Source organism: Marmota flaviventris, chromosome 4 (assembly GCF_047511675.1).
Source record: "Marmota flaviventris isolate mMarFla1 chromosome 4, mMarFla1.hap1, whole genome shotgun sequence".
Lineage (NCBI taxonomy): Eukaryota > Metazoa > Chordata > Mammalia > Rodentia > Sciuridae > Marmota > Marmota flaviventris.
Genome location: NC_092501.1, coordinates 135,864,918 through 135,975,543, shown reverse-complemented (window position 1 = coordinate 135,975,543; position 110,626 = coordinate 135,864,918). Strand labels below are relative to the sequence as shown.

At 36.8% G+C, this 110,626-nt stretch overlaps 1 protein-coding gene across 4 annotated transcripts; it reads right to left on the bottom strand.

The window, feature by feature from the left end:
* Positions 1-12,975: 12,975 nt before the first annotated feature.
* On the bottom strand, positions 12,976-73,517 carry Spart (spartin). Of its 4 annotated transcripts, XM_071611541.1 has the most exons (10): positions 51,095-51,329; positions 43,986-44,794; positions 40,510-40,707; positions 37,285-37,434; positions 33,389-33,512; positions 24,625-24,819; positions 23,423-23,581; positions 23,150-23,240; positions 20,608-20,649; positions 14,548-14,624 (listed from the first exon to the last, which is right to left on the bottom strand). In XM_071611541.1, exons 2-9 carry the CDS (start codon positions 44,790-44,792, stop codon positions 20,622-20,624), a joined length of 1,752 nt encoding a protein of 583 aa, XP_071467642.1. In that variant the 5' UTR covers positions 44,793-44,794; positions 51,095-51,329; the 3' UTR covers positions 14,548-14,624; positions 20,608-20,621. The 4 variants fall into 4 exon arrangements, with proteins under 4 accessions (XP_071467641.1, XP_071467640.1, XP_027784690.1 ...); XM_071611540.1 differs by lacking the exons at positions 20,608-20,649; positions 51,095-51,329 and adding an exon at positions 73,472-73,517 and having other exon boundaries at positions 12,976-14,624; XM_071611539.1 differs by lacking the exon at positions 20,608-20,649 and having other exon boundaries at positions 12,976-14,624; positions 51,095-51,327.
* Positions 73,518-110,626: the final 37,109 nt, after the last annotated feature.

Genomic DNA, 110,626 nt, shown 5'->3' with positions numbered 1-110,626 from the left:
GAGTGTGAGGGGCTCCAGAACACCCCCCTCCTTCTTTTTACCTCCTTTTGGCCTTGCTTGCTTTCCTAAACACTGCGCAGTGCCTCATGTTTCTTTATTCCTGGGCCTTGTTAGAGAATGCTGGGTCAAAAGTGGCTGCACCTTTCTTTGCTTCAGTTGGATGCGCACCAGAGGCTCTGGTTAGGGGTGACCCAGGAGGAGCAGACCTTGAAAAGGTACCCCCTGAAAAGAGTTTTAAACCTCATTCCGGGATGCTCTTGTCCTGAAGTTTAGGCAAATCTGAGGAATGTCCACTGCAACTTGAAATTTCATTATATATGTTAATTACATATTTTGCGTTCTGCTCAAGATACATCTGTGTTTCAATATCTTCTCCCTGTCCCCATCATTGACAAGTACACTGGCTACTTTGATTCGAATATGGCTTTTCCCCCTCAAAATTCATGTCGGAATTATGAGATATTAAAGAGATGAGACCAGGGGACCTTCATGAAGTGATTAAAGCTATGCCCACATGAGAGGAATAATCCATTCATGATTACTGATTCCATTCATGATTAATGGGTTGGTTAATGGCTTATCTCCAGAGAGGGTCTGCTATGAAAGCCCCTTTGACTAGGACTTTCTCATACTCCCTGTCTCTGGACAGTGATATCCTACACTACATTGGGACTTCTTGCTGGAAGGCCAACACCTGATGTTGCCCCTCAATCTTGGAGCAAGAACCGTGAACCAAACCCTCTTCTTAACTTACCCAGTGTGTATTTATTATGGTTTGGATATGAAGTGTTCCCCCAAAGCTTCTGTGCCGCTGCAGGAATATTCAGAGTTGAAATGATCAGATTATGAGAGCTGTAAACTAATCAGTCCATCTTAGCTTGAATGAACTGACTGGGTAGTGACTGTAGACAGGTAGGATTTAGTTGGAGAAGGTGGATCAATTGGGCCTGCCCTAGAAAGGTTCATCTTCCCTGCAGCCTATCTGCTTCCTGGCTTCCAGGAATGCAGCAGCGCCCCTCCACCACACCCTTCTCCATGATGTTCTGCTCACCTTAGCCTCAAAGCAATGGACTCTGAAAACCATGGACTAAACCACAAGCTAAAGTAAACTATTTCTCCTAATTTTTTCTTGTTGGGTATTTTGGTCACAGCAAGGAAAAGCTAACACAATGATATACAAGCTATACAAAATGGACTAAGAAAGTAATGACCTTTGCTTTCTAATTTTGGTACATTTTCCTGAATCAATTTGAGAGGCTTAAGCATAAGAACATGTTTTTTTTGGTAGAAATCAGCACAATGTTGTATCTGGTAAATATTTTCTTTATTCTCTTCTCAAAAGGCTGAGAAGTGGCCCTAAATAGAGGTCAGTAAATATGTCAGATTCCTATAAATAGAAAATATTTCAAAGGTATAAAAGCATAAAAATCATATATATTTAAGGTGTATTTTATTTGGTTGCTGTTTACCAACAAATTTTCAGAAACTGAAAATATATTATTGGAAAAATATTAAAAGACTAACTGCAATAGAGTCCTATGGATGCTGTACTTTAAAGTACTATTCATACAAAATAAAAATTAGAATGATTTGCAAGATAGATGCTGGAGCTAAGGAAAAGTCTTCTGTTACAATATGGGTTTCTAAAGAAAGGAGATTTTAGAACTTTGGAAAAATCTCTGTACTAGGAAAAGTTTTAAGCATGGAAACAGTTTGGAATTGAACTGCTTGAAAAACACACAAACATAGTAGCATGCCGCAATCTGGCTGGGCACAATCAGGAGCCACTTGTCAAAAGAAACTAACTTTATTTTTAGAACCAAACATGCCAAACAAAACAGCCTCTCAGGAAAAACCCTCAGAGCCTCAACTGCCACCACCGGCTTTCCATAAGCCTCTCTCTCCCACAAGCTTCTCTCCACCTCCCACAATCCTCCTCCTCTTGAGGCCGATTGGCTGGGTCACGTGGGCGGAGCCAAAAAAGTCCCCCAATGAGCAGCTCCGTGGTCTGAAAGGGCAGGGAAACAGCCCAATGAGCATCACCGCAGAGGAGCCAATCAGCTATATGTTGCTGGGGCCGCTGTGAGCCAATCATCAGCCGGCAGCTGGAAGTTTGCTGGGGCCCCTTCGGCTGTGGCTCTCAACATCTCCCCCTCTCTGTTTAAACAAAAAGCATGTGGCTTAGGGACCGTGCCTGCCTTAGGTTGTCCAATAGTACATATGGTCCTTACCTGTTAGGTTGGTACCATTGCAATTGGATCTTACCCGTCATTGACTACCGGTCCAATATACAGCCACACCTGTGGAGAGGTCTTTGTACCAGCGGGGGGGGGGGGGGGGGGTGAGGTTCTTTGCCTCACCTCTGTTGGCCCCCAAATTTTAGCTGGACAATCATGACAAGCAGAAGGGAGGAAGATACACCAAGCCAATTGACGGCTCCTTTTGGAAAAATTGTACCACCAATGACATCATCAGCAAAAATACCCCAACACTACCACAAGTCGCTGCACCAACAGATAGTTCACAATGCATACAGGTGAGTTCACAATGTGTCCAGGCAAGTTCTGCAAGCAGTTCAGTGATGGCTATTGCAGAAGCTGTAGATTGGTTTTATCTTTGACTTCACCAGCACTGGGATGAAGATAGGAATTCTGGCAATAATGGCTAAAGAAAAAATTATGTAACATTACAGAAGGCACTAAAAGAAAACAATTTTCTTAACAATTTACATTATCTTTAAGAGAATTATTAAATATAATGAAAAGGAAAGGTGAAAGTAAACAAACAGATCTGTTAACCTTCTTTTTTGTTTACATATTAAAACAATCCTCAACAGTTGTTTACCCAATTAAAATTAAACCATATAAATCACGTGAAAAAAAAAATATTTGGATCCATTTTATCATGAGCGCTCATCATATATGATATATGGACATACATACATTCAAACATATAACACAAAACACAAGTGTGCACACATAATATAATACATATAACACATAACATTATAGTAAAGGCCTTATAACTTTTTACAGGTGAAATCTCCATTGCAATGTTTAAAAACTCTATAGTCAAAAAATAGAACTGATCAGCAAAACATTAACCTAGGTCTGTATGAGCTCAAAAAACAAAATAGAACTTCATGATATGGCAAAGGGCAATAATAAAATAGATATTGAAAAAAGCATCCTGGTTCTGTTGCAGATGTAAGAATAGCCAAACTGGAGTTTTGGATATCAGTTGTTATGGATTTGAGCCAAATCATCTACTTTTTGGTCTGTAGAAATCGCTTTAGTTAATCTTTCTGGAATCCAAATCGGCTGCTGCTCTCCCTGTGGAAACACATAAACAGACCCCCGACTCCAGACAATCACTGGGTCAGGACCTTGGTTAATCTCTCTGGAATCCAAATCGGCTGCTGTTCTCCCTGTGGAAACACACAAACAGACCCCCGACTCCAGACAATTACTGGGTCAGGACCTTTCCATTGTCCTGTTAGAATATCCTTCCAAAGTACCTTGGGCTTATGCACATTTTTTGGACACATATGCCTTTCCGCAGCACTAAGTCCTGATGAATCCAAATTTAAAAAGTTTAGAGTAAAAAGGGTTATTTTTAAGTTTATCTTTGGGGAATATATACCCCTTCCCAATTCCTTCTTTTTGCTTTAATAAGTACATTTTAATAGTTTGATGAGCTCTTTCAACTATGCCTTGTCCCTGTGGATTGTATGGGATTCCTGTTATATGAGTAATGCCAAATGTTGAGCAAAATTGTTTAAAAGAGGTAGAAGTATAACCAGGGGCATTATCTGTTTTTAACTGTTTTGGAACACCCACAGTGGCAAAATTTTGTAAGCAATGAGCTATAACATCTTTAGTTTTTTCTCCGGCATGAAGGGAGCCCATCAAAAATCGAGAAGAAGTATCAACTGTAACATGCAAATATTTTAATTTTCCAAATTCTGGCAAGTGTGTGACGTCCATCTGCCAAATATGGTTAGGTATCAATCCTCTAGGATTGACTCCAAGATTAACTTGTGGTAAAAAGGTCACACAATTTTGACATTGTTTTATTATTTGTCTAGCTTGTTCCTTAGTTGTTTTAAAACGCTTTTGTAAAGTATTAGCATTGACATGGAACTTTTTATGAAAATTTATAGCTTCTTCTAGTGTAGAGAAAATATGTATGTCATGTGTAGTTTTATCTGCTAAATCATTGCCCAAACTAAGGGCTCCAGGCAATCCTGTATGTGCCCTGATATGTCCTATAAAGAATGGATCTTTTCTGTCCCAGATTAGACTTTGTATAGTGGAAAGCAAAGAGAAAACAGTAGAAGAAGGGGAAATCCTACCAGCATCTTCAAGAGATACTATAGCATTAACTACATACTGACTATCAGAAAATAAATTAAATACAGAATCTTTAAACATCACAAAAGCTTGTAAAACTGCATTAAGCTCTACCTTTTGAGCTGATTGTTTGGGTACTAAAAATGTAAAAGTTTGATCAGGGGTAACTACTGCTGCTGTACCATTATTTGACCCATCAGTGAATATATTTGGAGCATTCATGATAGGTGTTTTTCTTGTCATTTTTGGAAAAATTACAGGATGCAATGACCAAAAAGACAATAAAGGATTAGATGGTAAGTGGTTATCAAATGAAACATTAGATTTGCACATGATTATTGCCCAAGTATTTAACTCATTAGCTAACTCATCAATTTGATTCATAGTATATGGAGTAATAATTTTATTGGGAGAAATTCCAAACACTCCCTTTGCTGCTTTTATTCCTTTGAGTATTAACTGTCCTACAGCCTCAGGATACCTAGTAAGAATAGTATTAGGAGAATAAGATAAATGTATCCATAATAATGGACCTTCTTGCCAAAATACTCCTGTAGGAATATTTTTTGTTGGTAGTACAATAAATAATAAAGGCAAACTTATATCAATTCTATCCAAATGCATATTTTCCATATATGTTTCAATGATTTTTAATGCCTTTCTTGCTTCAGGTGTTAACATTCGGGGTGAATTTGGATCTGATGGACCTTTTAGGATATCAAATAAAGGTCACAACTCTCCTGTTGGTATACCTAAATAAGGCCTTATCCAATTTATGTCTCCTAATAACTTTTGAAAGTCATTAAGTGATTTGAGTTGATCTACTCGTATTTGAATTTTTGGTGGACGGACCATGGTTGAGGATAATAGAACTCCTAAATAATTAATTGGAAAATTTAATTGTACTTTATTGCTATCTCTAGATTATAATTTTTTAATAAGTTTGTAAGTGTGGCATAACATTCTAGCAATGTGTTTTTATCTTTGTGTGCTAATAATACATCATCCATATAGTGAAATATTTGTAGTTCAGGATTTTGATTTCTAAGTGGCTGGATTACTTTGTTAACATAAATTTGACACATAGTTGGGCTGTTAGCCATCCCTTGAGGGAGTACTTTCCATTCATATCTCTGATCAGGACCTTCATGATTCAGTGTAGGGATAGTAAATGCAAAACGTGGACTATCCTCAGGATGAATTGGAATTGAAAAAAAACAATCTTTAATATCTATAACTAAAACATACCAGGTTTTTGGCAAAGCAGACAATTGAGGAATCCCTGATTGAGCAGGTCCCATAATAACCATCTCATTATTAATGGCTCTTAAATCTTGCAATAATCTCCATTTACCAGATTTCTTTTTGATGACAAAAATGGGAGTATTATGGGGAGATACAGAAGGTTGTATATGTCCTTCTGCTAATTGTTGTTTGACCAGGTCATGGGCTGCTTGTATCTTTTCTTTAGTCAGGGGCCACTGAGGAACCCATACTGGTCTTTCTGATTTCCAAGTAATTTTTATTGTCTCAGTGGCCCTTTCTGAAAATCCAACCCATGTCTGTCTGTTCCTTGATCTATTTGTATTGGTGCTGCTATACCTTGTTCTTGTTTTTCTAATCTTTTTCCTTTCCTAAAACCTTGTCTAGTCATAATAGTGGGTGCATTTTGGTTGATGTTATTTGTTAATGTCAAACCTAATTGATCTAGGACATCTCGTCCCCATAAATTTACGGGAAGATGATCCAATACATATGGCTGTATAGTTCCTTCACATCCTTCAGGATCCTTCCAATCTAATACCATTGCACTTCTATGGGGATTAGTTGCCACTCCTAGGCCTCGAAGCGTTTGAGTGGCTTGTTGTAATGGCCAATGTTTTGGCCATTCTTGACGAGAGATGATGCTAAGGTCTGCACCTGTATCCAGTAGCCCATTAAATTCATGTCCTTGAATATTTAGTTTTAGCATGGGGCGAGAATCTAAATTTAAAGAAAGCATAGCCCAATCTACACCTGTGGAGCCTAATCCCTTGGAACCTCTTTCTACAGTACGACTGGAAAATTTATCATGTAGGCTGGGTATTATTAGTAACTGTGCTATTCTATCTCCTGGTGAAATTACTGATATACCCTTTTGAGAACTGGCTATAATTTTTATTTCACCTTCATAATCGGGATCAATTACCCCAGGACTTATCATAAGTCCTTTTAGAGTAGAAGAGCTGCGTCCCAATAATAAGCCTACTGTTCCTTTGGGAAGAGGTCCTTTCACCCCTGTGGGAATGATCTGAACTCCCATCTCTGGAGTTAGTACTGCTCTGGCAGAGGCGCAGATGTCCAACCCTGCGCTCCCTCTGGTTTGTCTGATGAGGGATCTGATGGACAATGTGTCCTGGGCACTACCCTGATGGGGTTGCTGGGTTCCTCCAGTGCTCCATATATTTGTGGTTTTGGGCCCCGGAGCATTGGGACCCCTGTCCATTTTTTGGCAATGGAGCCTGATGCCTTTCTCCACGATATCGTGGATAAACACCTGGTCCTTGTTCATTTTTTGATAATGGAGTACCCTCTATGGTGGTTTGAGAACGGCATTCATTAGCCCAATGTCTCCCTCTATGGCATCGTGGGCAAATACCTGGTATTCTACTCCTTTGATACCTAGTTTTGTTAAACCCTCCTCCAATGGGGCAATTCCTTTTAAAATGTCCTGTTTGTTCACAATTGTAGCATGTTCTTGGCCTGGCATCTAAAGCCTGTTTTACTGCAGCTGCCACAATTTGCCCTTGTTCATTAATGTCTCTGGCATCTAAAGCCTGTTTTACTGCAGCTGCCACGACTTGCTCTTGTTCATTAATGTCTCTACATAATTTGATATATGTGTTTAAATCTTCATGTTTCCATGGTCTAATGATATCTCTGCACCAACGATTCGCTTGCTCATAAGCCAGGTGTTTTAGTAATGGCATTGCTTGTTCTGTATTCCCAAAAACTCTGGTAGCTGTTTGAATAAGCCTATCTACAAATTCAGCATAAGGTTCATTAGCTCCTTGTATTACCTTAGATAATTGACCTTGTAAACCTCCATGTCCTTGTAAAGTCTTCCATGCCTTAATTGCATCTACAGCAATTTGTGCATATACACCAGGATCATATGCAATTTGTTGCTGCTGATCCTTATAAGGTCCCTTTCCTAACAACATATCTAGATTTCTCTGAGGATAACCAGCTGCTGCATTTCGCCTAGCCGTCTCCTTGCAAAATTCCTCATTGGCAACCTTCCATAACAGGTATTGTCCTCCATTTAGCACAGCTTTACACATATTAGCCCAATCTGCTGGCGTCATGTTCAAGTTGTTAATGGATTCGACCATGCTTACAGTGAAGGGTGCTTGAGGACCATAGGTTGTTACAGCCTCTTTTAGCTGCTTCACTGTTTTGAAATTTAAAACTTGGTAAAATCGCTGCCCTCCTGCCTCAAATACAGGGCATGTTAATATTTGAGATCTTGTCTCAGGATCCCAACTATCAACTGCGGGGGTTGGGGACCTCCCAACATATGGAGGTGGCCTTGTTAGTTGGACACTTACGTCCTCTGGTGATAGAAAGGTGTTAGTAGCAGTCTCCTGTAGAGGTGGTGCTGTTGGTTGGACACTTACACCCTCTGGTGATAGAAAGGTGTTAGTAGCAGTCTCCTGTTGTAACTTTCCCCCTGATGGCTTTTTCTGTTTTACACTTTCTTTCTCTGTCTGACTAACTTGAGAGGCCTTCTCTTTTACTTGAAACTTTTCCTCTGTCTGACTAGCTTGAGAGGCCTTCTCTTTTACTTGAATCTTTTCCTCTGTCTGACTAGCTTGAGAGGCCTTCTCTTTTACTTGAATCATTATGTCTTCTCCTTCCTCTACCATTGTCTGAACTGAAGGCTTTGGACTAAGCAAACAAGATATGAACGTCCACAATGGCAATGTGCCAACTGGCAGAGTCCCTGGGCTTTTCTTTTCTATTCTTTTTAAATCTTCACCATGATGGTTCCATTGTGATATATTTAACAACTCCTCCTTAAAAAGCCATGGGCTACATTTTTGTATTGTATCAACGTATGCCCTGATTGTTCTTGATTTTACTGAGATGCCTCCTTCCTCTAACAATTTACTTAACACTCTTTCAGTTTGTTTTTTACTAATTTCTGATCCCGTATTTCTACTATAATACAACCCAACAAGATAATGCCTAACAAAACTGAAACAGAGTGAAACAAAATTGGAACAACACAAAATCATTATAATAGCCTCCTGAAATGTCCATCCGTCCTTTCTCCCTATCTGTTCCTCAGATGTGAGCGGTTTTTCTTCCATCTTACACATCTCCAGGGACAGGCAACTTAAAACAAAAGTGAAACAAAATAACAAAAGAGGAATCTTAAAATGGCTACCCATCCTCTTGCCCTGCCCTCAGGGGCGAGCAGTTTCACTTACCCTCAGTCGCTCCCCGTGCGGCCCACCAAATGCCGCAGTCTGGCTGGGCACAATCAGGAGCCACTTGTCAAAAGAAACTAACTTTATTTTTAGAACCACACACGCCAAACAAAACAGCCTCTCAGGAAAAACCCTCAGAGCCTCAACTGCCACCACCGGCTTTCCACAAGCCTCTCTCTCCCACAAGCTTCTCTCCACCTCCCACAATCCTCCTCCTCTTGAGGCCGATTGGCTGGGTCACGTGGGCGAAGCCAAAAAAGTCCCCCAATGAGCAGCTCTGTGGTCTGAAAGGGCAGGGAAACAGCCCAATGAGCATCACCGCAGAGGAGCCAATCAGCTAGATGTTGCTGGGGCCGCTGTGAGCCAATCATCAGCCGGCAGCTGGAAGTTTGCTGGGGCCCCTTCGGCTGTGGCTCTCAACAGTAGCACATTACTGGTAGTGTGCTTAATGTTCAAAAGCACTACCCAGACTTGTAGGCCAGAGATAACTTGAAGCATTTTCAGCATAAGTTCAACTAAAAACAATTGAGTTTTTGTGAACAAAGTTAAGATGCTAAATATACTGTTTTCAAAGAATCTATGAAAAAGAGAAGTGTAATATGACTTTCTCGTGTGTGTGTGTGTGTGTGTTTTTACTGGGTATACAACCCAGAGCCTTACACAAGTTAGGTGTACACTACCACTGAGCTATATCCGCAACCCGAGAACTATAATATGAATTCATGTTAATCTCCTCTTAAAGATACTTACCAGTCTTCTCTCCATCTTGGTGACTTCCTCCCTCTTCCCAGCCAGAGTTGTTAATTTTTTTCTCTTTTTTAGACAGATGAGCAGAAGTAAGAATGAGCTGGGAATAGGTGAAAAGCTAGTCAGATGTTATATATTCTTTCAAATCTTTCTTATGCACACTTTACCTATAGATTCTGTGCTATCAAAACTAAGAACTGATATTTTTGTTTGATTTCTTCTGTAGAACCCCATTTCTCCTTTAGGCCAGGAAGGTCAAGAATCCTTTCCTTCTATAATGCTACTTCCAAATCATATTCTTCCACCTGAATGTAAAATACCTGCTTTTTTAGTCCTCATGCCTCCTTTGCATAACAAAATATACTCTTCCTCCTGGCTTCACTCACAGACTTCATAGTCACTCTGTATCTACTAAGACAACCAAGGTTCTTTTCCTTATAAGTCTTGCCATATTCCTAGCTGACTGGACTTCCAATCCCATCTTACAATCTCATCCTTCAATTCACAACTCTCATTACTTGTATTTCTACTTCTCTTCCACAGCCATATTCTCAATCTTGTCATCACTGACAGTTGCTATACCTCGACATTCTCTCCCAATTCCTTTTAACCCCCAAGTCAATTACTGAGCTACACAACAGAGTCCCCCCGCCACACACACATTTCCATTAAAGGTATCATGCAGAGTATTTTTAAACATCCAAATTCTAGGACCCTTTCCTATATATCAGGGGTCCTAGATTGAGCTGGTTACCAAAATCAGTCTTATAAATTTGAACAGAGTATATTTGGAAGTGGTGATGGAGAACACTTTTCCCCACTAGTAACTGTTATCTCCAGTGAATAGCCTTCAAGGTGATCAAGCTGTTTGTTTACATATGACAGACCTTTGATAAGGTATAGTTATTATTTCAGACTTTATTTTTGTATCTGACTTCTTATTTATCTTCCTGAATCTTTTAGATATATTGTGAATAGAAGTATATGTGTGATGTCTTTAGATAAAAATGTTTTCAGAAATCAATGAAGTGTTCTCTTTCAAGTATTTGTTGCTAAATACAAAATTGGAAAATCCACTGGAAGTCTGTTTAGACAAATACCTATTTAGTATGGTAAGAAAATACTGGTGAAAGTCCTTTGAGCACAGCATTATCTATCAGATTTTCTTGAGAAGTAGAATATAAAATGATGTCTAGCTAACAATTCTTATATCTGGCTGAATGTCAAGCAGAACACCATCCTCCAGTTATTGATTCTACAAACATTTCTGCTCATTGCATCTTGGCACCAGTCAGCAAGGAAAACACAACAAACACTGGATGGCACAACATAAGTTACACAGAAACAGAGGAAGTTTAGCTCCAATAGTGTGTACGGATTCTTCATGGCTAGTGGGTTCCCAGTCAGCCACAGCAGGAAAGTGCGCCTACATGCACTTCTCTTGTGCTGTTGTGAAACAACCCTGACCCCTTCCTCCAGGGATGATGAAACACGGAAAAATGGGGTGCCTGAAGAGCCATGGATGCATGATGAGGCAGATCAAAGCAATAGTCATCGAGTCTGAAAACGGGGAAAGGTATTTCCACACAAGGCCCAGGCAGTGTGGTCTCTTTCTTTTTCTTTTTTTCCTCTTTAATTCTTGATAAGGAAGTGTTCCAGACTCGAGGCCTATTCTGATGTGGCTGGGGCAGGGTGTGGGGAATGTGAAAAGATTGTACATATGTAACTGCCTTTCCCAAAGCTTGCTTAGCTTTCCCTAAAATACCTATAGACAGGGAAGCTCACACTATAACAAAAATCTAGAACTGATGAATTATTGCTAGTATCTTAGGAAAATTTCTACCATTAAGCCAATTGTAATTTAATTTAAAAAAATGCCAACATTGTTAAGCAGCTAGTATCAGAGGAACTCTGTAAGGGCCACTTGTCTTTCTGTATCTATGTTAATGAAAGACCAGAAGACTGACCTATCATTCTACATAGGTCCTTCATTTTTGAAGCTAATATATGATCTCATCTTCCTACCAATTAATACCGTTCTCTTTGATCGTGAGCAAGTTATTTAACCTCTCTATAACCTCAGTTTCCTATTCTATAAAATGAAGTATCTTAATTTTTCTCGTGCTCAGAATCATGCACATTATTTTTATATTATATCTGTTGAATCTCAACAATTCAAGCAAAGATAGGCAAAAGGTCTTAGGTCTGTTTGTGCTATTAACAAAATACTCAAGACTGAGTAATATGTAAAAGATCAAACATTTCTTTCTCACAATTCTAGAGGCTGGAAGCCCAAGATCAAGATATTGGATGATCCAGTGTCTAGGAAGAGCCTGTTCTCTGCTTCCAAAGAGGTACCCTGTTGCTGTGTCATTCAATGGTAAAAGTATGAAGGGTGAAAGAGACAAATGCGGTGTATGCACATGGTAGAAGGTAGAATGCCAAAAAATGGCCTTGCTAGTTCCAGCCCTTTTATAAGGCACTAATCACACTAATGAGGGAAAAGACCTCATGGCTTAATCACCTCCTAAAGGCCCTGATTGTTAATATTGTTGCATTGGAGATTAAGTTTCAACATGAATTTGGGAGGGGACACAAACATTTCACTATAGTAAGCCTCTAGACAATGAAAACTGGGCTAAAAAGTTGTGATAATTAATTTTTATGGACCATGGAGTACCCAGATATTTGGATGCTTTGAGAGGGTATGATATACAAAATAGGTATTCGGTGTTCGTCTGTGGTTCCTGGCACAGAGCTCCAGTGCTTTGGAATTTTCCAAGGAGTTTTTTTGATTATTCATAGTAATCCTTTTTCAACCATGTCTGATTTTATGAAAGATGAGTGTTGGCTGCCAAAGAAATCAATCAGGTAGTTAGAAGTTTGGATCTTTCACCTCTCTCCCAACTCCGACCTCTAAGAGGATGGGAGAGTGCTGTGTTTCATTAATTACCAATAGTCAATGACTTAATTACGCCTATATAATGGGGCCTCTGTAAAACCCCTGAATAAGAGTTCAGAGAGCTTTTGGATTGGTAAATGCATTATACCTGGAGGGTGGTGTGGCCTAACTCCTTGGGGACAGAAGGTCCATTTTCTTTGCTCTAAGATGGGGGTCAGCACACTTTTTCTATAAAGGTTTAGATAGTAAATATTTTAGGCTTGTGGGCCCTATAGTCTCTTGCAACTATTTAACTCTGATAGGGTACTAGAGGGCAGCCATAGCCAATATGTAAATAAATGAGTTTAACTATGCTCCAATAGAACTTTCAATAGCTGGCTGGATTTGGTTAATGAGGCATATCTGTGGACCTCTAGTCTAAGGTAACTTTTCAAACTTTGGCTCCACTATTTGCCATTTCATTTCTTAAACATAAACAAAGCAAAGACTGACTGGAGGCTATTTACCAATTCAAATTTTATTTCTCTTATCAACTAGTACATTATCTTTGGCCTTATGAAAAAGCTCCACCAATTCTGTGTTCCTAAAAGACAAGCCCAATGAATAATTTAAGGCCAAGCGGTTCAGCAAATTTATTCACAAAGTGCTTTCTTCAGCCATTTTCAAATAAAGTCCCACAAACTAGCCACTAGAGATTTACAAATGATTGCAATAGAATATAGCTATGAAAATCAATACCAATCTTTTAAAATCAGTAAACAAAAATAAAATGCCATTAAGTATTTACTTATCTATTTGTAGCTTAAATTAAGATTGGTGGATATTCTTATTCCCCAAGTGGAAACTATTGTGTCTACACACCCAGTTGAGCCTAACGTTGTCATATTATTTACCTTGATCACAAATAGGATCTTCCCTTTTAATAACTTATTGGCTTTTAAAATACAAATTCTAATGGCTAAAGCCAAAAATAAAAATATATTTACCATCAGTAAATTCAATGGCTCATATATTTTTTTCCAAAAACATTTTTTTAAACAAAGTGTTTGCCTTTCTGAGAAATAATATAGGGCAAAATTATTTCTTAGAGTACTTTTTGTCCAATTAAGCTGATAATAATCACTCCAAATTTTAATGCAATATCAATCATACTGAAAACTTTTCTAGGCTCTTAATAAATCAATACCATTCTCAATCCAAAAGATTTAGATTTATTTGTATTGATTTTAAATTTAAAAAAATCTCATTTCAGAACCAACATATAAGCTACCAAATAATTTTACAGAACCTCATTTTTCATGATCCAACTTCATCCTTGTTTTGAAAACACTTTTAAAATATTATCTAAGAATTCTTTTAGCTCAGATTATAGTTTTTGTTTAGCTTCCACACTGAAAATTCTGACAACTGTCTAAAAAGATCCACAATTAGTGCAAAAAGAGGCATTATGTTAAGTCATTCCTTCCCACTATAAATAGAACTAAGGTTACTAAATGCCAAATTTTATGTAAATATATAATTTTCTACTTTCTGAAAGATAACATATAAAAATAGTTTTATAATAAGTTTAATGAGGGTTATAGAACATGTATTATAAGCTTTATTTTAACTGCAAAAATATTTTGGCTGCATTTTGGGAAAAAATAAATTTACTGAGAATATAACTGCAAACTTCTAAAGGCCAGGTGCAAGAATACTGATTATTTTCCTTGTGTAAGTGGAATACATGTCATAAAACATAGGACAGTCACTTTGTAGGAATGAATGCATTTTAAAAAATACTGATTAATTTTCAGGGAATTCCACATTTGCCTATTAAATAGAATTTCCTCCATCTGGTAAGGCTTTGGTATAGGTGATTCCCAGCACTTTCACTATTTATCTTTCTTCTTTCCTTCTTTCTTTTCTACTTCTTCTGTCTTTTCATCCTTCTCTTTTCTCATATTTGCAGTTGCTGCTCCTTCTTGACTTTCTCCCCGAGAAGCACCAGGTATTTGATAGTCCTCAAGGAGTTTTTGTCCTGTTTGTTTTGCAGTTTTCTTCACCACTGCTTTGATACCAATGTTGTCAATATTATAGGCAGTTACACCAACATTGATGGCAGAATCCACTGCATGGTGTGTAGCTTCTCCTGCATTATGCCCATATCTTACAAAATAAAATGAAAATGAGAGAATGTACGATGAAATATAAATATAAAATAAGGTCTTCTGCATTAGTATTTAATAAATTATGTGACTACTACGTTATCCCTAAAAAGTAAAATCAAACCTTAAGGTTTAATTTAATTAACAACTCAAAATGAAATCACACTGTGACAAAGCAATAGTTTCCCTTGCAGTAAAAACCATGTTTGAAAATAAAAGACTAGCTGGGAATAATATAATAAAGACTACTGAATAATAATAAAATGTAAATTATAATAAAGGTTTTTTTTCATACTCCCCTCACCTTCTGGAAATAATAAGGAAAAAATTTCACTGAAGCAACTGCAGTACAGAGAATCTAGAGTCATTATAAATGGTTTCACATTTTAGCTTAACTATACTTTGGTGAAGACTTTTAAACCATGGGAATCTGAGTTTGCCTTTAAGCAGAGATTCTTTGACATTTTCCTTGGAACTCCACTCTACTACAGACTCACTGGTCTTCTTGCCTTTCCTTGAATCTACCAAGCATAGAAAAGGTCTTAGGACCTCCCTGCTGGCTGGAATCTACCTCATTTTCCTTTAGCTACTGCCTCACTTTCTTCAAGCAGGTTCAACTATTATTTTCTCAGTATTTAATTCAGTTCAAATGGCCTTATCCATATGCCCCATCTCACTGCCAATCAATTCCTCTTTGAATTACTCTTTGTTCTTCCATACTTATCATTTTCTAAATGCTATAGAATTTATCAATAACTATTATTTATTGCTTGTCTCACTAAAATATATTATTGCTTGTCTCACTAAAATATAAACTTCATTGGAAAGCAGAATCTTTCCCTTGTTAATGTATCCTAAGCACCTAGAACAGTGTCTGATCATCAATAAATATTTAAGGACTGAAATGATTAATTCCCACTCTATACAGCTCAGTTTCTTGAGCATCAAATGTATAGCAAAGTACTTGAGAAATTACAAACATATACAAAAGCAGTCATTAATGTCAATAATCTATGTCTTTAATTTTATATCTGAGAAAATACAATCTGAAATCCTATACAAGGATATTAAAACATATCTCCTGTTGTTTTACTCTGTACCCCTTGTTGCAGCATCAAGCTTTTGAAGCTTTTCTTGCTTACATATTTCCCTAAGCAGAGCATTGTTTAAACAATAATCAACCACCAAAGGGAAAAATTTTACACTTTTTCCAGGACACATGAAAGTTGCACAGGTGTTTTGGGACCTACATCTGGATGTACTATATATCAACAAAGGATCTGTCTTTAAATTAACAAGTCCTATTACTATTAGCCTGGCCTTAAACAGTGGGTGGTATTCCATTGGCTTATTTGTGCTTTGCTTTCCTCAAACCCAGTGTTGTGTGAGTAATCTTATTATGGCTCTGAATGATGATTACATTCTGTCCTCTGTCTAATGTTAATAATTACATTATACTAATTATATAGACAGAAGCTATAGTCATTCAAACCTTAAGTCTGGGCTAACTCTCCACCAAGAGATTTCTCACCAGGTATGTGAGAAAAAAGCTTCCTGTAACTGCTCTCTGTAGTTAATTGTTTTTTTTTCTCTTTTTTATAGTACTGGGGGTTTGAACCCAGGGGGGGTGCTTTCCACTAAGCTATATTCCCAGCCCCCTTTTTTAAAATTAATTTATTTATTGGTATCAGGGATTAAACCCAGGGGCACTTAACCACTGAGCCACATTCCCAGGCCTTTTGATATTTTATTTAGAGACAGGGTCTTGCTAAGTTGCTTAGGGCCTCACTAAATTGCTGAGGCTGGCTTTGTACTCATGAGATGTTGAATCTCTTGAGGCCTGTCTCAGCCTCCTGAGCCACTGGTATTATAGGCATGGGCCATTGCACCCAGCTTTATTTTTTTATTTTGAGATAAGTTCTCACTAAGTTGCCAAGGTTTGCCTTACACTTGTGATCCTCCTGCTTCAGCCTCTCAAGTGGCTAGGATTAAAGGCATGTACCACCATGCCTGGTCAGTCCCTATTATTTTGTAAGTCCTCAGCATTCTGCAGGATTTGCTAATGGTGCAGAACACATTGGGGACCTTCTCATAGCCAACCAAGCCCGAGTCAGAAAATACTATTGTCAGGAGGCAATGGCTATGACTAAACAAGAAAAAGGGATAGTGGCTGTTTCAGTACTGAAAAAGTAACTAACTCTTAGTGACACCAGTTTTTCTTAAAGCTTACTTCTCTAGGACTGGGACACCATAACAAGAATTTGGCCACAGTCAGGTTTTCAAGTCCAGGAAGCACTCCAGATGAATAAACTTCCACTGCTAGATACTTACAATGTTTTCTACTCTACTACAAGTTTAATACCTCTTATTGCACTCATATTTCTATGTGTAATGCAATTCTAAAAACAACACTGTTCTTAATATTAAAACTCAATTTGTTTTGATACCCTGTTGATTTCACTTCTTATTCTATGTTATCACAACAAGTTTCTGTTAAGCTAAGGAAAATAGTTATAAAATTAGGAATCAGAAAATTAGATTCTAATATCAGATGTGCAAATAACTAGCCATATGACCGTGGTCCAGTCCCAATCTCTTTGCTTCTCAACTTCTTTATCTCATAAAAATGATGTATATATGAAAGCACTTTGAAAATTCTAAAGTAGTACTAAATACGTTTTAAGAGACCTTTCAGTTTTATTTTTAAATATATGCTCACCTCTTCCTCATCTGCTTCCCAAAGACTTACAACCAGTTTTCATAAAAGTGTCTATTCTTCTCTTCATAATTAACTTCTCAGTACATTTTTTACTCATATTCAAACTACACTGCTAAGAACTCATAGGAAACATATCTGGCAAGAATATAAAGCTTATTCTTGATCTCTTTTTGATAAATTATTGTTAGATTTTATATACTAACATTACCAAATGAAGAATACAAAGTGAATATGAAATATGTTCTAAATAAATCAAAGGAATTTATGTGTTGAGGGCCACAGCCCAGTGGGGATGACGCATGGCATTTTTGCCAGAACAAGTGGTTGAGAGGTGATGCCAGCAAGCCATTGAGATGATGATGGTTATGTTAAGCTGTGTATTCAATTGTATATTAGATCCCTGCTGTCTGCCTAGGCCTGCTACTTTGGAGTTCTGGAGAGGAGAGGGGATTTCCGGAGGAGGGATTTCGGGTTGGTGTGTGGTGTGTCCCAGCAGAAGGCCGCGTGCGCGTGGCATCCTCGGGAGTGCAGAGAATAAAGGAGTTCCTGTTTTGAACCTACAAGGCTGTGTGGTGGCTCGGTTATTTTGTGCCCAGCCAGACTGCGGCATATATGAATCAGACTTTTCAGAAATTTTCCTAATGTGTTCAGTCATATTTTTTTTAATATTTATTTTTTAGTTTTCGGCGGACACAACATTTTTGTTTATATGTAGTGCTGAGGATCAAACCCGGGCCGCACGCATGCCAGGCAAGCACGCTACCACTTGAGCCACATCCCCAGCCCCGTGTTCAGTCATATTGACACATATAGCATATTGCCAGTGATTTTAGATTTTAGTAATTATTGTAACATTTCAATTACAACTTTCAAATAAAATTTCCATGTAAATCAATTCATATGCCACCTTCAAAATTATCCTCAGATATATTACCCTGAAATATTTGAAGCATTAATAGCTTTTTTTTTTAACCTAGTCATCAAAGGTAGATAACTTATGGCTATTTATGAAGGAATTGTAGGTGAAGCTAAGGAGTTTAAATTTTATCTTGAAATTGGTGGAAAATGATAAAAAATTTACTAATGGAAATGGAATGATCCAACTTATGTTTTAGAAAGATTCCTCTAACTCTGGTTACATTCTGAATTTGAAGAGTATACACAACTGGAAGTAAAGGAACCAGTTAGGAAATAAGCTGTGGGCTGGATAGGAAATGATGAAGGTCTATTCTAAGGCAGTAAGGTTTGAGAGCAAGGGATGAATTAAAAAAAAAAAAAAAAAACCAGAAAAATCTGTAGTAATGTAATTTGGATGTTTGAGTCTAAAGATTAAGACATAAGTTAACAAAAAACACAGGTTTGAGAGTTGTTGGTATACAGGTCATAATTGTATCCACAAGTGTGGATAAGATTATCCATGAAAAGTAAAAGAAAACAGAAAAAAGAAAAACTTTAATGAGGACCAATATGTAAAAGATAGATGTGGAAGAAAACAATCCTGAGAAACAGTCTGATAAGACCAAATGGAAAGATGGGCTATATGAGAATACTGTTAAATTTGCACACTAACTCATCATTCTTAACAAACATTAAATACTAAAACAAGATCAATCAGGAGAGGTAAACAAGCGTGTGATTAAAAGTTATCCATGAAAATTTCAGGAAAAAAGATATACATGAAAAAGTCACTATCTTTCAAATAAACTTAAAACCCAAACTAGAAGGGTGGCTAACATCACATACCAAAAGCAAAAGCTAAAATGAAGAACTGACTTAAATGATGGGTCAAAATCAACAAAATAAAATTAACAGTATAGATGAAAACTCTAAATTTTAGGTACAAGTAGCAAATGTCCAAAGACAAGATACCAAAAAAACATACTCTGACTTGTGTGCCATTATTTTATCAAGTGAAAAATATGAACAAGATAAGGGAAGCAAATCCCACTATGTTTGATGTGATCACAATAGAGCTGGAATATTAGATTCAATTCTGTATGCCACATCTTGGAAATAATACTGATAAACTTCTATTTTTCCCTTATATATACAATTGTTAAAGAAACTAAGATTACATAGAAAACAAGAAAAAAAAAAACAGGTAAAGGACACAATGACAGTGTTTAGATATACCACATGGAAAAAGAAGATTCTGTATATGTAACTCCTGAGTATATGTCATAGAGAACTGGTTTCAAGTACTAATGACAACTGCCACTGGAGTTACCCCTTCACCCCATGCAAATTTTAAGGGATCTTTTAATTAAATTTCATTATAAACAAACCAATAAAATACTGTGTCATACAACAGTAAATTTCTTGCAGGAAAATATTTATTATTACGCTTATTTTTCAAAAACAAACATTTCAATATAAAAATATTGTTAGGGGAAAATAAAAATAGTCTAACCTACTGGAATTATATTATTCTCCTTAAACAATTTAAGGTGGAACTAAAGAAGCTCAATAGTGAAATCTAGAAACTATGAAGAAGAGTGATGATTAATAGGTACTATAGTGCAATTTAGTATAGCAGATTTAAAGTTACTTATTTTCATTGTTCCATAGTAGACAAAACTACTAATGTAACTGACAAAAATAGTCTTAATAGTGCTATACATTTACCTAAAAAATGTTAAGAATGTAGCTAGCTAACCCTCTATATAGGCTTATATCACCAGAAATCAGATAATGGATTTTATGTATTTGTTTTTCTTCCAGGCATAATGCATGTAACAGTAGATTTAAAAGAAATTACTTGAGAGAGTAACATTTTATCACTAAAATAATAATATACATTTACTTTGGTTTACTTTCCTCGGTTGAATTAGAATATAACACAACACAAATGCTCCTCTGCTTTTTGATACTATAATAAATGTAAACAAATAAGGTAGTAAAAAAGTATAAATTTATGTAAATAACTGAGAACTCAATTAAAAGACAGAACAACTAGATCTTCCATGTCTTCAATTCTTTCACCAAGTTATTACTGGCTGAATATTATTTCCATCAGTGAGAAAAACGGATATCTGGGTGTGGTGGCACATGCCTATAATCCCAGTGGCTAGGGAGGCTGAGATAGGAGAATCATGAGTTCATAGTCAGCCTCAGCACATCAGCAAGGGACTAAGCAATTTGGTGAGACCCTAACTCTAAATACAAAATAGGGCTGGGGATGTGGCTCAATGGTTGAGTGCCCCTGAGTTCAGTCCCTGGTACTCTCCACCCCTCCTCCCCCAAAAAAGAAAGAAAATAAGATTACCTGGACAAAATCCTTTATTCTCCACTGCCTCTCTCATCCTTTCTAAGAGGATTTGAAAATAAATTACTATGATAACTGAAAATCATCCCTACAGTTGCAAATACAAAGCTACTTAACTACATTCTCACCTTTTTTTCATCCAAATGAAGGAAAGGATAAAAAGAATTCCAATATATACTATCACAGAAATTAATTTAGAACCACTGTTAAAATATTCTGTTTATCGTATTACTAAGATCAGAAATATAAACTCTATATCAAAACCTAGTTAACAGACTATCAAACTTGGAAAAACCCAACAAGCACTTTCACCTTCTAATATAACTATCTAATTATGCTAATAAATGATAATCTAAATATAACTGACTTTTGGCCTAAAAGGCACTTCTGACTTACTCTTGCTCTTGCTTATAAAAGAAACTTTCTAATTCTGAATGACTAATCAAAATAAATTCAAGGGCATAAAAAATTAGTAATATTAGAGGTCAGTGTGAGAAGAAGAGGTGAACTGGAAGGTGAGTTTTTACATTTCCATCAAAAGAATTTCAGATATACTCTATATTTTCTTTTTCAACTCTTGGTAAAACTGACACTACAATATGTTGTGCCATGTTGCTTTGATTCAAAGCTATGCATGCACCAAATCCAAATCGAGCAGATCAAACCAATTTAGGATGGAAATTAAGTTTGGTATCTCCTAAACCAAAGGGACTCTAAAATCATTAGGTAATGCTACAAAAACTCTAGGTACTAAACTTTCACAACACAAGGTTGTGGTGCCCCAGCACTATTCTCTGCACTGCAGAGCAAAGGTTCTGATGATAACACTTGGTTTATATCCTAGCCCTACAATTTACTAGGGCTGAAATCTTTAATTAGGTATTTAACTCTATGCTTTGATTTCCTCATCTGTAGAATAAAAATATTAAAATACACACATGAAAAGCAATGAACACAGACAGTGCCTAATATGTAAATATGAGTGCCAATACTGCCAATGAATAATTAACATAAATGACCAAGAATAGTGAACATTATTAATGTTTTTTCTTTTGTAACTATGTCATAAAATCTGAATTCAAAGCTAAGAAAGCAAGTCATCTCCTTCATACTAGATATAGTTTTTAGATCTTGATTCCTCTAGTGCTTACTATAAAGGCAGTATAATTAGAAAGAAAAAGAGATAAAAGCAGATCTTGTTTTAAATCTCATCTTTAATACCATCTGTCATAAACTAAATATAGTTGCTGCCACAACATCTATTTTTTAGGTCTCACATAAGCTGTTTGAAATCTGTGGTATCCTAGGTCTTTTGACCTAGTTAAAATTTCCCCTGTGTTGTGGTATAGTCCTCTTGTTCCTCATCTCGCTGACTCAAAAGTCCAGCACACTGCACAGTTGCTGACCATGATAAAACCTAACAGCCCACACCAGACTCATGTGAATAAATTCTTTTCTTACACATTTTCTTTAAACTAGCTAATCCACAATTCCTAGCTAAAAGGATAATGTCCATGATCTTAAAGTCACAATGTCACAGATCCTCTTTCCTCCCCTCTTTTTCACAAATCTGTTCTCTTTCTCTTTCCTGACACACTGGTTGAGTAACCCTGCTGTCTCCAGACTTCCTGACAGCTCTTGTGGGAACACCTCTTTTCTCGTTGATTTGTAACATCATGCTTTTATTATTTTCTGTTTTGTTGTACTACCTCCTCTGTGTCTCACATGACCAATGCAACCAAACCTAACTCTCCTTCCAGTTAATGGTCTCTTAGTGAATATCTCAGTAGGAATAAACTAGATACAGGTCTGACAAGAGACACAAGAATGTCTGCCAGCATAAACAAGGTTCCTGTGAGAGGGACACCACGTGGTCAGAGGTTGGAAACTTAGGCACTGGGTCATCTGCCAGGATAAAGAAGTAATACTAAAAGCTGCATTATAAAAACCCATGATTACCTACCCTGAAGCCCTAGAAGGGCAGGACTAGAATTTATACACACTACTCAGAGATCTCAAAAGCCAAACTAGAAAGAAATCTTAACACCACTTACCAAATAGATATGTACAAACCATTTGTTTGTTCATTTCTTAATATATGAAATAGAAGACATACCATCTGTGCTTTTTAATACAAATGTACAGTGGTTCTAGAGTCAAGATGTGTCATAAATTTGTCTTGTACAACAGTAGGCTAACATTAATAAGGGGTACTATAGTTCAATTGATTCCTTTCAAACAAACATCACCATCAAAATGAAGTCATTAATAGCATTAAAAAATGCAAGCTTTTGTAAAAAACAATTAAGCCTAGTCTTTGCACTAATGGTAAACATTTGTTATAATTAGTAACATGAAGCAAAGTCACAGGAATTCTATTGTTATGTTAAAAATACTACTCTTCTCCCTATTTGAGAAACACAGTGAAAAAAATGTTTTACCAGATATTTAAAAATAATAATTATATAATCATCTTTATCATCCTGGATTTTAACAAATTATACAAAAGATTTAGTCATTAAAGTGATAAAATTCAACTTACTTGTATCTGACAGTTTGTACAGTTTCTGCTGAAACATTGTTAACAATGCATCTAGCTGCACATTCCAATCCCTGCCAGACAGTTGAAAATCCTGTAAATGTATTCAAAAGTAAGTAAATCTCAACTCAAAGCAAACAGAGCTTCCCAATTAAAATTGCTGAGGGCCGGGGATGTAGCTCAGTCAGTGTTAAGAGAATTTGTCTATCATACAAAAGGCCCAGGTTTGAACCCCACCAAACTAACACAGTGTAACATTCTGGGCCTTTTTATTACCTTGAACGCTACTTGCTGCAACAACCATAGCTCCATCCAGGGTAGACTTCCCATCTTTGTCTCTTTTAAGAGATTCTGGAACAAGTTTGCTTCCATGCTTCTTAACATGTGGAGCCAGTTCTTTTCCAACACAAGTTGCTACAGTGCAAACTCCATCAACTAATATGACCATTAAAAAAAAAAAAAAAAAAAAAAAGTATTTAGAAAACCCTGTTCTCCCTTGATTTTACCACAATCATTTAGCTTTATTACATAATGCTACCATTTCTACTTGAAAATGAGAAGCTAGGTTGGCTAGTTTTCAAACAAAGGCTATTATTTAGCTTAAAGTGTGCTTTTTATCTACTACTGGTAACCTTACCATACATACATGGCTATACATGTTCTTTTTGGCACTTGTGCTTAAAAGAAAATCATCCACCTTTTCTATCTGACTTTTGCAATACAAAACTGGATGTACCTTTAGTTTTTCAGCAAAGCATATTTATACTCTTTCTCTCTAGCACCAAATATTTCAAGAAATAATAAGGTATTTAAGTCTACAAAAGTAAACAACCCAAAATGTGATTCAAAGAATACTATTTAGTATCCAAATATCAAAGAAGATAATTTCACTAATTTAATGGTAATCCATATTAAGAATGTGACCTTCTTACAACATCAAATTTTAGTGCTGTGATTCTCAAAGGATAAAGGAAGAAGAATATAGCTTGGCAAGACTAGCACCAGAATCATTAAGTCAACATCTCATAAACAATATATCTTTTTTTCTTGACCCTCAACTACTGAGCTGTGATCCACTAAACAATGTGTCATATTCCTTAGATAGAAGCTCAAAGAATAAATAATAAATACATTTGGATCTCCTTTCCAAGATAACATATACTCTCCTTCTCAATACATCAAAACTACCCTTTTACCAGTTTCTCAGATGTTAATATGCAAAAACCAATCATCTAGGGATCTTATAAAATGAAGATTCTGAATGAGTAAAGTGTGTATGGTACCTAAAATTCTGCATTTCTAGGCTCCCAGATAGGCTGATGTTGAAGGTCTACAGGTCTCACCATGAATAGCAAGGTGAAATTGCTGCATTCTAATTCTGAGATTAAAACATCTAAATGAATATTTAGATTAAATGTGGGTTAAGAGATTATTTTTAATTTACTAAAAAGAAGCAAAGTTATCTAGAATTAATTTACCTAGGAACTGGCTGACTTTCGCTGCTCCTCCTGTAGCCTGCTTTGCTATATAAAGTCCCTTGGTGACAGCTGGACTAACTTCCACTGGTTTTTCTTCTGGTTGAATTCGTTCTCGGAGTTTAGAGGCACCTTTCTGGATTGCTTTACCAGTAAATTCAGCACCTTTGACTAAACCCCAACTCACCCAGGAAGCACCTATTTAAAGGAAAATTATTAATTGTATAGCATTAAGGTTATATATATATATATATATATATATATATATATATATATATATATATATGTTATATATTAATAAGTAATATTAACAAGAAAAACATAAAAGGAGTTTAGGTCCCACAAATACAATGCCATAAATTTTCAAGCTAAATCTGTACCTACAATTTTTTGCCTTGATTACACATCTTATTTCAAACTAAACTTATCTTTCAATACTTAGGTTTAACATTTCTCCATGACAGAATTCTGCGTTACTGTATGCTGGTACTACAACTTGTAGTTATCTCCATATGTTACTTACCACAGTTTACTATTGTTAGACACTAATTTTGAGTTTTGGTGCCATTAAGATAGTATTTGGCAGGAGGACCCAGATATTCTTGTTCTTTTTGCCTTGGTCCAGTTACCATTTTTCTCCCATGAAATCCTGAGGGAGAAAGTCACGAACAATGCAAACACAAAGGATGTCTTTCAAATACCACATAAATTCTTGCTTAATTTAAGCTAAAGGTCATTGTATCCTAAACCCAACTCCTAGATCTCAGGACCTTTTAGATTGTTAAATCTGACAAAAACTTAACGTGAAAGACTGCACGAAAAGAGGAAATTTGAAAGATGAAAGGCCTAGAGGATTTGTCATTTCCCATTACTATGGTCCCTAGCTGTTTCCTTCGATCAAAACGCAGAGGGAAAAAATGGAATGCCAGGGTCATCTTTGGTGAAAAGAAAAAGTCCTCAGCCACTGGCAACTTCCAAGAAAAGGTAGAGTGAGAGAAGCAAGAAGTTAAGAGTATTTCATTCCTCTATAGAGAGCTTAAAATTTAAACAATCTCCTTTTTGGCCAACCCCAAAACATTGAACTTTTAAAGCTATCCATATAAAATACTTTAGGATATTATGTCAAGGTCTATGACCTACTTTTACATGATTACTCCAGTCCATGAGTAAGCATCCAGTGATCACGTGAAAATCATACCTAAAAAATTTTTTTTAAAGTTAGAAAAAGTGGCAAGTAATAACTGATTAAATTTTTTTGTTTCTCTTCCTAATTCAGTCAATACCCTACCCTCCATCTCTAATCCTACCCCAGTCATGCCCAATAATTAATTCTGAGGGAAGCCCAAGTCATAAACCTAGGTAAACAGGTTCCCATAACAATAAAAGGCTTGAACATGTCCTTCACAAAAAAAAAAAAAAAAAAAAAAAGATTTTAGAGTTATTAACTTGTAGGTTGAAAAATCTGAAGAAATGAAAAACTGGTTGAACGTGAAGAGACTGATAATGGAACAAAGGAGATTATAACCCCCAAATTAAACTTTGTAAAAAAGGGGGAGGGATACAGTCTACTGGTGACTGAGGAAAATAAATGGAAATAAGATAAATGAAAGATCATAGGACTAATAAAGCAAAATACTAGATGAAAATAAGCAATATATTATCAGGCAATAGCATAACACAGGTAAATATGTTAAAACTGTAGACACAGCAATAGAAGATAAACATAAAACTTTATTGGTAGCTATCTAGAACTTTTAAATGGCATGTGTAGTACCAGACATAGATTGATTCTATTCATGTTTAAATTTTATCTACTCAATAATGCCAACAAATGGCAGATAATGAATGAATGCTTAACAAATGAAAAGTTGGCAGGTAACTCGGAATTATTTCACTTAAACCCAATCACTGCAGTCCACAGTTACCAAACTCCTTAAACATGTTATTAAAAATAGAAACCCCAAACCAAACTTTCTCTCCTTCTAAAAGGCCACCTGAAATCCAAGATGATACAGATCTGAATTTTCTGAGTATTTAATAATTTTATAAAAAATATGTGATTTTTAGAACACTGATCTTTTTAATTCAGTTTTCGATATTCTATATTTGGCTAACAGAGGGGAGGAAATGGCAGCAATTCTCATCTTATGACATGAATTTTTTATTATCCTGTTTGATTTTTGTCCCCTAAAAATCTACAAATATTTTAGCATTTAATCACCATGTACCCCCATCAAAGTATAAGTTGTTTGAATATAGGATTACTCTTTGATTATGCTTCATTAATTTTGTATCCCCTCTATTAGAAAAAGTTCTCTGTGGACCTAACAGCCAGATGACTATACTGGACCAATGGAGTCCTGTAAATAATGTACTGAAGAATAGAAGAGCTTCTTTGTGACTATTCTTTGTCAGACTGAACTAACCAAAAAGGAAAATTTCTCCTGAGAGTCCAGAGGCACATGATGATAATAAAAAACACCTACCTTGGAGAAACTGTGAGTGCAGAAACTGTGACTGCATTGTAGTAGCTGGCTCTACATATATTAGAATGTGTAAGCAGAAAGTGACCACACTTCCACACTCCATGTCAACTGTTTATACAATCCTAGATTCCATCTTTACTTATAGAATTGAGGGAGATTAGAGAATTAAGAAGGTACATTCAAATGGCCTTGATGTTATTTTGCTACCTTACAACCTTTAAAGCTTCTGCTTCTCTCATTTATATCAGATCCTTGAAAAGCATAATGAAAATATGGCATCCCAAGGACATTTTATTTTTCAGAACTGTTTAATGTAAACTGCTTCAACGGTATACTCAAATTACAGTACTGTCACCAACCTCCAAAATTAGCTTATTGGACCGTACTCCATTGAAAATATATGGCAGCTTCCTTTTTACACCAGTATTCAACACAGGCAAATTTGAAATACAGCTATTTAACTTTTTTCTTTTTTCATATTCATAAAACCTATGACCAGTGTTTGCTAATTTTCATTCATCCTTTAACAGTGAATAGGAACCAATCATAGGCTAGGGTGAAAGAGCTCAATTTAGACAGCTGGTTACTTGTTATTTTATATAGAATTTGCATGAGTCAGGTAGAAACAGTCTCATGACAGATCAGGAAGTTTTACCTAGAGTAAATCTTTAATATTTTCTGTCCCTTTCTTTTTTACTTATAACTTAAGTATATTTGGTGCACTAGTTATTATTTATTCTTCCTATTAAAAAGCACATAAAGAGAGATATATCCTGATTAGGTAGTTAAATGATTTTATTGACACCAACTATGACAGATATTACTAGGAACTCTAGTCCTGAGGACATAGAACGAAAAGGAAGTTAATAGAATGAAGAAATACAAAATGAAGAAATGGAATGAAGCCTCAAATAGCAAAGGCTGCTTACGTATTACCAGTATTCAGTTTTTGCTCACTTATAATAAGGCCCTGCTGTTAAAAACAAACAAATAAAAAAAACACCCCCCCCCCACACACACCCCTCTAAAGAGACTTCTTCCCAAGATTACCTAGCTTCAAGGATATTCTACTTGTTCTGGTAGAAGCACTGTGTAGAACCTAGGAGAGACAGGGCTTTGTGACTGGTAGTATTTTCTAAAGATTGCCAAAAACCAGTATCTCCCCAATGTTTTTCTTTCAGTACGACCTTGACATTCTTCCAACTGAGATGTGAGCTATGTTATATACTACATCTTGATGAATATAAGCATGTAACTTGCTTATAACCAAGCAATGCTGGAAATTTCACAGAATATATTAGATAATGTAATACAGTTTCTGTCTATTTGCTGGACAATTCACACTTGAAAGCCTGAGTTACCATGTAAGTCACACTAGCCTAAGATGACCATGTTGTGAGAAAGTCAAGCCATGAGTGTCCACATGTAGGCACTACCATCTGGTCTCCCCATACTATGACCTTTCCCAACTCAGATGAGAAAGGTGTGAATAAAGGAACCTTTAGATGATTCCAGCCCCCAACATCGAATGACTAGCCAGTATTTGAGTTTCCAGCAAAGACCCTGAGATATTATGTATTTGCTAAGAGTTGCTATGTGTGCTGCTGAGAAGAAAGTCTATTTAGTCATTGATGTATGAAATATTCTACATATCTTTTAAGTCTAATAATCAATTGTATTTTTTTTCTATAGCTTCTTTGTTTAGTTTTTGATTGGAGAATCTATCCAGTGGTGACAGAGGCATGTTAAAGTTACCCAGTATTGTATTGTGGTCTATGATTCTTGAAATTGAGAAGGGTTTGTTTGATGTACGTAGATGTTCCAGTGTTTAGGGTATAAATATTTATGATCATTACATACTGTTGATGTAGGATTCCCTTAAGCAGTATAAAAGTCCTTCTTTGTCTCTCTGATTAATTTTGGCTAGAAGTCTACTTTATCTGGTACAAGAATAGAAACCCCTGCCTGTTTATGAGATCCATGTGAATGATATGTTTTTTTCCATCCTTTTACCATCCTGTGGATGGTCTTTGCCTATAAGGTGAGTCTTGGGGAGGCAGCATATTGCTGGGTCTTGTTTTTAAATCCAATCTGCTGGCTTATGTCTTTTGATTGAAGAGTTTAGGTCTGCATTCAATGTTACTATTGAGAAATGATTTTTTATTCCCTATCATTTTGGTTTATTTCTGATTTTTAATTTGAATGTTTCTCTTTTGATGGACTATTCTTCTAGTGTAATTTCTTCTTTTGCTGGTTTTCACTTTTATTTTTTTGATGAAATATTTTAGTTCAAGCTTTCTAGCTGTGAATTCTTTTAACCTTTGTTTATCATGGAAGATTTTTATTTTATCAATACTGAAGCTTAATTTTGCTGGGTATAGTATTCTTGGTTGGCATCCATTTTCTTTCAGAGCTTGATATATATTATTTTAAGACCTCCAGCTTTAAGGGTCTGGGCTGAGAAATAAACTGAGATCTGGATTTATTTCCCTCTAAATGTGACCTGTCATTTTTCTCTGGCAGCCTTTAAAATTCTATTCTTATTCTATGTTAGACATTTTCATAACAATGTGTCTTGGAGTGGGTTTGTTGTAATTTTATATATTTAGAGACCTGTTAGATACCTGTATTTAATTTTCCACTTCATTCTTTAGGTTTGGGAAATTTTCTGATACTATTTCACAGAAAAGATTCCTTTGGTTTGTATCTCTGACCCTTCATCTATCCCAGTAAATCTTAAATTTGTTTTTTTCATGTTATTTCATATTTCTTGGAAGTTCTGTTCATGGTTTCCTCCACAGTCAACTTCATTTTCAAGATCATGTATTTTGAAATCATTACCTGAAACTCTTGTCTTCCAAGTGGGCTAGTCTGTTGGTGATCCTTTGCTTTGAATTTTTAATTTGGTTTATTGATTCCTTCATTTCGAGAATTTCTGCTTGATTTTTTTTTTCAGAATCTCTCTCTTTATAGATCTTTCACTTTCTGTATTTTCTGATTTTACCCCTTACCATTATCCTTTATGTTGCAGATGATTTTAACAATGGACATTCTAAACTCCTCTGACATTTTTTCTACTGTGGTGGATTCTGCTAAGGAAATATCGTTGGTTTGTTTGGGGCTATCTGTTCTTTTTTTTTTCACATGGTTTTTTGTGTCTATCCATCTAAAAGTATGGATCTGAGACAGCAGTTTCTAACCTGTGGATTTATAGTGTCCCTGAAGGTTTCCAGTATGTCATAAAGGGAGACGTTAAATAACAACCACCACCAATGCAAACAATATACAGCCTTAAACAAAACAGTCCTTGCTCTGACATATATAAAGTTAACTGTCACAATAAACAGAAATGATATGATCAATTATTGCCTACAGTAAAAACAATAAATTTGCAAAAGGGTTTATGACTTTGAATGGTGGACAGAAATAGAATACAAGTGATGTAGCATATTATGAGGGAAGAGGAGAAAAGACAGAAGAAAAAAAAATAAAAGGAAGAGTGAAAGAGATCAATAGAGATTGGCTGTTAGTAGAAGGAGAGAGAAAGAGAATCATGGGAAACATAAGTGAGAGAAAAAACATATAAAGTAAAAATTTTTAAAAATAAGAATACAAAAAAAAACCCTGAAACATACTAATGAAATATCCTAATCTTCAAAATACTGATCCATGAAGATTAACTGGCTTCAAAAATGAGGAATAAAACCAAATATGATATGTGTAAGTGTCCATGAACCATTCAGGTCACAATTAAACAGAGAAAAGAAAAAAAAAATCTTGATGAAAAGTTAAAGAATTGTTTCTGTTGGAGTTCAAAAGATTTTCAGCTTCCCTTCTCAGTAGTGTTAGGTGGGGTCATCTAGAGTGATAGTTGCTCCACCCTCACGGTGGGGTTGATGGCGTTAGGTAATCTTATGAGCAGAACTCCTGGAGGAAGGGTTTAGGCTTAGGTAGGCTCCAGGTTCTTTGCTGAATGCCATTTGATCTGGAGATTTTAAATCAGTGCACCTCCAGGGCCCACCAACTGCCAGTCCATGCTGGAAGACTGCACCCCATGGATCTCCCTTAGGTTCAACTTGTGGGGTGGAGGAATTAATGTTTAGTTTACTTCGTCACGTGTGGACCAGGTCTCTCTCCAGTTCAGTTTCCAAATTCAACCTCTCCTACTCTTGCAAATTCCCAGCCAGGTATCTCTTTCCTAACTGGTCCTGGGAAGCAGCCAGACTGGATGGGGACAGGGAGAGCTGGGTGGGTTTCCACAACCAGTATTCCTTCTGTGTAAACCCCTGTCCACATCTGATTTTCTCCTGGTCACTTAGGCACACTCCATGTTGCACAGTGTGGGTTGTCAGGCCTCTGTTCTGGGCGAAACTGGGGCATGCCAGCAACTGGTTCGCCCAGCTGCAGGCCCCTATACTACAGCTGCAAAATGGGTAAACTAACACCTGTTGTTTTATGTGTTTAATTTTTTTTTTTACACAACAATATGAAACAAACTTACAGCAGTACAAACTCAAAAAACTTCATAAAATAACCTTTGAAACTAGTTATCCATATGTGTGAAGGTGATAGGCAAGTTTTCTGAATATTGACCTCCTAATGTTGGGCAGCCTGCAAAGTTAGGAGCACAGTGATAAAAGTGAAGGTTTTTCTTTAAAATTTTCTTTAAAAAAATATCTTCAAGGGTCAATATTAACTATTGCAATTATATTTGAAAGTTATGGGTTTTATCTTTTCTTCTCATCTCAATCACAGTTCTTTAGCAATGGGAAAATATTTTATTAGTTCCTAATTCTCTATTTTAGCTTGTTGGTTATGTTGAAAACTTCCTTTGCTTTTGTATGGAGACGGAACCCTGAATTGATAGTCATTTAAATAAATAAAGACCCATTTATTCTATCATTAATCTGCCTTATTGAAAAGTTTTTTTTTAAATAAAAGGTATAAATCAGAACGCCACTACATTAAAAAACAAAGTGAAATATAAACCAATTAAAGCTCTGGTTTCAGAATAATTGATCTGAAGCCTTTTGTAACTATAACTAAAGAGTAGGCCTTCTTCATAAACAGATGAGTTGTTACCTTTAGACCTTCTGGTGTTTGCACTGCTGTGGTGTTTAGGGAATACTGTTTTACTTCTTGCTATAATTTGAATATAGATGGTGTCTCCCAAAATCCATGTGTTAAAAGGCTTGGTCCCCAGAATGGTGCTATTAGGAGGTGCTATGGACCTTTAGAAGGTAGGGCCTTATGGGAGAAAGGTTATTTAGGTCATTGGGATGTACCCTCAAAGGAGATGATAGAACCCCAATCTCCTCCTTTATTAGCTTGCTGGCTCATGAAGAAACCCCAATCTCTTCCTCTTTTTCTGTTTCCTTGCTCCACCATGTATATCCTATTCTCCCCACAAATGCATCTTGTGCTTTTACCACTCAATCTTGAACTGGAACCAACAGAATTCTAGGTTAAATAAACCTTTCTCTTTCTAAAGAAAACTGCCTCGGTATTTCATTAGAGTAATAGAAGGCTAAGTAACATACTTCCAAAATTGATGGATATCTTTTCATTTTTTTTTAGAGGGTGTCTTTTAGACTGTTGTGCTGCTATAACAAAATACCACAAATTACTGGCTTATAAACAATAGAAATTTATTTCTTATGGTTCTGGAGGCTGAGAAGTTTATGATCAAAGTGGCAACAGATTTGGAGTTTGATGGGGACCCGTACTTCCTTGTTCACCAAATGATACCTTTTAGTTTGTGCCCATGAATACTGGATGGGGCAAGGCAGCTCTCTGGAGTCTCTCTGATAAGGGACTAATCTCATTTATGAAGGCTTGTCCCTCATGATTAACCTCCTAAAGGCACCATCTCCAAATATTATCACTTTAGGGGTTTGGATTTCAACATATAAACTGAGGGGAGAGGTTGAGGGGAGAGAACACAAACATTAGACTACACTAATGGGGGAATGGGCAAGGAAAGGGAAGAAATCTCAAAGGGGAAAGGAATTTTATATTCAAATCTACTTGAGAGTATGAGGATTTTTAAAGCTTTTTACTCCCAGTTTTCCCAAGAGTAAAATAGATAATATGTCAGGAAGAATTTATATTTACTTGACAATATGTGGTTCTAAGACACTGGAGTTCCTTCTACTTTTAATTATTTCTATAATTGGTCATTTAAAAACAAAATACAAATTATAATCAAAATATTCCCTTATAAACAATACCTTCAGTAGGTTATAGAGGTTTCAGGCCATAAGAGAAAAAATTCACAATACCTGATAAAATGTTTTGAGCCACTTTCTCACTCCATTCAGGCAATTCTTTTGCTTTTTCTTCTGAAACAGGCTCACAGGGTACAATGTGACTCAGATTAATTTCTTCATTTGAAGTATCTTTAGTCTAAATAGTAAAATATTTTAAAATGTGAAAGTTATCTAAGTAGTAGAGGGAACAATTATTATTTTATAAAATACTGAGCCAACAAATACTAGATAGATATAATTAGTAAAAAATATCTCCAGTCAGCCTAGTTATTGAAAGTATTATAGAATACTATAATGGAACAGTGTTTTGGTGCACACCTGTAATTGTAGCTATTCAGGAGTCTGAGGAAGGAGGACTCCAAGTTTAAGGCCAGTCTGGATGACATCAGTGAGACCATGTCTCAGAATAAAAAAGGCTAGGAATGTAACTTAGTGGTAGAGTACTTTCCTAGCATGTGCCATGGCCTGGGCTTAATCCCCAGCACTGGCAAAAATAATAATAGTAAAAATAATAATACCAGAATTGTTATGAAGCTGAAAATTGTTCTGCTCTTGTGAATGTTTCCACTGGAAAGAACTAAATACTATTAGAACTCTAAAACACCACTTATCAAACAATATTTAAATTGACTAATTTTTTTCTTTCTTTGACCAGATTCTGGGTTCCTTCACACAAATTTCATTCTTACATATTAGTACGAACATATGGTACTTTAGAGTAAAAGCTTTCTGCTAAGTGATTCAATTGATAAGGAAAGAACTTTCTGAATAAACTGGTTTTGGTAGGGATCAAATAAAAGTCTTAATTTAAACAAGTAAAAATATATAAACATAGAATGACCTGACCTTCCATTTAAATGGAAATGGGGAGCATAGAAATTAATGTGCTTTGCTAATATAACAGCCCATTGCTACAATAGCTAGGGCCAACCCCCAAATCTCAAAGCCAAATTAACTCACTGTAAGAAATGAGAAACGAGGAACATGTTAACATAGACCTCACAGCATTACAAAACAACTTGAAAAAATAAAATTGAAAACAACCAAAAAACAAATTCTACATGGAGGAGAAAAACCACTTGTAAGTAAAATCTGAAGACAAACTGGGTAAAATATTTGCAATTTCTATCTTCAACTATGGGTCAATATCCCTAATATATAAAGAACTCCTGAAAACTGAGAAAAGATTAACAAACCAATAATAAAAATGAAGTACTTGAATAACAATACGCAGAAAACAAAACTGAAGGCCCTTTTAAGCACAGATGCTCAATAACATTCAAAATTGAATTAAGATATTCTATTATATCATTTCTCGTCTATCAGACTACCAAATACAGAAAGACTGACCACCTACCAGTCTGTTGACCAGGCTATAAGGAAATAGGTACACTATTCCCTCCTTATTTTTGGAAGATATGTTTCAAAACACCCAGTGGATGCCTGAAACCACACATATAGCACTGAATCCTACAAATACTATTTTTTTTCTATACATATATACCTATGGTAAAGTTTAACCTATTAATTAGGTGCAGTTAGAAATATATTTTGTGACAGCAAAACTAGCATAAATTTTTGTTCTTTTCATAATATCACAGAAAATTTATTCTTACCATAGATCTTAGAAACTTTGTATTTGACTTTTTTCCCCCTCCTTTTTACCTGAAGGAAGTACTTTATAGCTTCTCCTTGGCACCCACCTTTGCTCTTATGTGTTGGGGGAATTATTAGGTAAAATAAAAATTATTTGAATCCAACCACTGCAATCCTGCAACAGTCCATCTGATAAATAAGATGGCTACAAACTAACTAAAGGAGAGATAGCATACACAGTTCAGACACACTTGCCAAAAAGATAATTCATGTCTCTGAAAGCATGGAGCAAGACAGACATAAGATTTCATCAAGCTACTCAGAATGGTGCCTAATTTAAACATATTACTTCTGGAATTTTCCATAATACTTTCAGTCCGGTTGATCACAAGTAATCAAAACCACCAATGTGTGTGTGACTGCTGTACTGTAGTACAATCCTAGGAGGGCATTTTATAAAAATCTACCAAAATTGCAAATGCATTTATCTTTTGACTCAATTTTCCAACTTCTAAGAATTTATCCAATTACTTACACACTAATGAATAAACAGATTTAGAAAGTTATTCATTGAAGCCTTATTTGTAATAGCAAAATATCAGAATCATGCAAAGCACTTCTCAACAAGAGATTCATTAAAGAATCTATAATATATTCACAGAATGAATATAAGGATTAAGGAAGTTTTCTATTTACTGAAATGGAACACTATCTCAAGTTTACCTCCAAAGGAAAAAACAAAAACAAAAATCCCCTCACAGGAAAATCTATTCTATTTTGTAAAAGTAAAAAAAAGGGGGTGGGGGTGGGGTAGGGTATGGATTAACCATTTGTACTTGGTTTTGTCTGCCTCAAGAAACTCCGGAAAGATATATAAGATAAAAATAAAAGTGATTATAGTGGCAGGGGAAATGGTGTGGACAGGGAAAAGATGAAGTAAAAGTAAAGCTGTTTAACTGTATATTCCTTTTTAATATCATTTGATTTTTCTAACACAGAAATATTACAAAAAATGAACATCTAATGATATGGAACAATTTCCAAATATACTGTTAAATATACAAGGAAGAAGCAATGCCAAAATTTATGTTAAAATAATATCTGTGTGTATATTTGTTTGACTATGCATAAAATATAATCTGGAAGGAAAATAAGCTACTAACAATGTGAAGAGTGGAGATAGGTGACTGGTGGACAGGAATGAGAGGCCAACTTACTATTCACTATATATCCTTTTATACCCTTTGATTTGGTTTCTTGGGATTAGCTTATTTTAAAAAATCTTTAAAATTAAAATAAATATCTTGGAATCATTTTAGACTCCCAGAGTGATTATAGTGGCAGGGGAAATGGTGGTCTAAGATGTTCAACATTAGTCATAGTGACACTTTCTGAGTAAATGTGGACTATTCATGTGATATTCATTAATTCCAAAGAAAATTAACAAGCAATGACCATGAACAATACAGCAACGAACAACAGTGAACTGCCTGCAATACATAAACATACAATACTGTTTTCTTCATTGATTTACTTATATTACTATTCCTGCCTGGAATCTCTTTCAGTGTGCTACCATACTGTATGGTCAACTTTTCTTTATCATTCAAGAGTCCCCTTGGTCATGATGTCCTCTAGGATGAGGTTCCCATACCACCCATCCCATCTATCCACACTTACCTATAAGATTAGGCTGAATCTTGTAATGATCGCATTAGATAAAAATTATTTCTTTGCTTATCTGTGCTTTCAACTATATAACTCCTTGAGATAAGAAATTTATACTTTTTCCAATACATATGCCCACTATTCTAATACTCAGTAATTTACTGAATTCTAATCCAAATATGCCATTTAAAGTATATTTAATAATCAGAACCTGAACAATTAGAGAAGAAACTACTAAATATACTTTTAAGAAACCAAATCTCAGCTTTGTTTGCCCATCCATGAAAAATAAGGAACTAATAAAAATGGTAAGAGTGCAAGAAAGAGTAGCATACCCAGCCCTAAGTTCTTGGTAAATACAGGAAAGTAGAGAACAATCTAAAACAAAAAGCAAGCACATCATTAATGATTAATTATTCAAATCTTTCAAGTATTGGAGAAAAACTATTCCCAAACACAGAATACCTTTTAAGATAGTTTAAGGAACAAATACTTGGTAAGAGAAATATTAAAGCTGATTTTAAGTGTCTTTGCTAATGAAATCTGCATAAGTGAATGTGTTTCAGTAAATGTGAAACTCATGAAACTGGCGAAAGGTACCATCAGAAAAGAACATACCCACTCTCTTTTGCTCTTTCATTTACCTTTTTTCCACGTTTTCCTCTATGACGCATATCCTTGTTGCCTTGGTCTAATGAAGTGGCAGAAGCTTCTTCCTTCAATTGGTCAGAGGGGCATCTTGCTCTTCCAGGGATTTGGAATTCATTTTCCCCTTCTGCCGTTTGCCAGTTGGCCTAGGTCATAAAGGACTAACCTTAGCTCAAATCAGACTTAACTTTTGTTTTTGGTTCTTTTCTCTATCATTGATTTTTATTTCCCATATTTTTTTATTGGTACATTATAATCATACACAATGATGGGACTCACTGTTACATATTCAGACATGCACACAATATAACAACATAATTTAGCCAATATCATTCCCCAGTATTTCCCCTTTCTCTCCACTCCTCCAATCCTCTGGTCCCTTCCTCCACTTTTTTCATGAGATTTCCCCTCCACCTTTCTTTTCCTTTTCCTCTCTGGCTTCCACATACAAGAAGAAACAGACAACTCTCGACTTTCTGAGTTTGGATTATTTAGCTTAACATAATGTTCTCAAGTTCCATTCATTTTCCTGCAAGTGACAAAATGTCATTCTTTATGACTGAATAAAACTCCACTATGTATGTACATAACATTTTCTTTATCTATTCACCCACTGACAGACATCTAGGCTGGTTCTATGGTTTGACTGTTGTGAATTGTGCTGCTCATGGCAATTCATGAACCACTATGGTTCGCTTACTTTAATTCTTTAGGATAAAGCTATACCAAGGAGTGGTATAGCTGGGTCATATGGTGGTTCCATTATTGGTCTTTTGAGGAACCTGCATACTTATTTCCAAAGCGGTTATACTAATTTATAATCCCACCAAATGTGTAAATGTGTTCCATTTTCTTGATATCCTCTCTAGCATCAATTATTGTTTGTATTCCTGAGGGCTGCCATTCTAATTGGAGATGAATCTCAGTGAAGTTTTGATTTTAATTTCCCTAACTGCTAAGGAAGCTGAAGATATTTTCATATTTATTTATTAGCCATTAGTATTTCTTTTGAGAAGTGTCTATTTTGTCCATTTGCCTATTTACTAATTTTTTTCCATATTTTTTGAGTTCTTTATATATTTCGGATTTTACTCCTCTGTCAGAATAAGAGCTAGCAAAGATTTTCTCTCATTCAGTAGCTTTTCTCTTTATATTCCTGCTAGATTGCTGTACAGAAGTTTTTTTAATTTGATGCAATCCCAATTAATAATTTCCGATTATTATTTCCTGAGCTTGATGGATCCTACTGGGAAAGCTGTTGTCTGTGCCTATATGTTGGATTGTTGACCCTACATTTTCTTCTAGGAGTTGCATAGTTTCTCTTTTAATTCCTAGGTCTTTGATCCATTTTGAGTTGACTTTTGTATAGGGTGAAAGATAAGAATCTAGCCTCATTCTTCTACATATGGATAACCAGTTTTACTAACACCATTTGTTAAAAAGATGACTTTCCTCCAGATGCATTAGATCATACTCTCATGATACAATTATGCAAAAATCAGTGTTTGACAGTCTATAAACAACTATTTTTCTCTTCCCTAAACTTTTTTACCTCATCATCAAACCTCAAATCCCTAATGTTGTTTACACATATAATCTATAATAAATTTCAAAAAACAAAGCATAATGGTAACAGATTTTAGTATGTTATCTTTAAATCAGATATGATAATTATATTTAATTAGGTAACCAATAATAAATTTTAGGAAATATATACAAGACTAAAATTGAGTTTAAAGTCAATTAACAAAACTCATGTCCACTCTTCATTGTTAAAAGCTGACTTTTTTATTTTCTGCATTTAATATAACAGGTATTCTATCAGCATACACCTTGCTGAATGAATGCTTTAAAGTCAAAACAAATAAAAATTATGGCTATTACCTTTTGTTTACAGTTGAGGTTCTGGAACAATATAGCAAAGTAAAAATAATATACAACCAAAAACTAAAATTAGAGAAAATTACATATGCTATAACATAAAGTCTATTTAATTTCTTTTCAAAAGCACAGTAATATAAGTACAGCTCATTTTCTTGAGTCTGTAAATTCTTCCGCATGAACACACCAAGGCTACACATTTCTATACAAGTGATCATGTGTTTGCTAACATATATTAAGAAACTATTGGTTATTCTTAAGTACTGCCCTTGATCACCAGGTCATTCTCAGGTACCTGAGAATAGGTGTTAAATATGTACATACACACACATATATATGTACATACACACACGTATACATATACACACATATATCACACAAACACACACATATATATCTTTCTATTTGTCCTGTTCACTTCCCATCTCACCATTTAATAAAAAAACAGGTTAAATAATGGATTACAAATGTCTGCTGACCAAAGGGAAGAACAAAAAATTATGCTACCAGGCTGTTAAATGCAATCAATCAATCCCGGATAACTGTCAACATTCATAATAAAAAAATATTTTTCCCCTCTTGGCAAACAGTAGATGAGCAAAAACATTGGAAAAACCTCAGATGAATCTATTTCAACCTTCCAATGAAAGGTAAGTATGTGGGCAGAAGAAACAGATTAAATAAGGAAACTTCACAGGATGATCATATTTTAAATCACATGTTCTTTTCTTTTTATTTGGCCTTCACTTACCATGAGAACAAAGACAATTTACTCAATTGATACCTATTTCTAAAACACCAATCAGATGTCTTATGTCCAACAACTTATCAGCTAAGGCTAAAATTACCTTAATTTCATTTGGTACCAATTAGTCCATTTTTCCAACCAAGCAATAACATAGCAAAGGAAACAATAGCTAACATTCACAGAGCATAACCACTTGCTACCATTAATATAAATGCTTTAAAGTTTACCACAGCCCCATGAAGTTTAAAACATACTGTTTGCCAAGAGGGGTAAAATATTTTTTATTATGAATGTTGACAGTTATCTGGGATTGATTGCACTTAACATCTCCATTTTATGGAAAGAGGACATTAAAGTCCATATAAGCTCAGTGAGAGCTGAGTTAAAGAAATATTAAGTGGAAAAATGTGAATTCCACAATCTTATCCACTATTTACAGCAAATTCCCAGCATGAAATTATGAACACAGAGAAAAATATATATTCTTATCTTCTAACTCTTATCACATCAGATGTTGTAATAATTTCTTTAAAAGCAGAAGTGCTTATGTTAAAACAGATTTTTTTACCCTAATGACTATAATACAAATTACCTGGAGCCGAAGATCAGACATTTGTCTTAACAGATCCTCAAAGAGTTCTCTATCATCTTCTGGTAACTCAGAAGACAAGACAACTCCCACAAAGCAACCTGCTGCTTGTAACATTGTATCAGGAAACATATAGGCACCTACAGTACATTTCAGAACTGGGGATCTATCAGGAACCAGAGGGTACAACCAGTCACAAACCTGAAAGAATTAGGTAAAAAAAAATATATATCAATAAATGGAATAGATTTTCATCTATGTTATAATAAAATTGTTATAAAAGAAACATTTTAAAATCTAAAACACATTTTAAAAGATTTTATAGAACCATCAACATCAATAAATATCTAATGAAAATTAATCATTTGCTAATCTGATGTTCCTGCAAGAAAACTTTAAAAATGCTATTGCTCCCCTAATAATGGTTTTAAAACTGATGGCCTTAAATAGTCCAGTGCTACCAATATGCTTCTAGCTTTAAATGTAAGAATCAAAGTGAATTAATTATTCAAATTAGACATCCCTTTGTGGAAATGTACAAACTCAAATTGTTTTCCAGTACTACACATGTTATTTACTAATTTAAAACAATCCTAAGAAATTGGTATTTAATGATAACATGAAAATATAAAAACTGTACATATTAACAGGGTACCATATAATATCTCAATACACATATACCCTGCACAATGTTCAAATCAGGTTAAACATTTATTTCCTCAAACATTTATCATTCTTTGTGCTCAAAACTTTCAAAATCCTTTCTTCTAGCTTTTTGCAATGTACATTATATTATTATCTGTAGTTACCCTACAATGCAATAGCATACCAGAATTTCTTGCTCCTAACTATAATTTGGTACCCATTGATCAATCCTACCTCATCCCTCTCCCAACTTCACCCTCATTTGCAGCCCTCTGGTTACCACCATTCAACTTCCATGAGATCAACATTTTTAGATTCCACATCAGGGAAATCCTGGTTCCTGTCTTTCTGTGCTTGGCTTATTTCACTTCACTTAATGACCTCTAGGTTCCATCAATACTGACACAAATGACAGGGTTTCATTCTTTTTTTCAGTGAATAGTATTACATTGTGCATATATACTATATGTTATCAATTCATCAACTGATAGGCACTTAGTTTTTATTTCAAAGCAGTTAGTATTATAATTTTTTTGCACATTGACACTGAAGCACAAACAGGTTAACTAATTTGCTAAGGGTCAACAATTAAAAAGTGAAGGTAGGATTTGAGATCATGCAGTCTGAATCAGAAAAGAAAAGAACTGTTTTAATTAAAAACAACCTAGCACTCATAATGTAAAATATTTTTTCTTTTTTTTTAAACCCCAAGAGAACCTACCATGACAGAGCTAGAAGAGATTAAGATATGTTTGTGTACTCACTATGTATTATGAAATTAAGACAAAATAACACAAAGTGCTCCTGCAATGCCATCTGGGGAGGGCAGTTTATCAATACACTTAAATTCAAATCATGGCTATCTAAATTCACGAGATTAATTTTAAATCAGAATTTCCAAATGCATTCATTTCTAATATGTTAACATTCTTTCAGTAACCAAAATTTTATTGTGCACAACTTCCAGAACACTATTATCATAAAGAAAATTGGAAAGCCAATTTATTAAAACAATGTGTAATGAATGTAAGTCAAAGAGCATGAGAAATTTCATATGAAAGATGGAAAACTCTGATATACTACCATCATCTCTAACCAACAAAATAAAAACATGCAAGAACTAGAATACTCAAGTGACTCCTAGAAAGTGCCTAATAAGCACTTTAAAATTCTTTTTCTTTTACATATTCTTTTCTATTCATCCCAAAAGTCACTTCTTTTATAAAAGTCAAACTTCAGTCAGCTACAAAACAAGTACAGTCTTCCAAAATGATGTTGGGTAATTCACAAACTCTTAATATCTGAGTAGTTATGTATTTTAATATGTACCAAGAAAAAAAAATCCTTTCCTTAATTTCAGTTGTTACTGGTTTGATGAAATTAACAAGTGAAAATAAAAATATTAACAAAGTAATAGGATTATAATTTTGACAAAAAAATTGTAGATTATTGTAAAATGACCAAAGTTTGTGAAAATCTGTATGTACTTTACTACAATTTCTTTAAAATTCATTGTCACTTTGACTATTTGAACTGGATATCCCCAATTCTTTCTAAGAAAAACCCTTAAGGGGTTGGGGCAACTTTCAATAACATCAGTTATAACATACCAGTTTTCTAAGTGAAGATAATTCAATCCAGATGAGATTTAGTCTCAATGGTGGAAAAACAGTCAAGAGATTTTGGGGGTGGGGAGAATTCTAAAAAATTCTAGCAATTAACTCTTCATCATTATATTTTGGCAACTAATTTCTCCTGAATTAAAAAATATTAATTTCTTAATAACTTCTAGGTTCTTTAAACAACATTCAAGTTAACTCCATGTAAAAGCTACATATCTTTAAAAAAGAACTTAGTATACATTAGAAAAAAATAGTGCTATAACTAAGCCACATAATCTGAACTTTGGATGAAAATACTTTGCTTAAATAGTGATTTCTCATTGATGCAAACTCCTTTGTTATACTCAATGTATAACAAGTTCTTATTTCAAGAGTCTATCTCCCTTGTTTCTACATGCAACCTTTTAAAGCAGATTGTATTGAACTATCACATTCAGAATACCTCACTAAATCCACAACAATGCCTCAAACATTAACTATTATTTAGTGGCAGTCTTTGCACTTGGACCAACTACATTCTGGTAAACTCATCTGTAGTTTCTAACTTTATGTTAGATTTTGGGCTGGATCTTTTTTTTTTTTTTTTTAATGCTTACAGTAGCCGTCCTGTGTAGATGTTTGGCAACATCCCTATCCTTAACCACGATGCTGGCAGCAACCACTTTCTAGCTGCAATAACTGAAAATGTCTGCAGATGTACTCAAAAGTTTCCTGGAGGGACAAAATTGCTCCTAGTTGAGAACTACTACTCTAGACAGTGCTGATTCTAGCCCAGTTCAGACGCTCAGCTGGGTCTGATAACATTTGTGGACATTTACAATTACACAGCCACATGAATTACATACATAACTTGTATATATTACATAACTTGAAATTAAAGTTACTAGGTAACTCCAGGTAAAGAATTAAAAACTTAAGAATAAACACTCTGATGTTCCTTAGGTCCTATCATCACAAATACCAAAACAAGACCTCATTATCTTAAAAAAAGAAAAAAAGAAAGAAAGGAAAAGAAAATCAAACAGAAATGTAGATGTTCAAAGCTCATAAATACATTTAAGAAGTAGAACTTAAATATTTTTTCACTTGTCTTACAATCCTAAACACATTATAAATGTTGTCAAAAATGATGCAAAGATGTCATTTTATATAAATGATATGTAGATGTCTAAATATATTTGAAATTATGTTTTATGTTTTCCTTTGACTTACCTGAAGAAACCCAGGAGGACGGTTTAGAACTGTATCAAGAGAATTATCCAAGAATCTCACAATTCGAAGGTACCCAGGATATGAAGGTGCACTAACCTCCCCTGCAGGATTTACAAAAAAAATCTGTACTCCATTTGGTATCAAAATCAACTCGTCTGCATCTAGCCCTAAGGTCTCAAGAGGAGGTGGCTGAGAATGATTCCTATAGAAGTCTTCTCCCACTGACGAAAACTCCCCAGAATCTGTTCCATAGGACACAGTGTAGTGACCCTCTGCAGCCTGAGGGGTATAAGCAGGAGGAGCTTCTGATGGACAGCCTGGAGATGGCAAGGACAAAGAAGGTGTAGCCACCAACCCTGCACTTAAGGCTGAAGTGTTTCCATCTACTTCAGCATGCTGAGGAGGTAAATTAAAGGACTGAGGCTCTGGTGACTTTTCACATATGTCTTTAGGTGGAAATTCTGGATATAACTTAGGTACCTCCTGAAGGTCATTCCGTAGAGAAGTAGCAAGGCCCTTCTCTAGAATTTCTAACCTCGTGCGTACATTCTGTAGTGTTTCTTTCATTTTCTGTTGCATTTGTCTAGCAGATTCCCACTCAGGGCCTGTGTGTTCAGCTTCAGTTGATACAATGCTGATTCCCCTGAGCAGGTGTCCTATTCCTTGTTTATAGTAGTTCTTTGCTTCTTCCTTCTGACCTAATTCATCTGTATTCAGTCCTTTATTAACAAATAAAAAGGCTTTTTTATATGCTTCCTTGATGATCTTGATTTCAGCAGGTTCTCCATCTTGTGGCTCTTGCTCCATAACTGCAAAATAGAAAACATTCGTAATTATCTTGCTTAACTGTTTACTTCTCTAGTATCCACCTCATCTACCTGAATATATTTAAAGAGGACAGTTTTCTCTGTCTTGTTCACTATGGCATCCCCTAAGCTTACTTTTAGTTTTGACACAGAAAAAGCATTCAATATATAGCTGATGAACAGATAAAGGCTCTTGGGTCCAAATATCTTATTAATTAAAAAACAGAATAGAATACATCAAAATACGTCTATTAAGTAATTTTTTGTTCCTGTTTCTTACAATAAATGAAATAGTTCTCTATGTCAAAATTTAGCATTGGAACAAAAGAATCTCATTCTGAAATTCATTGTTAATATAAATCCAGATTATCTCTAGCTAATAAAAAATGAGTTGAATCATACTTTATAAAGGACAAATGAGAAAAATTTCAATTATGTATAGTTAGCATTATTCCCTCCCCAAACCTTACTGACTTTAAAGATTATTAAAATAGCATGCCTATTTTTCATAATGAGAAAAAGACATTAACAGGCATTTCTCTCTCTCTCACACACACACACACACACACACACACACACAAAGACTCAAAAGCCACGTGAAAAGGTGTTCAACACATTATTTCTCAGGAAAATAAAACTAAAATCCACAGTGATCTTCAGATGGCAAAAATTTAAAAACTGTTAGAAAAACATAAATGAAGAGCTGGGAATATAGCCCAGCTGGTAGAGTGCTCGCATGCACAAGGCCCTGGGTTCAAACTCCAGCACCACAAAAAAAAAGAAAGAAAGAAACTTTGCTGCTGGAAAAAATGGCACACCACTTTGGAAAATGGGCAATTTTTATTAAAGCTGAACATTCATTTACTCTATGACCCAGCAATTCCATTTGCAGGTAGGGGTGTGTGTGTGTGTATATGTGTGTGCACCAAAAATATGTACAGTTCTCCCTAATCTGCAGATTCATTTTCCATGGTTTAAGTTACATAAGGTTAACCATGTTCTGAAAATATTAAATGGAAAACTCCAGAAAGAATTCATAAGTTTTAAACTGTGCACTGTTTTGAGTAGTGTTACAAAATCTCACTCCAACCCACCAAGAATGTGAATAATCTCCCTGGCCAGCATATCCATGTATTTGCCCATCATTTAGTAGCCATCCTGGTTATCAGATCAACCTCAGTACTATAGTGCTTGTATTCAAGTAACTCTTATTTTACTTAATAATGGCCCCAAAGCACAAAGCAGTTGTGTTGGTAAAAATTTGGCTGTTTCAAAAAGAAGCTGTAAAAGTGCTTAATATAAGTGAAAAAGTTCCCAACTTAATAAACAAAAAAAATCAATGTTGAGATTGCTAAGATCTATGGTAATAATGAATCTTCTTCTATCTACGCAATTATAAAGAAGGAAAAAGATATTCATGCCAGTATGACTGTCATACCTCTAAATTCAAAAGTTACAGCTACAATGTGCAATAAGTGCTGAGTTAAGACAGAAAAATCATTAAATTTATGGGTGGAAGACATGAACACAATGTGTTCTGACTAATTGGCAGTGTGTTGCAATAGAAAGCACTGAGTCTATAGAAAGACTTAGTAAGTCTTGCTATAGCAAGGGATTCCCTAAAAAAATATATATATATCAAAAATCACTTAATGCAAATAAGGAGTAGTTACACAGATTCAACATTAGCTTTGGGCCAAACTGCATGTGCTGATGAGAAATTGCTGCTACAAAGAGTTGAAGAAGTCAATTAAGGAAAATGGGATACCATCCAACACAATTCTTCAACTGCAATGAAACCACTCTGTTTTTTTGTTTGTTTGATTTATTTATTTATTTTTTGACGGGGAGGGTTCCAGGGATTGAACTCAGGGGCACTCAACCACTGAGCCACATCCCCAGCCCTACTTTGTATTTTATTTAGAGACAGGGTCTCACTGAGTTAATTAGCACCTCACTTTTGCTGAGGCTGGCTTTGAACTCTCAATCCTCCTGTCTCAGCCTCCTGAGCCACTGGTATCACAGACATGGGCCACTGCACCTGGTGAAACCACTTTCTTCTTGAAGAAGTCCTACAAGTGCAAAGGAAGCACCATGGCATAAAATATGGAAGGCCATACAAAAATTTCTAATTACATATTCTTCTGAACAGTCTCAGTAAAAGACCACCTGGACTACCAAGGACCCTAAACATGGATGTCATCAACTCCTGACATCCAATAATCAACATAGTCATGATTCGATGGTCCAGGATCACCCAAAGCAGAGGATACATCTAGAGTCTATCAATACATCAGAACTTAAATAGTAGCCTAATAATACCACATTAAATGCCTATGTCATTCATCTCATCACACAGACAATGTACCATCTCACATCAACAAAAGGGTGAATAAACTGCACTGTATTTTAAGAAAGACCACATTCATATAACTTTTATCAAGATATATTATAATTCTGCTATTTTATTATCATTTGTTAATTTCTTATTATGCCTAAGTTTTAAGTTAACTTTATCACAGACATATATGTATAGAAAAAATAATGTATATATAGAGTTCAGTATCATCCATGACAACAAGCATCCATGTAGGGTCTTAGAAAATATCTCCCCTGAATAAGTCTGTGTGTCTATCTCTGTGTGTATATACACACACATGCAAGTCAAGTATCACAAAATGTGAGGAAAACTTCTAACATTAAACATAAAAATGAAAATGATGCATTTGGATGAAAAGAACGACATGCAGGGAAAAAATTAAACCCTATCATTTATAACAACATGCAGAAATACTGAATCCATAAAATAAAAATAAGATGAAAATGCCTCCAAAAGAGGGAGTGTTTGAAAATTAAATAAAAATATAGCCAGAAAGAAAAAATCAGTAGAGGAATAAAAAAATAAAGATTATAGGCTGGGAGTGGTGGCACCGTAATTCAAGCTACTTTGGAGGCTGAGGAAGATCATGAGTTCAAGGCCAGCCTAGACAATTTAGTAAGAGCCTGTCTCAAAAAATAAAAGGAGCTGGAGATATAGCTCAGTGGCAGAGCAACTCTGGGTTCTCTCCCCAGTACTAAACAAATAAAAAAAGGTTATAAAATCATGAAAAAATGTCCAGGAAGCAGAGCAAAGGGATTTAAAAAAGAAAGAAAAAATAGGTAAGAAAATCCAGAAAGTTCAACATCTGAAAACTAAAACTTTCAGAAAAAAAGAATAGCCAAAAAAATAAGGGATGAAAGAGTAGTATAAATAATTCACAGAATTTACCATAACTGGAAAACATAAATTTCCAGATTTAAAAAGACCCATAAGGATGAAAAAAGATTCACATCAAGGAACATACAATAAAATTTCAGAAAACTGGGCTCAAAGGGACCCTCTTAAAAGGCTTAAAAAAGGAAAAATAAGAGTATTAAGGAACTTCCTCAAGGCAACAAGTATAATTTAAAATAAAATGGTAAAATTTATTCATAATTCTTAGTAAAAATACTTCCAAGCCCAGCCAAATGACTGCCCAGCTACTAGATCCTCTTTCTGGGATTTCATGTTTGGAGAAAGGTATCCCAACCAAGACTCATGATGGAAAATTCTCAAGATGCAACCTATTCAGATTAGGGTAGAAATAACTCCAGAAAAGATTTCTTCAAGAAACTAAAATTGACAGAAGACTTAATATACTTTTAATTTCTGAGAATAATAGAATTAATTGTAAGAGGATTCAAAGTTTACTTTGTGACAAATACATGGATAATTAAGGAAATAATTATCAAGACAATTATTAACTCCGGGGAAAACAAGATGACTAAACTAGAAACAAAAAGTAACCATTGGATATTACATTCCAGTTTTGATTAGTGTCATAATAACGAGAATGTGAATAATTCAAGATAATAATTCATAATAATGTGAATCTTGATGAATCTTGATGTTAGCAAAATTATGGAAGAACCAGTTTGAAAGATGGAATATGGATAGATAGAAAGTTTATGTGCTTGTGGTATAGAACAATAGGGCTAAAACTTACCAAGGCCCTAGTGAGAACCTATTTCTAAATTTAAAATATCTAAAAGGCTGGGGATGTGACTCAGTGGGTGAGGACCCCTGAGTTCAAACCCCAGTACCCACCCTCCTAAAAAACAAAAGAACCCTGATAATCCCCTTTCCCTGGAATTACACTTATTGCTGTGTCATCAAAATGTCTTCCCTTTACACAGACCCAAACCCCCTCTTCCTTCCAAAAACACGAGAAAACATTCTACATTCTACCTCCCTTAAGGTGCAAGAAAGATAAGAGTAAGAGAATATCAAGAAAGCAGGGGCCTATCATATTCCTAAGTAGTTATTGAGTATCTTGAAAAGGTAAAAAATGATTTCACATGCTTTAATTTTCAGTGTTGGAAAAGTCTTTGAAATGTCAACCTAAGGTATTAGAGTACCTTCACAGTATAATAGTCATATGACAAATCAAAATCTATTACCAAATACTATGATAAACTTGTTGTATTATTTAAACCTTCTAATAAAAGAAGTAAAAAAGGCATTTAATTTCACATATAACTATATGTATATGCTTTAAAAACCCCTCGCGCTTGCAGAGGTAAAACTCTGAACCAAAATACTTGGCAACTTAATTCAATCCCATAAATAATGAAGGTAGTAAACAATTATGTTTAACAAGCAAAATCGCCAAATAGTTTTTAATACAGCATTTAATCTCCCTAGAGCTAGCAGAAGTTAGTCTAATGTCTGCCTGCCTGCCAGCCAATCCGGCCCTTTTAAAAAGAAACAGGGTTTTTTTCTTTAAAATTTACTTTTTATTATTTAAATTATATATTGACAAATCAGTTGTATGTGTTTATGGGGTATGAAGTGATGGTATATTTGGGTTTTTAATATGGAATGATTAAATCTAATTTATCAATCACCTCAAATATTTGATATTTTTTGAAATGAAAACATTTGAGGCTTTATCTGATATTGAAATGTACAACACTCAATTAGCTATATTCACCATTCTGCGCAACAGATCTTAAAAAAAATCACTCATTCCTCCTATTGATGTGGGCAGAGGGGGTGGAGAAATGAAATGAGTGTTTTTTTTGTATTATCTGTATGCAATTCCCTCTAACATCCTACCCATCTTATCCTATTCTGGATTGCTGGGCAAATTGTTTCAATAAGCGCCACATAGTATAAAGGCTTCCTGTTTCAAAGGGGTCATATGAAACCACCAAATTAAGTGAACACAAAAGGGAGGGAATCAGAAACTGAAATATTCATTCTTTGGCGGGGGGGGGGGGGGGGGGGGGGGAATATTCTTATATATTGCCGTTATTTTTCTTTTGTCAACCTGTTGAAGCAATAACAAATTAGCAAACCTCGAGGATCCTCAAAAGACTACTACAGCAATCCACCGGAGTGGAAAAGGGAGTGGGCAACGGGCCAACCCTACAGTAACGCAATAATGCCTTGTCATTACAGCGCGCATTCCGAGACAAACTTTCCAGACACAGAACTGGGTCTGAGATCCTCTGCGGCGCTCAGTCCCTAGCAAACATCAACCAAAGTATTCGAAAGAGTAAAACCCCGTGTTCTGCATTCCAATATAATTACTGTTGGTTGTGGAGTCTGAGCAAAAGACACGCTTCGACCCTGGGGAGGCCGAGAACGCTGAGGGAGGGAAAGTCGCAGTGAAGAGCGGAGGTGGGGCTGCACAAACAGCCAACTGATAACCCGGGAGGACCGCGATCTGGGAGTGGCGGGGCGGGGGAGGCTGCGCTCCATCCGACAGTAAGACGCGCAGGAAGGAAGGCCGACGGTTCCTTAAACAGGGGATGGGGATTCACTAAGAACTTCTCGAACTGCTCTCCCCAGAAATGGCACCCTGTGACGAGAGTTCATTGAGACCTGGACACCGGGCCGGCCTCCTAGGCCCCGCTTCCCGCCCTCCCACACCTGCCCGCCAGGCCGAGCCCACCCGACCCGGGGCGCCAGGCCGCCAGCCAGGCAGCGTGGGGTCCGCGCGGGGGCGACTCGCTCGCCGCCGCCCCACCTGTGCCTTCCAGATCTCGGGCGCTACGGCGCCGCCCAGAGAGCTCCCCGCCTGGCCGCGGCAACCCGGGGCTCCGCAAGCCACAGTCCAGAGGCTGCGAGTGCCCGCGCGCGTCGGCGGCTCACAAAGCGTTCCAGGCCGCGCGCGCCACGTCACGCGCCGCCTCCTCGCCGCCACGTGACGCCCACGCGGGCGTCTTTCCCACGCACTCGTCACCAGCCCGCCCAGAGTAGGTTCTGTGCTCTCTGACCTTCTAAACGGTGCTGGGGAGGACGTCAGTCGGCTTTGAACCCAGGAACCACCGTAAAACCTTAGCGAGAGGAGGGAGCGAGGGTAGGAAATCCAGGAGAACCTCGTGAGTCAGCCACTCAACACGACCCCCTGACCAGGGTCTCCGCGGCCACGTCGGCCCCCCCTGCGCCTGCGCAATCTCTACTAGCCCCACGAAAGGGAGACAGCTGGAGACTAGGAAAAGAGCCGTGGATCGTGACCGCTTGTGGCCGCTGGAGGGAGCCGCAGGCGCTGTGCATCTGGGAACAAAGGCTGATCAGCAGGTCTGGAGCCCAGCCCTCATAACTACAGGACCCAGAGAATGGTCTGCCGCCTAAGGGTCTCAATAGGTTAGAACATTTGTACCAATGTCGTAGAAAACATAAGATTTCTGATGACAAGGCAATACCACTGGGCTTATAGAATGCTAAAAGGGAGAAGTCTAAGTAAACATGCTTTACTTCTCTTCAAAAGTTCTTAAAGTTAGTAAAAAGCTATAGATGGCAGATTTGAATAAGCTTGACTTTAAAAAGTCTATTTGTAGTTCCTTAAATGTTTAAATATAATTATATAACTTGTATTAAAGCAGTGGCTTGTTCCAGATGAGTTATTGCTTCCCTCAGTCAAAATTAGTTAACGATAGGGGCTATTGGATGATGTGGGAGGAGGATCTGTTACTTTCAAAATTGGGAGTCATTTGGTAGTTCCCTCAAATCTCAGAAAGGTAACAGCTATCTTAAAAGAGCAAACCCTGATAGGGTGGTGTGTATCAACACAAAGATTTGAATTGATTTTTCTTTAATAACCAACCCCTACAGAAACTCCCAAAACAAACTGTAGTTGTGTACCTTCTGCCACAAGTTTAGATTGACCATCAAAATGTGTAATCTCAATTAGTTGAAAAGGTTGACATTTTAAAATAAAAGTCACATAACTTTTAAATGTAGTTGATGGGTTCTAAAATATCAATTTAAAATCATATCATCAAGTTTTAATACTGCATGCACACAATTTTCTTTATTAGGAGAAAATTTTACTTCATACCTTGAACTCCCACTTCATTCCACTCTGTGAAATTTTATCTTAACATAATATTTCTTTATTCTTGGAAATCTTTCATTGATCATCTACTATACTTCTCTGCATAAAAATAAGTCTAATTCTAATTTTTAAAATTTCCTTTGTCCATAAAGATTAGTGCTTAAAATGGAAGTTTCTATATGTGAAGACATTATATATGGAAAACCCAAAGAATTTACTACAAAAGTACTAGAAGTAATAAATGAGTTCATCAATGTTGCAAGTTAAACATACGTAAATTAATAATATTTATATACACTGGCAATGAACATTTGAAAATGAAATTAAGAATTCTATTCACAAGCTGGGCAGGGTGGCACACACCTATAATACAAGTGGCTTTGGAGGCTGAGGCAAGAAGATAACAAGTTCAAAGCCAGCCTCAGCAACTTAGCGAAACTGTGTCTCAAAAATTTAAAAGACTGTGACTCAAAAATTTAAATGTGGCTTAGTGGTTAAGTGCCACTGGTTTCAATCCCTGGTGCAAAAAAAAAAAAAAGAATTCCACTCTCAATACTTCAGGAAGAATAAGGTACTTTGAAATAATTTTAGCAAAATAAATAAACGATCTGTGCACTGAATACTATATAATATGACTGAAAGAATTTTTTTTAAATATTTAGGTATAGATGGACTCAACACAATGTCTTTATTTTTTTATGTGGTGCTGAGGATTGAATCCTAGGGGAGCTAGGGGAGCGCTCAACCGCTGAGCCACAATCCCAGCCCTGACTGAAAGAATTTAATTGAAAAGATACTCCATGCTCTTGAATTGAAAGATTTAATATTGAGATGATTATACTCCTTAAATAGATACACAGATTCAACATAATCCCTGTAAAAATCCCAGAAGACTTAGGCAGAAATTGGTCAACTGATTCTAAAATTCATAAAATCATGGAAATGCCAATGACCTAGAATAGCCAAGACAGTCTTAAAAACAAATGGGAGGCCGTACACTTTCCAGTTTCGAAACTTACTATAAAACTGCAGTAATAAAGTCAGTGTGGTGCTAGTGTGAGTAAAGACATATGGAATACAATTGATCATTATATTAGAATTAATATCCCCCAAATATGTCCTTGCATTTATAGCCAACTAAGTTTTAACAAAGGTGACAAGAAAATCCAGTGGGAAAATTTTTTTAAACAAATGGGACAATCAAGGGGGGATAGTAGAGGATAGGAAAGGTAGCAGAATACAACAGTTACTAATATGGCATTATGTAAAAATGTGGATGTGTAACCGATGTGATTCTGCAATCTGTATTTGGGGTAAAAATGGGAGTTCATAACCCACTTGAATCTAATGTATGAAATATGATATGTCAAGAGCTTTGTAATGTTTTGAACAACCAATAAAAAAAAAGAAGTGTAAGAGAAAAAAAAAAACAAATGGGACAATCAGATATTTCAGTAAACAGGTGAATTTGCACGCATATCTCATGCCATATATCAAAAAAAGATCATAGACCTAAATGTAAGAACTGAAATGATAAAACTCTTAGAAGAAAATATAACTTCCCAGATTATGAAATTAACTTCATGAACATGTTAGGCCATGATTTCTTAGATATGACCTCCAAAGCCTAAGTGATAAAAGAAAAAAGTTTAATTGGACTTCATCAAATTACACTTTTGCTCTTGAAAAATATACTATCAGGAAAAGGAAAACACACAGTTTATGAGAAAATACCTGCAAATCACTATTTTTGACTTGTATATATTAACAACATTTACAAGTCAATAAATTAAAAAAGTAACAATTGAAAATGAGGAAGAAGATGTATAAATGACCAAATCTTCAAAGAAGATGTATAAATGACCAAAAAACCCATAAAAAGATGACATCATTAGTCTTTAGGGAAAAGCAAATTATAACCATTATGAGATAATTTCTTACCCATTAACATGACTATAATAATAATAATAATAATAAAGTGACAGGTTTGGAAACAATGTTCAGAAACTGAAACCCACATACATTGCTGTTAGGAATGTAAAATGATGCAATCATTTTTTGGGAAACAATTTTTCTTTTTTTAAAAAAGTTAGTGCATAGAAGTACCATATAACCTAGCAATTCCATTCTTAGGTGGAATTTTGAGAGCAAGTCTTCAATTTTCTTGATTCAAAGAATTGATTAATGCTGTTATAAAACCTCTTCTGCTGCTACTTACTTTATTTAGGTAGACATAATTTTTTTAGCTTACATTGTTAAAAATTAAAATTTGAATGGAATTGATATTGACCCCTGACCATTCTGAAAATAGAATATGTATAATACAGATAATAATACAAATACTTGTACACAAATATTCACAGCAGCATTATTTAATGTAGATCAAATGTAAAAACAGCCCATATATTCATCAACTGAAGGATGGATTTTTTTTAAATGCAGTGTATCCATTCAATTGAATATTGTTCAGCCACAAAAATGAATAAAGTATTGATATATGATAAACATAGCTGAACCTTAAAATCATTGTGCTCAGTGAAATAAATCAGACATGAAAGAACATATATTGTATGAGTCTTTTGTATGATTTTTTTTTTTAAGAAGGCAAATTTGAAGAGAAAGTACCTGAGTGGTTGCTAAGGGTTAGAGTTGGTAATGGTAAATGACTGTAAATGGGCAGAAAGCTTTTAGGGTAGAATGTTCTAAAATTAGATTGTAATGATGGATATTTACCTCAGTAAATATAAAACAATTTATTGAATAGAATATTCAAAAATGAGTGAAATTTATAATATGTAAATTATAACTAAAGCAGTTTTAAAGATGTATCCTATATTGAATGATTATTATTTGTATTACATATATTCTAAATTTGGGTAAATACTTTTTGAATAAGCATCCTACAACTAGAATAGTATCATAAAAATTCAATCAACAATGTGATCTGACAGCGTTTTTAGAAAAACAGAAGTGAACTTAGTTAGCTACAGCTTAATTGGCCATCCAGTTCGTTACAGCTTAACTAGTTGTTTGCAGCCTAATTAGTTAATTGGCTACAGGGGCTTCTGCAACCAACTAAAGCTGTTACTATGATTAAACTCTAGGGCAGACGCTCATTCAAATCCTTGTTCTCCCATAAATTTTATTTAATAGCAAAGAGTCAAAAAAAAAAAGGTATCATGATATTTTTCAATCACCTAAGTAATATAAGAATTATGGTTTTTGTTCTGGATTTTGTGGTGTCTGTAGTATATCAGCTTTTTAAAATTTGTAATTTTTTAATTCACTTTTTCCCTAATTTTGTGTTTTTAGAATAAAACAACAACAACAACTAATTCTGTATTCTTTTCATTTGTCCTTTATTGTCTATGTCTTGGAGGCTCATCTTAACTCCAGATGGCTTGCCAAAGGGATTTTCCTAAATACCAAATAACTGTGTGGAGTGTATCCACCATACAACTTGGATCTGCTTATGCTGAAACAGTGCTTGAGATTAGCAGAAAATAATAGCTTATATTTGAAAATAATTTTTAACATTTAATACATCTTACTGAGATAAAAACAAAGTCTCAGATTTTTTAATCAGGCCAACAAGAATCAGCACTTTTACTCAGTCACAAGGAAATAAGATGTCTGAAACTGCCAACCCATCTCCCCTCTACCTCCTAAGAACACACTCTGACCTATGACCTAGCAATGAGGTTTCTAGATGAGGTATGCCAGCTAGCCCTTACACAAGCACAGCTATTTCATTCATGACCTCTCTCCATTTTATACTTATGTAAGCTTACAGCTGACACTGACATTTTTCTACTGGGCCATTATATGTTTCTCTGTAAATACCAAGTCTTTGTGCTTTAAGCCATCTGGACAACCCAAGTGTACCCAACTAAAAGCATTTCAAAGACAAGGACTTTCCATTATCTTTCCATCTGTATATATGTTGTTCCAGTTAGCATGTTTGAAGGAGCTTTGACTTGATCATTTCTACTTGAGCATTCCAGGCTAAGAATAATTGGTTATGGACCAGCTGGTGAATACTTAACTTTTGTTCTTGTCAGTCTCTTCTAAAAAGTAATGTCTTTGTGCCAAAAATGGTATTATGTGTCTGAAGTCCCAGATACTTGGGAGACAGAGGCAAAAAGATCATTTTAGCACAGAAATTCTAGGCTAGCCTGGGCAACATAGCAAGACCCTGTTTCAAACACAAATAAATAAGCATTCTTTAATAATAATGAAGAATTTAAAGAGGTATGTGAAGTTTTCAAACAAAAATTATCATTATTCATATACTCCCTGCATGCCACAATATTTCTGATTTAGTAATGTCCTAACAAAATATTCCTCTTTTCTAAGGTCTTACCTGAAACATTGTGTCTAGATGGGGAAAGACAAAAAGTTCTAATCTTGGTTTATGGTGGTTTGGAAGAGGCTTCCACCAAATAGAATTTTGAGTTGTTCTTTTATTTGACACTCTTGAGGTTTTTCCTGGATAATGCACTAAAGTGTGATTTAGGAAGGTAGAAGTGTGCATTTCTTGGGAAAAGAGAGAGAAATTTTAATGTGAAAGACGTAGAAAAAGACATGCTAGGAAGTACCCCGAAAAACTTTAAGGATGTAGATATTGATTATCTTAAACCTTCTGTATTCTTGTAAAATTTCTGTATACCTTCAGCAGTATTCATAATCCAGATAAAAATATTGTATGAATCATGTATCTATAGCTGAGCACCCCTGACTTTGGAATCCTAGTACCTGAGTTCAAATTTACCTCATCTCACTATAGCAAATACTTAATATCACTATGAACCTGTTTTCTCATTTATAAGACAAAGCTGTGATAACTGGACCAATTTCTTAGGGTTATATGAATTAACTGAAATAACTCTTCTAAAGTTGGCTCTCAAATGTTCATAAGATATATAGATATAATTTTTTTTTTGTACTAGAGATTGAACCCAGGGGTAATCTACCACTGAGCTACATCCTCAACTGTTTTTCATTTTTATTTGGAGACAGTGTCTTGGTAAGCTGCTGAGGCTGGCTTTGAACTTTCAATCTTCCTGCCTCAGCCTCCTGAGTTGCTGGAATTACACACATGCACCACTGTGCTCGGTCATAATGATATTTGATATTCTCTCTTTGCTAAAATTCTTTAATGATCAGCAAAGAGTGGTTTTGTTAGATCTGAGTAATTTTTTCCATCTAACTTTGTCTTCCATAAATTGATGAAGTTATTTTTTCCTTAATTACAAATTTACTTCACAGTATAGAAAAGAATAAATATAAATACAATTTTAACTGTCTCACAGTGCCACCCACAAAAACAATAATATATGGCATTATTTTGATTACATAAGTATGCTTAGAAGAAAAGTCTACGTATTAGTGGGCTTTAGGAGTGATATATGCCTATTTAGGTATGTAAGTATGTAACATCCATTGTGAGTACAACTCATGAATGATTATGCAAAAAAAAAGTTTGTAAAAAAATGGTTTTATAGAAGCCTGCAATTTAGTTTGATGAATCTTATTTAAAAAATTTATCATAAATTGTACTATATTCATTTTCAGATTATCTGGTTACTTTTATCCACATGCTAAATATATATATATATATATATATATATATATATATATATATATATATATATATATTCTCTTCATTTATTATATGGTATTGTCGACCAGATATAGAAAAACCATTAAATGACATTTAATGTTACATGACATTAATATGAGAAATGTCCAAATTACTTTAGCCATGAATTGAGCTAGGTGTCAGGGCATCCATCTCATGAACTGATGATCTAGGTTATCATGGTGCTGTCACCTAATTGCTCCGAGATCATGTTGAAATCGAGAGAGACTCAGTGAAATAAAACTCCTAGTGAGCACATTATTTTGAGGGCTAATGTGATAATAATGTTTCAAGAGTCCAACATGAGGTTAGGTCATCAATCTATGAGATCATTGCATTTTCTCTTCCTTTAAATCCCTTGTTATATGACAAGCATGAATTTGACAAAAGATCAATGACTGTGATATTCTTAGAACAGCATAATTTCTCCCTTGCAGACCAAATACAGTGGCTGATAGACAAATGCAGCATTTTTAAACACTGAATCCTTAGTATAAAAGAGAATCTTTTAATACAGAATTGAAGATACATAAGCAGGCTTTGAAGGTTTTCTATTTCCACATAAAGTATTCAGTCTTCAGCAAGTACACCCACTTTTTAAAAAATCTCTTGGTTAAAGTGTTGGAAGCAATTCGGGTGATATTTCTTACTAATCTGGATTTGGTTTTGCTCTAGTCTGATTGTACTTTTTATGTTTTAAAGAAGCTAATGGATTATTCAGTAAACTATCTTATTTTCTATTTACATTAGGATGGTGGGATGGAATTTAACACCAGACATCAAATTCTTCTCATGGTAATTACATGGCTTTAGGAATGGCTTTAGATGGTAAGCCATCTAGAATTAAGATGAGTCTCCAAAGCTCTGATAGGAGACAAATGAATGAAAGAATACCGCATTTTGTAATATTGTCACTACATTAGAAATGAGCAGAGATCTGCACTGGTGGAGTAGGGAATGAGGAGCAGTAAAAAGTGAGGAGAGAGAAGCTAAACAATATGGTGGATTGACAAAGGACTCAGAAGGACAGAGTTTTGAATGTCATATTTGAGGTTGTTTATGCTATCATGATATAAGAAGCCTAAATTTCCAGTTTGCCAAAAAAAGTTGTTTCTATTTTGTTTTGTTTTGTTTTAGCTCTAAATATAGAAAAGAGGCTTCAACATCCATTTTGTTAACATAGTACAGAAGAAGACAAATATATACAGAGCAAGACAAAGAATGATGTTGAAAGAATCTATGAACTGAACAAAATTAGGAAAAGCAAATGATCAGAACCCAGAGGTACCCTTGAGGCTATAAGTCTGTTGGGAACTTTTGGATATTTTAAAGAGGGTATTAAATTTTTTACTAGAGGTGTAGAATCCACGCTCAAAGCAAATGCAATGCCCTCTGATCAAAGACCCAACAACATACCTGAAGTTTGAAAAACTCATGTTTATTAGTCATTGAAGCAAGGTAAAACACACAGCAGTGGAGCTATGAGACATTTCATTAAGAAGTTGTTGGGAAGGACTTATGGGACTTGGGCCTGTGTTAATTGATTTTGGGAGTGGGTTTATGGAAGAAGGACTTTGCTCTAAATTGGGTGCTGTCAGGAAGTAGAGATAATTATACAATTGAGGCTCTTAATAAATCTCATCTATAAGGAGAGAGGACTAAAACACTAAAACTGTCAGTAAGAAGTCATTCATATTAGCCAGGATAGGGGAATGTTTGGCTGTTTTTGTACATGGTACAACATTTATGCTCCCTGTTCAGACACCATTTTAGAGTGGTTATGTTTTTGTCTTAATCCTTCATAGTCACAGAGGAGCTTTGTCTGATGTGCACGTTCTATTCAGCTGTTATGTTCAATAGGATAACCCCAAAGCCTAGCTTTAAATAACAGGCCAGCCCCCGGCAATGCCAAAACCTGGTCAATAGTATGAGGCCTGCTCTCAGATGTCACAGGGTACTGTTTTTCTTTCTCACAGATTTTATCTAGATTTTATGAAGTGGAATGAGTTTAGATGATATCTGGGTTACATAGTTTCAGCAGGTTGAAGCGCTGGTTGACTACAGTCTATTCGTCCCTTTTGAATCATGCCATTAAAAGAAAAACTGAACTGTGTCATGTTTTAATCTGCCAATTAGTTGACCAAAGACATCTATTTGATGTCCTTTGAAGGTAGAAAAGTATAGCAAAAGAAGCATAAAGAAGGTTTTTTCTTTATTATAAGATTCTGACCGTGCCCATGACTGCCTTAAAACAATAATCTTTCTGTGCAGGTCAAGGTTAACAACTGAATAGACCTAAACTGCTCAGACCCTGCTCAGCTCATGAGAAGCCTGTCTCCAGGATTGGCCATTGGCCAGCTCCTGGGAAATGAGCTCTGACCCTTGGAATAGTCTCTCTGATAAGAGAGCTTTGTGTGCCTTATGCCTGAGGCCTTGGGCCATGCAGTACCAATTTTATCAGATAATTTATGTTAAAAGGTAATCTATGGAGGACACCTGTTTTGCTCTCAGGTTCTAGAGTCTGAGTTGCTCAGTCAATCATAACAGGCAATGTAGGCCTACATGACTGACTCCCAGTAAAATCCCTGAACATTAAGGCCCAGTTAGTTGGCCTTCCCTGGTTAGCAACCCTTCACACATCTTGTCTAGAAAAGCTAATCACTTTGGGAAAGGATTCCTTGGATTTGCATTTGGATTCTGTGTACTTTGCCCCCCACACCATTTCCTGCTGCTAATGTTAATTTGTATTCTTTTGTTTAATAAACTGTGACTGTGAGTATAATAGTTTTTCTAAGTCCTGGGAATCCTCCTATTGAATCACCCAGCCTGAGTGTGGTCTGGGAAGGCCCTGACTCACTCCTTCACTGTGTGTGTGTGGGTGTGGGTGTGTGTGTGGGGGGGGGTGTCCCCTTTACTGCCAGTTCTAGTCAATGTGGATTTATTTTTTTACATCCTCTTTGTTCATAATAAAATAATTTTCTGTTTCAGTCTTCTTTAAATAATAACTAAAGGAGTAACTGGAGCTAAGGATAGAAAATGGAGGTAAAGAGAAAGAGGTCAAAGTCAAAGAAGACATATTTCCAATAAACCATCTTGAGAGAAATTAAGTCTGCTTTTTAGGATTGTATCCATTCAGTCATTCAAATGATATTTATTAAGAACCTGCTGTGTATCAAACTTTTGCTCTATAATGGAATTAAAATGGCATTTAGAACAGAACTGGGTATATGGGTTCCCAACACATGCTTTGTATAAAGTTATCATGGCAGAGTGAACTCCACATCACAGGAGCCTTGAGGACATGCCAACTTCAAGCTCTAACACAGATTCTCAGAGTTGTTTATGCTCTGGGGTATGGTGGGTTTGGATCACCATTATCCTCCTTGATAGGGGGCAGAGTGTGGACACTCCTGCTCTTACCCCTAAGGATAGCTAATAGTTTTATTCTTGGGAATATGGATGGTCCTCATTTGGGACCTGCTTCCTGAGGAGGTAGGTGCATGAATGGAAGTTTTGCTATCCAGGCTCCTTGCACAGTGATAGATATCACCACCAGGAGACCTGAGGGAGCAAAAATTAGATCTGACAAGTGAGATTTCTTTGTTGGTACAAGGTGAGTTGATGAAAACTGAGTAGTTTTCTCAGAAGAATGTGCAGGAGTGGCCAACTTAGAGAAAGGCCTTGAGACCCTGGTGGGGATTCTACTGAGACAGAGGAATCAGAGGAAGTGTCCCACTCTATATGTGTGGCTTTGCAGTGAGTCATACCACAGATCTTCTGCTTAAACACTGCTTTTATTTTTTTAATAGAAGGATTTTATAAGTGGAATGTGAAAGAACCCCTTGATAAAACAAAGTGGTTAGATTTTCTGTATTATTAGAATAGGGTTATATTTATGTAGTCTATATATACTTATAAAAGCTTTCCAAGTCCTTATAATTTCTGATTACAAGAACAAAGAGAAAGCTGTATGCAATGGCTCATTCCTGAAATCCCAGCATCTTGGGAGGCTGAGGCAGGAGGATCACAAGTTCAAAGCCAGCCTCGGCAATTTAGTAAGGTCCTGTCTCAAAATAAAACAACAACAAAGAGGAGAGAATATCTTTACTGCTGGTTAGCTATAACACCAAACACTACCTCCTTCTCATTCTTGTGTAGCTAATTTACTGGGGCGGCCAAGAAGAAATATATGTGAAGAAGTGAAAGATTGCTGATAAAATCCACTGCATAACACAACTTCATAATTGGACATCCTTGATTATCTGGGGGACCAAGGTGGTCGGGGGAGGGTTCTTATTCCAGAACATCTAGTGCTTTTCTGGCAATATGCAGGCAGTTTAATGGAAAGATCTAGATGCAGAAATTCCATCACCAGGACTTGGGGCTGGCCCATCTGAGCCTGATTGCTCAAATAAAATGTTAGAGATGATGACCAGAAACCCAACACTCAACAAGTGCATCAGCTCAAAGAGTTCATAAGTTAAGATACTGTTCTTAGAAAAAAGAAAACCTACTATTTTATAAGACTTGGTTAAAAAATACTTAAAGGGTTGCATCTTTACAATAAAAAAATTCAAATGACTATTCCCAGAAATTCTTTTTTATTAAATCATATTCCTGAACAGTCTGCATTTCTCAGTCTTTTTTTGCATGTTTGAGTTTCTAATTGCTAGTGTTTTTTTTTTTTTTTTAAATAAAATTCTAGCCAGGTATAGTGGTCCATACCCGTAATCCCTACTACGTGGGAGGCTAAAGGAAGAGGATCAGCAGATTGAGGCCAGCCTGGGCAATTCAGGGAGGTCCTGTCTCAAACATAATTAAAATAAAATGAGTTGGAGTTGTAGCTTACCCCTGGATTCAATCCATAGTACCTCAAAAAAAAAGTTATTTTTCCTAGAGCATTAAAAACATGTATCTCTATTGCAGCTATTATGAATATAAACAACAATAAGTGGCGAGGATGTGGGGAAAAAGGCACAGTCATACATTGTTGATAGGACTACAAACTGATGCAGTCAATATGGAAAGCAGTATGGAAGTTCCTTGGAAAGTTGGGAATGGAACCACCATTTGGCCCAGCTATCTCTCTCTCCTCCATCTATACCCAAAGGACTTAAAAACAGCATACAATAGGGACACAGCCACATCAATGTTTATAGCAGCACAATTCACAATAGCTAAATTGTGGAACCAACCTAGATGTCCTTCAGTAGATGAATGGATTAAAAAATGTGGCATTTATACACAATGGAATATTACTCAGCAATAAAATAGAATAAAATCATGGCATTTACAGGTAAATGGATGGAGTTGGAGGAGATAATGTTAAGTGAAGTTAGCCAATCTCCAAAAAACCAAATGCCAAATGTTTTCTCTGATATAAGGAGGCTGATTCATGAGTATGAAGGGGAAGCATGGGGAAGAATAGACGAACTCTGGATAGGGCAGAGGAGTGGGAAGGGAAGGAGGGGGCATGGGGTTAGAAATGATGGTGGAATGTGATGGTCATCATTATCCAAAGTACATGAATGAAGACACAAATTGGTGTGAATATACTTTGTACACAAGCAAGCAAACAAAAAAATCTTGTATCTTTTTAACACTGCTGCAAAGATTTATTGCCACGAGGATGAGAAATCAAACTGGCATTTACATTTTTTTTTCCTCAATAGCTTCATTTGGCTTGAATAATTGGTATTGCTCTTACCAACTAAAAGAAGACATGACTATTTTAGAATTTTAAATTTAGGATAGAAGTAGGTATTGAGAATTTTGTTTTTTTTTAATTTAAATTTAATTTATTTTAACTGATACATAAAATGATAATAATTGTACACACTAATGGGGTGCTGTGTAGTGTTCTATACATGTGCACATTGTGTGATGTGAAAATCTCATTAAACATATCTATCTCCTCAAACACTTATCATCTCTTTATGGCTTGTTTCTTTTAAAAGAGCTAATTCTTCCACCCAAGATTTTTCCTTAGTTTAATTTATATGCAGACAAGCCCCTGAGGTGTCCCAGTGTTGCATAACTAAGCATCATTGAACTCTATTTAGTTGCAAGGCTTGATTATAACAGCAGGGTGCTTCTTATGCAGCACTAAAGAGATATTAAAATGCTAACAAAATTCAGTTTTAAACAGTCCATGGAAAATACATATATATATATATATTAAACTTACTCTGCCAAGTTTATAAATATTCCATCAGAATAAGTTAAGAACTTTGGGAATTTAAGTAACCCTTTTAGATTAAAATAATTTTCTAAAAAACTAAAATTGGTGCAATAGTAATAAATATCATTTTTCCAAACCAAGTGGAAAACCTTCAGTTTTATTTCATCATTTTTTTTCACAACCCATTCGCATGAACGTATAAAGTGGCTAACCTTAGATGAAATGAAAAGAAAGTTCAGAAAGTCCCAAACCCCACAGCAAAAACCTGAGACTTGTCCCAAAGACTATTTTCAGACCTGTAATTTTTTGAAATTAATGTTGTATTGAACACTGTATGCTCACTACAAACATATTATCTTCAAATTCCCTCAAAACAATATGGAGTGGGGTTTATTCACATTAAATAGAATAGTCAAGGTCTTGCGGCTAGTAAGAGTTATAATTTAAACTGGAGTCTTTGATTTTAAATCTTGAGCATGATCTTTTATATCACAATGTCTTATAATTGGTTATCCTAACAGGTAATATATTATAGAAAAATCTAAAACATCTTAGTAAAAGAGTAATTTTGTCAAGGACAGGGGTGGCCTCTTCAAGTTACCCTAATAGTAGACAAATACTTAACATTATGGACTATCAGACAAACCTGTATTTGAATCCTGGCAGGATTGACTACTACCTACTTGAACTTAAGCTAATCACTTACTCTCAAAGTTTCAGTTCCCAACATGGTGTAATTGGAATAGCAACGATTTTTTCATAGACACCTCAATTTAGGATTAAATAAGATAATGTATGCAAAGCTCTGTACCCCAAGGGAGGTAGCAAATCACCAATCCTGGAGTCAGCTGCCTGCGTTAAAATTCTGTCTGCCATTATTTGTCTCTGTGACCTTGGGCAATTTTACTGTATCTAGCCGCTGTGCCACTGCACTGGTTTCTCATTGGTAAAAACTGTAACTAACTGCTTCATAATATTTCTTTTTTTATTTAAAGTACTTAGGATAGTGCCTGAAACATTTAACAGACTATGTTGTTGAATTTAAATAAATACTCTTTGAATGTTAGTAAATACTAAAGAAATGGTAGCAATTTTACAACTATTATCATGTGAGCAAATTAACATGATTTTTTTCCTAAAACTTAAAATTTTAATTTTTGATCTTTTTTCTTTAGGGAAACATAAAATTAATTCAGCTGCCCCAGAATGATGAGATTTATTCACCCTAGTAGGTTTGTTGGAGTTGGAGAGTGGGGAGGAAAGGTGGCAAGAAAGACAGTTAGGGGGTCTTCTAGATTTGGGTGACAAAGCAAATGAATGTGACATTATGTATTGCCTGAGATAGGGAAAAGGAGGATTAGACATATGGGCAAGGAGGAAGAAAGAGAACTCACATTTTATCAATATCTCCCTAGCACTGTGCTAGGCACATGGTATACATAGCACCTCATTTCACTCTAAGATTCAACCACCCTAGAGGTTTTCCTCTCTACCATGGTTTTACAGATTTTGGAAAATCTTTGAAGGCATATGTTTTGCCATACACACTATCTATATATGAGAATCAACTTGCCAAATAAGTTTATTGCATGAGTAGGGTAAGAATTCTTTTTCTCCTGCCTCCTCACCCTTCCAAGCTCTGAATTTTTCACATCAAGGGTTAGACTGTATTATATATTAGTGTAGTCATGACTTTCAATGCAAAATGACCCTTTCCTTTTCTTGGTGGTTGTTGATAACTCCATAGAGAACCTTTTGAGATGCCACATGGGCTCTGAGAGTTCCATAATAACTTAAGAGATCTGTAATGGTCGGACAACTCTGCCTAGAAATGTCATGAGAGTTTTTGTATTTCTCTACTACTCAAATTAGGCATACACTATCTTGGAGCTAAAATTCACAATGCAGCAATTGCCTGTAGCAAACCATAGCAAAGTTGTCTAGATCAGTTTCAACATTAAAGTTCAACCAGTTTAACTAGTTCTAGTTGGCAGAAAATCAAAATATACATGTTTCTATCCCAATCTTCTGAATGATGTTTGCCAGTTGTATTACCTCAAACTTTTGGGAACAAAACACATTCAAAACAACCTCAACTGGTTAAAAGAAGATATGTCTCTTTAAGGGTAATATTTCTGAACTCTCTACGAAAATCCAAGTTCTGAATTACAGAACCATAAAGTTCTTAAGCACAAGCACTGCCAAAAGGAACTGTGGTTCATTTCAAAAACTAACTGTAATGCAAATATTAGGTGGAACCGTGCTGTCACCAGAGAAGGGTCCAAGAAGGTCTCCCAGAAGGGAGTGGATATCAACTCAGTCCTGGAAGGTTCTTGACTTATTCCACAGAAAGAGATTGTAGAACTTGTCAAAAGAGGCACAAAGATTTATTTAAGAAAGTAAAGAGATTTATTTAGAAAAGCAGGCAATAGAGCAGGACACCAGCTCAAAGGGAGAAGGAGCACAGGTGTTTAAGAGTAAGGCATGCTTTTGGGGGCTTGGGCTCTTCCTTTTAAAGGAATCTTTGTAAACAGTGAACCTGAGAAGCGTGTGTGTGTGTGTGTGTGTGTGTGTGTGTGTGTGTTTCGGTGATGGTGGTGGGGTGACAGCAGCCTGCTAAGCACCATTCTCTTAATCATGGAGCATGGGGAGGGTTACCATGGTGTGGTCCTCAGGACTAGGTTGATGTCAGCTGCGAATAGATAATGTTTGGAATATACTTACATCATAAATCCCTAACAATATTTTCCCTTGCCTTTATCTTGTCTAAAGAAAATGCATCATGTAAGCCAGCAAAGCAGGCATTAGTCACCTAGACATAATATTTTAAGTTTCAAGGGCTTTTAAGAATTCAGTCCTGGAGGAAAACAGACCTGGGGAGTAAATGTGAGGGTGTTCACGGAGCTTCTTAGATGTCAAGTTACCGTATATTTTACCTTCTCTGTTAGTCCTGCAACTTTCTAAACTTTACTATAAATATTTATCACTATTATTTACTTACAAAATCATAGTACAACATTATTAGAGTAAGCAAGTGTCATGATTTAGAAATGAGGTGTCCCCCAAAAGCTCATGTGTTAGCCAATGCATGAATTGGGTTATGAGAGTCTTAATGGATTAACCGAGGTAGTAACTGTAGGCAGGTAGGGTGTGGGTGGATAAGGTAGGTCACTGGGGGCATGCCTTGGGGGTTTATATTTTGTCTCTGGTAAGCAAAGCTCTCTCTGCTTTCTGGTGGCCATATCCTGAGTCGCTTTTCCTTGCCATGCCCTTTTACCTTTCCCTATCTCAGGCCCAGAGCTGTGGAGTCAGCTGTCTAAGGACTGGCCTCTAAAGCCGTGAGCCCCGAGTAATCTTTCCCTCCTCTATGTTGTTCAGTCAGGCCTTTTGGTCACAGGGATGAAAAGCTTACTAAAATAGCAAGCTATACTGATTATTCAAAGATATTCACAATTGATATTTTTGCTCTTTGATTTTAAGATCAATTTTCAATATTATGACAATAATAAAAATATCATATGCTTGTATGATGTTTCAAGGTTTACAGCATGCTGTGTAAATATTACCATGTGCAATCCATTTTAGATAGGCATTATTATCACTCTAGCCTCACTGGATATATGGCAAACAGTGTCCATTAGTATAAAAGAAGAATCAGAGATTCAGAGAAGTGACCTGTTTTGAAGGGGCATAGGTAAATCCACATCTCATGAGTCAAAACCAAGACCAATAAATTCACTACATTTCTGTTAGAAAACCTAACCACCAGTGACTCAGTTATAGAAAAAAACCAATACGTTCCAGTACCACATTCTGAAAGGGACATTACTGTCAGTTAGGGACATATCTTGAGATTTAGAATATCTACTTCTATTCCCTGCTTTGGGACTCTCTGTGCGTCCAGCTTTTCTTGGTTAACTTCCATACCACAGTGCAAAGAAGCTCAAGGCCTTGGACAGGTGGAAGTTGTGTGGGCCACAGGTGTTCATTCTGCCCCTCTGGAAAGCTCACCCACAGAGGTTGCTTGGTGCCTGAAATAGCCCACAGCCCCACCACCTGCTGCCTCTCAGCTGCTGGCCCCAAAGCAGCAGCAACAAAGCAGATCATAATGCAGAGAAGGAAGACTTCTTTCAAAATGAGATTTCAAAATGAGAATTTACTTTCATTAAAATACTTCCATAGAAAGTATTTTTAATAACATTAAATAACATTAATTTTTAAAAATTAATGTTATTTCACTTCTTGTTTTAGTTATGTGAGGTTATTTTCCAAAGTACTGTCAATAATTGTCCTTTGTATGAATTAATTTTCTGTTGGTGATGATTATTGTGGTGGAAAGGCAAACTTAACTAGTCAGAGTTTCCGGTACTTTAATGTGCATACCTTGAATACTCTTTAAAAACTATACCCAAAAGATCTAAAAAGAGCATACAACAGGGACACAGCTACATCAATGTTCATAGCAGCACAATTCACAATAGCTAGACTGTGGAGCCAACCCAGATGCCCTTCAATAGATGAATGGATAAAAAAAATGTGGCATTTATATACAGTGGAATATTACTCAGCACTAAAAAACAACAAAATCACGGCATTTGCAGGGAAATGGATGGTATTAGAGCAGATTATGCTAAGTGAAGCTAGCCAATCCCTAAAAAAACAAATGCAGAATGTCTTCTTTGATATAAGGAGGGGGGGTGGGACTCAAAACAGAGCAGGGAGGAAGAGAATGAGAAGAAGATTACCATTAAACAGGGACGAGAGGTGCGTGGGAATGGGAGAGAGAAGGGGAATTGCACGGAAGATGGTGGGAGACCCTCATTGTTATGCAAGATTACATATAAGATGGTGTGAGGGGGAAGAAAAAAGAGAGAGAGAAACATGTCACAGTAGATTGGGCAGAAAGAGGGGAGGGGAGGGGAGGGGAGGGGGCGATAGAAGGGCAGCAAAATACAATAGACACTAGTACGGCCCTGTGTATAAACGTGGCTGTATAACCAATGTGATCCTGCAATCTGTACACGTGGAAAAATAAGATTAAGATTACGTACCCCATTTGAATCAAATGTATGATATGTCAAGATCATTGTAATGTTTTGAGCAACTAATAAAAAGATTAAAAAAAATACAGAGTCAGATTGAATAGGTCTGGGGTAGGGCTTGAGATTATGTATTTATGGGATGCATCACAATTTCAGAAGCATAGGACTTCAAGTTGTCCTTATATGTCAGAGGGTCTATAAGAATAGGATAAATCTAAAGATTATTAATGAGATTTTTTTTTTTAAATTAGAGTTTCTTTTCCTGAAGGCAATAAGAACCCAAAATACTTTTAGTTGATTTAATTTTTCCCTTATTACTTTTTTTAATGGAAGTATTTTAATGAAAGTAAATTCTCTTTCCAAATATCTGGAAATAAGTTATGTGTCATGTTAAATAGGTCCCTCCCCGCCCCCTCATCTCCAATGCCCACACAGAAATGTTGAACTGCTGCCTCATGGCTCTCTCCTTTCTTTTCTGAATTTTCTCTGCCTCTGCTTGATTTTCTCCCCATCCCCCACACAGATTTAGAATTTGTATTGACTGAGACAGATTGTAGCGTGAATGTCCCAGTTGTTTCAGCTTGTGACGTTGGTCACATTCTTTTGATATTGGCCTGAAATTAGATCAATGCTCAAGATAGCTTTAAAATAACATTAACATACAGTAGCTTACTCTAAATTATCAGGCAGCTTTGAGGCAGCCCTGTCTTAGCATGTCTAAATGGGCATGTTCCAGTGTATCAGCTGTGATAGTGCTCCTGCCTATTTTTTATTTGGATCTAAAGATTATAAGAAGATACAAAAACAATAATTTTGTATACCCTTCACCCAGCTTTTCTCAAAGATAACATCTCACATAACCAGTAGACATTGTCAAAAACCAGGAAATTTGCCTTGATACAGAACTAGTAACTAAACTAGGGACCTTATTTGGAGTTTTCCAGTTTTCACATGTTCTTTAAAAAAAATTTTTTTGAGGGAGAGGGATATGTACTCTGAAATTTAATAGATTGCATTTAGACTCATGTAACCACCATTGCAATCTGCCTGATTATTGATGCTGTGTGATACTGAACAGTGACTCCCATCAACACTCCCTGTGTCCATTCCCTTTCCATATACCCCTCCACTGCCAGGGATGCTCTTCTCTCATGCCTTCTAAACTTAATGCTATTTTTCATTTTTTTCCCAAAGTAATAACAGTAGTATTGGTTAATTTTACCTTAGAGAAGCAACACAGAATGAATAAAAAAGTATACAAAAATTTTTAAAAAGCACAAAGAATTAAGTGAAACTCACCAAACCTATAACCCCATTGTCTAGGGAAAGCCATTAGCAGTTTGATGTATATATTTACCATTTGTCCTACTGTCTAGTGGGTGTGTTTATGTGTGTGTTGTGTATTCTAGTTTATAAAATTGGGATATAAAGTTATTATTTTTCATTTTTATCAATCTGTTAGACTCCCCCCCCCCAGAAGTTTTTATTTTGTTTTAATGCAAAATTTTCAATCCTTTGGAAAGCCAAGCATCTCTTCATATATTTCTTCTACTGCGACCCACCCATTGTTATCAACCCATTTCTCTATTGAGCATATAATGATTTTACTTGTTGCAATATTTTATTTCTACAAAAAAAAAATATTTGTGGATTGTACGAATGGGCTAAAGCCTGCACCAGAGTACTCAGCTGTGTTGGCAGTAAGAGCTCATCTTTAGGTCTCCTCATCTCTTTCCACACAGAACTAGCTGTCAAATCCTGTGTATTCGACTTTCAAACTGTCTTCAAACATGCCATGACCACTGCTCTATCAGACTTGTCATTTCTTACTTGGATTTCTGCAATAGTCTCCTCTCACTGATCTCTCTAATTGAATCCTTTCTCCATCTGTGAGCAGTGTTTTCTAAAACACAATCTGTTCACCTCACTCTCTTGCTTAAAAGCCTTTAATGACTCCATACTGTCTGGAAAATAAATCTAATAGCTTTAGAAGGGCATTTGAGGTTTCCATAAAATCTGGTCTGACTTTCAAATCAGCCTTGCCTCTCTTCCTTCTCTCTATATGGTGTCTGCCCCGTCCATATAATGCCTCAGCTGTTCCAGAGCAAACCTTGCATTCCTCAGCTCTTTGCTTTCTAGATCTCTCTGAAATGCCACAAATTCCATAGAACCTGTTCTATGGCTCCAGTAAATTTATCCCACTACTGTCACCACTAGCACCACAATAACCTTCACTACCACCTTTATGTGACTTGCTCCCCTCCAGCCTCTTAGTAATCTATTTCCTCCCCCTCTTCAACTGCCTGCCCACACAGAAATTTTCTATATTGGCAATGTCAATGAATGCATCAAATATTATGTGCAAAGCAGTGACTCCATCTATAATAGTTTCCAGATGGAATTTTGGGTGCAGTTGAGTTCTGAAAACATATTACTCTTAAAAGGCTAAAAACCTACAACATGTATCTTTTTAAATTGCTTTGTTTAAAGTAGTTTAATATGAAGGAAAAATGTCCTGTAAATTCCTCTTGGAAAGGGGATCTGAGAACAAACGAGGGGGCAGATGACAATGTTTCTCAGCCCTGTTGGGAAGCAGAGCTTCTACTTTTCTGGTAACATGTACTCATGTAAGAATGTGATCCTATAGTCATCTATACCAGGATCCAGTTCAAATAAAATATATTTGAAAGATCTTTTAGCCCAAATGTATAACAGTCACAAATATTAAAATTATTTTTTCCTAAGCTTTTAAAAAATGAAAGTATCCTTAGAAAGAGAATGGATAATCATTTGCCTCCACAAAATTAAGATGCGTGATTTATTTGTATCTCCCCTCTTCTCATTGTAACAGGCTTTAGGTTTAAAAATTACAAACAAGAAAAGGAGTCAAGATACATACATTAATGCCCATAAACTTTTGCTACTGGTTAATATTCATAACTATAAAACTTTCAGGCTTATCATATTTCTTTCATGGAAATGATCAGTTAGGAATATTTTTTTAATAAATTTTTTTAGTTGTAGAGAACACAATACCTTTATTTTAATGTGGTGCTGAGGATCGAACCCAATGCTAGGCAATCTCTCTACCACTGAGCCACAACCCCAGCCCCTGTTAGGAATGTTTTAAACATGTTAACAAGAAATGAATTATTTGTTTGTTTGTTTGTTCCTTTCTCCCTTCTAATTTGCAATATGTTAGCCACTATATTAGCTTCTGAGGATGCAGGAATACACAACAAAGGCAAGTTTCCTCTCTGATCAAGCTGATAGGAGATTCATGTGAACTCAAACCAATCCAGAAAGTTTTGAGGCAGAAAAGCCATCAAGAAAAGGACAAGATGGGGGCAGTGACGCATGCTGCTCAGGAGGTTGAGGTGGGAGGATCATGTGGCCTAGGAGTTCAAAGCCAGTCTGGGCAACATAGTGAGACCATATTTCAATAAAAAGAAAAAAGAAAAAGAAAAAAAATTGTTTTAAAAGGACAGAGAAAATTTCAGAATTTTTGCCTTTGAATACTTCTACACTTTTCTAAATCAGATGATATTTACTTCCTGCTTTTTTTCTCGAAAATATCTCATCCCCTTCATTCTTCATTAATACTTTAAACAGCAAGAGGCCCAGACAGAATAAAAACTATTGTATTAATTCACTTAGTCTCTTAATAGCTATAGAATAAGATATAGTAAAAAAAAAAAAAAAAGCAGCATTGTTAGGAGTACTGCAATTTATTCCTAAGTATCCTAAGGCTGACATTTTAGTGTGATAGCCTCATTATTATAGATCAAAATCTGTCTTAGTATTAGTAGACCCCTCAATTCTAAGATGACATAGAACATAATTTTGCCTCCAATCTTGCTATTATTTCATCAAGCCCTTTTGTTAGGGTTTATTTTTCATTTAACCATGACTGCCAGCTATGACCAATATCTGGATTCTGGTTTGAAGGGTCTTCAAACCCAAGACACTTTCCTCCAAGGAAATCTGGGAAGATTTCTTTGCCCAGAAACACAGAGATCGGTGACATTACCATGATTCCACACCTTCTCATTATCTTTACTTCTAAGAGTAAAGACAAAGGATTCTATTCTCAGGAACTACCACTTTTATGCAACAAAACAAGAGAATTTCCCCTATAATTTCCATTGCCATTTTCCCTCCTGATTTCTCACAATTACTCAGGAGCTCACCAAGTACTTATGAAGCCTACATTGTGTTCAAGGCAGTGAACTTGGCACTGGAGAAACAATGAAGACGGGATCCAGGATTGACTCTCCTCACTCTCACCTTCTGGAGATATAGAGACCTGGCAGAGGATGATGGGACTGAGAACAGCCCTTAAAAATAAAGGCCACCCCCCACCCCACCAATACCCTTGAAAGAAGGAGGGATAGAGAGCATAAATAAATCAATAATGGTGAATAATGACAATAAGTTTATCCCTTTACTCACTCAAAAGCAATCCTTCCTGGCCAACTCGAGTATGATTTCCTTCCAGAATTGAAGAATGTGTTCACAGAGGGAAGGTGGGGGCTGGTTGTTGGTGCCGTGCTTGGTGTGGAGGAGGGAGGAAACCGGGAGTGAAAAGGCTCTTTCATTCGCCTGGCAGAGGCAGCCTTGCAGCTGGGGCCCTGTCTGCTGCCCTGATCCCTCTGCTGGCCTGTCACCTCCGGAGAGAACATGTGTTCCTCTAGTGAGACGTGTCTCAGCACCAGCCTCTGGCAGGAGTCAAGTGACTGGGAAAATAGTTTAAAGGAATCATAAAAGTATATAAAATAAAGGGTAGTTAAGCATTTTATCTGCCCCCCTGCCACGCCCAAGTCAAGAATATCTACTCAACTTCAACTTTTACCTGAGATCTCTTTACTCAGACCCAGGATCACCAATTTGCTGTTTAAGCTTAGCAAGTCAGTAAAACCTTACCCTGTTCAAATTCCTCATCTGGAAATTGAGAAGGTAGCAACAGATGTGCCAAAGAGCGCTTCCAAATTAAAACAAATTTGACTTTCACATCAACAGAATTTCAAGGGGCTTACCCTCAGCTGTTAAGAAAAATAAAATTTAAAATGACATATTTGTGTATTTTCCTGTTGTCCTTTTACTATCATTTTAAACCACTTATTGCTATTTAGTGATCCTGTTTCTGCTTATTATTTCCTTCACTAACACAACTGAGTTCAAACGAGAAAAAAATGTAAAGGTTAACATCTATTTTAAAACAATTTTAAACACACACACACACACCTCACAGATGTGGATTTTGAGCACGGAAATGAAAAGCTAATTGACACACTTCTCCAGTTGTTCACAATCAGGGCATTAGAATCACGTGAAAGATTTGTTAAAACACATATTGCTGGGCCCCACCTCAAGTTTCTAATTTGGTGGGTAAAGTGGAACCTTAGAATGAATGTTTCTAACCCATTCCAAGTGGTACTGATGCTGTGGATCTGGCATGCTTAGAGAACCAACTACTACTGTTTATCGTAGCTCCCACGGAGATGCATACATCTGTAGTGTGTATCATCTTCAAACCCCTTAAAGCCAAGATGCACCGCAGGCAATCTTTTCTCCCCTCTACTATTTGTCTATTATCAGAAAGTCATGATGATAATCATGTTTTTTTCTTCTTCACGTCAAGGCACTTTCCACCTATCCCTTATCAGTTACCTATGGATTTCTCTGTTCTCTTGACTCTTTTCTTACAAAGGTTTAAACCCATCATAAAGCATGCATTTCCATACCTAGCGTGATATTTCCCCTTTGTTTTGTTTTATTTTTGCAGTTGATTAGGCCTACCTGTAGCCCCATGCTACTTTTTAAAACTTTAGTCATTGTGGCCAGAATTTCTGCACTGCTGGGAACACAAACTAAATGGAAGACAGGCTAATTGAGTACAAAGGTTTGCATCATTTGCCATCATGCTCATAGAATTATGGTATCATGTCCATGGCAGACTTTTCATCTTTGCCTTAGAAGGATATGAAACTAAGATTGTGAGTAGATGGTTCTTAGTAAAGTAGAACCACCAACTCATACCCTAAACCTCAGGAAATGCTTCTGAGTGCACCTTTATTACCAATGTGTTCTAGGGTCTCTAAGAAGAATTGGTGGGATAAATTATTCTGGGAAGTCTGTGAAATAACACATAACAAGGAAGAAGGAGCATTTTGTGATGAAACAAAAACCATAATCTTCTTTAATGGTATGTTGAACAATTTAATTTTTTAAAAGGCTGATGCCCCCATACTAGAGGGACTTTCTTTTCATCTGCCAGTTTAAGGACTCAAATCGTATGTCCTACTAGAGAGTCAGCATTAAAACACACAAGCAGCTTACTAGCAATCCTCTTTCAAGGCGATAGAACAGGATCTGTTCTTGCACACCACCTTCTGCTACCTGCCTCCTCCTCCTTCCCATCTCCATTCCTGCTCATAGAGAATTTTAGCATTGGGTAGGTAGAGAAATAACTCAGGAGCTGGAAGTGGAGGGCTGCTGAAGGCTGCTACTGCTACTACTGCTGCTGTTGCTGATTACATATGTTGGGGTAATTTCATCCCTATGCAAAAAGACCCAAGCTTCAGTTGCAAACCAGCTTGCTGAAGTTAACCACCCATCCCAACCCTACCAAGTTTGGCCCACCGAAGGCCCTCTCAGATATTAAGGTATTTCTTTCATATTCATAGTTGTCTATTACATGTTAAAAAGTTGCATGCGTTTTTGTGGCATGTAATGTGTTTGCGGGTGAGCATATGTGCATGTGTGCCTGGGGTGAGCGTGATTATGCTTTAGGACTCACTATCCTAGATGCTGTCCCCTACCCCATCTACAAAATTCCTTTCATCAAATGCTTCCTATTTGATGAATGGATAAAGAAAATATCACATACACACACACATACACACAAAGGAATATTATTCAGCCATAAAAGAAGAAAATCTTATCATTTGTGGCAATGTAGATAAGCCTGGAAGACTTTTAGTTAAATGAAATAAGTCAGGCACAACATGTTCTTACTTTTATATGGCAGCTAAAAAAGTAGATTTCATAGATGTATGGAGTAGAATAGTGGTCACCAGGGTCTGGGAAGGTAAGAGGAGGAAGAGAGTATGGTAAATGGGTGCAGGGGTGCAGTTGGATAGGAGGAGTGACTCTAGAATTTTGTAGCACAGCAGGGTAACTATGATTGACATAGATATTTCAAAATAGCTACCAGAGAGGATTTTGAAGGGTCCCAACACAAAGAAATGGTACATGTTTGAGGTAATGTATTATGCCAATTACCCTGATGCAATCATGGCATAAACGTAGATTGAAATATCACTCTCTACCCTATAAACATGAACATTTTTGTGTCAATAAGAAATAAAAATAAAGTTACAACTTAGAAATGGAAATGCATCTAGTTTTTAGAAAAGTTGGCCTAGAATTCTCTACTGTCCTCTGCCTGTGATCCCAGCATCTCTGGAGGCTGAGACAGGAGGATCTTGAGTTCAAAGCCAGCCTCTGCAATGGTGAGGCACTAAGCAACTCAATGAGACCCTATCTCTAAATAACATACAAAATAGGGCTGGGCATAATGTGTCTCAGTGTTCGAGTGGCAATGAGTTCAATCCCTAGTGAGAGAGAGAGAGAGAGAGAGAGAGAGAGAGAGAGAGAGAGAAGATCTATTGTCCTTTTGCTATGAGGAATGACTTCAATTTAATATGAAGAGCTGTCATAAACACTTGTCACATCAAATGTGCCCTATATGGTACTAATAAAAGTAATTATTTAACCCCATGAAAAAAATGCTTCCTATTTGGTCGCTTGTTAAATTTAATCTGTACAATAGAGTTTTGTAAGATTGCTTAAATTCATCAACTAACTTCATTTTAAAATTATTCAATGTATCTCTGACACTTCACATTTCACAATATCTACAATATCTTACTGAACAGATTCCATTGATGCTCAGAATGTATTCAACACATGGCCTTGACTCTAGCACCTGAGCTGTGAATTATTACTGGCAGACACTATAGTATTACAACTTCTACTAGTATAGATTGGTAGAGACCTGAACATTATTTTTTTAGTTTTTAAAATATTTTATTTAGTAAGATGAGATATTGGGGTGGTCATTCCTTTTGTATGTTTGAATATCTGATTATTTTTCTATTGCCACCTGTAATTCAATGTTAGGTACTTCCAAATTATTTACACTGGTCAGAGTCTTTATTTATTTATAGAGCTGATCATGTTATATGGCTCTTGTGAACTGATCTGCTTGATGGTTTTTGTTTGCTCTTAATTTTCCTTTCCATTTAGTTGTAACCTTGTGCTGATGCAGGCTTTTTATTTGTTTTTAGATTTTCTCTGGTTATTCGGGTCAAGAAGATAACAGAATTCCCATTTTCACTGTTTAAAAACTGAACATCACTGAGAAGCAACTGAAAATTGGATGTATTCAAGGCTGAAACTGCTCTTTTCATGTTTAGTAAATCTAGATGGTACCTTTTCCAGTTTATGATGTAGTTGTATATACTTACTTTGGAGTTGCTGAGCAAGAATAGATATTAAGGGTTGGCCCCTAGTCATTAACTGCCAGAGCAGGCTGGACTCTGGCCTGGTGGGGAGAATCCCCCAGGTCAAGTCCATCTGACTTTGCTTTCTGTGAAAAAAAAAATAGCATTCTCGAGAAGCAGCCTCTCCCTTCGAAGATTAAGTTCCAGCACCATCAATTCAGACACATTTCAGCTTTCTGGAAAGAGGATGCTTGATGATCAACATACCTCACCTAGCTGGAGCCCCTGGTACTCAAGAAGACCAGGGGAGGACTTTCATTCTTTTGAAAGGTAGCCAGGCCATGTAACCAGGGAGATCTTTCTGAAGAGCAAAATGTTATTAGTCATGAAAATGATTTTAATCTTTTGTCCTATAACTTCAAGTCTATAAATAAAATCTGAGTAATGCTAAGAATAGTAATAATGATGATGGTGATGTCACTCTTACACATCTGGGGGGTTCCACATCCCAGAGGTAGAATCTAGCAGCCACAGAAAATTTTAAAAAGTGATTGTATTCTTTATTTTTATTCACTGAAGAACATTAGACAAATATGATTCATAACCTGGGGCAACACTTTCTAACAATTCCTTTCTCCACTCTCCAATTTTCTTTTGAGTTACAAAATCTCTCATCTGTCCCTGGTCCACCACGTCCCTTGAGGCTCTGCCTTATGTTATATATCCTTTCTCCTTTCCATCTCTTCTTGTGGTGTATACTTTGGTTTCTATTCCAACAATAAAAAATCTTACTATTTTTTAATTATCTTTAAGAAACTAAAACCAAAACAATACAACAAAAAAACCCGTATCATATCATCCAGGTATTCCACTTCTGGGTATATATAAAAAGGAAATGAAATCAATATACCAAAGAGATATCTATACACTTGTGTTTATTGAGGGCACTGTTCACAATAGCTAAGATATGGAACTAATCTAGATGCCTATCACCAGCTGAATGGATAGAGAAAATGTGGAATATATATACAGTGGAGAATTATACATCCATAAAGAAGAAAGAAATTTTGTACTTTGCAGCAAAATAGATGGAATTGGGGAACATTATGTTATGTGAAATAAGTCAGACACAGAAAGACAAGTACCACTTGTTCTCTCTCATAGGAAGAAGCTAAAAATGTTGAGCTGAATATATAATAGTTATTACTAGAAATTGAGAAGTGTGGTAGGGAGCGGGGATAGAAGGAGTTTATAAAAACATTCAAGCTGGTGAAGCTAAATGTCACCATAGATAGTTTGAGACATTAAGATTCTTCGTTGTCTTCTCTTGCTATCAAAATCATACAGTTATCCCTTTGTGTCCATGAGGAATTTCTTCCATAACCCTTATACTGATACCAAGTTTGTGAATGCTCAAGTCCCTTATATAAAACTACACAGTATCTGCATATGACCAATCAGACACTTTAAATCCTCTGTAGACTATGTACTCAGGTTGAGCATCCCTAATCTGAAAATCCAAAATTCTCCAAAATCCGAAATTTTTTGACCACTGACATGTCACAAATGGAATACTCCATACCTGATCTTGGGGGCTTCAAATTACTCCCAGTCTCTGTACACAAGATGAATATGAATGAAGTTAATTTTTAAACTTGTGTTCTACCCCCAAAATATGCATATATAAATATCCCCAAATCTGAAAAATCCAAGCTAATTGTTTTACTGTATTGTTTAGAAAATAATGAAAAGAGTTCGCACTTCTTCAGTCAATACAGATACATTAAAAAAAAATTTTTTTAAACTTACATTTGGTTTTGCGCTTGGTTGAATCCATGCTGCAGAACCCATGGGTATGGAGGGTCAGGCCTGCAGTAGACAATAGAAGAATAGAACCGGGGATCCAACATGGCGGCCGGCAAGGAAGCAGCACTTTCAGTATCTCCACATTAACCAGATCAGAAACACCCATTAAAACAGCTACATTCTACCTACTGAGGAACTTCTAGCAAAATTCCGCTGAAAGGAGACCTGCCAGGAAGTAGTAAGTTATATTAGAGGTGACAGTTGGCCCCAGACAAGTGAATCTTGGCCGGCCGCGGGCGCAGAGGTCCAATCCTGCAGCCACCGCCCAACCGGCTCTGCAAGCGGCCACCGGTGGCCCGGGGCAGTGAGAAGGGTCCACGCCTGGCCCAGGAGAGGGCTCCCGCCATCCTGGCTCTCCTGGCGGCCCCGCTCGCTCGGTGATCGGCCACCCCGCCCGCCCGGCTCTTAGCCACGAGGCCACTGCCTACCGGGTTCTACAAGCGGCCCCCGGCGGCCGGCGCGCCGAGAAGGGTCCCCGCCTGGCCGGGCAAACGGCCCCGCCCACCCGGCAAAAGCCCCCCCCCCACCCGCCCTCCCGGCTCCGTTGGCGGCCCCGCCCCCGGCCAGCGCAGGCTCGGCTCTGCAGGCGGCCCGCGCAGCGAGAAGGATCCCTGCCTGGCCTGGCAAACGGCCTGTGCCCTCCTGGCGCTGCTAACGCCCCGCCCACCCGGCAAACGGGGCCCCCGCCCTCTGGGCTCTGCTGGCACCCCGCCCGCGGCCACCACCCCAGGCTCTGCAGTCGGCCCCCAGCGGCCCTGCGCTTCCAGAAGGGTCCCTGCCCGGCAGACGGCCTGTGCCCTCCCAGCTCTGCTAACGGCCCCGCCCCCACTGCGAACGGCCCCGCCCACCCGGCAAACGGCTCCCCCCCTGAGACGGCGTGAAGGAAATCTAACCAAGCCTTTATGAAATAGCGAACTGGGAACTAAAACCAGAGATTGGGTCAGACCAGAGACAAGCCAGTTCCACCCCTCCCTTCGGACACTCCAGCAAGGAGGCAGGGGCCCGCCATTGCAGAGAGGGGAAGTCACCAAAGTTCGGCCAAAGAGATTCCTTCCCAGCGGAATCTACTTTGGCAGGTGTGTGACTCCCACCCGCATCAGATACAAACAACCGGGAAACTTCAAAATCTCTCCGTGGGCGTGACTGTAAGGGCCAAGGGACTCCCGACCCCCAACTCCCAATACTGCCAGTGACGTGGGCGTGACTGTAGGGGCGGAGGGAAGCAGAGAAGACTCCCCACCCCCAACTCCCCCAACCGCCAACTGAGAGGGCGTGACAGTAGGGGCGGAGGGAAACAGAGGACACTCCAGACCCCCAACTCCTCCTACTGCTAGCGGAGTGGTCGTGATTGTAGGGGCTGAGGGAAGCAGATGGGATCCTCGACCCCCAACTCCCATTACCACCAGTGGCGACACCAATGGTCTTAGCCGCCAGACTCCGAAGGTGTGCCCACCAAAGGGGTCAGGAAAAATTAAACTATTGACTCCCAGAACACAGCTCCACAGCACTGGGGCTTAGATGAATGACAGAGAGAGTGCTCAGTCATTAGGGAAATAGAGCACCCAGAGGTGCTGAAAGTGTAACCAAATCCTTGGAGAACCTCCTCCGGTGCACAGGACCTGGCTGGCTGGCAGGAGGAAGGGGAGGAGGGGCCGTAGAAGTGAAACGGCTCTGGACCAACAGGATTGAGAGACTCCCAGGAGCCGCCTTACAGGGATTGCTGTTGACACATTGAGGGCAAATCTCAGCCTGGAGGGCACAGCTTTGCCTACGGGAAGAGAAGAAAATGGATCTCTAAGACCTAATTTTATTTCTTATTTTATTTTATCTTTTCTCTCCCTTTTTCCCTCTTTCTCTCCCCTTCCAAGTTTTATTGTTCTTTCCATTCTCCTCTATGCTATCTAACTCCCCCTCCTTCTTACTTTTCAAGAGCACCTTCCTTTCCCTTCCCCCCAACTTTCATCCCAAGCATTACGTCCTCCATTTCGTGTAACTGTCTAAATGCAAACAGGTGAATGTTTCGAGGCCGTCTATAGTGCTCCTAAATACCTAGCTACTACCAACACCCTGATCCAATTGACGGTTAGCATCCCCCTTCAGTAGAGCAATCTTCTAAAGTAGCCAAGACATACTAACCCGTATACCTTCATAGCACCCAACATAAAGTCCTAAGAACAAAAAACAAATCACTATATGCATACAAAATCCGGAAGCCCTTTATAAATTGAATGAATCAGCTCTAAAGTACAATAAAGCCCAACATCTATAGGCATAATCTCCCACCACAAAGGAGAAACAACAGATATAAACAAAGCCAAAACAAATGTATAGGAGAAGGCAGTTACAAAGCAGTCAAATAGAGCTGGAAAGTAACGTGAACAACATGAAAAAACCAGGGAAAAAAGGAGTACAGATAATGCAGGACAACTTAAATCTACAGGAGGACCTAGAAGCATCAGAAACATGGACAGGGAAAGAAATCAAGGCATACCTAACTCAGATGGAACGGAATTTTAGAGAAGACATGAGACAGCAAATCCAAGAATTGAAAGTATATTTTGAAAACCAACTAAACAAACAAATACAAACTGCAAAGAACGAGCTTTACCAGGAGATAGAGATCTTAAAAAAAAACCAAACAGTGATTTTAGAAATGCAAGAAACCATAAACCAGATTAAAAATGCTAACGAGAATATTACAAATAGACTAGATCAAGTAGAAGTCAGAACATCAGATAATGAAGACAAAGTTTATCAACTTGAAAAGAATATAGTCAATACTGAAAAGATGCTTAAATCTCACGAGCAATCTATCCAAGAGATATGGGATTTCATCAAAAAACCAAATTTGAGAGTCATTGGGATAGAAGAAGGCACAGAGATTCAAGCCAAAGGAATGGACAACCTATTGAATGAAATAATCCTAGAAAACTTCCCAGAGATGAAAGATGGAATGGATTGCCAAATCCTGGAAGCCTACAGGACCCCAAACATCCAAAACTGTAATAGGCCAACTCCAAGACATATAATTATGAAGATAGCCAACATACAGAACAAGGAGAGAATATTAAAAGCTACGAGGGAAAGGAGGCAGATTACATTCAGGGGTAAACCAATTAGGTTAACGGCTGATTTTTCATCACAGACTTTGAAAGCGAGAAGATCCTGGAACAATGTATTTCAAACGCTGAAAAATAATGGATTCCAACCAAGAATACTGTATCCAGCAAAATTAAGCTTCAGATTTGACAATGAAATTAAAATCTTTCACGATAAACAAAAGCTAAAAGATTTCGCAGCCAGAAAACCAAAATTCTACAAGAAGAGGAATGGAAAAACAGTGCCCAAAACCAACAGCGGGAGGTATCTCAGTAAAGGTGGAGGAAAACAACCAAAAAGTAAAAACTAGCCAAACTAAAATAAATAAATAAATAAACATGACTGGAAGTACAAATCATATTTCAATTGTAACCTTAAATGTTAATGGACTAAACTCACCAATCAAGAGACACAGGCTGGTAACCTGGATCAAAAAAACAAATCCAACAATATGCTGCCTTCAGGAGACTCATATGATAGGAAAAGACATACACAGGCTGAAGGTGAAAGGTTGGGAAAAATCATACCACTCACATGGCCCTCGGAAGCAAGCAGGAGTGGCCATACTCATATCGAATAAACTCAACTTCAAACCTAAGTTAATCAAAAGGGATAAAGAAGGACACTATATCCTGTTAAAAGGAACTATTCACCAACAAGACATAACAATTATCAATTTATATGCACCAAATAATGGTGCAGCAACATTCATAAAACAAACTCTCCTCAAGTTCAAAAGTCAAATTGACCACAACACAATAATTATGGGTGACTTCAACACACCGCTCTCGCCATTAGACAGATCCTCCAGACAAAAGCTGAATAAAGAAACTATAGAACTCAATGACACAATCAATAACCTAGACTTAACCGACATATATAGAATATATCAACCATCATCAAGTGGATACACGTTCTTCTCAGCAGCACATGGATCGTACTCAAAGATAGATCATATATTATGCCATAGGGCAACTCTTAGTAAATATAAAGGAGTGGAGATAATACCATGCACCATATCTGATCATAATGGAATGAAACTGGAAATCAATGAAAAAAGAAGGAAGGAAAAATCCTGCATCACATGGAAAATAAACAATATGTTACTGAATGATCAATGGGTTACAGAAGACATAAAGGAGGAAATCAAAAAATTATTAGAGATAAACGACAATTCAGACACAACATACCGGAATCTATGGGACACAATGAAAGCAGTTTTAAGAGGGAAATTCATTTCCTGGAGTTCATTCCTCAAAAAAAGAAAAAACCAACAAATAAACGAACTCACACTACATCTCAAAACCCTAGAAAAGGAAGAGCAAAACAACAGCAAATATAGCAGAAGACAAGAAATAATTAAAATCAGAGCGGAAATCAACGAAATTGAAACAAAAAAAACCATTGAAAAAATTGATAAAACTAAAAGTTGGTTCTTTGAAAAAATAAATAAGATCGACAGACCCTTAGCCATGCTAACGAAGAGAAGAAGAGAGAAAACTCAAATCACTAACATACGGGATGAAAAAGGCAATATCACAACAGACACTACAGAAATACAGAAGATAATTAGAAAGTATTTTGAAACCCTATATTCTAATAAAATAGAAGACAGTGAAGACATCGATAAATTTCTTAAGTCATATGAGCTGCCCAGATTGAGTCAGGAAGACACACACAATTTAAACAGACCAATAACAAAGGAAGAAATAGAAGAAGCCATCAAAAGACTACCAACCAAAAAAAGCCCTGGACCAGATGGGTATACAGCGGAGTTTTACAAAACCTTCAAAGAAGAATTAATACCAATACTTTTCAAGCTATTTCAAGAAATAGAAAAAGAAGGAGCTCTTCCAAATTCATTCTATGAGGCCAACATCACCCTGATCCCGAAACCAGACAAAGACACTTCAAAGAAAGAAAACTACAGACCAATATCTCTAATGAACTTGGATGCAAAAATTCTCAATAAAATCCTGGCGAATCGAATACAAAAGCATATCAAAAAAATTGTGCACCATGATCAAGTAGGATTCATCCCTGGGATGCAAGGTTGGTTCAATATACGGAAATCAATAAATATTATTCACCACATCAATAGACTTAAAGATAAGAACCATATGATCGTCTCGATAGATGCAGAAAAAGCATTCGACAAAGTACAGCATCCTTTTATGTTCAAAACACTAGAAAAACTGGGGATAACAGGAACTTACCTCAACATTGTAAAAGCTATATATGCTAAGCCTCAGGCTAGCATCATTCTAAATGGAGAAAAACTGAAGGCATTCCCGCTAAAATCTGGAACAAGACAGGGATGCCCTCTCTCACCACTTCTATTTAATTTAGTCCTTGAAATACTAGCCAGAGCAATTAGACAAACAAGAGAAATTAAATGCATAAAAATAGGAAAAGAAGAACTTAAAATATCACTATTTGCGGACGATATGATCCTATACTTAGAAGACCCAAAAGGATCTACAAAGAAACTACTAGAACTGATAAATGAATTCAGCCAAGTGGCAGGATATAAAATCAACACGCATAAATCAAAGGCATTCCTGTATATCAGTAACAAAACTTCTGAAATGGAAATGAGGAAAACCACCCCATTCACAATATCCTCAAAAAAAATAAAATACTTGGGAATCAACCTAACAAAAGAGGTGAAAGATTTATACAATGAAAACTACAGAACCCTAAAGAGAGAGATAGAAGAAGATCTTAGAAGATGGAAAAATGTACCCTGTTCATGGATAGGCAGAACCAACATCATCAAAATGGCGATATTACCCAAAGTTCTCTACAGGTTCAATGCAATGCCAATCAAAATCCCAACGGCATTTCTGGTAGAAATAGATAAAGCTATCATGAAATTCATATGGAAAAACAAAAGACCCAGAATAGCAAAAGCAATTCTAAGCAGGAAGTGTGAATCGGGAGGTATAGCGATACCAGATTTCAAACTGTACTACAGAGCAATAGTAACAAAAACAGCATGGTACTGGTACCAAAACAGGAAGGTGGATCAATGGTACAGAATAGAGGACACAGAGACCAATCCACAAAATTACAACTTTCTTATATTTGATAAAGGCGCTAAAAGCATGCAATGGAGAAAGGATAGCATCTTCAACAAATGGTGCTGGGAAAACTGGAAATCCATATGCAACAAAATGAAGCTGAACCCCTTTCTCTCGCCATGCACAAAAGTAAATTCAAAATGGATCAAGGACCTAGATATCAAATCAGAGACTCTGCACCTGATAGAAGAAAAAGTTGGCTTCAATCTACACATTGTGGGGTCAGGCTCCAAATTCCTTAATAGGACGCCCATAGCACAAAAGTTAATAACTAGAATCAACAAATGGGACTTACTCAAACTAAAAAGTTTTTTCTCAGCAAGAGAAACAATAAGAGAGGTAAATAGGGAACCTACATCCTGGGAACAAATCTTTACTCCTCACACTTCAGATAGAGCCCTAATATCCAGAATATACAAAGAACTCAAAAAATTAAACAACAAGATAACAAACAACCCTATCAACAAATGGGCGAAGGACCTGAACAGACACTTCTCAGAGGAGGACATACAATCTATCAATAAGTACATGAAAAAATGCTCACCATCTCTAGCAGTCAGAGAAATGCAAATCAAAACCACCCTAAGATACCATCTCACTCCAGTAAGATTGGCAGCCATTATGAAGTCAAGCAACAATAAGTGCTGGCGAGGATGTGGGGAAAAGGGTACACTTGTACATTGCTGGTGGAACTGCAAACTGGTGCGGCCAATATGGAAAGCAGTATGGAGATTCCTAGGAAAGCTGGGAATGGAACCACCATTTGACCCAGCTATCGCCCTTCTCGGTCTATTCCCTGAGGACCTTAAAAGAGCATACTATAGGGATACTGCCACATCAATGATCATGGCAGCACAATTCACAATAACTAGACTTTGGAATCAACCCAGATGCCCTTCAATAGATGAATGGATTAAAAAACTGTGGCATTTATACACAATGGAGTATTACGCAGCACTAAAAAATGACAAAATCATGGATTTTGCAGGGAAATGGATGGCATTAGAGCAGATTATGCTAAGTGAAGCTAGCCAATCCTTAAAAAACAAATGCCAAATGTCTTCCTTGATATAAAGAGAGCAACTAAGATCAGAACAGGGAAGAAGAGCATGAGGAAAAGATTAACATTAAACAGAGACGAGTGGGGGGAGAGAAAGGGAGAGAGAAGGGAAACTATGGAAATGGAAGGAGACCCTCATTGTTACACAAAATTACATATAAGAGTTTGTGAGGGGAAAGGGAAAAAAAAAAACAAGGGAGAGAATTAAACAACAGCAGATGGGGTAGAGAGGGAAGATGAGAGGGAAGGGGAGGGGGGATAGTAGGGGATAGGAAAGGTAGCAGAATACAACAGTCACTAATATGGTATTATGTAAAAATGTGGATGTGTAACCGATGTGATTCTGCAACTTGTATTTGGGGTAAAAAATGGGAGTTCATAACCCACTTGAATCAAATGTATGGAAGATGATATGTCATGAGCTGTGTAATGTTTTGAACAACCAATAAAAAAAAAAAAATTAAAAAAAAAAAAAAAAAAAAAGAAGAATAGAACCATCAAAAACCAAAACATCTTCTCTCCAGCAGGGGGCAGAGTGTGCTTGTTTAAATGCAAAGTAGTGAAAACTCCCTAGGAGCTCATTCTGCTCTCCAAGCATTTGGTACTCTCTCCCTTGCCTGCTCTGCCTGACTGCTTTAATAGTCATTCTCTTTTCAGCGTCTGGTGTCATTTGAAATGTGATTTCTGGGAAGATTGGTGTCAAATCCCTAAGCCTTGCTCCCTAAAAGAAATGGAGACTTTAAACTAAAGGGAGGTGGAGGAACTGCGGAGAGGAGGAAGCAGAAAGCCAGGCTCACTGGGAGCCTCAAGGTCACCCTCTGCTGGTGGTCAGACTGCCTTCCTGAGGGGCTGTATCGTTGGCGGAAAATATTCTCCTTTATTTTATTTTTTTTAAATGTCGTGAACTAGTGACTTTGGAAAAGGAAACTTGCCAGGAACACACGGAGCAGCTTTCTGTGCTCCTGGGTCAGTGAAGCATTTTTCTCTGAAGACGTTTTCCTCTCTTCTGAGGTGAATATGGATTCCCTCATCCTCCTTTCTTCTGAAGGGCATGTGGATTCTCTCTTAGAGAGCTGGTGTGCATGTTCAGGATTTAGCAATTCGATCATTCTCCTTGGCAGATTTATTATACATTCTGCCTTGTCTTTGTAATCCATCAGAGTATGCCTCACTTTGCTCCAATGTCAGGCTTTGTTTCCTACTCTCCTAGGAGTGACTGGCAGGGATTATGTTTGATGGTGAGTGATTTGAGAAGGTATTTCATAAACAATATCACTTCATTGTATGCCACTCTCAATGCATTTCTATTACATTTTATGTCCATTGTATTTTAAAAGATGCCTAAGAATGAGGAGCCAATAGTCTTCTACTCCCATTCCATTGCTTGTGCTTTCTGTTTCACTGCATGAGTCTGACCTCTGTAGAGTCTGCAGCATGGTTCTGGGTCTACACTGTGGACCAGGTAACAGCTTAGAGACGTTTTTCTTCATGAGGAATACTGGCTTGCAGAATATTGGGCTAGACATATAGAATTTAAATCGGGCAAAACTGAAATCTTACAAATCTGGAATATGAATCATATTTTGCTGTCCTTATTCTCAGAGTAGGGTTGTTTGACAAACAAAAATAGTTTATTCTTTTGTTAGTTGAAGCTTGACTAGAAACAGCTATTTGAGGTGCTGGGTTTCTCACACAGCCCAAAATTCTGTCTCCCAACAGGATCGTAAGCAATTATTTCAGCCATTCCAGGTCTCACATGCAATAGAATGATGATAATAGCTATGTTATAAGATGCTATAGAGATCATAGGAGGTAATGTGTGTAAAAACTCTTTGTTCTTTGTTCTCTGCAATGTTCAGTTATACCTCTACCCCAAGACTATCCTGGCCCAGGAATCTCTAGATCCCTGCCATTTTGAGGGTCACCTGCAGACCAAGAACTCTCAGGGTTTTCTTCAGTTATTCCTCTTACCCCTCCATGTCCACAAATCCATATCATTGTCTCCCTCCCTCTATAGCTGTTCTCATTTTCAGGCACTCATCGCTACTCTAATAGCCTCCAAACTCTTTGCGTGGACCTTCTGGGAATCAACAAAGTCTCACTTTCTTAGACTTTCCTCATGTTTATGTCTTTTTATTACACTGTTGACTTTGAAAGGAAAGCTTCCTGACTTCACTTCCTTCATTCAATGTCTCAGATTTATCAGTTGTCATTTTTTCTAAAAACATCCCTAATTATGCCACATCTCTGATTAAGAAGAACCTTGAATTCTCACTGCCTGAAGATCAAGGTTCAAATCCCAGAGCATGGCTTACAAGGCTATTCATGTCTGGTCTCAACTCAACTTTATTCAACTTTCTATATTTCCTATACCCTATGACTGGTCACACTGAACTAAACACATTCCCCTATGCAGGTCATGCATTTCCAACTCTTGCTACTCTCTCTTTTTCTTTCTGTGTCTGGAATCCCTGTATGTCTCTCATAAGGCCTATAGACTCACACTGTTCTTGCAGAAACCAATCAGAAATATCACCTTCTCTGTGACATCTTATTCAGTTCTTCCAGAACCTTCTAGACTGCTTCCTTCTTCGCAGCTCACATACCATGGCTGGCTTTTATTAAATGCTTACTGTGGCCTAATGAATTAGATGGGTACTACTAGCTCGACTTCAAGAGAACACATAATTTGCTGTGCTGTTAATAAGTAGAGGTGCCAAGTCTGCAGGGATCTCTGTCATAGATGCTCTGCCATTCTCATGCCATCTTAAATATGTTTTTATTCTACAATTTATCATACTGAAGTATAATGTCTTATTTCCATTTCATTCTCCTATAGACCAGACTAGAGAATTTTTTTTATCTCACTCCCCCCGTAACTGACAACAAGTGGATTCTCAGGAACCATTAACTGAGATTGAGAGTGGGACCATATGAAATTGGATCTAGAATCCTTTTAGACATTGAGGCCCCTATTAGTGGTCTCATCACTAATATGATCAGCTCTGTTGCTCATCTAACTTGACCCTTAAACATATTGTCACTGTTGATCACTCCCTCCTTGAAATACTTTTGTTCCTTGGTTCCCATGACATTGCATTTATCTCACTTTCCTCCTGTCTCATTATTTCCACAGCTTCTTCAGTGGATATTGACCCTCTGCCCCCTTTTCTCTAAATATTGAAGAGTTCTGTCCTGGGTACTGTTCTCTTTAATAACAACACATTATCTTGGAGTAATTTCACTTTGACTTATGACTTTAAATATCACTGTGTTGATGAATGCTAAAAGTTGTTTCCCCACCCTCACCCAGATCCCTATACTCATATCTTCAATGCCTGGTTGGAGTATCTATGTGGGTATTTAATAGACAATATGATTGCAAGGCCATGATGTGACTTTTGATACCAACCCCTAAATCCACTTCTCCATTCATCTCATCTCTGTAAAATGGTACCATTTGACTCCTCTTCTACATATCCCCTTCCTAATCCATTAGCAGATTCTGTTGCTTCCACCTGTAGACATATTTCCACTCTCTCTGCCCACTCTGTTCTAGTCCTAGCCATCATTGTCTCTTTCCCAGACTATTACAGTGGTCTTGGCACTGGAATTCCTGCTCCAACTCTTGTCCTCTACTTTTTCTAAAGTGACCCCATGGACATAGCCTGGATCAAATCCTTTCTTGATTTAAAAACCTTCCACTAGCTTCCCTTTATACTCAGAGTAAAATCCAAACCCTTCAGCAGAGCTTACAAAGCTTCTACAACCTGGCTTATGGCTACTTTACTGATTTGATGGTAAACAACTTTCTACCTTGCTAACTGTGGCACAGAGAGATAAATCATTTGTTTCTTGAATGTGCCACTTTATTTCTGTCTCAGGACTTTTACAATAACTCTTCCTTATCACTCAGGACTCAACTGAAATGTCAGATCCTCCGTAGGGACATTCCCGTCACACCTAATTCAAAGCAGATCCCGTTTGTCCTCTTGTTACATTACTTTATTATTTCTCTATATTAAATTGGTCACCATCTATCTTTTTTTTTTACTTATTTTGAAAAAATATTTTCTATTTTTTCCAATGAAAGTTTTGTTGGATGCCTGAATTGGTACCCAGCCCAAGTCCAGAATTCCTCAATCACCTTGAGCTAGAAGAATAACAATAAGTTCAGTTTCCAAACTCATTAGACTAGAGGACCAGACTCCTAATTATTACTAAAATGTATACATGCTTTAAATATAACTGAAATTAAATTTTGATGTAGGTCCAGTGCTCCTTTCCTTCAATAAAATCTCCTTATTAAGACACAAAAAGGGAATAACATAAAGCATTATATGCAGGACCCCAAAATATTTGTTGCATGTTTGCACTCAGAGAAAATTGCTATGATCACTGTCACAGTTAAAAAGCTTCTCCCATCTGAATCATTACCCAGCCGGCACACCTGTATCAAGCACAAACAGATCACTACCTTTTTGGATAGTGTGCTCTTGAGTGAAATAAGTTTTCCTGAAGTGTAATAGAATCTTCTGGACATGAGGGAAATGTAATAAAAACTATTCTGCTGTCTGATGCAGCCCTGAGATTTATGCAAATATTCATATTTGAGATTTTATTTCTAAAATGTTAAAGGTTCTGATGGTAAAAGTTAAGTATTCCGTTTTCAATCTGTCCCAACACTGCTCTGCTTATTTATACCTAACTCTGGGGAACTCCTCCTCAAATAAACCCATTTCAAGAGCATCTAATATAATCTTTAAGAAAATGGCTTTTTCCCCTTACTTAGTGCTAAAAATTTCTTTTCAATTTCAATGGGCTATACCTTATAGAGACATTGGCATTGTTTTAATTACAAAGGTATAGAAAATAAGGCAAGGCTAAATTGCATCTAACAAAGAAGATCCTTAAAAATTTAAATGTACTTTCTCTTCCCTGAATGATATTTATCTTTTACTTCTAAGAAACATCCTTGTTCAAAAGGGAGAGTTTCCAATATCTGAAGTATCTATCTAAATATAATTCTTAATGCAGAAGAATTTTCTGTCATGATACATAGCTATTAGGGACAAACTAGCTTATTCACTAAGGGACAAATCAATGTCAGACCCAGATGTTGTTGTATGTATCCTGTGTGCACATTCCATAAAGTTGAAGTGGATTTGCTTACTCTCAGTTTTTTTTTTTCCAGGATTCTCCAAAAAGTGAAACTTTTCAGAAAAAAACAACACAACATCAGTAAGATCAGCTATAAATGGAAATGATTCAATTTATCTTTTAAGATCTGTTGATTGCAAGAAACAGAAACTGACTCTAACTTATACAAAAGAGAATTTGGTAGAATGGCATTGAGCTCTTAGCATCAATTAGAGACTATGAAACTGGAATCAGGACCAAGGCAGGCAATAATTAAATGGAGTCACCATACTTTGGGTTTGTCTCTTAACTTGGTGGGTTCAAGAACCTCATGCCTCCTTCTGTGCTAGTCCTTCTTTTAAAATTCAACATAATTTATCAGGAAATAAATATCAAACAAATAAAAGCAGAAAGAGCTTACAAAATAAGAACACAGGTGTATGTAGATGAGGAGCAGAGAGGTCAAGAGAAAGGCATGTCAGGCTCATTCCCCTCTACAGGATGGAGAAACTGTTGACATAAACCAAAATACACATGCCCTTCTAGCCGATGATAGTTAAATGTAATGAAGAATGGATTGTTTGTTGCAGAGGGAAATGCTATAAGTAGATGTTAATTTAGAGCCCCAATTAAAAATCTTCTGGGATACTTTTATAATGTAGGAACTCAAAAAACATGAGCATGTTTTTATTGGTGGTATCCCCTCTTTTTTTATAAATCATCAGCACCATGGCTGTTTCCATTTATCTTTCTTGCTAAAATGATTAAATAAAGCCTCTGGGAGTCTTTTTTTCTCTTCTTCTTCTTAATTGCTGATTTAGTTTTAAAATAACAATTATATAATAAGTGTGTATACAATGACTTTTTGTTTTACTCACAAGTGAACAATTGCTTTTTTTTATCAGTACTAGAACTAATACTGTGGGTTTCCATGGTTATATGAAATTGACTAAAGGTCAGTAGTGTGTGAAATTATATGTAAATATATAAAGTTCTTATGAAAACAGGAAATGATATTACTATTTCTTCAAAAATTCTTTTAAAATGTGCCTGGTGCTGGACACAGTGGTGCATGCCTGTAATCCCAGCAGCTCCGGAGGCTGAGACAGAAGGATCAGGAGTTCAAAGCCACCCTCAGCAATGGCGAAGCACTTAGCAACTCAATGAGACCCTATCTCTAAGTAAAATACAAAATAGGGCTGGGGATGTGGCTTGGTGGTTGAGTGCCTCTGAGTTTAATCTATCTAGTACCAAAAATAAAATAAAATAAAATAAAATATGCATGGTAATAGTCTGAGTTATTTTGTAAAAGGAAAAAGTGTGAAGATATTTTTTTTCAGTGATGAAAAAACATTTTTCACTACTCAAAAACCTGTAGGATTTCCCCCTTTGAGATGGTTTGACTTTTAACTTCCGGCTTTCATTAATAGCCTAATTACTAGTTATGAACAAAAATCAATAGCCCAATATTGTCCAGAAGACAATATATCTACATATATTCTTGATTTATGTTAGGATAATCAGAGCCTCCAAGTTGACCTTTGCATGGGTCACAGTCACCAGTGGCTGAGGAATCCTGCCTAACCTGGTGAGTGGCAGTCACCCGGCAGAGGCAGATCACCTGGACTGTCTGAAGACAGCACATAAACATAAACCATGCCAGTCTTTCTCCTGGATTGGATACAGTGGAAAGAGCATAATAACCACAGGGGGCATGAACTATGGTGACAGATCCTTGCCTGAGTCATTTTCTGTTCTATAAGACACAATGCCAGAGGCTGAGTAAATTATAAAGACAAAGAGATTTATTTTGGTTCACAGTCTGGTCCAAGGTTGAGTGGTTGCATCTGGTGGTGATCCTATTGCTATAAAGTCTCAAAGTAGAGCAGGACATCACAAAGTGCTGTGGTTTGAATCTTAAATGTCACCACCCAAAGGCCCATGTGTTAAACACTTGGTCCCTATCTGGGTGCTATTGCAAGGTGGTGGAACCCTTCAAGATATCAGGCATAATGGAAGGTTAAACGTCAGTGGAGGTGTGCCCTTGAAGGGGATTGTGGAGTGCTGGTCTCTTTCTCAATCTTTTTGGTACTGGCATGAGGTAAATAGGCTTTCTCTGCCATACATTCCTGTTGTGACCTCCAAACCATGGAGACAGACAATCATGGACTGAAACCTCCCAATCTCTGTGCCAAAATAACCCTTTTCCTATTCATTAGGTATCTGTTACAGTAACATAAAACTGACTAACACACAGGGAGAGATAAAGAGCACAAACATATATGTCTTCTGGTCTCTCTCCCTTTTCTTGTAAAGCCACCAGCGTTCAAACATGGGGGCTCTGCCCTGATAAATTTATCTAATCCTGATCACTTTCAAAGGCTCCATCTCCATACTACATGATGAGATTAAATTTCCAATCTCTGAATACCTTACAATGGGAATTACATTTCAATATGTGTTTCAGAGGGAACGAATCATAAAACCATAGCAAACCAGATTTGAATCCTGGCTTCCTCTTTTATTTACCTTGTGAACTTGAACTGGTTACCTTACTTTTCTTAATCTCTCCTATAGAAAAAGGAAAAAATCATTTACTTAATAGATTTATTGTAAAGATGAATTGGAGAATGCACTTGAAGTACTTTGGACCATGCCTACTACATAGCAAACATCCAATTAAAGCTAACTCTAGAAAACTGTAAAACCAAGACACACAAACAGAAACCATAATGATATATTATTTTATACCCACTAGGATAGCAATTATAACAAATTGGGGGTTGGTGACAAGTAGTAGTGAGGATGTGTAGAAAATGGAATGCTTATACAGTAATGGTGGAATTATAAACTGCTTCATCTACTGTGTAAAACAATTTAGTGGTTCCTCAAAAAAGTTAAATATGCCATCATCATACGATCTAGCAATTTCACTCCCAGGAATGCATACCAAATAATTGAAAGCAAAGATTTAGACACCCACACACCAAGGTTCATAGCAGCATTATTCAAAATAGACCAAAATGTGGGAAAAAACCCAAGTCCACCATCAGATGAATAGGTAAAAAAATATGGTACATGCATACAAGGGAATACTACTGAGCCACAAAAGGAATGAAATTTTGACACATGCTCCAATACTCTGAAGACATCGTTTTCAGTGAAATAAGCTAGACATGAAAGGAAAAATGTTATATGATTCCAATTAGATGCAGTATTTAGAAAAGGAAAATTCAGAGACAGAAAATAGAATAGAGCTTCCCAGGGACTGAAGAATGAGGGAACCAAGAGTAATTGTTAATAGATGGTAATTTCTGTTTGAGATGATGAATTGTTCTAGAAATAGTGGTGATAGATCTACTAAATTGCTGATACATTGATGTCATCCAATTGTGCACTTAAAGTGTAAAAAATGATAAATTTTATGTTACGTATATTTTACCATAATAAAAAAATTTACCAAATCAAGACCAAGCTTGATCAATCAACAGCTTGTCATTTCCATATCTAAAATTCCATTCTTGATATTAGTCCTTTACCAATTTCCTTGCTTCTGACTTGAATTATACATCCTCACCCTGACCAAGCTGTACCAGAATCACCCTGGAACCCATAATTACCTGACCACTGAGACTCCTTTCCTTTTTCACCTACCCTTTCCAGCTCCCTGAAAACTTACCTTGTCTGATCCTTGCACCCTCCATTTATGTCCCTAACTGGCCCCGTACCAGTTTACGGGATTTAAGGACTGTATACCAGGCCCTCCCTGCTTTGGCTTAGGTTTCCTTCCTGTAGTTGTTTTGCTCCCCTGGATGTCACCAGTAGCAGTGAGGGTGTCTGTGATGCACCTTCTCTTCCTTGCTACTGTCCCCAGATGCCCTGAATACATTTATGACAACTGTGGAATCTAGGCTGAAGGCACTGCTTGAAATCTCATTCTCCAGATTCAGACTTCTATGGAGAAACTGATACTTAAAATTTGGGAGGAATATGATAGATTTGCCATATTCTTCATCTATATCAAATGCTAATCAAAAATCTCAGCTCATTTATGAAGAAGAAAATTACACGATGTATACCGACTGCTGAAAGCGACACTCCTGTCCTGGCGACGCATCTCTATTGCAGGGAGAACAACTGTTGGGCCACAATGTTCTGTTCTCTTTCCTTCTAGACCAATAAGTCTGAAAGGCAGCCTTGAAGACAATGAGTTGCTATGAAACATGTCAAACCGTAATTTGATTCTTTATTACTAAAGAATAGCAGGTTGTTATGTGCTCCCTTGGAGAAGGCGTTGCCTTCAGAGGAAAATCTGTTAATAATGTAAGTATTCTTTGCTTGATGAAGTATCCTGTACACCCTGACACCTTGAATATTTGTTTAGAATAATGGTAATTCCTTGAGGAGCATAATAAGCCTAGTTTCATTTTGACATATTTTTAGTTATTAGAAAAAATAGTCAGGGAAGCAGAGCCTTTCCCACTCACGCATGTATTCCACAAGTACTGAGTGAGGCACATGTCAAACACTATTCTAGGTCCTATGTTACAGATGAGGGGGACTCTTAGGTTCCTATTTTTTCCTTTCCACTCTTGGTTGGTATTTTAAGTAAAATTCTTGACTCCAGGAGCTACTAAATCTAATTTTCTGAAAGTTGTTTGAAGGCTGCCAGGAAGACCAGACACAAGGGAAATCCACCTTCTTTCCTTGATCTAGAAAATCCTACTTTCTTTCTTAGGCAATTTCTCTTACTCTTTAATACAATTTCCCACATCTACCCCAAAGAATGTGCACGGGTGAGGTCTTATGAAAAACAAATCATCCTCTGTAAATTGTAACATAGCATGTCTTCCTCAAATAGAATCCACCACCCTTCTGTTCTCTTTCTGAAACTCTATTAGGAAACCTAATTACTAGAATTCTAAAAATTGAATATGTAAACTTTGTGAGTATTAGCTTATGTGGATCCTAGGGCATTAGGGAAATTAGCATTTGGGAAATAATCTTTCTTACAAAAAAGTCAATTTTCTTTCAGTCTCAATTGTAACAAATTGGCTGTAGGGATTTTGGCAAAAGGCAAATCTATGATTATCACATTTGGATTTATTGAAAGCAAAAACGGGTCCAGCAGTGAAATTCAACCCAGGTTATATTTTGGTTGTTCACACTTCAGTGCAGCTGTGCAGAACAAGATGATCCCTGCAGAAAAATAAGATTTTAGACTATCAGGATAACTTCAGGACCTACTGAGTCTGTCCCACTTGAAGTCTTTAAAAAATAATTTTGATGAAATACTAGCATATTTAATAAAGAGATGCTAATTAGTCAAGGAGTAATTAATAATTTGTCCAAGTCCAATGAGGTTGTATATTTGGGCAACTGAAAAAAAGTAGCAATTTCCTTTTTGAGCTTTGTATTTGAGAACTTCAAAGCCATGTAATTGTGTGAAAATTTCTTGCCGCCTCTTTAGAAAAAAGACTGTGTTTTGCCATAAAATCTACTACCTGATGTGAAAAATTTGAGGTTTTGGCAAGAAAATAACAATACAAACACAATGAGTGCTTAGAACTCAAAAAGCCAGCTCTACTCTGATGCTAAAAATACTGAACAGGAGCATTTCCTGAGTGCCTTAGTTACCTTGTGGCTGCTATAACAAACGAACACAAATTTAGGAGCCTATTAACAGCACACATGTATTCTCTCAATTCTGCATTTCAAAAGCCCAAAATATGTTTTAAGGGTTAAAATCAAGTAATCCACAGAGCTTTTGGTTGCTTCTACATCCTCCAGGGAAAAATCTGTTCCTTGCCTCTTCCAGTTTCCTGAGGCTGCCCACATTCCTTAGCTCATAACCACTTCACCCAGGCCTCCCATCTCTTACTCCATTGTCATTTCTCCTACTGCTTTCCTTTACAAAGTTCCCTGTGATTACATGGGGCCCACCCAGATAGGCAGGAGAGCCTCCTTAATTCAAGATCCCTACCTAAGTCACACCTACAAAGTCTTTTACCATGTTAAGTGACATTCTTTACAGGTTTCAGGGATTAGGGCATGGGTATCTTTTTTTTTAATTGTTCTGTTTAGATATACATGACAGCAGAGTGAGTTTTGACATATTTTACATACATGGAATACAACTCCCCTTTCTTGTGGTTGTACATGATGTGGAGTTACACCAGTTGTATATTCATATATGAACATAGGAAAGTTTTGTCTAATCCAATAAATGTCTATTTTCCCCTACCTCTTATGTGTGTTAGCATCTGCATATCAGAGAGAACATTTAGCCTTTGGATTTTGGGTTGTCTTATTTCACTTAGCATAATAGTCTCCAGCTTCATCCATTTACTGGCAAATGTCATAATTTCATTCTTTTTTATGGCTCAGTAATATTCCGTTGTGGATATCTACCACATTTTCTTTATCCATTTATCTGTTGAAGGGCATTTAGGTTGGTTCCCATAGCTTAGCTATTGTGAATTGAGTTGCTATAAACATTGATATGGCCATGTCATTATAGCATGCTGATTTTAAGTCCTTTGGGTATATACCAAGGAGTGCGATAACTGGGTCAAATAGTGGTTCCATTGTAAGTTTTCTGAGGAATATCCATACTGCTTTCTCGAGTGGTTGCACCAATTTGCAGTCCCACCAGTAATGTAAGAACATTCCTTTTCCCCATATTCTCGCCAACATTTATTGTTGCTTGTATTCGTCAAAATAAGCAATTGTTGCATGCTTTTAATCTGATTAGGTATGTTGACCTATGGTATAAAATGATATCTTTCTGCCTTATTCTTTGGCCCAATATTCCATCAACATGCAATAATAATTTATCCCATATTTAGAGTCATACATCTGGCCTTCCAGTTCAAACTTCTTCTTTCCCTCATGAAGTATTGATAAAGTGGTATTTTTAAATTTTCAAATGTTTGGGAATTTTCAAATTATTTTCTGACGTTGGTTCTAAATTTACTTCCCTTGTGTTTGGAGAACATACTTTGTGTGGTTCCAGTCCTTTTAAATTCATGGAGACTTGTTTTATAGCCCAGAATAGGGCCTATTTTGACAAATGTTTTGTGTGCACTTGAACGTACATTCTGCAGTTACTTTCTGTCACGATTTCTCTGTACCTTGTAGGGAAACAACTTTGCCATGGTGCCCTGTAGACCATGAAGTTCATGTGAGTCCCCCATGCAAAGGTTGGAGCCATTTCAAATCTGAGTCTTGGTGATTTGCCTTGGAACGTCCTGTAAAGTGAGAGGGTGGGAGGCATCTAAGAAGCTGCTCCAAGGTTTCTCCTGCTATCTCTCTTGGCTTTCTGTCATGAGACATTTCTCATCATCTTTTCAGTTGTGGGGAGGTATGGGACTTCCTGCTTTGCCCCCCACCACCTCATAAGAATAAAGGTGCAGACTACAAGACTCCCTAGCTACCGTCTACAATTGGGTCCTCACCAACAGGGTATCCCATAACTCACATTGCCATTGTTTGTGTTTCATGGTTGTACTTTTTGGTATGTGTGATAAAAACCTGGAGGGCTATCTAGCACTCTTGGCTACTCTTCCTTTTGTTATCTGTGTAAGTAATATGCCGTAGGAATCAAAAAGTATCCACTTGTGTCATTACCAGCCAAATCAGTCAGGCATTGACCTTGGCTTGCCTTGCTGGGTGTGTGACACACCTGTGCAGGGCCTCATGTGCCACCAGAGCTGTGCCAATATCTAGGTCCTCTCTGAGCTCTTCTGAGCAAGCGTGTGGCCTCATGCATGTGCAGAGCCTTCTAGGCCACCAGGGATATGTGGGAACTTTTCAAATCCTAATATGGTAGTGTCTTTTGCAGATCTCTCTGTTAACAGTTTCTGGACAGTGTCCTGATCTGCAGCTTGCCCCAACCATGATGGCAACCTCAGGCTAGCTGTAACAGAGGACTTTCCGACTTGCCTTTACCAAGATCACAACAGAGTCCGACAAAGCCCAAGGGCATGGGATTTTCTGTGCTCTGCTTCTGTTCTGTTCTCTTTTCTGATGAACATCAAAACACCTTTGGGAAATCAAGTCAGCCCCTTTTGGCAATGCTTGTTTTCACAGGCTTCTCTGTCCTGGTCACTCTGAGGACTGATGGAGCTGGGGACAGGGCAGGTGGGACAGAAGCAATCTCAGACAGAAGTGCTATCGATTCCCAGTGATCAGTACCTTTTCTTCAATAAGTGAGTCTCAATTTTTATGTGCTTTTGGGCAATTCCCCGCATCCTGGAATGGTTCTTTTAAAATTCGTGCCCAGATTTATTTGTTGCTTTCTGGTGAAAGGATTTTTCAGAGCTCCTCACTTCTCCAATCTGGAAATCCTGCCTCTTTAATTCTGGTTATTTAGCCTGATAATTAGATCCTGAATATTGACATATGTGTAATATGTAAATCATATTCTTCTTAAGGCAGAACTTCATTTTCCTATTTCTCTCAAAGATTAACATATTTTTAATTCTGGTTTCTCACAGAATATTCCATGTAAAATTCAGTGATTTTAATAAACATTTCATGAGGGTGGGGAGGAATCTATGGTTAAGTTATGTTTGGGAAACAAAACAGTAGGTCTCTTTGCTGCAAAAATTATCAGAGCTTTGATAGGCTTATACAAAATCTGAGTTTTTTTTTTTTTAAGTATAATAAATTTTGACCATGGAACCCATCTTTTTCTGATGAACATCAAAACACCTTTGGGAAACAAGGTGGAGGGTGTACACTTATTGGGCTGTAACTCTCTGTTGCCCTCTAGTGGTAAATTGCTTAATTTTAAGCCTTCCTTTATTTCTCTGCAGGTCTGTTCTAATAGCCTCCGAGTAATTCTCCCTGCCTTTAGCTCTCTACAACTCATCTTGCCTGGTGACTTTATTTACCTTTTTCAAACACAGATCTGATTGTGTTTCTTCTCTGCTCAAAGGATTTTTATGACCTCATCATAAATGGCTCAACTATTCCAAGAAGGTAAATGACAGGTATTGTCTGTCATTTTTACATATATAGAAATTATCTCTCAGCTGAAGATTCTCCTGAAACTCTTATTAGTTTAACCAAAGATGCAGATGAGATTATCTGGTCCAAAGGCCAGCCATCACTGCCCACAATGCTAAGACAGGTCACCCAGAGAGTGGGACTCAATAAATGCATAGAGTTGGATGCACATTGTTCATGATGATACCATCTCTAGAACCAAACCCTGTCCTATGGGGTGTGGTGGGGGAGATCTCAGGGACAAGTGAGAAATAACTGAGATTACAAGATGTTGTTGGAGCAAGAAAAATGTCCTCTGGCTCCTTAAACCTCAACATGATCAGATATCTAAGAACAAATTTTTGTTCTCTCTATTGCAGTACACCAGCAGGTTAAAATCAATGGCAGTGAATCCAGTTGGGAAATATGAGGGTGGCTGTAACAGAGTGGAACAAAGGGTGGTGAGGGTAAGGAAGTGGGTACGGAAAATGATGTGTGGGTTGGGGAAGGAATTGAAGGGCAGTGAGGTACAGACCAACTGTGCAGCTGGTATTTGCTAATTACTACTATAATTGTGAAATAAGAGAAGAAAAAAATTATAGTGATTATTTTAGGATGAAAAACTTATGGGCGCAATTAATCATTTGTTTTAAGCGTTGGTTTTTATATAGAGTATTGTGCTCATTAACAACTTTAAAAAAAGTGACAAACTTCATACATAGCCTAAAGCTGACAATTAAGTGGTACAATATAGATGTTGTAATGTGACTGAAAAGAAGCCTGGATTTAGCCATATGTAATTATATACAAAGGTTACAACTTCCTCGGGAGATTGATTGATGAGGTTTGGGATGCTTTCAGAACTCTAAAAAAAATTTTGCTTTTTTGATATAATACAGCAAATTTAAAGATACTTAAATGTTAAATATTTGTAAAGTATGGTTAATGGTAATCTTGACAGTGGCAACTACTTATATATAGTCCCAGCTATTGGAGAGGCTGAGGCAGGAGGATAGATAGAACCCAGTAGTTAGAGGCCAGACCAGGCTACAGAGAGAGGCTCTGTATCAAAAAAGAAAGAGAGAGAGAGAGGAGGAAAGAAAGAAGGAGTCAAAGAAGAGAAAAAGGGAAGGAAAGTTGGAGGGAGAGAGGGAAGAAAGGAGGAAAAAACCACACTGCTTCATGAACATTTTGTTAAAATATATGGAATGTTAATGTACAGCATCTCAGATCCTGCTAATGAACAGAAATTGTCAAGATGAACATTGCTTAAGAAAACAAATAACCCAATCAACAAATGGGCCAAGGACCTGAACAGACACTTCTCAGAGGAGGACATACAATCAATCAACAAGTACATGAAAAAATGCTCACCATCTCTAGCAGTCAGAGAAATGCAAATCAAAACCACCCTAAGATACCATCTCACTCCAGTAAGATTGGCAGCCATTATGAAGTCAAACAACAACAAGTGCTGGCGAGGATGTGGGGAAAAGGGTACACTTGTACATTGCTGGTGGGACTGCAAATTGGTGCGTCCAATTTAGAAAGCAGTATGGAGATTCCTGGGAAAGCTGGGAGTGGAACCACCATTTGACCCAGCTATTGCCCTTCTCAGACTATTCCCTGAAGACCTTAAAAGAGCGTACTATAGGGATACTGCTACATCGATGTTCATAGCAGCACAATTTACAATAGCTAGACTGTGGAATCAACCTAGATGCCCTTCAATAGATGAATGGATAAAAAAATGTGGCATTTATACACAATGGAGTATTACTCAGCACTAAAAAAATGACAAAATCATGGAATTTGCAGGGAAATGGATGGCATTAGAGCAGGTTATGCTAAGTGAAGCTAGCCAATCCCTAAAAAACAAATGCCAAATGTCTTCTTTGATATAAGGAGAGCAACTAAAAACAGAGCAGGGAGGAAGAGCATGAGAAAAAGATTAACATTAAACAGGGACGAGAGGTGGGAGGGAAAGGGAGAGAGAAGGGAAATTGCATGGAAATGGAAGGAGACCCTCATTGTTATACAAAATTACATATAAGAGGATGTGAGGGGAAAGGGGAAAAAATCAAGGGAGAGAAATGAATTACAGTAGATGGGGTAGAGAGAGAAGATGGGAGGGGAGGGGAGGGGGGATAGTAGAGGATAGGAAAGATAGCAGAATACAACAGTCGCTAGTATAGCAATATGTAAAAACGTGGATGTGTAATCGATGTGATTCTGCAATCTGTATACGGGGTAAAAATGGGAGTTCATAACCCACTTGAATCAAATGTATGAAATATGATATATCAAGAGCTTTGTAATGTTTCGCACAACCAATAAAATAAAAAAAAATCATGACAGAAATAATGCAAAAAAAATAAATATGAACATTGCTCTAGTTTATTTTACAACCGTCAGACCGAAAGCCAAAATATGTACTTCAAAAAAATTTCCAGTGAGTTATAAATTGCAACCATTGGTTAGTTGAACAAAAGACAACCAGTCGTCCATCAAGCAAAAATTTGAGCACAGTACTGCAGGAATAGAAGCTCAGAGCACTACTTAATCATTTTCTTTATTTTACATAGTTGGCTCTAGCATGGAGGCTCTCAGAGTAGGACATAGGACAGCTGTTTCTTAGTACATTTAGATAATAATACCATGGCGAAACTAGCTGGCAGATGAAAGAGATTTGGTCCTCAGCTTTGTTAGGCTCGGAAAAACATGTATTTCCAGTTCATTTGAAGTCACTTGTTTTTGAAGCTTGCTTTCAAATGGAAGAAAACTAGCCACTTTTCATGTGATTTTTCCTTTGAGATATCGGGTAATAAACCCAGCAGCACTCACTCCTACCACTGAGCTATACCCCCTCCCCTTTCACTTTTTCTTTTGAGACAGAGCCTTGCTCATTTGCCCAGGCTAGTTTCTAACTTGCTATCTTTCTGCTTCAGCCCTCCAAGCTGTGATAGCAGGTCTGGGCTGCTGTTTCAGGCTTCATGCAAATATCACAGATCTCTCTCTAGGGGTTCTTCACCAGTTTCTAGAATACAGTCTAGCAGCGCATTAACCCCAAAGTCCCAATGATACTGTGGTAGTCTGAATATAATTTATCTCCCCTGACATGCATGAATTTAGTCCCCAGAATCTTATGTTAAAATGATTAAAAGGGTAGAAACCTAACCTAACCAGGGTTTTTAGAGGTGAGGTTTTTAGGAAGTGATTAGATTAAGTTATTAGGGTAGAGCACCCATGACTGAGTCCTGGTGGCTGTAGAAGGAGAGAGAGAACACACACACAGAGTTGCAAACATATTTTCACTATAGTGCGGTGCAGCCCAGGGCAGCCCTCATCAGAATTTGTGACAAGCTATTTGGACTTTCAGCCTCTAATACCAAGAACTAAATAAAACCTCTTTCTTTATAAAGTAGCCTACATTGGTTATGCTATTATAAGAATGAAAAACTAGGGTTGGGGATATGGCTCAGTTGGTAGAGTGATTGCCACGTATGCACAAGGCCTTGGGTTCAATCCCAGCATCACCAAAAATATAAAAAAGAATGAAAAGCTGACTAATACAAACAAATATCTTATTTAAATTTACTTTGATTTTATTAGATTTATTAACTCATCCATGTAGGTTCAAAGACAAGCTATGAACAGAGACCTAGGAACAAACTTCTCCAACTGAGAAGTTTCTCCATGGGTTTTCAGAACCCCTGGGGGAGTTGTGAGGAATCCTAACTTGTTATGGTGAAAAGCTCTTTTATCTGGAAACATGGAAGCTGAAACAGATGTAGATTTGCAGGGTGCTTAGCAATAAATTAAGTCTTCGGAATAATAATAATGCTGCTGATGATGATTAAAGAAACAAGGCCCTCATTTCCTGCTAATCAGATACCTTGAGGTTGACTGAAGCTTCAGAGTTAGGTTAACGCTCACATATTAATTCCCCCTTTATGTAAGAGCCCTATGTAGTGTCTTGCTCTTGTATCCTCTAAACTACACATTTAAATAATTTTCTTGAAATTTCCCTGGCATCCGGGTATTCTGTTGCAAAGGGTTTTTAAAAAGCCTGCCTGCCTTATTATCAGAAGCAGACTGTCTTACTATCTCATCTCCCTTACTCTTGATGCTTAGTAGGTAACTTTGATGTTTTTGTTAAATTCAGGAACAAGCACATTCTACTTTGCATTTCTGAACAGGGGTTTATCCCAAATACATGTTTTATCAACTAAGCTTTTTGTCCAAAATATGACTTGGGAACTTCAAGAAGATTGCATAATTAAGAGAAATAATATTCAAACAGCTCCATATACCCCTTTAATTTTATTTCCAAATTGGGTAACATTAATCTTTGTAACTTGGTACCTTTTCTCAGATTCCTTTCTTTGCCTTGGCAACAGCAAATAGCAACAGCACCATCTCTGAAGACTCTAATTTTCTAAACTATTTTTTGTCGAGTTTCTATGGCATCTCTCTGGTGTATAAGTGAATCTCCAAAGATTTGCTGATAAATGTTTGAAAACGAGTTTTATAGCACTTGTAAAATTTGGCAAGGGAAATTTTTTTCTGAAGAGATCAATCTCATTGATTTGCTAGTCTTATTAAACTTTAATTAGTTTTCCCACATTTTCATTGTTGAAGAGTGCATGTTCTCATAAGCTATAAATTCAGCCACCCAGGGCTTAAAGGATAAATATATAATTTAAGGTCTCATAATCCTTTGACACTGAGTAATGACACAAAATTAAATAGTGCTGCCAACATCGAATCTCTCAGTGAGAATAACAAGTCAGAGCAGATGACGTATTTCAACAAACTGTATAGAATAGCATTACACTTGAAATAGTCAGGAAGACTAAACTTCATATTTAATTAATCCTAAAATATTTAATTATCAGATCAACTGTCATGCTAATTATTATTCTTTATATCATAGGGGAAGTGAATGATTTTGAAAGATCATAATCTGGTGTTTAAAAAAATATTCCTCATTCACAACAAATATTTAACCTCAATTTAACTCATTTCAGTGAGGAATTATGCTGTCTACTTACTTGGAATGATAAATTAGTATATATAATTTTCTAAGAGAAAATCAATTAGGGGGTCAACAGTCACATTCATTCACAATTGCAAACACTCACCCTTTGGCTTTTAGAAATAAATAATTTTTTTTTCATTGTACAGAGAGATGTTGATCATCTGTCCTTCCTAACACTCTGAGTAAAATGAAATAGAATAATAATGTGTTAGTGATGGCCTAGGTCTCAAGAAACCAAATGTTAGACAAATGAAACACAAGATATAATTACTGAATAGGATCCAAAAGATAGTTTTCCTTTAAATTTGAACATTATATTGAAATAGAAAAGGAACTGTTTATTTCCTTGATTTCGTTCTTCTGTGAATATAATAATATATGCATTAAAATGCATAAAACATACTAACCTATTTAATTCAGCATAGAAAAATGCCAACCTGCACAGAGAACTTTTGGAGTTAACCTGAGTTTGTGCAGGTGCGTGAGCTGTGGTTCTTTCCCAATGTAATGCAGTGTGTTTGATCTTGGCTCTTCCAGGCAGCAAATCTTGTTCGGCCTTGTAGTATTCACGCTCTCTGCCAAGCTCTACCACTTCTTTATGATCCATGTTGGAACCATCTAAATCAAACACACTGAATTACTGTAGTGAACTCTGTTGAATGAGCCTTTGTATATGTAGCACTGTATTGGGTTGCTTGTGCTCAAAGATTAATCATATTGATCTGTAAAATTTCATATTAGCACTCACACAATGATACAAAGTGACAAAAAATCAATTTAGTTGCTGGGCATGGTAGCACATACCTGTAATCCCAGCAGCTCGGGAGGCTGAGGCAGGAGGATCACGAGTTCAAAGCCAGCCTCAGCAATGGTGAGGCGCTAAGCAACTCAGAAAGACCCTGTCTCTAAATAAAATACAAAATAGAGTGGGGATGTGGCTCAGTGGTTGTGTGCCCCTGAGTTCAATCCCTGGTACCAAAAAATAAAAATAGAAATCAATTTAGTAAAACCATAGGTTATGTTATTCATGAATTTGGACTTAAAATAATTCTAGCATTTAAAAATATTTTACTTATAAATTAAAAGACAACCCTAAATACGAGATGATTCTCTTTTCAAAATGCAAACAGTACTAAAAAGCTTTTTGGACAATGTTAATATTGGAACATAATGTATGTTAATAAAATGGTTGATAATTACTTGAGTAAGTTAGTATTGACCTGGTTACATGATCATACTTAAAAAATAATATTATAAAATGTCAACTTAGAAATATTTCTTCTCATTTCAGAAATAATTTCACTCAAATTCTTCACCTACATCTTGACACTGGTGTCTTCATCAGAGGAGGAGTTCTCCCTATTTGACCCACCAAATATTTTTCCAACTTTAAGTCTTTGTGTGTGGTAGTGGGGATTGAACCCGTGGGTACTCTACTGCTGAGCTTTATCCCCAGATCAATTTATTTTTTATTTTGAGAGAGGACATTGCTAAGTTGCTGAGGCTGGCCTCAAACTTGCAATCCTCCTGCCTCAGCCTCCAGAGTAGCTGGAAATAGGCTGGAAAAACACTACTGTGCTGGTCTTATTTCTATCTTTTGAGATAAAAATCTTTTAAGTTGTTTGAGACAAAATACCATTGATTAGCATGTGATGCAATAGTTGGAAATTTTATTCCAAAACAAAACAGCCAATGGTGAATCAGTAGGACAGTTGTTTTTCATTATCCCAGAAGACATACATTTGTTATCACCACCAGATACTAATTGTTTTACAAAGAAAAAGAAAGTGACCTTGATAATCTTGTTTATCTTAACAGTACAATTAGAAGGACCTATCTGGAAGAATAATTACCAAATCTGTACTAAAAGTCTTTGTCTCTTTTATTGGGTCAGTCAGATGACCTCATAAGTTCCCAGTATAAGTCTAAATGCCATCTTTTGAGGCATAATAATTAATTGTAAGTAAAGCAGAGTACTGTAATTGAAAGAATATCTCCATCATGTGAGAGCATTTAAGACACACTAAGATGACAGCCATCTTCAACTCAAGGAGAGGGGCCTTAGGAGAACCTGAATCTGCCAATACCTTGATCTTGGACAACCAGTCTCCTGAACTTCTGTTGTTTAAGTCCCCCAGTCTGTGGCATTCTGTTACAGTTGTAGCAAACTAGTATACAAGCCAAACATGTTCACTCAGAGCCTTTGTATTTGCTGGTCCCTCTGCCTGGATCTTTCTGCTCTGATAGCCACAGAGTTTGTTCTCTTATTCAGATTTCTGCTCATATGTTACCTCATCAGAAGCCTTCCCAACCACCGCACATGGGGGCCCAACTGTTCATCATCCTCTTACTACTTTGAATGTTCTTCATAGCCATTACCACTATTTCTCTCAGTATCATATCTATCTATCTATATCTATATCTATATCTATATCTATATCTATATCTATATCTATATCTATCCCTTTGCTTTTCTGATCCCTCCATTGGAAAGTAAAGTCCTTTAGTGCAAGAGATTTGCCTGTTTTCTTTTACTACGCTATCCTAGTTTCTGTAACAATGCCTGGCCCAGAGTAGCAGCTTGCTAATGTTGAATGGACTTTTAAAATGCACAATTTTAGATTGATGAGGAAAAATGGATCTGGTTACAGAAATAATACCCTATGAAATTGCAATTAAGCCCCTGCCACCTCCATATTTTGTAATGTTGCCAAAAAAAAAAAAACAGCCCAGTTGTATCACAGAAGCATTCTAAGCACATTTGAAGGGTTAGGTCTCCTGCAGCTACTGGGAGAAGCAAAGCTAGAAGAAGTGAGGTGCAGCAAAAGGAACCAAGAACTCCAAAAGTCCTGTTCTTACAGAGGACATGGCCTCTCTGAGGGCAGCAAGAAGAGGTCCTGTGGAGGTGGCTAGTGAGTGGACACCTTGCAGCACCCTGTCATGACAGGTGTCAATGGGATGTTGACGGTACCTCAGTGTGGGCATTTGTGTAAGAGGAAAGGTTAGTTTAAAATGTCACTGTTTTAAATTTAGAGTTGAAAAAAGAATATAAAATAATCGATCAAATGGGTTCACAGCCACTATAGTAAAAGCAGAGATTAGATTGTAAATTCTGTGAGAACATCTCCCTTGTTCACTGCTGTGGTCCTGAAACCTAGGGAAGCACTTACTGAATAATGACAGGATAAGTACACAATAGAAAGGGGCAATAAGTCTTATGACTTTATGTAGCTCTTGCCCACCTAACATGCTTCCATGAGTCCAAGCCCTACCATACAGCTTACCAGCTTACCAATGGGAAAGTCTGACAATCAGTGTTTTAGTTAGCTTTTCACTGCTGTGACTAAAATTCCTGACAAGAACAATTTTAAAGGAGTAAAAGTTTATTTGTGGGCTCACAGTTTCAGAGGTCTCAGTCCATAGACAGCTGGCTCCATTCCTCAGGGCTGGAGGTAAGCCTGAAATCATGGTGGAAGAGTGTGGCAGAGGGAAGCTGCTCATATGAAGATCAGAAAGGGGAGATAGATGAGAGATAGAGATAGAGATAGAGATAGATAGAGATGGAGAGAGAGACCACTCTCCAGATATAAAATATATACCCCAAAGTCATGCCCCCAGTGACCCACCTCCTCCAGCCACACCCTAACCTGTCTTCAGTTATCACTCATTACCCTAAAAGAGTAAGGCTCTCATAACCCAGTCATTTCACCTGTGAATATTCTTGCATTGTTTCACACAAGAGCTTCTGTGGGACACCTAATATCTAAATCATAATAGTTATCCCCAAAGGAACATAACCATATTCAGAAAAAAAATTAAACTATTGGTATCTTTCTCCCAAAATGTGGTTTTGAAATAGAAATGAATATATGGCTTGTAAAAAAAAAGAATAATTAAACAAAATATTTCTGATTAATGATCTAAATCAAAATCTAAAAGAATAAGTTCTGAATCAGTTCCACCCTGAAATACCCTTGGGCCTCATTGCTACGGATTATTAATTCACAGCTATGAGTTAGAAATTGCATTTTACTTATCACACGAAAATCATTGCAGTTTTTGAACTGACAGATGGTTAACCCTCAGCATGCTGCGTTTTATGAATATTTAGGGGCTGAAACATTGGACCACAACATATTTGAGAAGACAAACCCTGCTCTGACCATCCCAGCTCGAGGAGGTTATTTTCCTTTATTTCTTTTGGTGAGGTTCAATGTTGTGAGGTGTTTACTCTTCACTTTTGCTTTAGTCTTGGCTTGAGATGGATAGAAACTTGAAATGGGATCTCAGAAATTTCTATATTGGTTTTTCCTCTTGACTTACCAACAAAGCAAATTTATACTTGTTTTTGAACTTTTTTTTCCCCTGTAAAATGGTCAGCTTTCTGTAAAATGTAGGCAACTTAAACATGGTTCGATATCTGTTTCTCATGGGATAAAACATTGATTGTGCATTCAAACCAAGCAAACAGAAATACTGAAAATATGATTTTAATCATCCCAGATATCGCCTGGAATATTCCCTTATTTCCAAATCCTATTTATACAGTCCATATTACTTCATCACTGTTTATTTGAATTGGTTTTAATTTACAGTGTAAATACATTTTCAGATTATTTCCTCAAAGGATCGGTACAGCCGCAAGCCATCAAACTCTTCTTTCTAGCTCACTAGCTTATTTTCCCTCCCTCTAGCCTCAATTGCAAACTTTTCACTTCTCTTCCTTTTTTAAACAATTTTCCCTGCCAGCTTCAGAAAAAAAAAATAATTGTAATTTGTTCTAAATGAATTCTCTTGGATTTGGAAGCCAAAATGAGTCAC

What these genes read in the sequence shown, in the direction of transcription:
- Spart (XM_071611540.1), bottom strand. Translation starts at nt 44,792, where the DNA reads ATGGAGCAAGAGCCACAAGATGGAGAACCTGCTGAAATCAAGATCATC. An exon ending in GAAAGTCAGCCAGTTCCTAG is followed by an intron (nt 23,582 to 24,624) that starts GTAAATTAATTC and finishes TGGTCATATTAG; the next exon opens with TTGATGGAGTTTGCACTGTA. An exon ending in TGCAGCAAGTAGCGTTCAAG is followed by an intron (nt 23,241 to 23,422) that starts GTAATAAAAAGG and finishes ATACATTTACAG; the next exon opens with GATTTTCAACTGTCTGGCAG.